The sequence below is a fragment of the Salvelinus sp. IW2-2015 genome, linkage group LG13, assembly GCF_002910315.2.
Source record: "Salvelinus sp. IW2-2015 linkage group LG13, ASM291031v2, whole genome shotgun sequence".
Classification (NCBI taxonomy): Eukaryota; Metazoa; Chordata; class Actinopteri; order Salmoniformes; family Salmonidae; genus Salvelinus; species Salvelinus sp. IW2-2015.
Window position 1 is genome coordinate 28,286,618 of NC_036853.1, and position 144,179 is coordinate 28,430,796.

General features: G+C 42.1%; 2 protein-coding genes across 2 annotated transcripts in view; both read right to left on the reverse strand.

Annotated features, from left to right (window-relative positions):
• Positions 1 to 27,892: 27,892 nt before the first annotated feature.
• Positions 27,893 to 107,419, reverse strand: LOC111972393 (cadherin-2-like). Its single transcript, XM_023999441.2, has 16 exons — positions 107,062 to 107,419; positions 97,194 to 97,332; positions 64,311 to 64,555; positions 62,325 to 62,498; positions 61,615 to 61,770; positions 60,397 to 60,541; positions 60,142 to 60,314; positions 59,872 to 60,009; positions 59,409 to 59,594; positions 57,720 to 57,973; positions 56,934 to 57,076; positions 55,875 to 56,108; positions 55,290 to 55,523; positions 43,011 to 43,150; positions 38,202 to 38,363; positions 27,893 to 28,139 (listed from the first exon to the last, which is right to left on the reverse strand). Exons 1-16 carry the CDS (start codon positions 107,107 to 107,109, stop codon positions 27,933 to 27,935), a joined length of 2,778 nt encoding a protein of 925 aa, XP_023855209.1. The 5' UTR covers positions 107,110 to 107,419; the 3' UTR covers positions 27,893 to 27,932.
• A 32,414-nt stretch (positions 107,420 to 139,833) lies between these two features.
• Positions 139,834 to 144,179, reverse strand: part of LOC111971671 (uncharacterized) — a 5,146-nt gene continuing 800 nt past the window's right edge. The window contains exons 1-5 of the mRNA XM_070446209.1: positions 142,817 to 144,179; positions 142,584 to 142,709; positions 142,318 to 142,418; positions 142,110 to 142,216; positions 139,834 to 140,542 (exon numbers count right to left, since the gene is read on the reverse strand). The exon at positions 142,817 to 144,179 is cut by the window's right edge and continues 800 nt beyond it. Coding sequence (XP_070302310.1) covers positions 140,390 to 140,542; positions 142,110 to 142,216; positions 142,318 to 142,418; positions 142,584 to 142,594 — 372 coding nt within the window. The 5' untranslated portion in view covers positions 142,595 to 142,709; positions 142,817 to 144,179 and the 3' untranslated portion in view covers positions 139,834 to 140,389. The remainder of the gene's footprint in view (positions 140,543 to 142,109; positions 142,217 to 142,317; positions 142,419 to 142,583; positions 142,710 to 142,816) is intronic.

Sequence of the window (144,179 nt, forward strand, 5' to 3'; positions counted from 1 at the left end):
CAATTTTTCATAAAACAAGTCGATATTGTCACGTTCCTGACCTATTTTATGTTATTTTTGTATATGTTTAGAGGGTCAGGGCGTGAGTTGGGGTGGGCATTATATGTTTTGTGTTTCATTGTTTAGGTCACTTGTAATTAGCCTTATATGGTTCTCAATCAGAGACAGGTGTTTGACGTTTTCCTCTGATTGAGAACCATATATAGGTTGGCTGTTCACACTGTTTGTTTGTGGGTGATTGTCTCCTGTGTCTTCCGTGTCTGTGTCTGCGCACCACACGGGACTGTTTTGGTTGTTCGTTTCGTTTATTGTAGTCTGTTCCTGTTCGTGAGTTCTGCGTGTTTTATGTAAGTTCCATGATCAGGTCTGTCTACGTTGTTTGTTTGTTATTTTGTAAATTCCAAGTATAGTTCGTGTCAGTCTTCGTCTTTTCAATAAATTCATTATGTCAACATACCTCGCTGCGTATTGGTCCACCGATCCTTCTCTCCTCTCCTCGTCCGGAGAAGAGGAAGACGACAGCCGTTACAGAATCACCCACCAACCTAGGACCAAGCGGCGGGGGAGAGCTCAACAGAGCAACCAGGACTCGTGGACTTGGGACGAAGTATTGGAGGGAAAGGACACTGGGCGCACATTGGGGAATATCGCCGCGCTCGTGAGGAGATGGAGGCAGCGAGAGCCCAACAGCGGTGGTATGAGGACAGCAGCAGGAGACGTGGCGGAAGCTGAAAAGCCCGTGAGTACTACCCAAAAATTTCTTGGGGGGGGGGGTTAGAGGTAGTGGGCCAAGGGAGGTAGGAGACCTGCGCACTTCCAGGCTAACCGTGGAGAGCGGGAGTACGGGCGGACACCGTGTTACGCAGTAGAGCGCATGGGTCTCCTGTACGTGTGCATAGCCGGTGCGGGTTATTCACCTCCCCGCACTGGGAGGGCTAGATTGGGCATTGAGCCAGGTGTCATGAGCCGGCTCAACGCGTCTGGTCTCCAGTGCGTCTTCTCGGGCCGGCATTCATGGCACCAGCCTTACGCATGGTGTCCCCGGTCGCTACTAGCCGGTGCGCGGTTATTCCACCTCCCCGCACTGGTCGGGCGACGGGGAGCATTCACCAGGTAAGGTTGGGCAGGCTCAATGCTCAAGAGAGCCAGTACGCCTGCACGGTCCGGTATTTCCGGCGCCACCCTCCCGCCCCAGCCTAGTACAACAGTGGCCTACACCACGCACCAGGCTTCCAGTGCGTTTTCAGAGCCTGTTCCTCCTCCACGCACTCTCCCTGTGGTGCGTGTCTCCAGCCCAGTGCTCCAGTTCCGGCACCACGCCACTAAGCCACCTGTGCGTCTCCAGAGCCCGTAACACACTGTTCTTCTCCCCGTACTAGTCCTGATGTGCGTGCCCTCAGCCCGGTACCCATAGTTCTCGGTACCACGCACCAGGCAAAGAGTACGTTTTGAGAGTCAGTGTGCCCTGTCCCTGCTCCCGCACTAGCATGAAGGTGCGGTCCTTAGCCCGGTGCCTCCAGTTCCGGCACCACGCACCAGGTCTACAGTGCGCCTTATCCGGCCAGAGCCATCCGTTCCCCAGCGCCATTCTGAGCCATCCTGTCTCCCAGCGCATCTGAGCCATCCGTCTCCGCAGCGCGTCTGAGCCATCCGTCTGCCCGACCATTAGACCCCGTCTGTCCTGAGCGCTCAGAGCCGATAGTCAGTCAGGGCCGTAGACCATTCGTCAGAGACTGCCAAGCGCAACAGACAGGATCTGCCAGAGCCGCCAACCAGACAGGATCTGCCAGGGCCGCAACCAGACAGGATTGCCAGAGCCGCCAACCAGACAGGATTGCCAGAGCCGCCAACCAGACAGGATTGCCAGAGCCGCCAACAAGACAGATGCAGAGCCGCCACAGACAGGATCTGCCAGAGCCGCCAACCAGAGGATGCCAAGCGCAGTGAGCATGAGCGTCCAGAACCGCAGTGAGCCATGAGCGTCCGAGCCGTCAGCAGCCATGAGCGTCCAGAGCCGTCAGCCAGCCAGCAGCGCCAGCCTCAGCGCCATGAGCGTCCAGAGGCCGTCAGCCAGCCATGACCAGCCAAGAGCCGTCATCCAGCCATGACCAGCCAGAGCCGTCTCAGCCAGGATCCGCCAGAGCTCCCGCCAGCCAGGATCCCCAGAGCAGCCAGCCCAGGATCCGCCAGGCAGCAGCCAGGACCTGCCAGCCAGACCGGATCTGCCAGAACCTTCCGCCAGCCAGGATCCGCCAGCCATCTGGTGGTGCCCCCATTCTGGTGTTGCCCTCATCCTGGTGATGCCCCTTAATTTAGGTGGGTTATATGGAGGGGTCTTTTTGAGGAGGCTACGAAAGCGGTAGTGCATAGAGGGGATGGGAACCCCGCCCAGGGCCTGAGCCACCGTGGTCAGATGCCCACCAGACCTCCCTAGATTGCATTACTAGCTGTTTGGGTTTTAGGCTGGGTCTGTACAGCACTTCGAGATATTAGCTGATGTACGAAGGGCTATATAAAATAAAATTGATTGATTGTTTGATTGATTTTGGTAGTGCGTCCGGAGTACGCACCTTGAGGGGGGTTATGTCACGTTCCTGACCTATTTTATGTTATTTTTGTATATGTTTAAGGGTCAGGGCGTGAGTTGGGTGGGCATTATATGTTTTGTGTTTCATTGTTTAGGTCACTTGTAATTAGCCTTAATGGTTCTCATATCAGAGACAGGTGTTTGACGTTTTCTCTGATTGAGAACCATATATAGGTTGGCTGTTCACACTGTTTGTTTGTGGTGATTGTCTCCTGTGTCTTCCGTGTCTGTGTCTGCGCACCACAGCGGACTGTTTTGGTTGTTCGTTCGTTTATTGTAGTCTTGTTCTGTTCGTGAGTTCTGCGTGTTTTATGTAAGTCCATGATCAGGTCTGTCTACGTTGTTGTTTGTTATTTGTAAATTCCAAGTATAAGTTCGTGTCAGTCTTCGTCTTTTAATTAATTTCATTATGTCAACATACCTCGCTGCGTATTGGTCCACCGATCCTTCTCTCCTCTCCTCGTCCGAGGAAGAGGAAGACGACAGCCGTTACAGATATTGTTAATTTAGACATTAAAAAGTACAGGACCCAGAATTGACCACTGCGGGACACCATTCGTAATATCCAGGAAACCTGATTTAACCACATCATGTATACTGTAACAAGGGATGCAGTAGAGATAGCACTATGACCTGGTATAAAACCTGACTGATTTCAAAGATAAGAAAGATCTTAGCTGAGAGTTTATCAAGACTTTTAATATTCCAGCTAAGCAAGAAAGTTTATAAATAGGCAAACAATGATTTAGTTCACAAGGGTCACCACCATTGTGAAGGGGGAGTACATGGGCCGCCTTCCAAACCTTGGGGATTCTACCAGATATAGTCAGGTTAAAAATATGGGTTAATGATTCAGCAATCAGGGGGGCAGAGAGCTACAGAAGAAATGGACCACGTATATCAGTTCCAGTGTTTGTTTTACATCAATCTTAAGCAAGGCATCTAGCACATCACAGATAGTAAGTTGTTGAAATGAAAACAAAGATTCACTAGAAGTTGACGGGTTAACTGTCGAGTCAGCTAGAGGTTGGCAGAGGGAAGAGCAATCGATTGACTCAACTATACACCACAGGTTCTCTCAAATTAAAAGCCTGACGAGATAAAATTATGATTTAATGCATCACTTATCTCATTCTTATCAGTTATGATACCAGAGTCAGACGGAACTTGCTTAGGCAGGAAAGAAGAGGAATTTGTATACTTCACTGCATTTACTTTTTTACAAAATGTAGAAGGATCACCAGCAGTCAGAGCTTAATTAAAAAGTAGCTTGATTTAGCTTTCTTAATCAAAATAGTACATCTGTTTCTCAATTGTCTGAAAGATTGCCAGTCCACTACAAAGTCAGTTTTCCTTGCTTTGGCCCAGACCTGATTTTTCCTCTGAATGAGCTCAGATAATTCTGAAGAAAACCAAGGATTCTATCTCTATTTGACTCTGATTTTTTTTTTTTTAAAGGGCGTGTTTGGGCTGTATCACAACCGGCCATAACCAGGAGTCTCATAGGACGGCTCACAATTGGCCCAGTGTCATCCGGGTTAGGGGAGGGTATGGCCGGGGGAGGATTTACTTGGCTCATCGTGCTCTAGTGATTCCTTGTGGTGGCCCGGGTGCCTGCAGGCTGACCTCGGTCGTTAGATGAACAGTGTTTACTCTGACACATTGGTGCGGCTGGCTTCCTGGTTAAGCGGGCGGGTGTTAAGAAGCGCGGTTAGGCGGTTCATGTTTCAGAGGATGCATAACTTCACCTTCGCCTCTCCCGAGCACGTTGGGGAGTTGCAGCGAAGAGACAAGATCGGAATTGGGGAGAAAAAGGGGGTAAAAAAATCAAATAAGGGGAGTGTTTATCTGCCAGAGGAATACATATGGAGGATACATTTTCTAGAGCCAACTCAGGGTCAGGAATGCAGGAGATACTGGCTAAGTCAGAGTATAACATCTCATATAAAAACCCTTGAGCAGAAAATATTTTGAGAAACAAAACATTTCTCTATTTAAACAAGAATTTGTAGTTTCGTATCTCCAATATATACTATGGGACAATGATCACTAACATCATAGGCAAATACTCCACTAGAGAAATATTTATGGGGGTTATTAGTCAGAAATAAATCAATCAATGAAGAGTTAATAGGGTTTTTCACATTTAGCCGTGTGGGTTTTGAGGTAAATTGAGACAGATTAAAATCAATGCATATACTCTTAAATTGATCTGAGGCCGAGGATGGCCAATCCAGATTCAAATCCCCTAAAATGACCGACTCTGAGGACAGAAAAGGTGTTAAACACTCAGATATAGCACCAATATCATCCGCCATGGAAGCATGGGGGCGGTAAATCAAATTGTACACAGGCTTTCCTGCCTCTGTGAGAGTATTTTTAGCTGTGTTGGACTGGATAGACTCGATTCACTTTGAAATCAGCGCTTCCTGAGAAGCAAGTGAAGAGAGAAGTGAAGGCGTTCGAGCAGAAATCGTTTGTTTTTGCTCAAGGAACATTACATAACCTAATGTACTCTGTGCATGTAGGCTGTAAACAATCCGTTTATTAGGTACACGACCCCGTTCACGAAAATGGTTCACTCCTAAAGACAGTGGGTCATGTGGCAAGGTGAAAGGTGAGACTCTCATGAACACATACATGGTTGTTTTGCTCTAGGATGGCCAAAAGCCTCACAAGACTCGTCTGAGTATACACTGAGTGTACAAAACATTAGGAACACCTACCTAATATTGAGTTGCAACCCCTTTTGCCCTCAGAACAGCCTCAATTCATTGGAGCATTGACTACAAGGTGGCAAATGAGTTCCACAGGGATGTTGGCCCATGTTGACTCCAATGCAGTCATGTCAAGTTGGCTAGATGTCATTTAGGTGGCAGACCAGTCTTGACACACACAGGAAAGCATGAAAAACCGAGCAGCGTTGTAGTTCTTGACACACTCAAACCAGTGCGCCTGGCACTTACAATACCCAGTTCAAAGGCACTTACAATTGTCTTGCCCATTCACCCTCTGGATGGCACAAACACAATCCGTCTCAATTGTCTCAAGGCTTAAAAATCTTTCTTTAACCTGTCTCCTCCCCTTCATCTACACTGACTTGAAGTGGATTTAACAGGTGACGTCAATAAATTATCATAGGTTTCACCTGGTCAGTTTGTCATGAAAGAGTTGTTGTTTTGTACAGTTAGTGTATATGGAAGTAGTTTAGTGCCTCAAAAACTGGTTAAATATGTGTAAAAATGTAATACAAAGTATTTCCTGATCTTTCTTATATATCTCAGAAATAGGACAGAAACTAAAACAAACTTCGTTTTGATTTCTTTTTTGAGATTTCTGTTTGAATTTGGTGCTCTGCACTTTCACTGGCTGTTGTCAAGTCGATCCCGTTAACGGGATCTCAGCCGTAAGAAGTTAAACTAATAACACACAAACAATTATACGTTTTCATGTCTTTATTGAACACACCGTGTAAACATTCACAGTGTAGGTATGTAAACCCTTCGATTTAATAACTGGTTGACCCTGCATTGGCAGCAATGAACTCAACCAAATGTTTTCTGTAGAATTTTGAACCATTCAACTTTACAAAACTGTTTCAGTTCAGCAATGTTCTTAGGATGTCTGGTGTGAACCGCTCTCGAGGTCATGCCACAGCATTTTAAATAGGGTTGAGGTCAGGAATCTGACTGGGCCACTCCAGAAGGCGTATTTTCTGTTGAAGCCATTCTGTTGATTTACGTCTGTGTTTTGGGTTGTTGTCCTGTTGCGTCACCCAACTGCTGCTGAGCTTCAATTGGCGGACAGAGCCTTACATTCTCCTGCAAAATGCATTGATTTTTCCATTGATGATAGCAAGCTGTCCAGGCCCTGAGGCAGCAAATCAGCCCCAAACCATGATGCTCCCACCATACTTTACAGTTGGGATGAGGTTTTGATGTTGGTGTGCTGCGCCTTTTTTTCTTCAGTGTTGTGTTCCTTCCAAACAACTCAAATTTTGGTTAATCTGTCCACAATATTTTACCAGAAGCGCTGTGGAACATTCAGGTGCTCTTTCGTGAACTTCAGACATACAGCAATGTTTTCTTTGGACAGCAGTGGCTTCTTCCGTGGTGTCCTCCCATGAACACCATTCTTGTTTAGTGTTTTACTTATCATAGAGTCATCAGAGATGTTAGCATGTTCCAGAGATTTGGGTCTTTAGCTGACAGTCTAGGATTCTTCTTAACCTCATTGAGCATTCTGCAGTGTGCTCTTGCAGTCATCTTTGCAGGATGGCCACTCCTATGGAGTTGCAACAGTGCTGAACTTTCTCCAAGACAACTTGTCTTAACGTGGACTGATGAACATCAAGGCTTTTAGAGATACTTCTGTAACCTGTTCCAGCTTTATGCAAGTCAAGTAATTTCTAAAAGATATCTCGCTTTAGTTCTTCACGTAGTGGAACTTCTAGGGAACGATGATCTATGTTTTGAACGTCCTTTAACCCTTCGTTACCCTTGTGCTCTGACACTTTGCGTGGGTTGGGTGCAGGAACGTAGCGAACAGGTCGATTGTAGCAGTAGTCATTTCGATGGTGACGTACTTTACAGTTATTTAGACCGCGGTGGTTCTTGGAATCGTGGTTTTGTGGTAGAAACCGTTGTTGTGCGTCATCCCTCAATGCTCCAATACCTGATAATCAAATCAAATTGATTTATATAGCCCTTCTTACATCAGCTGATATCTCAAAGTGCTGTACAGAAACCCAGCCTAAAACCCCAAACAGCAAGCAATGCAGGTGTAGAAGCATGGTGGCTAGGAAAAACTCCCTAGAATGGCCAAAACCTAGGAAGAAACCTAGAGAGGAACCAGGCTATGAGGGGTGGCCAGTCCTCTTCTGGCTGTGCCAGGTGGAGATTATAACAGAACATGGCCAAGATGTTCAAATGTTCAAAAATGACCAGAATGGTCAAATAATAATAATCACAGTAGTTGTCGAGGGTGCAACAAGTCAGCATCTCAGGAGTAAATGTCAGTTGGCTTTACATAGCCGATCATTAAGAGTATCTCTACCGCTCCTGCTGTCTCTAGATAGTTGAAAACAGCAGGTCTGGGACAGGTAGCACGTCCAGTGAACAGGTCAGGGTTCCATAGCCGCAGGCAGAACAGTTGAAACTGGAGCAGCAGCGTGGCCTGATGGACTGGGGTCAGCAAGGAGTCATCATGCCAGGTAGTCCTGAGGCATGGTCCTAGGGCACCCTCTAAGTGGAGTGAGTGCTCCTGGTCAAACTTCAAAACCGAGTGGTCAGGGCCTTTAGCGGTGCGAGCTTTTGATGCTTCAAAAGCTGTGCTTGCAGGCTCTTTGAGGCAAGCCAACAGGGGCTGTAGGGCCCAAGTAGGTAATGAAGGTGGGATACATGTTCAACAGAAACATTTGTTAGAATAGGTTGAATAGGCAAAAAGGTTGATTTTGGAGAGCGTTTGTCGCGATTTCTACTGTTTTTCCGCTAAAGGCATAGTTAGGGTTGGTATCGCTGCTTATGTCAGAGATCAATCCTTTTATGGGTGAGGGTTCACTAATTAACGTGGGAGGGGGGACCATTCCCTTTGATAGCTTGCACATTATTAGAACATTTGAGAGGATAATTTATTTTCCCCTATTTTTCCAAAGTGGTTTTGGAATGCGTTGGAAGCTGCAATGATGATTTTAATCTATTTATAGAGGTTAACGAACCATCAGTACCGTATCTGTAATGTGGGAGTTGGATGTGAATGAATTTGCAAAAGCAAATTGACTTGATTAATCAATGATAATGATTAATCATACCTGTATAGGCAACTGGGAATTAAACTTTAATTAACCTGAGCAGTTGGTTCATCTAGGTTAATATGGGAAAGTTTAAAATGTCTCTTTTAATTGGAAGAACCTGAAAAGGTATGTTCGACAATTTAACTTATTAAATTGAATGAGACAATGATATCCAATCAATTGAGATTGTCTGGATTATCTTAAGTGTAACCAGTAGAGCAGATGTCATGGTATATTCACCAATAGGTTCACTTATCCCTAAGGCCGAAGCCACATGGCAGGTGGGACTTCCTTCAGTACCGGGTAGTCCTGAATGAGCTTTGCAAAAGCAAATTTTTATGATTATTCAATGTTAATGATAACTCAAACCTGTATTGGCTATTTGGGAAATAAACTTGAATTAACCTGAGAGCGTAGCTGTATCAAGGTTAATGTGGAAAAGTTTAAATTGTCTAATTTCTAGAGACCAATCAATTTGGATATTATTTAACGTTTTCACATTTGAGTTCCAAATATCTCTAACGGTTGACCCAGCGGAAGTTGTTTTATGCACGTGATGTAAGAATGCACTCACTGTTCCAAAATGTGATTYTTAAGCAACAGGACAGTTAACACGCGCTGCCTGCTAATTATCTATAGACTATGTTTCAACTTGTCAATTTCAAATTCTTTTCTAACAAGTTGTATTTTCTAACAACAGTTTGAATTGAGGTGTGTTCCGCCTCCTCATTAATTCACATAGAAGTAGCCCATTTCAGCGTTGTGGACAATTTATTTTTGAGCCAGATAAATTTCTCTCTTAGAGGAGATCCAACCGCACTTCACTCATGTTTGCGCAGATCAAGTATGCATATATTTGCGCAGTCTTGCAAGAATTGGAACATTTTCTTGCTGGCGCTTGCTTTGCCTTCCTTGTTGTTTTTCTTACACATAATCATTTTGGACATATGTGCTTTCCTATGAAAGTAAGTTCCTTATTTTCTGTATATCATGTTGTCATTTCTACTGTAGGCGCATACAGTATGTATGTATATATGTATGGAGCATAATGTATTTACAGTTTTATTCACATGTTTTCAATTACTGGTGACAAATAATGCATTACGATTATTGCATATATTGTAATGGACACCTATGATGTGTCTAAAATACATTTTTGAATGTTGTACTGATTATAATGAGCTAAACGATTTGCCAGCTATGTGTGGCGCAATGTTAGTTGACATTATACAATGCATTCTGGGTTTCACGTAATCTGTCAGACCAAAGATGTTATAATGAGGTGAAGGAATGGTTCACACATCTTTCGGCTAAACTTCTGGAAGTGAATGAAGGGAAGTGGATGATCGTAGACGACACAGCGTCTTCAACATGCATGCTATAAACAGACCAAACTCATCTTGTCTCCTCTTATTATCTTATTATCCACTTGTTAAACGTGATACATGTTTGGGTGTCACCAAAATAAAAACATTTTTTAAATGTACTGGCGATTCCTCACCCCCAAGGGTCACTGATTGCAGAAAGCTGAAATCAAACGGAAGAACAAAGTGTGGGATTTCCATCAAGGGGGAATTTCAATCTGACACAGAAAAAAAATGGCTGCTTTTCCTTTGTTAGCTTAGCATATTGTGCAAGCTAATCCTACTTTGTACACTTTCAAGCATAACATAGGATCCCCTGAAACAAGGGAACGGTTTTACTAATAACATCTTACGTTCAAACCCTTTTCGGCGCTCTTCTTTGCTAGCCCTAAGTTACCGTAACTCACAGTAATTTTAGGAAAAATACGCCTGTGCCCTACCCACGCTACTGAGAACGCGGGCGACTGAGATTTATTGCTTGGTCAGCTAATATCTCCTCAAATTTCAATCGGCTAGCTCTGTGTCCTCGCTTGAGAAATGAATAATGACCGAGCCTACCCGGTTCTGAAACATGAAAGAAGAAATAGAAAAAAGAAATAGCACATTTGGCCCAACGCATCTATTTGTCCAATTTCTATAAGTAGCTGGATCGTGTCCTAGAACTAGAACTGTAATCACTAACTTTACCAATTCATAAGACACCCTGACGTCAACAGATACGCGACACAGGAACAACTTCTATGGGCAAACACACACAACCAATGATTCCTGTCTACAACTCACATGGTGTATCACATAATCTGGGTGTATAATGCAATCTGCTTTTCAATTATATATATATAGTTAATTCAATCATGAAGACCTCATTCTATTTTAGATTCCTCGCATGGGGCGTCAATATGTCGTATCTGGACCATTAAAGGCGATTTATATAAAATCAATTCTTTAGGATGAATTATTACGTGATTAAACTAATCATGTAAACATTAATTAACTAGGAAGTCAAGGCACTATGGAAAATGTTGAGATTTACAGAGTTATAATTTTCCGTATATAACTCTTCAGATATTTTAATATCTGATCGATTGGTCATCTCATTAATGTATTATTATTATTATTATCTCATCAGTTCTCATTAGTGTACGTCGCAAACCCTTGGAAATCTGCACGAACCCTAGCCTAAAACATGAATCAGCGATATATAAATTGGCTTAATTATTTATTTACTAAGTAACTAAATAATCACACAGAATTACATAACAAGCAAACAGTAGATATTTGGGTTACTACATGATACAAAGAAAAAGTCCCTAGCGAATGAAGTCGATATGATGGCTTGCTAGCTTTTGGAAAGGGGTGGGGACTGAGAAAGAGCGGGAAAGACAAAATGGATTCATTACACACAGTGAAAAATTGCAGCCATGGACATGCTAATACTTTGCACATGAATGGCCGCTCATTCTGAAAAAAATTGCAATGTACATATTTGCGCATGTATGTCGTTGTTGTCTCTCCGTTGAAAACACTCGATCGTCCTGTAGAGTTGATCAGAGTCTGATTAACTTTCCCAGAAGTCACAATGTCTTGGGTGGTTGTAGGTGGTTAGGATGGATACTTCAGAGTACCACTCAGAAATGTTCTCAGAGACTAGATGCTTCGGCAGTTGTCGGTATTCTTGTTCTAGACTTATGTAATTTCTAGCTGCAGACTAGTAATTATACGTCTCAGATTTGCTCTTATTCTGTAGTGATCAATAGTCTCAGAGTTTAACAATTTACAGCCGTGTAGCCAAAACTACAGTTGTATGGTCTAATGGGCTATAGAATTGTAGCCATTCCAACGTGGGGACTCTGTCCCGGCGTTCTCTGACTTAATATACATTTTGTATGAAGTGGGCTTTATACTCTGTGAAAAAAGGGGCGGTTCTATGACGCCTAATGTGACGCCTGGACTCATGGGGGTGTGGCCACTGACTAGTTAATCTTTATATGAAAATCCATACTCTCATTTAGAAGGTTAACATCACATTACTTATCTTCACAAATAGTTTCATGTTTAGTCACATACGTTTCACAATATTTAGATGTAAACCTGACAGATGGGAAATGTACACTTTAAGAGATACAGTCATGTGTGTTTCCTGACCATTCACGAGATCACCAAATGAAACACACTCGTCATGACTGTCCCTTAAGTATCCACGGACCATTCCCACATTCTCAAAAGTAGAAATATTGTTTCATTCTCCCATTTTGGGGATTAGGAGTTTAGCCAAGTCTCTCTCTGTGTCACAGTCACACATTCCAATCTTAATAGAACAGACCCAGAAGCAGTATTTACGACTGTCATAAACTGTGGAGAGAGAGAGAGAGAGAGAGGGAGAGAGGGGGGGTGTATGACATCACTTGGCACGTCATGACACAAGGCACAACTCAAAATATGTTAATGAGCTATAGATTCTTTCGTCAGCCAACAATATGTTCTCACAATACACCATAATTCACATGATGCTCATTGTAAAATTGTAAAATGTTACAGCAGTGTAGCACAATGCCATTGAGCCCCCATAATGCATTTCTCTTTACAGTACTATACTGTAATATATCATAGCTACAGTAGCTAACTGTGAATGTTTTGCTGTAAATATACAGCAATTTGTTACAGTGAGTTTGTGTCTACTATGCATGCTTGTGTATTTGTATGTGAGTATAGGCGTGACTGTGTGTGTGGAGGTGTGAGAAAATGTGTATTTATATGTATGCATGTATGCACAATGTGTCTATCCACAACTGTGTATTAGCTGGTGAAGCATGATGAATGACTTAAATGTTAAGTAACGTCAGAACCAAACCAGACCCTGAAACGCTGCATTTTTCAATTATCCCACAACAATACAGAATGTGTCAGTGACCCTGAGAATCATGGAGACTTTTCAACACATCTGAAACCGTCACAGATTGTTAACCTAATGTTTGGGAGTCTCTGGGTTTTATTGTGTGTGTGTATTGGGTTGTGTGTCTTACGTGATCCAATGCCTTTGTGTGTGTATATTCCCACAACTGTGTGTTAGTGTGTGTGAGAATGCATATTGTGCGTGTCCATTGACAGTGTCTAAAGTGGTGAGATCACTGGCATCAAATTTTCGAAGGGTCATGAGCTATCCAGCACCCCCCCCCTCCCCCCCTTCTTCCTAGCACCCCTTCTCCCTACTGAGTACAGTACCTACCCCTGTCCCCCTGCCAAAACTGACCCGGAGAGAGAGATGGAGAGAGAGAGAGATTCTGAGAATGAGAGAAAGAACACCCTTAATCTGACTAAAAACCACGAGAAGAAACGCTGAGCACATAAAGAGAAAACCAAAAAAAGAGAAAAAAAGAGAGGGTGTGAAACAGATGGCAAGTAGGAGAAGAGGGAGACATGTAGCAGCAACCTTTATGACAGTTCTAAGCTGTGGATGGGGAGGGAGTTGGTTAATTACTGGCCTTTAACACAGCTGAGACAGAAGCATGCTATAATGAGCAACCTTTTACAGAACTAAGTGTTATGGGATGGTTGTGTCCCAATTTGGAACCCTATTTCCATGTAGTGTACTACTTTTGACCAGAGCACAAAGGGTAGTGCGCCATGAAGGGTAAAGGGTGACATTTTGGAAACAGACATAGTGTTGTGAAGACTGTGGAGTGAGAGTGAACAGGAAGAGACAGCTCACCAGTTTAGCCTGTTCTGTACCAGAAGACAGACTGACTCATAAGGTCATCTTAGAAGTAAAACTTTTATGGCAGGCAACAGAAAAGTGCAGGTGAGTTATGAGAAAGCTCTAACTTTGCAGATAGCTACTTTATTGAGGAAAAGTACTTACTATGCCTGTGATATGTGGTTGTCCCACCAGCTATCTTAAGATGAATGCACACTCCAACTGTAATAAGGATAAGAGCATCTACTAAATGACTAAAATGTAAAATGAAGGTGAATTAGCTAGTGAATTCTTTAATAACACTAATGCTAAACCCTTTATTAAAGCCCAAGATGCAGTGAGAATCTATTTACCTTAATTAGACATACAGATGATCTTGTTAAATATATTAATGAGATGCCAAAGCTGCTCAGTATAAGATTCAGTCTTTTAGCGATGGCGTGTGGCAGTGTGTGTCAGTGTGTGTGCAGTGTGTGTGCAGTGTGTGTGTGTGTGTGTGTGTGTGTGTGTGTGTGTGTTGTTGTGTGTGTGTGTGTGTGTGTGTGTGTGTGTGTGTGTGTGTGTGTGTGTGTGTGTGTGGTGTGTGTGTGGTGTGTGTTGTGTGTGTATGTATGTGATTAGTTAATGCTAGCAGATCGCACCAGCAGTAGAAAATTAAGCTCTGCATCACAGAACATCTTGGAGGTCAGCAGATTTCTGTGTTTGATCCTGTTTTCACACCACTGGCTCTTCTTCTTCTTCTTTGGGATTAGGTTGGCAGATCGCATCCAACTTTTAAGGTGCATACACCACCACATACTGTACTGGATTGTGAGGCCAGTCACGACCTACCTACATTAAATTCTCTTAATTATTCCTGTTCTTCTAAGAAAGTAAAATAGAGCCCTAGACTCCGCTTCCCGCCCCTTTTCCTCCCCCCACTACACCACCCAAACCCCAACCCTGTCCAGCCTATCTAACCCTTTCACACAATCTCTCCCTATCTAAGTCATACAGTTCACAAAATATCAACACATGTTCCACCGTTTCCTCCACTAAGCACTCATCACACAGACCTATTTCATATCTCCCTATCATCCACAACCTGCCATTCAAACCTGTGTGCCCAAACCATAGTCTGCTCCACACCACTTCCTCTCTCTTACATCCCATACTCCCCCACCTCTTCATTTACTGACCAGTGCACGTGATAAAATTGTCTACACTTAAAATTGCCTCCCATCCTCTCCAATCCCATTAGCAGCTGCCCATCTGCACACTACTGAACACTGCAGCCGAATCAAAGCAGATCACCACTCTGAGTGGTTTTATCTCCTCCATCCATCTCAAACCTATAATCATGGCAATCAACTCAGCCGCATACACTGAAACATAATCAGTTAAGCGCTTACATACTCTAACATTGAAATTTGGGATATAGACCCCTGCAACCACCCTACCACTGAATGGATCATTTGAACCATCTGTATATATCCTTAAAAACAAATAAAACGGATTATCTATATATCTCTCCACACACCGTCTCATGTCCTCACCCCATTCTCTCCTGCCCTCAAACATGTCCACATCTACACTTGGTTTCGGAAACAGCCACGCAAGAACGTTCCCCAATGCAATTGCCGGCCCTATCTCTCTCTCCCCCAGTCCATATTCTACTACATTCTGCCCGATTGTCCACCCGCACGCTCTCTGCTTACCCACTCTTAACTCCCAGCATTCCCCAGTTGCCGTGACCGCAGGATGTCCTTCTGAACTCCCTTTAAACCTCGCTCAGTACTCTAATGCAAGTTTGTCCCACCTTACCCTCTGTGGCAGTTCCCCACTATCCACCTGCAATGCCTTAAAAGGTGTCGTCCTGAAAGAACCCACACACAATCTCAGGGCCCTTGACTGTATCCTGTCCAGGCACTGTTTTACCGTTTTGGCTGCCGATCCATATACAAAGCACCCATAATCCAAATATGACCTGATCAATACCTGATACATATACAGTGTTTGTTTATCTGACCTCCAATCATATCCTGCCACTGCCCTCATGAGGTTCAGCACCTTCCTACACTTAATTTCAATATACTCAACATGTCTCTTCCAGGTATGCCTGTCATCAAACCACATACCTAAATACTTAAACTAGGACTCCCTACCTATATATATTTGCAGGATAACATCTTTAACCTTCCTCCTAGAATACACCATAAATAAAGCAGGACTTGGCCGCAGACATCCTAAACCCCCATGTTAGAGACCAATCTTCCACAACTCCCACAGCTCCTTGCATCTTCCTCATCACATATTTCCCACCTCTCTTCCATACAGCCCCATCATCAGCATACAAGACCACACCCCCTGCCTGTCCCACCTCCTTAAATACTGTATGTAATCTATCATCAGGGTGAACAACACTGGACTAACCACACTTCCCTGAGGAGTACCATTGTCCATTTCAAACCCCATTGACAATTCTGACCCCACCCTCACCTGTATGACTCATATAGTTGGGTTGGCGCCCCCCCCTTGGGTTGTGCCGTGGCGGAGATCTTTCTGGGCTTTACTCTGCCTTGTCTCAGGATGGTAAGTTGGTGGTTGAAGATATCCCTCTAGTGGTGTGGGGGCTGTGCTTTGGTAAAGTGGGTGGGGTTATATCCTGCCTGTTTGGCCCTGTCCGGGGGTATCATCGGATGGGGCCACAGTGTCTCCTGACCCCTCCTGTCTCAGCCTCCAGTATTTATGCTGCAGTAGTTTGTGTCGGGGGGCTAGGGTCAGTCTGTTATATCTGGAGTATTTCTCCTGTCTTATCCGATGTCCTGTGTGAATTTAAGTATGCTCTCTCTAATTCTTTCTTTCTTTTTCTCTCTCGGAGGACCTGAGCCCTAGGACCATGCCTCAGGACTACCTGGCATGATGACTCCTTGCTGTCCCCAATCCATCTGGCCACGCTGCTGCTCCAGTTTCAACTGTTCTGCCTGCGGCTATGGAACCCTATGGAACCCAGGAACCCTGTTCACCGGACGTGCTACCTGTCCCAGACCTGCTGTTTTCAACTCTCTAGAGACAGCAGGAGCGGTAGAGATACTCTCAATGATTGGCTATGAAAAGCCGACTGACATTTACTCCTGAGTTGCTGATTTGTTGCACCCTCGACAGCTACTGTGATTATTATTATTTCACAATGCTGGTCATTTATGAACATTTGAACATCTTGGCCATGTTCTGTTATAATCTCCACCCAGCACAGCCAGAAGAGGACTGGCCACCCCTCATAGCCTGGTTCCTCTCTAGGTTTCTTTCTAGGTTTTGGCCATTCTAGGGAGTTTTTCCTAGCCACTGTGCTTCTACACCTGCATTGCTTGCTGTTTGTGGTTTTAGGCTGGGTTTCTGTACAGCACTTTGATATATCAGCTGATGTAAGAAGGGCTATATAAATAAATTTGATTTTGTCCATGATCCAGTTAAACAGACGTCCCACAATGCTAAATGCACTCAACTTGATCATCAACCCTTCCTTCCACATGGCATTGTAAGCTTTCTCAATGTCAAAATACACAATAATCATCACCTCTTTTATTGTCAGGGCCTTGGCTATCTCTGTACTAACTGTCACCATGGCATCCATGGCAAACCTCCCTCTCCTGAACCCACTCTGTGCTACACTCATCAAACCCCAAACTTCCAAGAGATACATCATCTTTCTCACTATCATCTTTTCTATGAATTTACACATGTCGGATGCCAGCGCGATAGGCCTATAACTGCCCGCCCTAGTGGGATCTTTACCTGGTTTACCAAACGGCAGCACCACCGCACGTTTCCACCCAGCAGGTATCACCCCAGTCATCCATAACTTATTATACAACCCAAAAACTGCTTCCAACACACTCTCCGGTGCATGCTTAAACATCACATAACACACCCTATCTTCTCCAGGAGCAGTCCACCCGCAGCCTCCAACACCCTTGTCATCTCAAACATAGAGAACTCTGCATCCATAGCATCTCCTGACTCCCCTTTTCTCTTTAAAATATCTCTATGCTCCTTTAACTTTTCCCTATGTCTCCTCTTCGCTCTCATCACACAGGTACTCACATCTATGAACCGCTGCTCCATGAGATTCCTTTCTGTTCCTGCACCACCTTTGACCACGGACCACTCCATTGATAACTGTTGTCTCGCCTGCTCACACAGGTACATGAACATCTTCCAGTTAGCTTTTAGGTGCCCTTACACATATGGATGCTACACACACACACGCACGCGCACACACACGCACATACACACAGTTAAAACACACGCACACACACTTATATGGCTCACACTAAAATAGACTGGTCTTTGATAACCCTTAAGACATGAACTTCTCCATTCAGCTTCACACTGCTCCTGCAGTATCTCATCTCAGTGAGTGTTGTTCCTCACAGTGCTGCTGTCTAGGGACCATCAACGGGCTAGCACAGAAGTAGGGAATAGAGTTATTATACGCTTATTATACCACTTTACATGAATCTCCCAAATGGCACCCTATTCCCTACTTTTGACCAGGGTCCATAGGGTGCCATTTGGGAAACATAATTGAGCCTAGATTCAATCAGATCGAGCATTAACCAGTGTTAGCTGACACCAGCATAGCTGATGTTATGGCGGTGTATGATGTGTAACTACGTTGGACCTGTCAAATCATTGTCACAAAGCCAGACCCGTCCCACTTGCGTTGGAAGATCTAACTAATTTTTTTCTTTTTTGAGCAATTGCCTCTTCCATTCTTGTGGCAGAGCTGCGATGAGTTCGTTATACATTTTTATTGAGCATATATCTCCATACACCTTTGATAATTGCTTGTTTGACATCATTTTACTGTCATTATTTACAATGTCATTCACAAACATAATACCTTCCTTATAAAAAAATTCCACAAAATGGTGTATTTCCTCTATCAGTACATTGGAGTTTAGCCATATTATTTGCTGTAATATTTGTTCTGCCTCTCTTGGAGGATGAAATTGGAATTGTAACCAACTCTGTGTGGCTTCATTTAAAAAGGACCATACTTTAAACAGGGATCCATAGTCAATCTACCGGAAATTGTTGACTTTCATCTGTATAACAGCAAAAATACCCCTTTTGAACATTGGATATTCCTGCTGGAAAACCAGCTTGAATTTAGACATAATTTCAGTTTAATGGAGGCTTTAAGAGAGAGGTTGAATGCCTTAATATTGAATCGTTTTAGCCCTCCAAACGTATGGTTATTAAATAAATATGCCCATTTGACTTTATCTGGTTTGCCATTTAAAAACATTTTTAATAATTGATTCTTCCATGATTTGAAAAAGGATTATCCTGGAGTCGGTAGAGCAAATGCAATATCACTGGAGAATTAATCAGGGTAATTTTCCCATAGATGGACAAGTGTTTCTTTCTCCACGGTTTCAAGACCCCATCTATTTTGCTAAGTTTTCAATCAAAGTTAATAGTTGTAAGATCGCTCAACTTTTCCAGAATATGAACACCAAACACATCCACTCATTTAATCGGGAGACCACATGGCAATTTCAAGTTTATCTTTTAGAGTACAGTACACATATTATAGTTGGATTTTGTCCAGAGAAACTGGAGTAATTATCCAGGTCCTCAATAAGGCTCTTGAAGGTTGAATATTAAGGACTCAAGAGAAAACATGAATCATCAGCGTTCCTTGATACTTTTGTCTCTAATCCATTCATTTTTAGGCCATTAATCTAGAAATGTTCACATTTTATCATTAGATATTATTTTTATAGCTAACTGTTCAATGGCCATAATACATAATACATCACATAAGTATGGTGACAGAGGGCAACCATGTTTTACGCCTCTTAACAATTCAAAGTTCTCAGAGACGTAACGGTTATTTCTTATTTTACATAAATTATTGTTGTACATTACTTTTACCCATCTTGTGACAGCTTCCACAATGTAAAAATAAACAGGCACTTGCTCAGTAAAATATATTTTGATTAGCAAGTTTTTTTTTTATTCTCAAAAATAAAGTGGTCAATGACACTGAGCCTTTTTCAAAAAGGTTTTATGAGATTCGGAGAACACATTGTGACTGATCTTAGATCATTCCTCCATTAAAAAATCTTTACAGATCCTTGATATCCTCCGCTGCACTTATCGACTGCCTCTTCAAGTCCAGAGACTGAAATCGCCATTGACATTTTTTGATTTTGTTGTCAATTAACCATTTCTTTATGGATTTTGATGTGTGCTTGGGGATATTGTATTACTGGAAGATCCACTTGCGGCCAAGTTTCAGAGGCAACCAGGTTTTGGGATAAAATGTTCTGGTACTAGGTAAAGTGACCATGTGCCGAAACTTTGGTGACTAGTAAGTATTTTTTAAGCCTTCTGTTTTGGGCTGGGTGTGTCAATGTGTAGTTCATACGTGCATAATCTATGAGCATAATTACTGTCTTACCACAATCAGCCACAGAAGCACAGTTTTCCCTACATTTTCCCCCAGCAATTTGAGTTTCAGTCAATGAGATTCAGCCCCTCACCATTTGAGTGACAGCTATGCACAAAGAGCAGAGCAAGAGAGAGAGCAATGACGTGTTGCACATATCTGCACATATGTGATATGGTCCCAAGAAATTGCAGACTACTTTTGGCTCGTGAGTGTTACTTTCAGAACTACTGACTAAAAAGTAAACAAAAGCACAGAAGAATCCCTTTAACAAGGGCCCCAGGAGCAGTGGAAGCAAAATAGCCCTATAACATCAACGATCCACCACCATAACTTTCTGCATTTTTATTTCTACACAAAACCCAGCACTGTAGCACTGATTCCAATCCAAGTTCCAATGCCGGAAATGTTGGATGACATGAAAATATAATTCTTTGGCCATGCATGCCAGTGGTGGGTTTTGTGTCGAAAGAAAGACTTATATGCAGAAAAGTAAAATATTCTGGTGGAGCTTTGATGTTATGGGGATATTTTGCTTCCACTTGTCCTGGGGCAATTGTTAAGGTCAACAGCATCATGAACTTTACCCAGTACCAGTTCTCCGATCTCACAGAAAGTTTTTGAAAAAAGCTCAGTGCCATTATCCTCACAAATTGAGGTATTGAAAACAGGGATGCCAATCATTTTGACCCCTATCTTTTTGAGAGAAAAAATATTACAGGTGAAACAAAATCTCTTCTCTGAGCAAGTGCCTGTTTATTTTTACATTGTAGAATCTGTCACAAGATGGGTAAAAGTAATGTACAACAATCATTTATGTAAAATAAGAAATAACCGTTACGTCTCTGAGAACTTTGAATTGTTAAGAGGCGTAAAACATGGTTGCCCTCTGTCACCATACTTATGTATTATGGCCATTGAACAGTTAGGTACAATTATTTTCGAGCATACAATAAGGCTCAGTATTTATGTTATTTATTTTATACAGTCTTTTTGCCCATTTTATCAAGCGTGCCAATAATTTTGGACCTGACTGTACATGCTTGTGTGTGCGTGGGAAAGGGGGATACCTAGTCAGATGTACAAATTAGTTAAGAACATATTCTGATTTACAATGACGGCCTACCAAAAGGCAGGACAAAACACACATCACGACAAGAGAGACAACACAACACTACATAAAGAGAGACCTAAGACAACATCATAGCATGGCAGCAACACATGACAACACAAGCATGGTAGCAACACAACATAACATGACATCCACATTGTAGCAACACAACATGGCAGCAGCACAACATGGTAGCAGCACAAAACAGGGTACAAACATTATTGGGCACAGACAACAATACATCACGCAAAGCAGCCACAACTGTCAATGATTGAGTCTTTGAATGAAGAGATTGAGATAAAACTGTCTAGTTTGAGTGTTTGTTGCAGCTCGTTCCAGTCGCTAACTGGAGCGAACTGAAAAGACGAGCGACCCAAGGATGTGTGTGCTTTGGGGACCTTTAACAGAATGTGACTGGCAGAACGGGTGTTGTATGTGAAAAATGATGGCTGCAGTAGATATCTCAGATAGGGGGAGTGAGGCCTAAGAGGGGGGAGTGAGGCCTAAGAGGGTTGAATCAGAGAGGTGCGGAGGGCTGCTTTAATGCGCATCTACGCTTTCGGCGCCCGGGGAACAGTGGTTTAACTGCCTTGCTCAGGGGCAGAACGCCATTTTTTACCTTGTCAGCTCAAGGATTCGATCCAGCAACCTTTCCATTACTGGCTCAACGCTCCTACCCGCCAGCATACCTGCCGCGTGTGTTTGTGTGTTTGTGCGTGTGCCTTCCAGTAATGTACACATACGCTGTGAGGGAGCAAGGGATGTGGCATGGGTCAAATATTCATCCTAGGGACATGCACGCTTACACACAAACAAGTAGGCACACACAACCACACTCACACATACAGTAGGCCTTCCATCCCTGAGGGCTGCTTGAGTACACTTTATGCATATACATGTACTAAGTGTCATATTCACACCCTTTGGCTTTTTCCACATTTAGATATTTTACAGTCTGAATTTAAAATGTATTAAATTGTGATTTTTGGTCACTGACCTACACACACAATTCCCCATAATATAAAAGTGGAATTGTGTTTTTCAAAATTTGTACAAATTAATAAAAATTGAAAAGCTGAAAGGTCTTGAGTCAATACGTTTTCAACCCTCTTTATTATGGCAAGCCTTATTATGTTCAGGAGTAAACATTTGCGTAACAAGTCACAGAATAAGTTGCATGGACTTAGTGTGCAGAAATAGTGTTTAACATGATTTTGAATTACTACCTCATCTCTGTAGCCAGCACTTACAATTATCCTCAGTCGTCTGTAGCCCGCACTTACAATTATCCTCAGTCGAGCAGTGAATTTCATACACAGATTCAACCACAAAGACCATGGAGGTTTTCCAAAGCCTCGCAAAGAAGGGCACCTATTGGTAGATGAGTAAAAATAGAAATGCAGACAGTGGCTGCGTTTCAAACACATAAAAAGACACACCCTCGTCAATTCCCTCACCTTATGCCCTTGGCATAATGGCTGTGATAGGCGAAAACTGAGGATGGATCAACAACATTGTAGTTACTCCACAGTACTAACCTAATTGACAGAGGGAAAAGAAGGAAGCCGGTACATAAACATATTCCAAAACATTCATCTTGTTCGCAACAAGGCACTAAAGTAATGCTGTAAAAAAAAAATGTGGCAAAGCAATTAACTTTTTCTACCAAATCCAAAATGTTATGTTTGGGGATGACTCGGATCCCTCCGGAACTTTCATTATGCACACCTGTCCCCTATTCCCACTGATTAGTACTTGTATAAGTGTGCCGTTTGGTATCCATTGGGCTGTTGATTATTGTTACAATGTCCATTGGTGCGTGTGAGTACCTATACTGTGTGTTTTGGCTTTCGTGCCATTGTGGATTGCGCAGATTATAACATGTCTCCTCCCGTGTGTTAATCATTGTGCCTTGTGTGTTATTTATTCATGGTACTCCTCGCTCTTTTGTTTTGGGTTTCTACCCTGTGTTTTGTTACGTGTTTGTTTGGTCTTCGTCTCCGTGCCTTTACACGGCACGCCGTAATTTGGGTTTAATAAAAAAACATATTACGCATTCATACCAGCGTGACAGAATAATCAACCATTAAGGGAGACAGCAGGAATGGCCCGTCCGACAATGCTGCGACTGGTCCGTCCGGCGCAGCCACAACTTCGGAAGCTGCAACTGGGTTGTCCACCGTCGCCACAACGGGTCCATCCGACGACGCATCCAGGTCGCAATTGTAAATGAGAACTTGTTCTCAACTTGCCTACCTGGTTAAATAAAGGTTAAATAAATAAAAATCTTCAGCAGCTACAACTGGCCCGTCCGACGCCGCCACAACCGGTCCATTCGACACCACCCCAACTTTGGCAGTACGCACACCTGTCCCCTATTCCCACTGATTAGTACTTGTATAAGTGTGCCCTTTGGTTTCCATTGGGCTGTCCATTATTGTTACAATGTCCATTGGTGCGTGTACCTGTGCTCTGTGTTTTGGCTTTCGTGTCATTGTGGATTGCGCAAATGATCACGGGTCTTGTCCCGTGTGTTAATCATTGTGCGGTGTGTTATTTATTCAAGGTACTCCTCGCTCTTTTGTTTTGGGTTTTTACTCTGTATTTTGTTACGTGTTTGTTTGGTCTTCGTCCCCATTCCTTTACATGGCACACCGTAATTTGGGTTTAATAAACACCATATTACGCATTCCTACGCCTGTCTCCCGAATCATTCATACCAGCGTGACAGGGGAAAATCCAATGCAACACATTACTGAGTACCTCTCCATATTTTCAAGCGTAGTGGTGGCTGCATCATGTTATGGGTATGCTTGTAATTGTCAAGGGCTGGGGAGTTTTTCAGGATAAAAAATAAATGGAATGGTGCTAAGCAGGATAGAGGAAAACCTGGTTCAGTCTGCTTTCCGCCAGACACTGGAAGATGAATTCCCCTTTCAGCAGGACAATAACCTTAAACACAAGGCCAAATCTACACTGGAGTTGTTTACCAAGAAGACAGTGAAATATCACAGCACAGTTGAAAAATATGTGGCAAATAGAAATTAATGCTGTTCAGAGATAGATGGGAGGGGTTGAGTGGAGTTGAAGGATGGGACTAAAAACAAACAAAATATGACTATTGTAAAATATACTGTGTCTGTAAAATATATATAGTTTGTAAGCTGGAGGTAAAGGCCTAAGAGTTGTTTTCCATTAGTTTACTCCAATTAGGGGAGGGATGGTAGGGTTAGGGGAAAAGAATACATATACAGTATATATTTGATGTATATATATTTATAAAATAAATATATGGGGGATGGGAAATGATTCAGACAATTACATTGATGGAAGCCACAATATATCTGCAATATTAAAGCTGATGTACCCCTACTAAAAATAAATAAAGAAGACAGTGAATGTTCCTGAGTGGCCGAGTTACAGTTTTGACTTAAATCTACTTGAAAATCTATGGTTGAAGAATTAAAAAAAGAATAATTGGCAAATATTGCACAATCCAGGACTGGAAAGCTCTTAGAGACTTACCCAGAAAGACTCACCGCTGTAATCACTGCCAAAGGTGCTTCTACAAAGTATTGACTCAGGGTTGTGAATACTTATGTAAATTACATATTTTTACAAATGTGCAAACATATATAAAAACATGTTTTCACTTTGTCTTTATGGGGTATCGTGTGTAGATGGGTGAGAGAAAAAAATATATTTAATGTAATTTGAATTCAGGCTGTAACACAACAAACTGTGGAATAAGTCAAGGGATATGCATACTTTCTGAATGCACTCTATATGGACTTACTGTTAAGAAACTGTCACCTAAGAACATACTAATGAAGGGGAAAGAAAGCAAGGTGCACCTTGTCTGTGACACTTGGCCATAGTAGAACCCATGATCACATTTGAGGGACAGAGGGAGGTCATACTGTCATTCTTTGTAACTGCCAATAGTCTGCTACGAACCAAAGGGGAAGGATGATTAGCTCCTCCTACTAATTAAGCCATAAAACACTCTGTCACTGTCGTTTCTTTCTGTATTCAGGTAGTGAGTGCATCTAGGTAATAAAGTGGTGTTGGTTGAACATATTGCCCTCCTCGTTCTTTCAGTTGCAAATAATTCTTTCAACTCACTGTTTTATTCAAACGGCATCCATCATTTTTTTCTCTCTGTCTCCCCCTCTTTCTTCTCCCTTCTTTCTTCTCTGTCTCTCCGGCAGGCTGTAGAGTAAAGATATACAGTAGCTGACATGCCCTTGAGGGAGTTAATGGATGCCACACTGGAGAGTGAAACCAGTGTGAAACCACAATGTGTTTCATGTTGGATTTAAGATAAAGGAAGAAGAGAAAGAAAGGAGAAGATTTAAACCTTCCACAGTACGCTACAGCTCAGGCATCCCCACTGGGAGAATTAGAGGACAAACACACACAGAATAACAAACTGGGAATTACAGTGTGTGTGTGTGTACAGTAAGTCAGCATGTGGTGTTTATATAAGACTATTATATACACACCCCCACTATTCAGTTAATTGGGAAATCAATGTTTAGATAATAAACTAGGAGCAATTAAAAAATAAAACATATGCCTCCCGAGTGGCGCAGCAGCCTAAGACACTGCATCGCAGTGCTAGAGGCTTCACTACAGACACAGTTTTGATCCCAGGCTGTGTCACAACTGGCCGTGACCGGGAGTCCCATAGGGCGGCGCACAATTGGCCCAGCGTCATTTGGGTAGGGTTTGGCCAGGTGGGCTTTACTTGGCTCATCGCGCTCTAGCGACTCCTTGTGGCTGGCCCGGGTGCCTGCAGGCTGACCCCAGCTGTCAGTTGAACAGTGTTTTCTCTGACACATTGGTGCGGCTGGCTTCCGGGTAAAGCGAGCGGGTGTTAAGAAACGCAGTTTGTCGGGCCATGTTTCGGAGGACGCATGACTGAACTTTTGCCTCGCCCGTTGGGGAGTTGCAATCAACACCAGTTACTGGTGTTGATTGATTAAGGCCTTGTGTGTATTTGTAGATAAAGGCACTTGGAAAAGTTAAATAATGTAAAGATAGATGTCTGTCTGTGTGGTGGTGCGGGGGTGTTAATATAGGAATGAGAAAAAGAGAACAGGAATGAGAATAGGAAAAGAGAATAGGGATGGGAAAGAGGGATGAGAGAGATAGATCGTGTAGTTTAAAAATAGAACTTGCCAGTAGCTGGTTGAATATGACATTGATTGATCAACAGATACCGGACTGAAGAACTGCCCACAGAGGACTCCGTACATACGCACGCACGCAGTGAGGTTGAGGAGTAGGATGGAGGTAGCGTGGTGGTTTGTATGCTGCCTAAGGCATTAGCAACCTAAACTCCAAACCACAGATACATATTAACAGCCAACGCCCCTTCCACTTATCCTCACCACACTAATGTCTATAATAGGGGACAGTGGGCCTTTGAGATGGAAGAACGGAGAGGAGAGAGGGAGAACATATAGCCCTGAAAAAGAGCTGGAACCCCTGAGTTGGGAATAAAGGGAGTGTCTCTGTGTGTGTGTAAAAATTTGGAAAATACCTTTTTGTATAATGAAAAGATAAAAACATGCAAAACATTTTTAATCTGCAATCCAAATTATACATATACAACGTTCTGGATAGTAGCATTACTTTCAGAGACCACGCTCAAAAAAGAACAACAACCGGAAATAAAATACAATCTGTACATATTTGTGTTTACAGTGAGTAGCCAATCAGAGAAGAGTACCAGATGAACACTAAGGCAGATGAACGGACAGAATGAACATCTTCATCATCATTGTCATCTTGGTTTAGTCAGAGTTGGAGTAAATTCCTTTTTAATTTAATAAATTCAGGAAGTAAACTGAAATTACAATTACAGTTAAAAAATGTGGAATTGGAATTGCAGTTTACTTCCTGAATTGACTGAATTGAAGTGGAATTGACCCCAACTCTGGTTTTGGTCGAATCCACCGACTAAACCTCAGAGTAACTAAACAATATGTCTACTACAAAATGTAGGACTGGTGACTTTACTTAGCAATAAGTTACAAAAAGCTTAAAACAAAGAAAAACAGGGAAACTATCTAGTCTTTTAGCATTTACTGTACATGTCATCTCTCAATGCTCTCGATCCAGCAATGGGGAGTGTTCGTCCTGTGCGTCTCCATGGCAATGACGATGACTTACACACTCTGGCAGTGTAACCCGAACACTTTATTTCACACATCAAACACACGTGGTGAAGCATGCGTTCCTCATTTTAAACGTCCGCTCTCTTACAGACGAAAATCCCTGCTAGAGTCAGGACCTTGAAAGTCATGAAGAACAAAAAACGAAAACAGAATCAAAATAATGTACAACAAGGCACGTTTTTACCCCAGTGCTTCTGTACTGTGAGATTCAAGTGTAACTAAGCGTCTTGAGCATCGTTAACTGCTGAGCGATCGCCCAGACTCTCTCATTCGCCGTTAACTACCCGTCAAAGTACCAACGGTCGGTTTACTTCCAATGTTCTCCTCTGAGCGTGTGGGCTAACACTCTGCTAGCCTCAGTTAACCTGTATGCTAACTGGCTAGGCTAGCAGTTGCCACAGAAATGTACTCGAGCTGTTAGCGACCCTTAGCACGTAGGTTAAAACTCCATTCTAACCTCATTTAGCCTGCATGCTAGCAGGCTAGGCAAGCAGTCACCATATTCTCCTCTGAGTTTTAGCAATCCTAAGCATATGGGGAACAATCCACTAGGCTCAGTTATCCTGTTTGCTAGCAGGTTAGGCTAGCAGTTGCCACACCAACATACTCCACTTTGTTTCTGTTCCTCTGTTCAAGACAAAATAGAAGTCTTTTTACAACCAGCACTCCTTCCCTGTCCCATGATAGAAAAGTGCCATTCATGTTCGCTCCCCCATCCCACCCACCCCTTGCCAATTCCCCCCAGCACGGGGCTAGTCCTAGTTGTCCTCTCCACCATAGAGGTCTGCCAGCTTGCGGAAGCGTGGGCCCCAGTCGCTGAGGTAGTCGTAGTCCTGGTCTCCGCCGGAAGAGGAGGAGTGAAGGGAGCTGAGGGAGCCAGCGGTGGAGCCACTGCCTTCATAGTCAAACACCAGAAGACTGTCGTAGGGAGGCGCTGTCGGGTCATTATCAGCTGCCTTCAGACCCTGTGGAGGGAGAGGAGAGATAAGGGTAGAGGAAGAGAGAGATAAATATTGAGAGAGAGAGAGGAGAGAGATAAAAGGTAAGAAGAGGGAGTAAAGGAGAGGAAGAGGAGGAGACAAATTGGGAAAAAGCGAAAGAGGTAAGGGGAAAGAGGGAGAAAAATGATTTTTTTAAATGTCAGGAGAGAGAAAAAGAGGGGGAATGAGATATATAGAATGAGAGAGATAGAGGGAGCAAGAGAGTAAGGGTAGAGGAGAAAAAGGAGGGATTATGGAGGGTGGAGGAGAGAAGAGGACGATTTAGGTCAGGCTAGACAGATGCTGGGTCTGTCTCTCTGAGGAGATTCAGCAGATTACTGAACATAGCACTATATTTAAAACCAACCCACACACACACACACACACACACACACCACACACACCACACACACACACACACACACACACACACACACACACACACACACACACACACACACACACACAACACACACACACACACAACACACCACGGCTGACAGACTTTGTTAAATATAATAATAACTTGTCATTGACTGACGTCTTGTCTCAGTGCAAAAATCAATAAAACAAATCTGATAAGATGAGGCTCTAGACATGTTTTTGGAACATGTCAGTCTTAGTCACAGCAAATTTGTGATCAGAATTTTAACAACCACAGTGTTAAATGTAACACTTCCTTAGAAATTATATTGGACCATCTCAAATAGATGTTAACCTTAGTTGATCAACACTTCGAAAAGTAACACCCCAAGAGTGTCGAGTCATTAACACCATGGGTGTTGCAAAAAAACCCATAAATTAACACTTGCTGATGCTGTTACACTTTCTCAGTGTTAGGGAATTAATACCTGTCGTGTTACAGTAACTCATGTTGGGGTGTTGTTTTAAAACTTTAGGGCAGGTGTGCCCAACCTTTGACTTGAGATCTACTTTTTAATTTCCAGCCTGATGAGATCTACAGTCTCTAAATCGAAACCAACCCACAAAATGTATGAAACGCAACACACCACTGAGTATGGACCTGCCGCTATGATACCCAACTATAATGTGGACAAATAACATGCTTTCCACAATTAAGTGTGACTTATTTAATTTTCTACCTTTGTGTGACTTTGGCATTGGCTCCTCTCCTTGTTCGGGCGCGTCCGGCGGTCGACGTCACCGGCTTTCTAGCCATCACCGCTCCATTTTTCATGTATCCATTTGTTTTGTCTTGTTCCCTGCACACCTGGTTTTCATTCCCCAAACAATTCATATGTATTTATTCCTCTGTTCTCCATCATGTCTTTGTGTAGGATTGTTTCGTGTTACGTGTATTTGGATATTGTGGATTTTGTTACGCGCATTTATATTTGTCTATGTTCCGTGTTTTAGGCACATTTGTTGTTTATTTTGTGCTGTTTTCTAAACCGGAATAAATTGCGCCTGTTCACTACCCTCTGCTCTCCTGCACCTGACTTCGCCTCCGATACACACTCATAACAGTGAAGGCAAGTAGTTTTTTATATTCAGGGCTGTAGCAGCTCGTTGCAAGTCTCATGCAGGCCACAAGGTGGTCATCAGTTATAGTAGATCTGTACTTGGACTTTTCTTCATGTGAGAAAAAGCAGACTCACAGATGTAGTTTGATCCAAAAAGGGCTGATAAGTTGAGAGCACATTTTTCTTATGCTGGGATACTTCTCCTCTACAGTAGCTCCCAGAATTCTTCCTTCATCTCAGTGGTTGCCCTGCATTTTAGCAGAATGTCATTTTGAAGGGTGAGCATTTCAGTTTCTGCTATAGTTGTGTCCAACTGAAAACGTGATCCCATTTTGGAGGCAATGACTTCCACATTTACAGTAGGTCTGTGCCAAACGGAAAGCACATATAAGTGGCAATAAGCTCAAGTGATGCAAAGTCAGTGAAACGACTGTCAAACTCAAATAAGATGCTCTGGACTTGCTCTACATAATGTGCACTGTCAAGCTGTGCTGTATCCTTGCCCTGACGTTCAAGTTTTCAATGTATGTGTTGAAAGAAGTGCAGGTCCTTACGTTGCAGTTTTCTTGTGAGCAGTTGTAGTTTGCATTTAAGTGTTCACAGAGCTGATCATGTCGATTACATGTTTGCCTTTTCCTTGCAGCTATATATTCAATTCATTAAGCATGTAAGTTAGGTCAGTGAGAAAAGCTAAATCCAGGAGCCACTGTGTGTCCTCTAGCTGTGCATATTCTGCATGTTTGGAGACCTTGAGAAACTCCTTGATTTCAGGCAACACTGAATCTCCCTAAAAATGTACCTCGGGTCAGCCACCACACATCTGTGTGCAGCAGCAGGTCTGGGTGCTCTGTTTCAGTCTCCTAAGTGAGCGCGAAATAGCCTCCGCTGTAGGCTTCTTGCTCGAATAGAACACACAATCTTCAAAGCAACATCCATCATCTCTTTCATGTTTAACATCTTCCCGCGCAAAGCTTGCTGATGAATTACGCAGTGATAACTAAGAAAGCCGGGGAAAGAATCATATCGTTCGCACAATGCAACGAACCCTCTAATGCGGCCTACCATAGCGGGTGCCCCATCGGTAGTAATGGAGACACGCTTACAAAAGGGCAGTTGTGGATTCCACTGTTATTCAAATAACACTGTCAATTTCAAAACACTTTTTACCTCAACACCAACATTTTAATGTGTAATTAGTGTAATTATTTCTACATGTCATACCCCAAACTATTTATTTCATTTGATTGATTTAAGGAGGAGTGAGGCAGTGGGAGAAGCATCTTTTTGTCATGTCTGCTAGATTAAGCTGTCTAGATCAGCTCGCCATGTCTGACAGCTCGCCTCATTATTCAGAGCTGTGTTTGGCAGACGTCTCTATCCTTCCTACCTAAACTCAAACAAGAAGTACCAGTTACATACTCAATACGGAATAAGTCAGATGAGGTGAATGCTAAGCTACAGGACTGTTTTGCTAGCACAGACTCAAATATGTTCCGGAGTCATCCGATAAAATTGAGGAGTTTACCACATCAGCCTCCAGCTTCATTAATAAGCGCATCGACGACATCGTGTCCACCCAGTGATGTACGTACAAACCCCAACTGGAAGCCATGGATTACAGGCAACATCTGCACTGAGCTAAAGACTGGAGCTGCCCCTTCAAGGAGCGGGACACTAATCGGGACACTTAGAAAAAATTCCGCTACGACTTCCTACAAGCCTTCAAACAGGGAAATCTTCAATACAGGACTATGATCGAATCCATCTACGCCGTCTCTGACTCTCGTCGGCTTGCAAACTATCACAGACAAAAAATGGGAAACCCAACCACGAGCTGCCCAGTGATGGGCACCTACCAGACAAGTTAAATGCCTTCTATACTCGTTTTGAGGCAAGCAACACTGAACCATGCATGAGAGCACCAGCTGTTCTGGACGACTGTGTGATCTCGCTCTCTGTAGCCTATGTAAGACCATTAAAACAAGTTAACATTCACAAGGATGCGTGGCCAGACGAATTACCAGGACGCGTACTCAGAGCATCAATTGACTAGCTGGCAAGTATCTTCACTGCCATTTTCAACCTCTGTAATACCTACATTTCAAGCAGACCACCATAGTCCCTGTGCCCAAGAATGCCAAGGTAACCTGTCTAAATAAATATTGCCCCATAGCACTCACATCTGTAGCCATGAAATGCTTTGAAGGTCATTGCTCACATCAATACCATCATCCCAGACACCCTGGACCCACTCCAATTCGCATACCGCCCCAACAAATCCACAAATGACACAATCTCTATCACACTGCCCTCTACCACCTGGACAAGAGGAAAACTTAGGTGAAAATGATGTTCATTGACTACAGCTCAGCATTCAACACCATAGTGCCCTCCAAGCTCATCACTAAGCTCAGGTCCCTGGGACTGAATACCTCCCTGTGCAACTGGCTCCTGGACTTCCTGACGGGTAGACAACAACACATCCACCATGCTGACCCTCAACACAGGGGCCCCTCAGGGGTGTATGCTTAGTCCTCTCTTGTACTCTTTGTTTACTGACGACTGCGTGGTCGTGAATGACTCAAACACCACCATTAAGTTTGCTGACTAAACAACGGTGGTTGGCCTTATCACTGATGACGATAAGACATCCAAAAGGGAGGAAATCAGTCACCTGGCAGTGTGGTGCCAGGACAACAACCTCTCCCTCAAAGTCAGCAAGACAAAGGAGCTGACCATAGACTACAGGAAATGGAGGACTGAGCATGGTTCGTTCCACATCAACGGGGTTGTAGTGGAGCGGGTTGAGAGCTTCAAGTTCCTCTGTGTCCACATTCAGTAAGAAATTAACATGGTCCACACACCAACACAGTCGTGAACAATGTACGACAACGCCTCTTTCCCCCCAGGAGGCTTAAAAGATTTGGCATGGGCCCTAAGATCCTCAAAAAGTTGTACAGCTGCAACACTGAGAGCATCACCGCTTGGATGGCAGGTTACTGTATATTTACAGGACCTTCACTAACACACATTTACATCATATACCTGGAACACCTGACTACAGTAACATGCTGTATTTCTAGAATTTACAGTGCATTACTGTAAACACAGTGGTTAGTAAAACTATGGCAAATTTACAGTGCAAGTAGTTAGTGCCAACGCTGGGCAGTATTTATGTTGTATTTGATATCGGTATTTCAATACTTATTTTGTCATTTGTATTTCACTGGCCTGAACTACAATTCATGTAGCCTATTTTGCAACAGTTTAATTACCACAAATGTATTCCATATTTTCTATAACAAATACATACTTGCATGTAGCCTGCTTAACTACAACATTCTTGGTAACGGTAACAATCTTTTTACTTGCTATAACTGTGGTATATTTTTGTTTACCTTAGTTTAATACACCGACTAAGTCGCTCTGGATAAGAGCGTTTGCTACTGTATATGACCAAAATGTAAATGTAAAAATTAACACTTGCAAAGCACACTGCTGGGTATTATTCTAATGACCACCGCCCCCAAACAAGAGCAAATTTGATCAAAATACAAATAGTTTGAGGGCAGAGCTTATTAGAATAACACCCAGCAATGTGCTTTGCAAATGCAATTTTTTACATTTACATGTTGGTAATTTAGCGGACGCGCTTGTCCAGAGTGATTTACAGTCAGTGCATTCATGTAAGGTTGATAAAAAAAACATCATAGTCTTAGCAAGTAAGATTTCTGGAACCATTACTGGGAATGCTGTTGTAGTTAAGGATACATTGGTCTTCAAAATATCTTCAATTTGTAAGAAGATACCTTTAGGATGAATCTTTGCCTGTCTCTGGCTAGTTCACAGTAATTTGCCACCAGTGTACAGTAAATTACTGCAACATACAGAGCAATGACATGGTACAATACTGTAAGAATGTAAATGCTACTGTAATCATGTTGGTATTTTAGTATTTTACTCTAATTACTTTGGATTAGTGCAAACTGGTTGGCTGCTAGGTACTTGCATATTACAGTATATTCATGATTATTTGGTGTTTCACGTCTATGCTAGTGATGGGTCGTTCGCAAACGAGTCGGCTCTAAGAGCCGGCTCTTGAAGGTGAACTTTTTGATCCGCCTCGCATATCAGAATAGCCAAATCTATTTATAAAAATAAATAAAAATTAAGATATGAATAAGATATGAGATATGAATAATCAAAAGATCTAAATAAATAGAATGAACTAATTCAAAGAACAATTTATTTTATTTTTATAATATAGACCTAAATGCTCAAGCGCACACACATTCGTTCTGACTGTCTGCTCAGACTAACAGCCTCACCTTTAGTTCCTGTCAATCAGACACACAGTGTCAACCAATGAACCAAAGATGCGTGAGGGCCGAGACAACTCACTCACAGTCACACACTTAGCAGCCGAGGAGAGAGAGGAAGGACAGCTGTGAAAACAACAGCTGGAAAATGAGTCGGAAGCACAGTAGCATTTGTCTACATTATTAAAATGCATCCAATGTTAGAGCKCAGTGTAGAATTTGCCAAAACAAAATCTCATATAAAGCCGGTTCTACGCACAACCTACACCGGCGTATGCGAACTGTGCACCCAACTGTGAAGCTAGCTGTAGCCTGCTGCCTGCTAGTGATAGTGGTGGAGCCAGCACCTCCACACGTGGAGATGTATCCACTCAGTCAAGTAGGCCTACTCTGCGATCCACAGCATCGCAGTCTTCTATGGGCCAGTTTATGCCAATGTCTGTAGCAAAACAAGGCCAAATTGTTATTGCATTGGCTAAAATGATTGCCACCGATTTCCAGTAATTTTCGACCGTGGAGGACAGAGGTTTTAGAAATTATAGCAATAGTCTAAATCCAATGTACACAATTCCAAGCAGGAAAACCTTTTCAAAATCACTTATTTCACAACTGTACGAGGGCACATGGGCTTCAGTGAGGGTAAGAGTCCAAAAAGCTACTGCAGTTTGCCTTACCACTGACTGCTGGACATCAAGGGTAACCACTTCTTACATGTCACTTCATTGAAGATTTTTGATGTCTAGCTGTCTTCTGGACTGCTTTGAGTTCAGCGACAGACACACCTCAAAGAACTTGGCAGAGAAACTGTTGAGAGTGGCCAGATAATGGAAAGTAGATGGAAAAGTGCTGTTGTGTTAGCAACAATGCAGCGAACATAACCCATCATCCATGTCTTGCCCACACAATCAACCTGATTGTAAGAGATACTCTGAAGGTGATGAAGCCCACTGTGGACAAAGGGAAAGCAGCTGTGGAATACTTCCACAGGAGCACAGTAGGTGCTGAAAAACTAAAGTCTACACAACGCCAGATCGGGATGCCTGAGCTGAGGCCTAAACAAGACTGCACTACAAGGTGGAATTCAACATGTTATATGTTGAAGCGGTTTCTTGAGTCAAGGATGCCATCATCTCTGCCATTGTCAATGCACCTGTTGATGCTCTGACCCAAGAGGAATGGGAGGTGGTGGAGGAGGTGTGCAGAGACCTGGAACCCTTTGAGCAGGTCACTGTGGAGATCAGTGGAGAGAGGTACAGTAAGCAGTTATTACTACATCATTATTTAATCCAATATTATATATGTATATGAGCAGTAGACGAGGATGTAGTATCAGGAGACAAAACGTGAACTAATAAAGTTACTGTTCTCTCTTTTCAGCTATGTGACAGTCTCAAAAATGATACTTCTGTGTAAGGGTCTGCAGTGAATCACAGCCAGCCGCCAGAGAGAAGCAAATTTAACCACAGGACATGTGCCAGAGTTGATGGACACCCTATGTTCATCAATGGACAGAAAGTTCCACAGAGTGGAATATAATCATGTGCTATCAGAAACCGCTGCACTTGACCCCAGGTTTATGAAGTTAGCCTTCAGTGAGGCCAGAGCGATTGATGAGGCTCTTCAAAGAATAACCTCAGCAGCAGGGAGAGACAGCCCCAGCAGTCAGCTGGCTCAGGCACCAGAGCAACAGGGAGAAGAAGGATCAGATGGAGCAGAAGCACCAGCAGTAGTGCCACAAACTTCTGTTGTTTGGATGCTGTTTGACGAGAGAGCAACTGGGGATGCATCACGAAGGAATCCCTCAGCAGATGCCATAATGGAGGTCTGATACTATTTGGAGGAGCCCCTCCTCCAAATATCTGCAGATCCTCTGAGCTGGTGGAAGAACAAGGCCTCTGTCTACCCACGGCTTACTAAAGTCATGACAGGGAGACTCTGCATAGTGGCCACATCCGTTCCCTTTGAGAGGGTCTTCTCGAAAACAGGATAATAATTACTTAGAGAAGAAACCGCATCAGCCCCTCGAAAGTGAGGCAGCTTGCATTTCTGAATGCTCAAAGTTCAACAGTCACATCTCAACATCAACTGTTCAGAGGAGACTGTGTGAATCAAGCCTTCATGGTTAAATTGCTGCAAAGAAACCACTACTAAAGGACAACAATAAGAAGAAGAGACTTGCTTGGGACAAGAAACGCGAGAAATGGACATTAGACCGTTGGAAATCTGTCCTCTGGTCTGATGAGTCCAAATTTGAGATTTCCGGTTTCAAACGGCGTGTCTTTGTGAGACACAGAGTAGGTGAACAGATGATCCCTACATGTGTGGTTCCCACCGTGAAGCATGGAGGAGGAGGTGTGATGGTGTGGGGTGCTTTGCTAGTGACACTGTCAGTGATATATTTAGAATTCAAGGCACACGTAACCAGCATGGCTACCACAGCATTCTGCAGCGATACGCCATCCCTGCTGGTTTGCGCTTAGTGGGACTATGATTTGTTTTTCAACAGTACAACGACCCAACACACACCACCATGGTGTGTAAGGGCTATTTGACCAAGAAGGAGAGTGATGGAGTGCTGCATCAAATGACCTGGCCTCCACAATCACCCAACTTTAACCAAATTGAGATGGTTTGGGATGAGTTGGACCGCAGAGTGAAGGAAAAGCAGTCAACAAGTGCTCAGCATTTATCCTTTTATCCTTCAAAACTGTTGGAAATGTATTCCAGGTGAAGCTGGTTGAGAGAATGCCAAGAGTGTGCAAAGCTGTCATCAAGGCAAAGGGTGGCTACTTTGAAGAATCAAAAAATATATTTTGATTTGTTTAACACTTATTTGTTTATTATATGATTTCATATGTGTTTTTTCATAGTTCTGATGTTTTCACTATTATTATGTAGAAAATAGTAAAAATAAAGAAAAACCCTTGAATGAGTAGGTGTGTCCAAACTTTTGACTGGTACTGTACTCTATGGGGTACAGCATTCTCACTAATGGCGCAACAAATACTGTATAACCTCTTCCAAGGCACACCTCAAAATATGTTAATGATCCAGAGAGCATTTCGCCCACCCACAACATTTTCCCACAATGCAACATAATTCAGTATGCTGCTGTAAATATACAGTTAATACAGTACTTTACTGTAAAATTGTACTGTAAAATTATTTTAAAGCAGTGTAGCGGAACGCCAATGAGCCCCGATAACAGTACTGTAATATTGAATTACAGTAGCTAACTGAAAGTTTTGCAATAAACTTTCAGCAATTTGTTACAGTGCACCTGTTGTTTACGAAGCATGGGACAAATAACATTTGATTTGATTTGACACACAAGACCTAGGAAACACAGCGAAAGGGATGGGGATACCTGGTCAGTTGCACTCCTGAATGCATTCAACCGAAATGTGTCTTCTGCATTTAACCCAAACCTTCTGAATCAGAGAGGTGCGGGGGGCTGCCTTATTCGACAACCACATCATCGGTGCCTGGGGAATAGTTATTGTGGGGGTTTTCTGCCTTGCTCAAGGGCAGAACAGCAGTTTTTCCACTTTTGCGGCTCAGGGATTTGAACAAGCAACCTTTCGGTTACTGTCCCACTGCTCAATAGAAAAACATACTGTATTAACCCTTGGCCAAGAGTTTGCCTCATTGCCTACATTTACATTTACATTTAAGTCATTTAGCAGACGCTCTTATCCAGAGCGACTTACAAATTGGTGCATTCACCTTATGACATCCAGTGGAACGGCCACTTTACAATAGTGCATCTAAATCTTTTAAGGGGGGGGGGGGTGAGAAGGATTACTTTATCCTATCCTAGGTATTCCTTAAAGAGGTGGGGTAGATACAGAGGTAGATACAGTATAGACATAAACTCAACTAGATTCAACACACATATTAAATCTACCTAACTGAGATTGAGCTATGACTATTCTGTTGTAGAGCCAACTGGAGCTGTCTAGAGGTGGAGCCCAAAGCCAGTCTCTCTCTGGGGATTAATGAAACTCAATGGATTTATCTTAAAATAGCCAGCAGGGCCAGCCCATGTTGTTACCACGCTAATCCTCACTGTTAGCAAAGCTAATTAAGAATTACTCATAGAGGCTCTCTCTCTCTGTGTCACACACAGTGAGTCACATACACACACAGTCATGCACACACAAGCTCATACGCATAGTTTCACACAATGACACACATGTAAGCGAGCATGCTCCCAATCAGACTCACACACACTTTGTAGCTACCTCGTGGATGAAGTCTCCTATATCTCCGGGGTGGGGTGCAGCAGAACGGAGGGGGTACAGGTGGTCCTGGTGTAGGGGCCTCTCATCCATACGTCGGATCCCCACCTTCACCATTTCTGTCTCCAACGCGTCGGGCTGCTGCAGCTGGCTCAGGTCATAGTCCTGGAGGGGGAAGGGAAGGAGGGAGGGAATGAAGGCGGGAGGGAGGGAGAGAGAGATGCATACACTGAATCAAACAATGTAACACAGGCTGCACTACCACGTAGATCCTTAGGTATTATTCCCATGTTGGTGACACTGTGGTGCGGTAACCATGACTGAAACGGTCCTAAGCAGTTTATTCTATAGAAACGACGCATGATCAGAGATCGCATAAGGTTATGAGATGAGCTTGTGACACTGGCTGTAAATGCAGTGATGTAGTGGTGAAAAAAACATGTGGGTAAATGCTGATTGCCATTTGCTGTGAATAAAGTCATGCTCACTATACTTTCAAAGCATTTTCTGCAAAAGGTGGGTAAACACTCACGCAAAATAAAAAAAGGTGCGTAAACGGCGTTACGTGCGTTTACCTTTCACGACACCACTGTGTATACACTGTAAAAAGCTAAATGATGCTGTTCAAGTGCTTTTCTCAAGTGCTTTTACTCATTGGAATGATTGAAAATTACACTTTGGTTCGTTCAACCCATTCTTTTCAATTAGTCTGAAATCAAATAACAAATTTGACAGTTCAATGTTTTTTATTGAAAGAAAGCTTCTAAATTGCTTTCAACACCTCATGCGCATTGGATAGAGGTAGTGATGGGCAAATGAGCTTCCTGAAGCATTGAGGCTTTCCAGACAATTCACATTGTTATTTTTGCTCACCCTTGAGAGGGAATGTCATTTTAGTTAATGAGGTCTATTCTATTCATTACTCAAACGTGTACACTGCCAGCGTCTGTGATGATACAGTATGTGCATAGGTGCATGTGATTCAAAAGAAACTGATAATGTGTCTATGCTATGGTAGCCAATGCATGGTTAGGATCTTGTGGCTACTACATGTGAAAGTCGAATATGTTTGGAAACCTAATTCCAAGTTATTGAGCAAACTTCAATTCTTGAATTACAGAGAAAATATTTAATTGCTTATAATCCAACTGAAGAAATGTAGGTGGGTAATTCCCCTCCGAAAATGGGTTGTATTTACATGAAATATTAGTTTGGATTTGTTATTTATTAAGTTTAATCAAAGGGGAAACGTAAGTTGAGTGTTGAATGAAATAAGTTAAACTTAAAATATAGGTTTGGTAATAATCCAATAAAACAGTTGGCATTGAAACATACATTTGAATTCAACACATGCAGTATTTTTCCATTTAAAAAACCTAACTCATTTACTTGTAAGCAGTTGAAGATTTTTTTTTAGGTTGATCCAAAGAGTCATTTTTAACAGTGTATGTAACTGCTGTCATGATCCCTCTCTCTCATACCAACATGACCTTACACCGCCTCATTGAATGAGAGTGTTCATTTTTTATTGTTTATTTCACTTTTGTTTATCTATTTTACTTACTTCGGCAATGTAAACATATGTTTCCCATGCCAATAAAGCCATTACATTGAATTGAGAGAGAGAGAGAGAGAGAGAGAGAGAGAGAGTGAGAGAGGGCTAAGAGAGATAGGCTCTGATTTCCTTTCGAATTGCCAGTGTCTGATTCATTGAGAAATCATCCAGAAAAACATGATGAAACATCCATCTCCAAGGGGGATCGACTTAAAGAGCATTTTCAGGGACAATAAAGCCTGGCCAAGTAATGACCTTGTGCTTTGTTCACCGTAATAGCTAACCAATGAAACACTTTCTGGGGAGAGCTGTGAATGCCACCATAACATGATGGACAGAGAGAGAAGTAGAGGAAATGGATGGATAAATAAAGATGGCTTTGTCACTAGGCTAGGCTTTATTGTTATTTCCTAGACAGAGGAGAACACCTGCAGGCTTATTTCCCAATGGCACCTTATTCTCTTTAAAGTGCACTACTTTTGACCAGGACCCAAAAGTAGTGCGCTATATATGGAATAGGGTGCCATCTGGAATGCGGCCACAGACATCTCTACAGACAGCCAGCCAGCCAGCCAGGTCTGAAAGGGACTCAGCCATTGTTACCGGAGGAAAATAGCTGAGTTTTGTCATCGCTCACCATGCTCAGTCTTTGACACCAGGATGATAGGCTAAGTACACAAAAAGCTGATGAAATGATTTTATCCTGTGCAATGTGTGTGTTTGTCATTTGAGAGGCTGTATTATAACTGTATGTCTGGAAGTCTTTGTGTTTGGGTCTTCTGAAAGAGGTTTGTGCTTCTCTTAGCAGTGGCTGGTTGAAGAGGACATGGCCATTAGTACCAGAGAAGAGAGCCACAATGTGCGATTCATGTATAGAGAGACTGTACACCTTACTTTTTGGATTGTCTGGATTTGTTACAGGTCAGGCCTGTGCTGTTGTTAGCATTGGCTATGACCATCAACACACAATGGTGTTAGCCTCAGTCTAGTAACCGTTTAGGACCAGAGGGCCAGACTTTGTCTACATCCCAAATGTCGCCCTATCCCCTTTATAGTGTACTTTTGACCAGGGCCCTATGGGTTGCACCCTCTGCGGCTCTGCCATTGGTATCAAATCAAATCAAATCAAATTTTATTAGTCACATACACATGGTTAGCAGATGTTAATGCGAGTGTAGCGAAATGCTTGTGCTTCTAGTTCCGACAATGCAGTAATAACCAACAAGTAATCTAACCTAACAATTCCACAACTACTACCTTATACACACACAAGTGTAAAGGGATAAAGAATATGTACATAAAGATATATGAATGAGTGGTGGTACAGAACGCATAGGCAAGATGCAGTAGATGGTATAGAGTACGGTATATACATATGAGATGAGTACTGTAGGGTATGTAAACATAAAGTGGCATAGTTTAAAGTGGCTAGTGGTACATGTATTACATAAAGATGGCAAGATGCAGTAGATGATATAGAGTACAGTATACAGTGATCCCTCGCCACTTCGCGGTTCACTTATCGCGGATTCGCTATTTCGCGGATTTTCATAATGCATTTTTTTTTTTTTTTGGTGCATTGTGCTCTGCATTCTGATTCGCTAAAAACTCACTCCCGCTTCTTGTATCAAAACATGCTACGAATTGTGCTATCATTTTGTCGTCTCGTGCAGTTATGTGTACGTACATAAAACAGCTTGGCAAATTTACATTAAGTTGGCCAGGAAGGAAGGAAGGACTAACGCTTGGTCGCTTAGCAACCATGGTGCGAATGGCCACTGAACTTAAGCGGTAGCTGAGGAATGGGACCCTTTGATGAGCCGTTCATTACAGTTCTCCAACGTAATCGATGGTGGCATGTCGGTGTACAAGGATCTTTTTGCAAAGAAGAAAAAAGAGCGACCACAGCTGGGTCCTATCACTATGTTCTTCTCCCGAACAAACACACCTGCACCGCGGGCTTCAGAAGAAGAGAACACTGCAGAGCGCAGTCAGGATGCAGCGGCCCAGTCTGAAGAGCAGTGAAACGGCCTACACGTGAGTCACTGTATTTGTATACATGTAATAGTTGCTAATTGTAAAAAAAAAAAAAGTTTTCTATTTCGCGGATTTCACTTATCGCGGGTCATTTTCGGAACGTAACCCCCGCGATAAACGAGGGATTACTGTATACATATGAGATGGGTAATGTAGGGTATGTAAACATTATATTAAGTGGCATTGTTTAAAGTGGCTAGTGGTACATTTTTACATAATTTCCATCAATTCTCATTTTTAAAGTGGCTGGAGTTGAGTCAGTATGTTGGCAGCGGCCGCTAAATGTTAGTGGTGGCTGTTTAACAGTCTGATGGCCTTGAGATAGAAGCTGTTTTTAGTATCAGTGTAGCATAGTATGCGTTTAGCACCAGAGAGCCAGACTGTGTGACTGTTCCTGTAGCTGTCCCTGGCCTGACCACTCCCCATAGCCCCTCACCACTGGGAGTCCCAGATAGACATTATTAATCCATCTCACAGCTGGGGGGCTGATCAGGGGGAACTAGCCGCTCCGCTCTCCAACAGTTAATTTTCCCGTCACTGCCAATTCCTCGACATGACAATTTCCTCGAACAATGGGTGGGAAGTAGCATCCATCGCAGTGAAAGATGGTCTCTCGCCTTTCCCCCCGCCTCCCATGCCATTGCCATGGCAATAAATGTTTATCACCCCCTCTCAGAGTGCCATTATTAATATACAATGATTGGTCAGCTAGGTCCTACAACCCCCATGAGCAAGTCCACTGTAACAGAATGACGCTGAGACTCATTCATTGATTTCAAATATTAACAAACCATATAACTCTATGAACAAGTACTACTTGTAAAAATGCACAAATAATATTTTACAAAAACAAGTGGAAAGTTAGGTTACAGAATTATGATTTTTGCTGTTCATTGTTTTACCAAACTTTGCATCTGCACTGTTCTTCAAGTAAATGTGTTTTTGTATATTTTTTCTGTGTAAATATTCAAATTTGGCATACATTTTAAAGTGAAAAATCTCAGAATAGTTCAATTTTCGTGGAATTGCCCCCATGTGACAGTCCCTCAGTATGTGTGTGTCTGTGTGTCAACCATTGTAAATCCTCCTTGCCTCCCCCTTTACCCCAAGCACTGACCTTGTCTCCCACTAGCCGTTAGTGGACGGCTAACCCTCCATCTGATTCAGCAGCTGATTGGCTATGCTATCATTATGCTAATGTTAGTGTGTGTTTTCTCTACCTGGTCCTCCTCTCCTCCTCCTTCTTCGTCGTACTTCAGTATGTTGTCTCTGACATCGTCCTCTGGGTCGATGAGCAGCTGCTTGGCCTGACGTTCCTTATCCCTCCTCTTCATCCACATCACAAAGAACAACACCATCACTACAGAGAGGGGGGAGAGAAAAATAGGGAGGAGGAGGGGAGGGAGAGAGGGATGACGAGGGGAGAGAGGAAGGGACAGAGGAAGGTGGGGGAGAGAAAGAGAGGAATAATTAGAACTTCACAACCATTTCATTTGAGCAGTGCACATTGCATCCAAGGGCACATTTACACCACATTCCCTTATCACTCAAGAACACACAGAGAGAGAGAGAGAGAGAGAGAGGGAGAGCCAGAGAGAGAGAGCGAGAGAGAGAGAGAGAGAGAACAATAAAGAGGATGGTGGTGGGGAGAAGATAGAAAGTAGGTAAGGATGAAGGGAACAACACGTAGCTTCAGTTTTTATTCATCCATTTTTCTCTGCCATGTTAAAGAGAGGAGGTTTTAAGCTTGAAAGGAGCTTGATCAGCAATTCCCTGCTTTGATCCACATATTCAGTGCAGATTTCAGAAGATGGCTGGGTGTGAGGCTGGGGTTGTGACGGGTGCATTAAGGGTGAGGCAGGGGGCTAGACTGGGGAGGTTGGGGTAGACTGGGCGAGGGGGGTAGAGGGGTGTCAAAGGGCTGTAAAAGGTGGAAAGGGGGAGGGGGTTAGGAAGTACCAGTGATGTGCTCAATACGGAAGAGGTCCGATGAAGCGGATGCTAAGCTAAGGAGACTGTTTCGCTATGTTCCGGCATTCATCCGATAACGTTGAGGAGTTTACCACATCAGTCAATGGCTTCTTTAATAAGTGCATCGACGATGTTGTGACCATACGTACAAACCACAACCAGAAGCCATGGATTACTGGCAACATCCGCACTGAGCTAAAGGCTAGAGCTGCTGCATTCAAGGAGCGGGACAGTAATCTGCACGCTTCAAAGAAATCCCGCCACGACCTCCAATGAGCCATCAAACAGGCAAAGCATCAATATAGGACTAAGATCAAATCCTACTACGCCAGGTCTGATGCACAAAGGATGTGGCAGGGTTTGCAAATTATAAAAGATTACAGGGCAAGTCTGGAGGCAAGCAACACTGAACCATGCATGAGCTGGATGCAGGGATTTCTCCTATAAAGCAACATTTTTATGGAATGGTCTGCCTATCCATGTGAGAGAGACAGACTTGGTCTCGACTAGTGATGCACCGATATTATATTTTTGGCTGATACCGATATCACATATTTTCCTTGCCCCCAAAAAACGATACCGATACCAATAACCGATATTTACAATTTTAGCAGCTTTTTAAGCATTCTAGTACAGTTAAATAGTTAACACACACACATGGACGCAGCGGTCTAAGGCACTGCATCTTAGTGCAAGAGGTGTGCCTACAGTCCCTGGTTCAAATCCAGGCTGTATCACATTCGGCCGTGATTGGGAGTCCCATAGTGCGGACCACAATTTGCCCAGCGTCGTCCGGGCCGTCATTGTAAATAAGAATTTGTTCTTAACTGACTTGCCTAGTTAAATGAAGGTTACACACACACACACCAAAAAGTTACAGCATTTACGGATGTCCCCATTACCAGTAAAACATAATGAAAACCTATTTCTTTCACTTATTTACTGTGCTGTTTCGTTGTTCACTTGTTCAGTCGTTTCTTTCTCAAACAGGATTTCTATGGAACGCCGTTTGGGTCTTTGCGTGTCAAAAAAGATAACTATAGCTACTGAAACAGATGTTGTGTTATTTGACGTGTATAACACAACATCTGTTTCAGTAGCTATAGTTAGCTAGCTAACTATATAGCTAGGTGTCATCTAAAATAACTCTAATTTATATGACAGTTCTTATTTGATAAATGGTGGTCGGACCCATCTATGTGAAGCTAGCCACAATAAGGTTTAGTCACAATAGTGAACTTTGCAGTTAGCATTCAAAATAAAAGTATGGCATAATTCTACTATTTGTATTCATTAGCATTACTGTCAATGACATACATTTATTTTGAAAGCAAACCGCAAATTCCACTATTGTGCCTAATCCTTATTGTGGCTAGCTTCACAACAGATAATCCGATGCAGTCGAGCCTCACTAGCCAGATGAAGCTAGCTGGCTGCTTATAACGTTAGCTTTGTGCAACAGGGTTAAGTTGCTGACTAGCTATTTATTTTCATGAACTGAAGTTAAATTTCAATAGGCGAACAACAAGTGGCAACCTAGCTAATACTTACTCACAAGGATTCCTAAATCATTGATAAGAATAATGAAAATGACTGCAGGTTCTACTGGTCAGTTTTCAGGCTGGTTGTATTGGTGCTAGCTAGGTACCAAGCTAAAGCTAGCTACCCCAGAAGTTTCGGTCGAACAAATGATGCTTTATTACCAACGCGGTATTGTAAACACATCGTTCGTGGCCGGTGTTTGCTTGTTTGCAGACTTTTTTGTATAGCTTTGACAGTGCTACTGTATCTTTTTTGACACGCAAAGACCCAAACGGCGTTCCATAGTATGTATGTCGTGAAGTTAATAGCAGTGACGCAATTACGGTATATCTCAGGTAGGGGGAAAAAAATTGCGCACTTGGTAGTGTGTACCGGCGCTCGACCAGTCGGCGAAAGCCAACATCTCCCACGACAGAGAACGGTTGATTGTCAAGGGCAATGAATTCCATTATCTTGGCCTCAATGTATTTCGACTTTGAGTTGTGTAGCTGAAATTTTGTTACTCTTTCAAATGACTACAAGATCCACACAGCAGTCATTGTGGGCTAGTTTAGGAATGCTGTGTGGCACGTATAGCGCCACATTTATGTGGCGTCATTACATCATGTACCTACGTTATATGGGTATGCACGTCAGCTGTGACATCGGTTTTCAACATCAGGCGTTAAACTAGACATCGGCCAATACCGATGTTGGCATTTTTAGCTAATATCGTCCGATTTCGATATGTTCACCGATACATCATCATCCCTAGTCTCGACCTTTAAGTCTTTACTGAAGACTCATCTCTTCAGTAGGTCCTATATTAGAATGTAGTCTCGCCCAGGGGTGGAAAGGTGAACGGCAAGGCACTGGAGCGATGAACCACCCTTGCCGTCTCTGCGTGGCTGGCTCCCCTCTCTCCACTGGGATTCTCTGCCTCTGACCCAATTACAGGGGTTGAGTCACTGGCTTACCATGCCGTCCCTAGGAGGGGTGCGTCACTTGAGTGGGTTGAGTCACAGACCTCTAGTGGTGTGGGGGCTGTGCTTTGGCAAAGTGGTTGGCCCTGTCCGGGGGTATCGTCGGACGGGGCCACAGCGTCCCCGACCCACCTCTGTCTCAGCCTCCAGTATCTATGCTGCAATAGTCTATGTGCCGGGGGGCTAGGGTCAGTCTGTTATATGTGGTGTAATTATTCTGTCTTATCTGGTGTTCTGTGTGAATTTAAGTATACTCCCTCTAATTCTCTCTCTCTCCCCCTCCCCTCCCATAGGACCTGAGCCCTAGGACATGCCTCAGGACTACCTGGCCTGATGACACCTGGCTTTCCCCAGTCCACCTGGTCATGCTGCTGCTGCAGTTTCAACTGTTCTGCCTGCGGCTATGGAACCCTGACCTGTTCCCCAGACGTGCTACCTTGCCCTGGACCTGCTGTTTTCGACTCTCTCTCTCTCTCTCTCTCTCTACCGCACCTGCTATCTCAACCTTCTGAATGCTTGGCTATGAAAAGCCAACTGACATTTATTCCTGAGGTACTGACCTGTTGCACCATCTACAACCACTGTGATTATTATTTGACCCTGATGGTCATCTATGAATGTTTGAACATCTTGAAGAACTATTTGACCTTAAGGGCCATGCACACTTATAATCTCCACCCGGCACAGCCAGAAGAGGACTGGCCACCCCTCAGAGCCTGGTTCCTCTCTAGGTTTCTTCCTAGTTTCCTGCCTTTCCACTGTGCTTTTACATCTGCATTGTTTGCTGTTTGGAGTTTTGGGCTGGGTTTCTGTATAGCACTTTGTGACATCTGCTTATGTAAAAAGGGTTTTAAAATACATTTGATTTATTGATGAGCACACCAGCTGTTCCGGATGACTGTGATTTCGCTCTCCGTAGCCGATGTGAGTAAGACATTTAACCCCCTAAGGTCGATGTCCAAGCCCCCGCAGAAATCGAATTAACATAATAAAAATCCCCCCAAAAATGTATATTTAAGATAGAGAGACACTATATGTAGAAAATTACGTGGACAGCCCTTCAGATTAGTGGAATCAGCCACACCCGTTGCGGACAGGTGTATAAAATCGAGCACACAGCCTGGCAATCTCCATAGACAAACATTGGCAGGAGAATGGCCTAACTGAAGAGCTCAGTGACTTTCAATGTGGCACCATCATAGGATGCCACCTTTCCTAGTGTCGGCTTGAGTGGTGTTAAACTTGTCGCCATTGGACACTGAAGCAGTGGAAACGACGGACGAATCTGGGTTTGGCTGATGCAAGGACAACGCTACCTAGCCGAATGCATAGTGCCAACTGTAAATCTTGGTGGAGGAGGAAAAATGGTCTGGGGCTGTTTTTCATGGTTTGGACCCCTTAGTTCCAGTGAAGGGGAATCTTAATGCTACAGCATTCAATGACATTCATTCTATGCTTCCAACTTTATGGCAACAGTTTGGGGAAGGCCTTTTCCTGTTCCAGCATGACAATGCCCCTGTGCTCAAAGCGAGGTCCATACAGAAATGGTTTGTCGAGATTGGTGTGGAAGAACTTGACTGGAAAGAGCCCTGACCTCAACCCCATTGGGATGAATTGGAACACCGACTGCGAGCCAGGCTTAATGGCCCAACATCAGTGCCCAACCTCACTAATGCTCGTGGCTGAATGGAAGCAAGTCCCCACAGCAATGTTCCAACATCTAGTGGAAAGCCTTCCCAGAAGAGTTGAGCTGTTATAGCAACAAATGGGGGACCAACTCCATATTAATGCCCATGATTTTGGAATGAGATGTTCGACGAGCAGGTGTCCACATACTTTTGGTCATGTAGCTTATCTGATTTTTGGCATTGGATGCGTCTCAATCCACCGCATCCGCTTATATAACATTTCTGCACCTGCGGTGAAAGGTGACAGAGCTAGAGAGTGTTTGTCAAACCATGAGACATCCCGAAACTTGGTGTTCTCACACAATCGTCTGTAGCATCCGAATGGTTTGGCCTACAAACTATTATGACCTCTCTATGGAAAGATGACAATTGGTACAGTTTGTACAGTTGGTACAGCCGATTTGCTAATTTATGTTTGTAACATCCGAACAGTTTGGGCTACACACTAATATGACCCCTCTGTGTTAAGGCGAGACTCTCACAAACACGTACATGTCACACATCACAAGACTCGTCTGAAGGTTCCCCAGTACCAGTCAAAAAAGTTAATGGGAGTACTGTATATATGGAGACTGTTTAGTGACCAAAATATGGGGTTAAATACATGTAAAAAATGTATCTTATATCTCTCAGATATAGGATAGACACTTCAGAAGAAACTCCCTTTAGATTTGTTTGGGGAGGGACTATCTGTTGTTCCATGTAGTGAATCTGTTATTCAATGCGTTTGTATGGGCTAATAGCAGTAAGGCCAAATACAATTTTTCATCAAATAAGTTATTTATATATTTTTTTGATACTTCAAGCGGTCTTAAAATTCACAATCAAATAGCAAAAAGGATCCTTGGTATGAACTTCTTTTTTAAAAATCTGTAATTTAGTAGTAACCCCCCTCCACCAGCTTAGACAGGATTAAACAGGTTAACATTCGCAAGGCCGCAGGGCCAGATGGAATACCAGGATGCGTACTCAGCATGTGCTGACCAGCTGGCAAGTGTCTTCACTAACACATTTTCAACCTATCCCTGATCCGGTCTGTAATACCAACTTGTTTCAAGCAGACCACTATAGCCCCCATGCCAAAGAACACCAAGGTAACCTGCCTAAATTAATATTGTCCTGTAGCACTCACATCTATAACCATGAAATGCTTTGAAAGGGTGGTCAAGGCTCACAGCACCATCATTCAAGACACTCTGGACCCACTCCAATTCACATACCACCCCAACACATCCACAGATGATGGAATCTCTATTGCACACCATATTGCCCTTAAACACCTACACAAAGGGAATACCTATGTAAGAATGCTGTTAATTTACTACAGCTCTGATTCAACACCATAGTCCACTCCAAGCTCATCACCAACCTCAGGACCCTGGGTCTGAATACCTCCATCTGCAACTGAATCCTGCTCTTCCTGATGGGCCACCCTCAGGTGGTGAGGATAGGTAACAACACATCCATCACGCTAACCATCAACACGGAGGCCCCTCAGGGGTGTGTGCTTAGTCCCTTACTGTACTAACTGTTCAGCTAGAACTGCGTGGCCGTGCACAACTCCAACACCATCATCAAGTTTGCTGACAACATGACGGTGGTAGGACTGATCACCGATGATGATGAGGCAGCCTACAGAGAGGAGGTCAGAGACCTGGCAGGCAGTGTGGTGCCAGGACAACATCCTCTCCCTCAACATCAGCAAGACAAAGGAGCTGATAGTGGACTACAAGAAATGAAGGGGTGAGCATGCCCCATTGGGGCTGTAGAGGTGTGGGGTCAAAGATTTGGCATGGGCCCTCAGATCCTCAAAAAGTTCTACAGCTGCACCATTGAGAGCATCTTGACTGGCTGCATCATCGCTAGGTACGGCAACTGCAAGGCACTTGACCGTAAGGCGCTACAGAGGGTGGTGAGTACGGCGCAGTACATCACTGGGGCTTAGCTCCTTGCCATGGGCTCCCGAGTGGCGCAGCGGTCTAAGGCACTGCATCTTAGTGCAAGAGGCATCACTACAGTCCCTGTTTCGAACCCAGGCAGTATCACATCCGGCCGTGATTGGGAGTCCCATAGGGCGGCGCACAATTGGCCCAGGTTTGGCTGGGGTAGGCTGTCAGTGTAAATAAGAATTTGTTCTTAATGACTTGTCTATTTAAATAAAGGTTCAATTAAAACAAATCCAGGACCTATATACCAGGCGGAGGGCCCCAAAAAATGTCAAAGACTCCAGCCACCCAAGCCATAGATTGCTCTCTCTGCTAAATGTGTATCTGTTTTTGTATGTATATTGATTGATTGAATTTTATGCTACACAAAGATAAATTAAAAAAATTCTAAACTAATCCAATCACATTTTTTGCACCCGTTACATAAATGGTTGTTTCCATTTAAATGGCTTACTTAGTCTCCTCATAGTGTTCCAACCCCTGACATTAATTATGAATGCAGGTTGCGGGTGAATAACTATTCCAACTGTTCAGCTCGTGCTAAATGGGGTGGGTCGAAGGCCTATCCCACCGCAGGGCTTCACCAAGCTCTGGCTCACCCCCCCTTCCCTTACGGATGCACTGTTGGTAGGAAAACAAGTAGAGACCACCCACCAGGCAGTGGCTTTGGTAGACACTGTAGCCTTGGGGTGGTACGAATGAAATGGGGCATCGACCCCAGACAAAGGGTCCCCCACAACACCTAAGGTCCCGGGGGTAATGGCCTGTCAGCGCTGAGGCACCTAGGGCGATGCGCCTAGGGGAGGGGTCTTCTCTGGGCCCCGATGGATGGGTACGGAGTTGATTCAGAAGAGGAAGCATTTTGATACAGGACATCCTGTTCCTGTACAAAATTACCGTAGACAGCTTTTTTAACAAATTACATGTTTTCCATGTCTTACATTTTTTTTTACTTTTGTTTTAAATCATGTGTGCACATTTAATGGCTTTACAGATTGGATATATAAGTACTTTTGTCTTAGGTTGTTTTTTTATTGTTTCAATCAAGAACACATACTTTTAAACTAATAGATGTAATATTCAATGCTGTTTTGAATGCATATTATGCCGTTTAAAAGTGTACATACGATGATGTAAATATATGAGCTGTGCAAGTGAAATTGTGCTAATCAAGAGAAACAAAACCATTCCAACTGTATCCTAACTATGGCTGGATTCCAATAGGATTTACAAATCACTTTGCAAGCCAGTAGAATGTGACTTGCAGGTAGGGTTGCAAAATTCCGGTTACATTCCTGTTTAATCAGCTTCCACACTTATTTTTATTCAGGTTAGTTCATAGGAAGAGAGTGTAGATGAGGCCTTTTCCCCCCCCCCATAGTCGAAAGTTATGTGTAAAGTCCAATGCTAACACAGACAAGGCCTGCATTCAAGCTGGTATTCTATCTGGAGGAATGCTATTGATAGTACCAAATTATTTGCTAGGCATGCATCAAGCAAAGAGCATTTAATACACTGCACTGTGGAAAGAAAAACTAGTTTGATGTGCTATGGGAACATCGCTGTCAACACTAATTAATGATGGGTAGCTGGCAAGAAATCGCATGTATTTGTCTATGATTATGGACATTATTGAGTTCCTTGTTTCAAACCAGCACCACTGAGGGGGATGCAATAGAGCCAAGAGGGGAGGGGGGCAGTGAACTTTTTGGGAATATAGTCTCCGAAAAGACAAGGAACTTGTCAAGGTGTTCAGCACCATATGCCACAACACTGCAACTCTTCTGAAAAGGTAAGAAACAATGTAGCTGGTTGGTTTTTATCAAAATCTTGGTGGAATATCCAGCGGTGTCATTTCAGCAAAAACCTAGGTCATGCAATGGCAAAATTACTTCCTTAGCTAGCCTAGGTTTACAACAGCCTTGTTTAGTGTGTAGAGCACTGTCCATGACGCTGTTAAAGCACAGCGGAGATTTAGCTGTTTATTGTGGTATAGCGTGATATAAGCATAATTCAACATAATTCCAATCCAAGAAACCAAAATGACACCCCTGGGTATAGCTACATATCGATATGTTTCATCATAGAAATAGATACATTATACTATGGTTTTCTTGGTAGCCTATGCTCTTAGAATTTTTTCCCCCAGAACCAAAGGGTTCTTTGGCTGTCCCCATATGATAACCTTTTTTGGTTGTAGAACCCTCTTTGGAAAGGGTCCTATATCAAACCCAAAAGGGTTCTACCTGGAACCAAAAAGGGTTCTTCAAAGGGTTCTCCTATGGGGACAGCCGAAGAACCCTTTTAGGTCCCAGATAGCAAAAAAATATATCAGAGTGTATTGGTTTTCGTGGTTGTAAATGGAACTGTATGTATTGGAAATGTGTTTATGGTAGGCTGGCATTGCTTAATTGATTGCGTGGGTCGAATTTTATCCACAAAAGCGTATTGCGCCATTTCACAAGGTGTTGCTGAACTCATGAGCGGCATGATTTTCCATGTTTGAAGACAGCTGTGTGTCCTCGTCTAAAAGACAAGGCACATTGGCAAATTATATTGGCGTTATGGCTTAGGCGGGGTGTGGCTTTCCGATAATTATTTTTGGCCAACCGCGAGTGGAAGTGTTGTACCAGTTTAACTGTGCTATGGTAGAGGAACATTTTGACGTCTACAAGGACCAAATGGCTTTGTAACTGTGGTGGTACTATATGTGACTTGTTTTAGGAAACTAGGCAGATGTTGCGCGTCACTACTTCAACGGAGAGCCATTTTAACGTAAACTTTTTTTTAATCAAATGTGTTTTTTGTCAGAAATGCCTTCTGGAACATGTGAACTTTCATGTGCCTTAACAAACGTGTATGCCATTTGTAAATACGAATAGAATTGTTAAATTATGAGCCTAGTTGGTTTATCCACGAAAGAAGTTAGCAACCTTCCCGCTAACAATGATTGGCTTCTGTCTATAATATGAGCTGGTCAGTATGTGTAGGTAATCCTTTCTAATGCTGCTTTTTTGAAAGATATCACGTAGTAGAGCTGCATAAGTCTACCTACATGTACATATTACCTCGCCTAATCTGTGCCCCCGCACATTGACTCTGTAGCGGTAGCCCTGTATATAGCCTCGTTACTGTTATTTTATTGTTGCTCTTTAATTTTAAAAAAAAATGTTAAACTTCCATTTATGTTAGTAAATACTTTCTTAATACTTATTTTTCTTAAAACTGCATTGTTGGTTAAGGGCTTGTAAGTAAGCATTTCACTGTAAGGTGAAATGAATACCTGTTGTATTCTGCGCTTTTAACAAATAAAATTAGATTTTGATTTGTTGCTCTCCACTTTCTGGAAGACCGAGTTTTGAAATTAATGGAATTTGAGTATGATAGCTAAGAAGATGGAGAAAATTCTGCCGTTTGATTACAAATATGCAGACGGAGTTGAAAAGAAAACACTCAGAAGGCTGTTGAAAACACCCGTCTCTGGATTACATCTTCAAACTAAGGACAACCATGGCATCCGTGACAGAAGGAGAAGCGTCCATCCTTGTATACGGACGGGTACGAGAGTCTAGCTAGCTACATTTTCAGATATTACAAGATATTTAGTCAGAAAGTTGTTCATTTCAAGTTAAAGTGTACTATTAGCTAGCTAACGTTACTTGTATGATCTGTGCAGTAATATTATTTGTATCTCAGAGCCATTTGCATTGCTAGTTATAGCCTAATGTTAGCTAGCTAACATTGAACCTGGTTGGTTAGCTACCTACAGATGCATGCAGGGTAGTAACGTTATGAGTTGGGATTATGGTTCATTGTTTAGCTAGCTAGCTACATGTCTAAACAAAAGTAACTAGTAACTATTTCAATACCATGTTTATGATGTCACTGCGATAACTGTCGTTAGACGTAGCTGGTAAATTCACTCTGGCTATCAACTCCGATTTCAGAGCACTCCAGTTTGAGTGTGCCAGAGCGCAGAATAACTGACAAATTTACGAACGCTCAACACCCGATGAATATGTCCGGTGTCAGTAAACGTTGGCAAAAAAACATTATTAAATTGTTGCCAGCAGCACAGTTGCAGTCACCAATGCTCTGGATAACATAATAACAGCCTAACCAGCTCTGCTAGGGCGAGTAAAATGGTCAGAGTGAGCTCTTCTCTCATTTGTGTATGGAAATAGCTAGCCAACGCTAGCCAGTTAGCTTGGGTGCTTGACTGCTGTTAGGCCAGAGCGTCCAGTGTGCGCTCTGAACTCTCAGAGAGCGAAACTCTCTGAATTTACAAAAGGACAATCTGACAACATTCTGAGATAACGAACGGCCAGAGCACACTCCGGCACTCCAGATTAAATTTACGAACATACCCATAGTATAAGTCAGCCTTTAGTCTTGACATTTTTGGTTGTTTAGTACATAGCCTCACATGTGAATCCTTAAAGAGATAGGTGGGGCTAAAGCTTAAAAGGATATGAGCGATGCTGAATGGGTGTAGATAAAGAAGAGCTCTCTAGTAGGTACCAAAACATTCAAAAGCGATTTTCTCAAAAGTGAGGTTACACGCTTATCAACTTTCCCATTGTTCCTCAACTGTAGTGTATGATATACCATTTTCTAGCTCTGAGTCTCTACTTTTATCCAATGTAAAAAACCACTATTTAAAACGTTGTTACATAAGTCCGAATCGAGCCAGTCGGTCACATATGAAAGCAAAAAGCATGCTTTTTTACCTGTGGAGAAAAGTAGTGATGTTACGTTTGATGCTGGATTTCCCGAGGCATGCGTCAACATTGCTAAGCAGTGTACTTTGAAGCAGTGTGCCGATGCCTGTATCCTTTTATCAGAAGCACATGATCAATGGCGTCCGAAGCTTCGTTTGGTCGAACAACCACCTAATTGGTTTGGCGTTGGTTTGGTATAAGAAAAAAAGACTACGCTGCGCACATGCTACGGGGTTTGGGACGTCATCTATAATAATTTGGCTGCTCTAAATTATTTTGACCAGGAGGTGCCACTATTGTACACTATGTTGATCAAAGCCTCGTAATGAACCTGTTTGACACAATTGGTTGGAAAATCTCGATGCTTCATTTCTCCATCACTAGAGAAAGGTATTATCTGAGGTATTTACTGGGGTACAATTATGTACCTACAGTATAACTAAAAGTACAAAGGAGGTCAGGGTACCACCCCAGTGACAAGCGGAGGTACCCCTTTAGGAACAAATACAAACATTTATTTCTGAGATTGTACTGGAGCTATAAAAAGACCCAGATAGGAGAATGAGGGAGATAAGGCAGGGGATATGGCTGTGTGCTGTTAGTGTTGGTGTGTGCAAGTCTGCTTGAGTGTGTGGGTAAGCCTGTCCTAGCATGTATAACCAGACTCACCTAGCAGTATGATGATACAGATGAGGATAGCGATGATGGCTCCAGTGCCCAGCCCTGCTGCGATGATGCGTTCCATGTCCACACAATCTCCATGGTGATCACACTGACACACCTTGACCTGCAGGTAGGATGTATTGGACATGGGCAGGTTGCCTGAGTCTGTGATGATGATAGGAACCTCGTAGATACCACTCTCCAGAAAACCTATCCGCAGCCTGATCTGAGCATATTCACCTGGGATAGGGACATACAGAGAGAGAGGGGGTGGAAAAGAAAGAAAGAAAGAGGGGGGAGGGAAGAATAAGAGAGAGGGGGGAAGAGAGAGAGAGGTGGGGAGGAAAAGAGAGTTTGTGGGGAGTTACAGATGGAGGTAGAGAGTTTGAGACAAAGACAGGAAATAAGAGTGAGAGAGAGTTATGGAGAGAGAGCAAGGGAGAGTAAGAGGGAAGGATAAAGAAAGAAAGAGAGCGAGATGGGGGAGAATGTTCAACAAGTTATTTTGTCAAGCCAATAAAACATTTTTGAATTCAATTCAGTTGAGAAAGAGAAATGGAGAGAAAGAGGGGAAAAAGCAGACAGACTAACCATTGAGGCGTGTGAGGGTCCAGTTCCTGCGTGCATCTGCCGGACGCTTGGCCAGTTCGAAGGCAAAGGGGCCGGCGTTAGGGGTCAGATCGGGGTCACTGGCGGTGATGTTGATGGTGTTGGGCTCAGGCTTCTCACACATCTCCACCTCCGGAGGGAAGACACGAGGAGCATTGTCATTTATGTCCAACAGGTACATCTGTAATGTACCTGTACCACTGGCTGGGGGGATGCCTGAGAGAGGTAGGATAAAGGGATGGAGGAGAGAGAGATGGAGAGACTAGTGAGATAAGCAAAGTGAAGAAAAAGGAACCTTACATAGGCAGGAATAATAAAACAATTACAAAAAGACAGCCTGTTTGGTGCAACTTAGATACTGTACTGAACTATATGTTAAAAGGAGCACATTAGAGCACTCAACACAAACAGGATTTATGCTGTCATACATAATATTATGTCACACCCCAAACCATATTGCAACACTCAAATTTCTTAAAACAGCACTCCGCCAACAGCTACATATGCCTTCAGTGAAACTAACCTCCTAAATTTGAGATGAGAGAAATGTATGATAAAACACACCAGGAGGGTGAGTAAGGGAATGAGGGAGAGGGAAATCAGTACGTTAGGGAGGCTGCCTGAGGCACACAGCTGATCTGTGTGTGTGTGTGTGTGTGTGTGTGTGTATTTGCCAAAAGCACAATTAAGAGATCAGTCAGAATTGAGCTGAGACACAGCATGGGCTTTCTGTGTGTGAGTGGTGTTTTTAGAGAATGTGTATGTGAACACTAGCTTGTGTGCTCATGTGTATACATATAATTTTCTGTAGTAGTACTACCATTGTCATCTGATATTTTCCTTTATTTTTTGGGGGGGTGCAACAAAATAGTTATCTTATCGCGCCAAGAAAGTGAGTAAAACTAAATGGATTGTAATTTAATTGAATTCATGTGAATAGTGAGATTTAGCTCTAAGTGCTTCTCTGCATGATTACCCCATCCCCCCCACACAGCTATACACTAAGTTCCAAAAACAGTACAGGTCCGCCCGCACTCTCACCATTGTCAGTGGCCATGAAGGTGATGTTGTAGAGGTTATTCTTCACATATGGAGACTCTCTGTCCAGCACAGCGATGGTGGAGATCCGCCCGTTTACAGGGTCTATCTTCAGCCAATTAGCAGGGTCGAACACCTTGGCGTACCTTAAAATCAACCAATGAGATGACAGTACACAATTTACCCTTTGCTAAGCCCCGCCCCCCTTGGTTACTGTTGCAACCTCAGACTACATTTTCCCAGGAAGCCCAATTCACCACTCAAACCACTGGTGAAATCCCCTCACAATGATCTCAAACTGTGTTTTTAATATACAAGGAAATTAATTAGGAGTTTGAAAAGCCCGCCTGAAATTTCAGCCTGTTTTGGCGGGATGGAGATTTGGCCTTCCATGGCGAAATCACCATGCGGTAAATTAGTTAATAGACGAATAAGAGAATTCCAAACCACTCTGCCAAAACTAGCTAATTTTCCATTTTCCCCTTTCCACTCCCAGACAGTCCAAACAACATTTTGCTTGAGAAATATATATATATTTTTTGACCGTTTTAATTGAAAACAATCCAAGGTTGCTAGATCAAATCAAAGGTTGCTAGATCAAATCCCAGAGCTGAAAAGGTAAAAATCTGTTGTTCTACCCCTGAACAAGGCTGTTAACCCACTGCTCCTAGGCTGTCGTTGTAAATAAGAATTTGTTCTTAACGGACTTGCCTAGTTAAATAAAGGTTAAATTAAAAAAATATATATTAGCTAACATGCACAATGCTGATCTCTCTCTCATCTACTTACCGTATGTTCTGTTGCATGTATCTGTCAGGGTCCTGTGCTGTAAAGGTGGTGAGTAGCGAGCCGCCCGGTAGCCCCTCCTCTAGTTTGATGACTTTGGGGTTGGGGGAGAACTCTGGGCTCTCGTTGACGTCTGTGATGCGTACAGACACGGTGGCGGTGGACTGACGGGGCAGGTGGATACCACGGGCCAGGGAAACCTCGTTCTCAGCCAGTACCGTCAGCACGAAGGAACGACTCACCTCATAGTCTATAGGCTGAAGAGATACACACATACCAGTTAGCCACGCAGTTTACACTTCAATTTGTTTGTAAATCTTACATACCAGATCTCTCACTTTGAAAACAGCCGTAATGTACAGTGCCTTCAGAAAGTATTCAAACCCCTTGACTTTTTCCACATCTTGTTGTGTTATATCCTGAATTAGAAAATTATTAAATTGAGATTTCTTGACACAATACTCCATAAGGTCAAAGTGGAATTTTGTTTTTAGAAATGTTTACAAATGAAATAAAAATGTAAATCTGAAATGTCTTGAGTCAACTATTCAACCCCTTTGTAATGGAAAGCCGAAATAAGTTCAGGAGTAAAAATGCTCTTAACAAGTCACATAAGTTGCATGGACTCATTTGAGCACGGTGAAGTTATTCACTACACTTTGGATGGTGTATCAATCCACCCAGTGACTACAAAGACACAGGCATCCTTCCTAACGCAGTTGCCGGAGAGGAAGGAAACTGCTAACGTATTTCACCATGGAGGAAATTGCTAAGGGATTTCACCCTGATTTCACCAAAAAAATGTGGCAAAGAAAGGAACTTTATGTCCTGAATACAAAGCCTTATGTTTGGTGCAAATCTAACACAACACATTACTGAGTACCACTCTTCATATTTTTAAGCATGGTGGGGGCTGCATGATGTTATGGGTATGCTTGTCATCGGCAAGGACTAGGGAGTTTTTTATGATTAAAAGACATGGAATAGAGCTAAGCACAGGCAAGATCCTTGAGGAAAACCTGCTTCAGTCTGCTTGCCAACAGACACTGGGAGACAAATTCACCTTTCAGCAGATCAATGACCTAAAATACAATGCAAAATATACAGTACACTGGAGTTGCTTACCAAGATGACATTAAATGTTCCTGAGTGGCCTAGTTACAGTTTTGACTTAAATCAGCTTTAAAATCTATGGCAAGACTTGGAAATGGCTGTCTAGCAATGATCAACAACCAACTTGACAGAACTTGAAGAATTTTTCAAAGATTAATGTGCAAACATTGTATAATCCAGGTTTGCAAAGCTCTTAGAGACTTACCCAGAAAGACTCACAGCTGTAATCACTGCCAAATGTGATTCTAACACATATTTACTCAGGGATGTGAATACTTATGTAAATGAGATATTTCTGTATTTAATTTTCAATACATTTGCAAAAATGTCTAAAAACATGTTTTCACTTCGTGTGTAGATGGGTAAGAAAAAAATCTATTGAATCAATTTTGTATTCAGGCTGTAACACAACAAAATTTAGAATAAATCAATGGGTATGAATAATTTCTGAAGATACTCCGTCTGTGCTGTATCTCTGTCTATTTGTCTGCATGTATATACAGTTATGTGCTGTAAAAGTTTTCCATTCATGAAAAATACATTGGAAATATTTCTCAACAGAGCTGTGTAAATCCATACCTTAACCACAGTGACCAGTCCCTCATTGGTGGTGAGGTCAGTGGGGATGGAGAAGCGTCCAGTGGGGTCTCCAGCTGTGATCCTGTACACAGTACTCCAGGCTGCACTGTGGGGCTGGTCCTTATCTGTTACTGTCAGATTAGCTACGATCACATTCACACGGTTCTCCTGCACCTCTCCATAGAACTACAGAGCGAGAGGAAGTGAGAGAGAGAGAGACGGGAGTGAAAGATGAAAATATTGCTCAATAATATGAGAAAGATGGTCTCTTGTGATAAAACATTTGGTTAATTTGAAGAAAATATAATTCTGTGTTTTTTTTTCTGTGTTTGAGAGAGAAAGTGTTTGTGTCTGTTTGTACGTGTTTGTGTATTGTATGTCTGTATGCATCTGTGTGTGTACATTCGTGTGTGTGTATGTCTGTCTATCTGTCAGTATGTCTGTTTGTCTGTCTGTGACTTACTTTGTCAGCGGTGAACTCTGGGGGGTTATCATTGACGTCAGTGATCCTGATGATAGCCGTAGCTGTGTTAGACAGGCCATAGGTTGGGTTCCCCTCCATGTCAGTAGCCTGGATGATTAACGTGTACTGAGGAACTTTCTGGAAGAAGGAAGACAACAGGGTACAGGTCCATGTTACAGCGTATAATATAGACAGTCTATATTGTGAACACACAATCATAAAAACATTGATACACATTGATAGACAGCACACACACGTACACACACACACCTCTCTGTCTAGCCCTGCAGCCACAGTGATGATTCCTCCTGTCTTGTTGTTGATGGTGAACATGTTGGAGGAGGGGTTTTCAGGGTTCTGAGATATAATCTTGTATCGGAGCATCCCATTGGCTGTTTTCGGGTCATCCTTGTCCAGTGAAGTAACTGTCATCACAAAGGACCCTGGGAACGTAAACCAAACAAGTCAATTAAAACCTCTCACACAATGGAATACGTGCATGCGTGTGTGTGTGTGCGCTGTTACCTGGTTTGGATCCCTCTGGTACTGATCCGTTGTAGATGGTGTGTGTAAACTCTGGTCTGTTGTCATTCATGTCTATGACGTTGATGACGATGTCTATGGGGTTCTCTATCTGGTTCCCATTCAGGTCCACAGCATGGGCTCGCAGCTACACGGATGCATACAGTAGTACAGGTTAATCGCATGGTAAGGACATGGGCTGTCAACTATAGACACACAAATACAGGTTCATGGTTAGGCACACTTATGGGAATGGTATGGGCTCGCAGTTCCAGAGACTAATACAGGGTTAGGACATGGTTGTCTTAACCTGGTTAAACCAGACTGTTAGCATAGCGTTCAGTCTGAATTCACCAGGCCATGGCTGTTCTCTTTCTATCAAATTTGTTTCCAACTCGATAACTCATGACTTTCCCTCTTCTCTTGTTTTCTCTCTCACATGGATCAGAAAGGATTCCATATGTGTAAGCAATATGGTAATATCTCCTCATAGACCTGGGATAGGATTCGTATAGTTTTCAGCGTTTTGCTTACACTTCATAGGGCAATCCACCAAGGGCAGAGAGAGGGGAAGGGTGTAAGTTATTGGGATTGGAACAGGACTATTGACTCTGAGGTTTGTGTACACTTGGCCTCTCAAGGTTGGATCTAAAGATCCTTAAGTGTTTCTCTCCTAGGGCCTCTCCCCGACTGCTCTCTAACAGAGATCCCTACAGGTATGAAAGCTGAGTACGCTCCCCTGTACGCTGTACCCTGTCTCCAAAACAGCCACGGCAGAGAGGTAGAGAGGCCTACCACTAGGCAGGGAGTAGTAGCTGCCATAACATACAGCTGTTACAGTACCTACTCCTAGACCCTGTCTCATAGCTACAATACTGTCTGTGCAGCTCCCTATACCATGTCTCCAGTACTGCCACGGCAACACCTAATTAATATTCATGACAGAGCTTCAGTGACTCTGACAGCTACATCACTATGAATATTCATGAGATGGCCCCATCCTTCATGCAAATGCTCTGCTGCAGATCATAGTTGCTTGTGTGTCTGCATTGAGTGTGTTCTCAAGATCAAAGTTTCCTGTCCAACCTACTCCGTATGGCGTTTTACTACATTTCACATAGACCGATAAAGAATGTTGGCCACCAAGCCACCCATTATGGAGTAATTGACAGGAATGTGGATGCTAATTCTACTCATTCTAATTCTGAGCTGAACACTTACATGGAAGTTGGAGATCTGTTCCCGGTCGAGGGGTTTGGTCACAGAGAGCTGGCCAGAGATGGGGTTGATGATGAAGATCCCGGTCGGAGACTGGTCAGCACCGGGTCCAGTCACACTGTAACGCAGGAGACTGTTCTTATCACGGTCCGACCGGATCTAGGAGGAGGGAGAGAGAGAGAGATACAGATGGAGAGAGACAGAGGGAGGTGGAGTGAGAGATATTCCCAGTTTAGACACAGTACATTTACAACCACACTTATTTAAAACATCTTTAGCTCCCCTCAACACCATACATAGGCTGTATAGTACAGACAGGAAACAGCAGATGCACTATAAACCTTAATAAAACATGTATAAATCACCATCACACTCCCATTAACCCCCTGTCTCACCCTTATGCCGCTGATTACAATATAAATATATCAGCAGATGGTGTCAGGAGGAAATAGTGAGCTTTACATACACTGGAACCGCACACATAGAGTTCGTACTGTACATATAAACAAAAACTGTACACACAAACATACACTATAAAACCGTGTGAGCTAGTGGGGAAATGTGTCCTTTGAACTGTGTGTGTTGTGTGTCTCTGTGTTCCAAATCAAACTGTATTTGTCACATGCGCCGAATACAACAAGTGTAGACTTTACCGTGAAATGCTTACTTACAACCCGTTTGTGTGTCTCCGTGTATGTATGTGTCTCCCCTACCCTGACTAGCTCCTCGGGGAACTGTCCTCGTGAGTTCTCAGGGACGTTGATGGGGGGAATGACCCAGTCCCTCTTCACCCGCCTCAGAGATCCATCGTCCCCAATGACCAAGCTGTGCCATGGAAACAAGATCTCTCGCGCCTGCTGAGTCACAGCTGCAGAGCTGGAGTTCACCTGCAGAGATGAGACAACAACAAAGGTTACACACAGGTTGTGCAACCCCCCCCACACCCCCACACAGAGGCAGAGACACGCAGATTACTCAGACCCACACACACAAAAACACTATGATTTAGGGTATTCATGTCCTCGTTCCACAGAGCTGGATTTATGACATCATTTCTGAGGACCTGACCGATGATCAGACTGGCTGGCTGGCTGTGTATGTAGCCATCAGCCATCTCATCCTCTCTCTGCATCCCTCCACCTCATCTCTATCCCTATATTTTCCATCCTTTCTCTCTTTCACTTCATTCTCTCCATCTTTCCCCTATGTACCCTCGTCCAACAGCCTTCTGCTGCGTCATAACTCTTTCTCCCACTTGCCTCTCCAACCCCTCCCTCTCCCTCCCTCCTCCCTTTTCTCAGAGTATTCTGATCCATCCGTCTGTTAAGCGAGCTCTGACTGATAGCTGCCTAACACTCCACTTGTTCAATTTCATAGCTTTTATTCACAAGTTTGGTATTGGTGGTATTTTCAACAGCTTTTTCTTTCCTCACACTGTTTTCCCTGCTCCCACAGAATGCTGAGAGACATTAAATGGACACACTAAGCATATGGCACTGCACATTCTGGCAAAATGTTTACTGGGGAATGTCTCCTCATATATAGAGGACCTCCTTAATGCTCTAATTAACACACAGCAGGCAGTAGCACCACAAAGCAAATTGTCTATGGTTAAAGAACAAACAAAGTAACACGGAAAGTTTTAAAACATCACTGAAAGTGTTGAATCTGTGGACCCATATAGTCGCCAAAACAGTGTTAAATTAACACACTGCTTAGTGTAAAGCCTTATTCAAATATTTCCCAGAGTGCCTTGGCTTTCAAGTAAATTGTAGAATTACTACCCATGACTCTATTTGTTAGTGACAGAGACATGGTAGCTGCCTTCATCCATTTTCAGTCCTGTGACCTTCACCAAGTGCGATCCTAAGTGAAAATGTTACCATTAAAAATAATACATATTTAACACAATATGTATTTCATAAGGCCTTATTTTGAGGGCTTAGTTTTACACCAATACGGGGTCCTGAAACTTGAATTATTGCACCCGTTACTGAAACGTTTGTTCCAGCTTAGATGCTTTAGGTAGTCTTATAGCTTATGTTGGACATCCCAACACTGGCTGGTTTCCAATAAGAATAACACATCACCTTGAAAGCAGAAAATGGAACAACCATGTCCCTGTCACTAACAACTTGAGTCATGGGTGTAAACTCAATTAGAATAAGGCATTACACTAAGCAGTGTGTTTATTTAACACTTTTTGGGTGTCTATATGGGTCCACAGACTCACAACACTTTCAGTGTTGATTAAACACTCAGTGTTAAATGTGTTTGTTTTTTAAAACTGGAGAATTTGCTGTGCTGATGCTGTCTGCATTCCAAATGCTACCCTGTTCCCTACATAGTGCACTACTATTGACCAGGGACCTGGTGAAAAATAGCACACAATATAGGAAATAGGGTGACATTTGGGATGCACACTGTACTGTAGTGAGCCTCGTCTTCTTTCTGTGGTTATCAGCACTTTACTGGCCATCAAAGACTAACAGAGGAGGTATATACCCTTGATAACATTATACTTCATCATCATGTTTCCATTGTGTCGTTTCTACACACCTAGGGCCAGGAGTTTTTACAGAATGCATAGGTTGTGTTTTCATTTCCCGCATGGGCCACAACTGCGTAGTGTACAAGTGTGTTGCTTTGGATAAAATCGTCTGTTAAATGAAAATGAAAATTGGTATTATATCCCAGACCTGTTTGATGAGTTTGTGTTCTGTCGTCTCTCGCTTTCCGTCGTTCCGGAGGAGGAGGTAAACATGCGTCTTCCAATCCTCCTTGGTCTCCAGATCCCTCGCTCGCACCACCAAGGCGCTCTTCCTGTCGGCAAGACGGAAGGCATGCCGGGCGTACACCGTGCCATCCTCATCCAGCCTGAAGTCCTCCACGTCAACCACCTCCAACAGCACCCTGTCACCCAGGCCACAGTCTGCGAACCTCACTGCAGGGAGAGAGAGCGAGAGAGATGTCAGCAAGATATGAAAACAGAGGAAGACAACATACCAGTCAAAAGTTTGGACACACCTACTCATTCAAGGGTTTTTGTTCATTTTTACTATTTTCTACAGTGTAGAATAATAGTGGAGTCATCAAAACCATGAAATAACACATATGGAATCATGTGGTAAGCAAAAAAGTGTTAAACAAATCAAATACATTTGAGATTTGAGATTCTTCAAAGTAGCCACTCTTTGCCTTAATGACAACTTTGCACACTCTTGGCCTTCTCTCAACCAGCTTCACCTGGAATGCTTTTCCAACAGTTCCCACATATGCTGAGCACTTGTTGGCTGCTTTTCCTTCATTCTACAGTCTAACTCATCCCAAACCATCTCAATTGGGTTGAGGTCAGGTGATTGTGGAGGCCAGGTCATCTGAAGCAGCACTCAATCGCTCTCCTTCCTGGTCAAATTGCCCTTACACAGCCTGGAGGTGCATTTTGGGTCATTGTCCTGTTGAAAAACAAATGATAGTCCCAATAAGCGCAAACCAGGTGGGATGGCGTATTGCTGCAGAATGCTGTGGTAGCCATGCTGGTTAASTGTGCCTTGAATTCTAAATAAATCACAGACAGTGTCACCAGCAAAGCACCCCCACAGCATCACACCTTCTCCTCCATGCTTCACGGTGGGAACCACATATGCGGAGGTCATCCATTCACCTCGTCTGCGTCTCACAACGACATGATGGTTGGAGCCAAAAATCCCAAATGTGGACCAATTTGACCAAATGACAGATTTCCACCGGTCTAATGTCCATTGCTCGTGTTTTTTTGGCCCAAGCAAGTCTCTTCTTCTTATTGGTGTCCTTTAGTAGTGGTTTCTTTGCAGCAATTCAACCATGAAGGCCTGATTCACGCAATCTCCTCTGAACAGTTGATGTTGAGATGTGACTGTTGAACTCTGTGAAACATTTATTTGGGCTGCAATCTGAGGTGCAGTTAATTCTAATGAACTTATCCTCTGCAGCAGAGGTAACTCTGGATCTTCCTTTCCTGTGGTGGTCCTCATGAGAGACAGCTTCATTATAACGTTTGAAGGTTTTTGCGACTGCATTTGTGTAAACTTTCAAAGTTCTTGAACTTTCCCGGATTTGACTGACCTTCATGTCTTAAAGTAATGATGGACTGTAATTTCTCTTTGCTTATTTGAGCTGTTCTTGCCATAATATGGACTTGGTCTTTTACCAAATAGGGCTATCTTCTGTATACCACCCCTACCTTGTAACAACATAACTGATTGGCTCAAATGCATTAAGAAGGAAAGCCATTCCACAAATTAACTTTTAACAAGGCACACATGTTAATTGAAATGCATTCCAGGTGACTACCTCATGAAGCTGGTTGAGAAAATGCCAAGCGTGTGCAAAGATGTCATCAAGGTGGCTACTTTGAAAAATCTAAAATATATAATATATTTTGAAATATATAACACTTTTTTGGTTACTACATGATTTCATATTTGTTATTTCATAGTTTTGATGCCCTCACTAGTATTCTACAATGTAGAAAATACTAGAAATAAAGAAAAACCCTTGAATGAGTAGGTGTATCCAAACTTTTGACTTGTACTGTATATATATATACAGTACAAGTCAAGTAGAAGTATATATATACAGTGGGGAGAACAAGTATTTGATACACTGACAATTTTGCAGGTTTTCCTACTTACAAAGCATGTAGAGGTCTGTAATTTTTATCATAGGTACACTTCAACTGTGAGAGAAGGAATCTAAAACAAAAATCCAGAAAATCACATTGTATGATTTTTAATTAATTAATTTGCATTTTATTGCATGACATAAGTATTTGATACATCAGAAAAGCAGAACTGAATATTTGGTACAGAAACCTTAGTTTGCAATTACAGAGATCATACATTTCCTGTAGTTCTTGACCAGGTTTGCACACACTGCAGCAGGGATTTTGGCCCACTCCTCCATACAGACCTTCTCCAGATCCTTCAGGTTTCGGGGCTGTCGCTGGGCAATACGGACTTTCGGCTCCCTCCAAAGATTTTCTATTGGGTTCAGGTCTGGAGACTGGCTAGGCCACTCCAGGACCTTGAGATGCTTCTTACGGAGCCACTCCTTAGTTGCCCTGGCCTGTGTGGTTTCGGGTCGTTGTCATGCTGGAAGACCCAGCCACGACCATCTTCAATGCTCTTACTGAGGGAAGGAGGTTGTTGGTCAAGATCTCGCGATACATGGCCCATCCATCCTCCCTTCAATACGGTGCAGTCGTCCTGTCCCCTTTGCAGAAAAGCATCCCCAAAAAATGATGTTTCCACCTCCATGCTTCACGGTTGGGATGGTGTTCTTGGGGTTGTACTCATCCTCTATTCCTCCAAACACGGCGAGTGGAGTTTAGAGCAAAAAGCTCTATTTTTGTCTCATCAGACCACATGACCTCCCATTCCTCCTCTGGATCATCCAGATGGTCATGGCAAACTTCAGACGGGCCTGGACATGCGCTGGCTTGAGCAGGGGGACCTTGCGTGCGCTGCAGGATTTTAATCCATGACGGCGTAGTGTGTTACTAATGGTTTTTCTTGAGACTGTGGTCCCGCTCTCTCTCAGTTGACGCAGGTGCCGTGTATTCTGGCATCCCTCACATTCCTCATGATCATTGATGCCCCACGAGGTAGATCTTGCATGGAGCCCAGACCGAGGGTGATTGACCGTCATCTTGAACTTCTTCCATTTTCTAATAATTGTGCCAACAGTTGTGTGCCTTCTCACCAAGCTGCTTGGCTATTGTCCTGTAGCCCATCCAGCCTTGTACAGGTCTACAATTTATCCCTGATGTCTCTTACACAGCTCTCTGGTCTTGCCATTGTGGAGAGGTTGGAGTCTGTTTGATTGAGTGTGTGGGACAGGTGTCTTTTATACAGGTAACGAGTTCAAACAGGTGCAGTTAATACAGGTAATGAGTGAGAAACAGGAGGGCTTCTTAAAGAAAAACTAACAGGTCTGTGAGAGCCGGAATTCTTACTGGTTGGTAGGTGATCAAATACTTATGTCATGCAATAAAATGCAAATTAATTACTTAAAAATCATACAATGTGATTTTCTGGATTTTTGTTTTAGATTCCGTCTCTCACAGTTGAAGTGTACCCTATGATAAAAATGACAGACCTCTACATGCTTTGTAAGTAGGAAAACCTGCAAAATCGGCAGTGTATCAAATACTTGTTCTCCCCACTGTATATTACTGTGCGACTAAAATAATCTTGGTCGACCAACAACCTAAAGACCAAACAATCGACCAGTCAACTAATTGGGGTCAGCCCTAAAATATAGTAATGACCAAATTGGCTACATTTCATTAAATGGACAATTCTGTGAACTGTCTTTTGCCAGTTTTCAATTGACACTATACCTGTTAGCCAAGGTGTCAGCTAGAGATGACATGCAGGAGCTTGCAGGGAGTTGTAGTTTTATATGATATCTACTTTGATGCTAATCAGCATTTTTGAATCGGAGAGTAAATAGAGACTAATATATTGATAAAGGTCACCTTGTCCGAGAGAGATGTACATGGTTATCAAAACGGCACGCCAAGTTAAGCCTACACGAAACACGGCCTTTATTTTAAGTGTTTCTAAAATCCCCTACTGGACAAATGAATGGTGGAAATACGATTGGAACCATTTGCCTGTTTGTCCGCTAGGTTTTATGGGTATTATGACACCTCCACTGTGGGGCTCTATTGATAACTAAAATAGCAGTGCAGACGGAACTCTTTTGCTAAGTGCAGAGATGTATTCTAGGTAATCCGTGTTTATGGAACTGCTATAGACTTTGTGGTGCAGCAGAACGATTAGTGCACTTCAAAACTCAGGTGGGGTAATACTTTAGCTGCACAACGTACCACTAACTTTAAAACCTCCATACCATTACATTACTTTATTTATAATTGTTTGGGATGGTTTGAGACCATCTGGGACCATCACGTGAAATCCTGACGACTGGTAAAACAAATGTCTTGAGAAACTCTTACAAACATCCTAACATGGTCCTCATCTTTACGGAAAAAAAGATGAATTTCACGTGATCACGTTTTCACAATTAAATCGTACAAGGGATTAGTGTCTCCAAAGCCGAAGGTCTTGTTAAACGTGAATAGTCATCGTAGGGGCAAGATTTTGGGGAATATTCCCAGGAAAACAGCATATGCTTTTGATCGACCTCAACTGTGAACAATGCTCCACATAGGGAAAGTGTTCCAAATCACACGTTTAACAATGTGAAAGAGCTGTCACAGGGGATAGGTTTATCCAAAACACATTTTAACACGTGAAATGTCACAAGCGGAAGTGTTCCCAAAAACACATTTAAACATGTGTAAATGTCCAACAAGGGAAGTGTTTCAAAAACACATTTTAACACGTGAACTGTCCAGCAAGGGAAGTGATTTCCAGACAAACACATCTTTGGACACGTGAGAAGTGTCCACAAGGGAAGTGTTACAGGCCAGAAACGCTGAATTTCTTGTTAGACAATGTGCAAGTCATCTCGTATAACGCGAAGTGTTCTCCAAAACACATTATGTTTTCTCAACATGATGAAAATCGGGGTCACATCCAGGGAAGTGGTTTCCCATCATCAAAACACATTTTAACACGTGAAATGCTTAATGTCACATGAAGTGTTCCATGTGATTTTCCACATCAAATCGACGATAGATGTATTGGCAAGAATACATTTTTTGCATTGCTTATTTGTTACCATGATTATACAGTATATCCCCACACTTTAAAAAAGAATAGAAAGGTCACGGCACAATGTTTTTTTGGTTTACAAAAGAAACGGTACGTTTTAGGGTACATGTCCGGATAATCTAGTATAATGGTACATTTTTTCTACACAATATATTCAATATAAGGTACAATCATTACTGCACTTTGAAATGTAGGTCGTGGCAATGTGCTCGTTTGGGCTCATTAGCATATTTGGGGGCATAGTTTAAAATATGTTGCATTTGTGCCAACCGTCTGAAACTGTTGTATGAGTTTAAGTGGTTCATCGTTATGTTGTCGAAAGTTGAGCATATCTTTTGATCTCTTTCTGCAATGGTTGTATGAACTTGTGACAATCAAGCAATGCATTGTTAAGAGCTTACTGGGCATTTTACAGTAGCTTAATGGAAGCTGGTTCACAGAAAGATAATGTCACATTTTCAACAACTTATTGTCAACTAGCTACAAGTTATTGTATATGTCACAGTAAATTACTTTAGCTCATGTCACACTCACTGAACTGATGGTGTGGCAGTGAAGTGAGTATTACATTATCATGACAAGCTATATATTAAATATTCTATGGCTCTTTGGTATCCCATGCAATTATGTCAGCCTTTAACAGGGCTGGAGAACTGACAGTGTACAATCTTAATAAACAGAATAGAACAGAGCACATTAACTGGGATGACAGAGCTAGCTGAAAGCCACACCTCCAATATACTTATACAATTAAAAGTAATGTCAGCCAGTAACTTACTGAATAATGTTCCCAGTTAAGAAAATACAAATTGCAAAAACTTACTGGAAAATACACAATTACATTTTTACAGTGGAGCTCATTAGTGACACATATGCTTTAAAAAAGTTTGCAGAACAGACAGTGTCAAAGGAAGTGCTCAACTTGCATCAGAATAACCACCAAACACGTAAACCCTTAACTGCTACAACACTTTGACTGACGGTTGGTGCAAATAAGCATTTGGCCATGTCCCCAAATATGCTAATGAGCCCCACCAGTACATTACCCCCACCTATCAATGATGACCGTTCCTTTTTACCTACAAGGTACCGAATTGTACCATGTGAGTATCCCAGGGAACAACACTGTACCCTAATCATACCCTTATTTTTCTTTTGTATTTTAATACATGTTCCAAGCAAAAAGTATGAACCTAATGGCACTACAGTAACACTGATGCACTCAACCAAGCAGTTACAAGTTCAAATCCCTGAAGCGTTCATATATACTCTGTCAAAGTGTCATTGGGCACTGGTAGAGTCACATTGATGTAAAGTTGGTGGTGATTTTACATAATTCTGGGCAGCATTTAGGGAAGTGCAGGAATGTAATTTTGCCAATATGTCTGTAGCCTTATCTCCTTTATGCTCACAGAACTTGTGGTGTTGCAGAACATGTCGCAGGACATTTCAGGTTGGTAGCGACCAAGAGGTTAAAGTTCAAATCCCAGTTAAGGCTGACCCAAGTGTGGTCATAGTACTAAATAATAGTAAAAAATATGTTTTACACTAAATGAAAGCAGCATACTGTCTTTTTACAGAAATTACACCTTGTTGTATATACTGTATTTTAGGCAAAGTGCAAAAATATATTCTTGGCAATATACAGGTATGTATAGCCAATCTCCATTATGTCCACAGTCCTGGTGGTACAGCAGGAACGTCAGGTACTTAGCACCCGAAAGGTTGTGAGTTCAAATCCAAAGTGAGTTTGAGTCCCAAATAATCCAGAGGACAGTGACAAAATGTTCTAAAAACATTCTTGGGGACATCCCTGAAACAATATGGGAACCAGACAAAACCTGCAAGGGACAATGAATTTATAAATCAATAATGTGCCACAAAGTAAAATATTCTCAATGACAACTGGGTTTTAAAATGTTTTCACAAGTATAGTTTCATGGTATCACATTTTGAATTTCTGCAACCCCATGTTGTCACATTTACTTCAAAACAGCAGCATACTGTAACACCCTGTGTCCCACTGCTGGTTTGCTGCTAAGACTAAGCAGGGTTGGTCCTGACTCTCTGTGGTAACCAAAAGATCCCATGGCACTTATCGTAAGAGTAGGTGTGTTAACCCCGTTGTCCTGGCTACATTCCCAATCGGGCCCTCATACAATCATGGCCAACTAATCATCCCCAGCTTCCAATTGACTCATTCCTCTCCCCTGTAACTATTGCCCAGGTCATTGCTGTAAATGATAATGTATTCTCAGTCAATTTAACTGGTAAAATAAAAAAGATTACATAAAATCATGTGATCATGTGGTTTTTCCATAAGCTGTGCCAGGCTTGACCAGACAAAAACAATTATGTATAAAATAAGCGCGCACACACACACACACACACATACGCTTACCAGAGCCCTGCTTTGGGGGTAGCAGAAGGTGGGGTCTTAGCTAGGATTAAACTGGAGCTCAGGACTGATTGTTTTTCTTTGTTTCATCCAGTCAACAGACAGAGAAGTTAGAGCCGGTCAGGGCCGGAGCTGCACATCTTCTCTGTTCGTTCTGCAGCAACTGACTCACCATTATGGATCACCTCCTATGTTCTTGCCTTATCTCTGGCTTCACCAATGAGCCCCAGCAGAGCCAGTCTGACAGATTCAGAATGTGTGAATGTGAGTGAATATCTGCATAGAGATGGAAACTTTGTAACTGCCATTCCACATGGTTCCCCATAGAGCCGTTTTGGTACAATGGTTACGTACAATATGGCTGGCTGGACCACAGTCAATAAGCTGCATTAATTCTACCCAGTAAGTTTCTACAGGTAGTTGTTATGTTGGTGCATGCGTCCATGTGCGTTTGTGAGTGTGTATGTGTGCACATATTTTCCTACATTACTAGGACCCCAATGTCCTAATATTTCACCTTAATGTCCTGAAAAGGTAGGAGAACAATAATTAACAGAGCTACAAAGGACACAGCGACCAGAGTTAAACAACTAGAGACTCTCTGATGAACTATTCTCCACAGACTGATCCAGTGTTTTCAACGGAGAGACAGCCACGACAAACGTAAATATGTACATTGTACATTGTACATCATTGTAAATATGTACATCTCATTTTTGTAATAACACAGTACATGGGATTGATTTTAAGAAATTTGGCTTAATAAATTTGATTGATATTATGGTGTTTCTTTTCTGAGAAAAATTTTAATCGAAACCCTCGGGGTTTCCGTTAGGATGGAACAATGTGACGGTCGGGAGTAGGCTATAGCATAAGAGGATTGGAGGATTCTAAAATTGTGTGCCTTCATTGGACAACTTTGTTCCAATATTTCTGTAAATCAGTGATATTTAGTGCATCTCCTCCTCATGGACTGCACCCAATTTGCCAGTTCTTGCTGTGAGATGTTACCTCACTCTTCCACCAAGGCACCTGCAAGTTCCCAGACGTTTCTGGGGAGAATGGCCCTAGCCCTCACCCTCCGATCCAGCAGCTCCCAGACGTGCTCAATGGGATTGAGATCCGGGCTCTTCGCTGGCCATGGCAGAACACTGACATTCCTGTCTTGCAGGAAATCACGCACAGAACGAGCAGTATGGCTGGTGGTATTGTCATACTGGAGGGTCATGTCAGGATGAGCCTGCAGTAAGGGTACCACATGAGGGAGGAGGATGTCTTCCCTGTCACGCAAAGCGTTGAGATTTCCAGCAATGACAACAAGCTCAGTCCGATGATGCTGTGACACACCGCCCCAGATCATGATGGACCCTCCACCTCCAAATCGATCCTGCTCCAGAGTACAGGCCTCAGTGTAACACTCATTTCTTCGACGATAAACGCAAATCCGACCATCACCCCTGGTGAGACAAAACCTCTGTATGCCATCTGTAAATACGAATACAATTCTTAAATTACGAGCCTAGTTGGTTTAGCCACAGAAAAAGACAGGAATCTTCCCTCTAGCCATGATTTGCTGAGATAATGGATGGGCTGGACATGCAGAGATCTCAGTTCGGATTGGTCTGCCATGTAGCATGCTGATGTCTATAACATGAGATGCTCAGTATGTGTAGGTAATCCTTTCTACTGCGTCTTTTTTTAAAGATATCATGAAGAACTGCAAAAGTGTTGCTACTGTACTGCTCTCCACTTTCTGGAGGACGGTCGTGCAATGCTGACTCTCTCTCAATCTGAAAATGAATCAGATGAGGAAATCCCTGATTTTAGGTAAAAACATTTTAATTGAACCAGACATTGTACAGTCTTCTCAAACGGCGATCAACGGTGTTGTTGTCACAGAAGAAGTTGACCGAGTTTTGAAATCAGTGGAAAAGCAGTGTATGATAGTTAAGGATTCTGGCGTTTGACTGCAAATATGTGGAGTGAGTCAAAAAGAGAACACACAGAAGACTTATATAAAACCCCTGTCTCCAGATTACATCTTCAAACTATGAGAAACCATGGCATCTGTGACAGAGGGAGAAGCGTTCATCCATGTATATGGGTAAGAGAGTCTAGCTACCTACATTTTCATATATATACACACACACGTTTCTAATTTTGTCAGAAATGTGTTTTCATTGCAAGTTAAAGCGTACTGTTAGCTAACATTAGCTAGAAATCTCCGACTTCTGTGAATTCAAGACAACTGTGAACTCAGAAAAAAAAAAAAACTCTATTTTGAATGGTCATCCAACTCGGAATCCCAGCTCGGGAACTCTGGCCTCTTTCCAGAGCCCAACATTTCCAACCAGAAGATCACTGACGTCATGATTTGACCTCATATTTCTCTCAATTGTCATGAAAGCGTCATTAGGTTCATTGTTTCACTAGCAAGCCAGCTAGCTAGCTACGTGTCTAAACGAAAGACTCACTTTGTCAGATGATTACAAGACCCATTAAGTTGTGTACATGTCTAGACTATAGTGATGCATCCGCTTAGCTAGATGTGGCTGGGGGGTGGTTATAGCATTTATTTCACATGACCCATCAATTTAGACAAGTCTGGATAAGAATAATCGAATAATTATAAAATATTTATCTGGACACTTTATTTTTTATATTGCTATTATGAAAATATGCAAGTAACCATTTCACTGTACCATTTAAACCTTCTGTATCCTGTGAATGTGACAAATAAACCTTGATTTTATTTGATATTTTGTGTGTTTACTAGAGTCAAGAACAACATGACCTGCACCAAAGTCAGATTAGGAAATAAAGTGTATTTTTTGCTACTACGGTCAACACTTTTAATCTTGAAATCTTTTGTTGTTTACTACACCTTACTTGGTTGATCACAGTAGGACGGGTGAGGTTAACATATTGAACAAGGAACTAGAGTGCAGGTGATGCCTAGTAACCCAAGTATGCCATGGGTTACTATTATTAGAGGCTATTGTGAGTGTTTTGTTTTGGGACCACTAATTAGGCAATATTTTGATAATGGTATGGGTTTCCCTGTTCATATAGACAGGGATTGAAAAAAAAAAAACAGAGCTAACCGGTTTTCCTCGTCTGTGTGTCTTTTGTTTATGTTTTCTGTGAATGTGATACGATAGTGTGTGAGTATAGAATTTGCATTATACAATGATTGAAATTTGGATAATACATTTTGATATAAAGCTATCTTGGGGTTCCGTCCATCACTGCCCATCATAGAATATCTCGTGGTGGTATTGAGAGCGGGATGTTATTTTAGAAAGTAGAGGCTAGACTTTGCCGTGGTTTCTGGGAGGATAGAGYTCCATCTAGGATCCTATGACTCGCAGGGCAGTGTCCGGGAGAATGTTTGCTGAGCCAATGGATTGGTTGATGTGAGTACCTAAGAATTTCTAACGTTCTATATGGATTCTGTGAAGATATGAAAATATGATTAATTGTATGTGTGTATAATCAATTAGTAGAGATTCGATAAAGTAATACTGGGAATATAATGAGATGCAACCTAAACAACCCATACGTAGACGTACGTAGGTTCAGAGTTGGTCCCTTTGAAGGATCATTTGATAAAGATGAGGTTTACACAATGTCTATAAAGTCTGGGCAATTGTCTCAGAAACTGACTGGAATGTGTCCACTTTTGGTTAACTTACCCTAACGATGTAACTATAAAACACTTAATAGATTTTCTCCATCCAGGTACTACATTTTAAATAAAACTGCACTTAAGCCCTGAATTTTTTTCTTCTTATACCCAGTTTGAGAGGAGTTGCTATATTTATTGAATAAATCCTATTTCCTTAAAGTTAGAGCGAATTAACATGGAATCTCGCCGTAATATGTAACATCATGCAATGCCAAATTAGGGTCTCCATCAAACTACTTATCATTGTAAAGTAATTCAAATTGGCCCAGTGATGTACTGATGTACAGTGATGTAGCGCCTTACGGACAGATGCCGAGCAGTTGCCATACCAGGCGGTGATGCAACCAGCCAGGGTGCTCTCTATGGTGCAGCTGTAAAACCTTTTGAGGATCTGGGGACCATTGCCAAATCTTTTCAGTCTCCTGAGGGGGAAAAGGTTTTGTTGTGCCCTCTTCACAACTGTCTTGGTATGTTTGGACCATGATACTGTAATGGCATTGAATAGAAAACTACAAAACCCCCCAAAAAACTACTTCCTGAATGGATTTTTCTCAAGTTTTCGCCTGCCAAATCAGTTCTGTTATACTCACAGACACTAAAGTTTCCAAAACTGTTAAAATAGAGTGTGTTCTATCCAAATCTACCAGTTATATGCATATCATATCTTCTTGGCCTGAGTAGCAGGCAGTTTAATTTGGGCATGCTTTTCATTCAAAATTCCGAATGCTGCCCCCTACCCTAGAGAAGTTAATGGGAGCCTGTTTGGCCCGCCTTTTCCTGTAGTCCACGATCATCTCCTTTGTCTTTCTCACATTGAGGGAGAGGTTGCTGTCCTGGCACCACACTACCAGTTCTCTGACCTCCTCCCTATAGGCTCATCGTTGACGGTGATCAGGCCTACCACTGTTGTGTCGTCAGCAAACTTAATGATGGTGTTGGAGTCGTGTTTGGCCACGCAGTCGTGGGTGAACAGGGAATACTGGAGGGGACTAAGTACACACCCTTGAGGGGCCCCAGTGTTAAGGATCAGCGTGGCAGACGTGTTGTTGCCTACTCTTACCACCTGGGGGTGGCCCCAAAGGAAGTTCAGGAGCCAGTTGCAGAGGAAGGTGTTTAGACCCAGAGTTCTTGGATTAGTGATGAGCTTCGTGGGCACTACGGTGTTGAACGCTGAGCTGTAGTCAATGAACAGCATTCTCACATAAGTGGTCCTTTTGTCCAGGTGAGGAAGGACAGTGTGGAGTGTGATTGAGATTGCGTCATCTGTGCATCTGTTGGGGTGGTATGCGAATTGGAGTGGGTCTAGGGTGTCCGGGAGGATGCTGTTGATGTGAACCATGACCAGCCTTTCAAAGCACTTCATGGCTACCAACGTGCCACGGGACAGTTTAGGCAGGTTACCTTCACTTCCTTGGGCACAGGGAATATGGTGGTCTGCTTGAAACATGTAGGTATTACAGACTCGGTCAGGGAGAGGTTGAAAACGTCAGTGAAGACACTTGACTGTTGGACAGTTGTGAATGTTGACCTGTTAAAAGGTTTTGTTCACATTGGCTACCGAGAGCATTATCACACAGTCATCCAGAACAGCTGGTGCTCTCGTGCATGCTTTAGCGTTGCTTGCCTTCAAGCGAGCATAAAAGGCATTTAGCTCGTCTGGTAGGCTCCCGTCACTGGGCAGCTCACGTCTGGGTTTCCAGAAACTGGTAATAGTTTTCAAGCCCTGCCACATCCGACGAGCATCAGAGCTGGTGTAGTAGGATTCAATCTTAATCCTGTATTGACGCTTTGCCTGTTTGATGGTTTGTCGGAGGGCATAGAGGGATTTCTTATAAGCGTCCGGATTAGTCTCCCGCTCCTTGAAAGCGGCAGCTCTAGCCTTTAGCTCGATGCGGATGTTGCCTGTAATCCATGGCTTCCAATGTCCAGTTGGTAGGATAATCTTCATCGTAGGTCATCCATTTTATTTTCCAATGATTGCACGTTAGCAAGAAGAATGGATGGCAGTGGGAGTTTACTCATTCGCCTACGGATTCTCACAAGGCTGCCTGATCTGCGGCCACTTTTCCTGCGTCTTTTCTTCGCACAAAAGGCAGGGATCTGTGCCTGTTCAAGTGAAAGTAGGATATCCTTCTCGTTGGACTCGTTAAAGGAAAACGTTTATTCCAGTCCGTGGTGAGTAATCGCTGTTCTGATGTCCAGAAGTTATTTTCGGTCATAAGATACGGTAGCAGCAACATTATGTACACAATAAGTTAAAAAATAAGTTACACAAAATACAAAAAAACAAACAAAATAGCACAATTGGTTGGGAGAATGTAAAACGTCAGCCACGTTCTTCAGCGCCATCTTTAATCATAATTMAAATATGTTGCATGAGAAAACATAATACGCTTTAATTAAAAGGAGCAAGATCTGTTTCCTAATCAATGAATGTCGATTTAACTCGTTGACTGCCAATCTATTCCTTTTGCGCATGTGAGAATCTCTGCAGAGAAACGCTTGGACCTGATAGGCTATTTTCTGGGAATTGTGTCATTATTATGTGCCTGATGTTATGACTACAGACCATTGTAATTGGGTTATTTGCAGGATTTCTTCACAATTTCAAAAGCATTGGGTCCATGGTATTGACTAAAATCTGGGTTTCTGATTATAACATACCACACTACTGGTATGTTTTGCCTAGACAGATACTGCTGCCAGTGTTTGTTTTAAGATGTTAAACTGAACGTTTTAACAGTGTACATAGTTTAAATTGGAAGGCTAATTTATTCAACATGAATAGCGAGGCAATTTCGAGGTAATACATTTGTGGCCTTTATGGTTTGTTTAATCTGTTTCAATTACGTGGAACTGACTCCAGTCATTAAAGTGGATTGCAGTTAGTTTTGACTATTACGCTGATGAGACAGCACCAACTTTTTGAAGGTTCTAGATTTGATAAAAAACAGGTATATATTTTTACTAAATTAATGCGACAGGTTGAAATGATTAGATTACGGGAAAGGGGTTATGGGTTTGTTTATTGTTTTTCTTAGGTGTCGATTCCACTTAAGGGAAGATCTGATGTGTCTTGAGTAGGATTCTTTCTTCGAGGACTGATGGAAGTCCACGACAGTATGTATGTTAAGGGAGACGTAGTTGTCTCAAACAACTTTTTTGGGTGCCTGGTTTCAAATATCACTGATTCCTTACGCTGAGAATTTGACTACATTTGCGACAGAAAAAAAGTATTAGTTAGTAACGACACCAAGATAATTTTACATGGTTATGGAAAAGAGAGACCAGTCATATAATATGGGAGTGAATTGTTAGACTCTGTGGCGAGATACATGTTGCATTGTCTGAGAGTAGCGCATGCTAAATTAAGCGCACAAACATTGGAGTAGATTTAAAATCAAATCAAATGATTTGACGGAGTACAGTGGACTTATTATCATGTTTTGTTTGTAGTTAAAACCTTTGGGTTGCTGATTATGATATTAGTATAGTGAATGCTAAAGAAATTMATTTTCTTTTTCTCCAGGAGAATGGGGGTAGTCATTTTTTCCTCTTTCTTTGGAATTTTTCCAGAGGCTATGGCCTTGGGAGAGCAGTGAGTGAGATTAGGCCATAAACTACCAAATTAAATAAGGCCTGGCCATTGTTTATGTTTTTACCAGCAGAAAACAGCAGTTGGGAGAAGGCACCCTTCAAATCTGGGAGAACTGGAGCAGTTTGCACAAGAGCAGTGGGCCAAACTGCCAGTAGAGCGGTGCAGGAAGCTCATTGATGGCTATAGGAAGCAGTTGATTGCAATTATTTTGACCAAAGGCTGTGCTACCATAAACCTATTTAATCTCATCAGTCACAATGGTGACCGTAAAAAAAGTTTTCAGTTATAAGGCTCTAAAAATGTTACTAAATGATGTATCAATTTCCAGCAAATTTTGAAATAATAAAGGGTCTCAATGAAAMATGTGCAGTGTCACATGTTTAGTGTAAATTGTCACATGACCAGAGCTGTTTACTTCCTGGTTGCACCATGAGAAGAGGATGGCTGCATCAAAGCTCCCAAACAAAAGGTTAGTAAAGTATGTTAACAAAGATAGGACTATAATTTTTGGTACTGATCATCTTTAAGATGTCTAGTATTGATATATGCATTTGCAATTACTCAACTTTGTTCAGTGTGGCCATAGAATCAGTAAACATGTTGACGGTAACAATAGTGACCGGCGAGGTAACAGTGCATCTAGGTATACACATACATAGAACAATAACTATCTAACTTATATCTGCTCTTTCTTTTAGTTTGATCCATTTCCCACCCAGGCTGTTGAATGCATATGCTGAACCTATGCAAACAGATCATGACAGGAACAACSMRATCAGMGATGATGAKCRAKCCCRRCCCACCACCCCTCCCCCACCCCCTCCACTGTTGAAAATGAAMAGCCAAGGGKCTCTACCCTCCAGAGGGTCCAGTCAGAAGAGCCAAGGTCATGCCATTTCAGGAATGGCTGTCAGTGGATGAGAGCATGATCCGATATGGATGTAAGCAATTCATAAGAGGTAAACCAATCCGTTTTGGTTACAAGCTAAGGAGCCTTGCCTCATCCAGTGGTTACATGTATCACACGGAGCCATATGGTGGATCCCACACTCTCCTCCCTGAGACTGGGTTGGGTCAGGAACCCAGTGTCTTTCTCGGTCTTGCAGAGCAATCTCAGGTGCCTCAAGGTTGCAAGTTCCTTCATGACAACCTCTTCACTTCGCTTGCACTCCTCGATGAAATGGCAAAAAGAGGATATGGGAGCTCTGGAACGATGAGGCAAAATAGTCTGCTTGATGTCCCATTCAAGCCACATAAGGACTTCATGAAGTTACTCCGAGGAATCTCTGAGGTTCTGACCCAAGGAGACAAGTTACTGGTCCGTTGGAAAGACAATAACATTGTCACAGTGGCAACAAACATGAAGGAGAAATACAGTGAGATCTCTGTCAAGACATGGAACAAGGAGCAATGAGCCTTTGACAAAGTCCCACAACCAAAATGCATCAACCGATATAATGAGCACATGGGTGGCGTTGACCTTCACGACCTACAGGTTTCAAGATACCATATCTCSATCAGGTCTAAGAAGTGGTGGTGGCCCATCTTTGCATGGTCTCAACAGCGCACTCGTAAACAGCCATTTCTTTTACAGAGACGTTATGGGAGGGACCATCGACCTGCTCACCTTCTCACGGATAGTGACACAGTCTCTTATGCAAAAGTTTGGCACGAAACCACTGAGCCACGGAAGGAGATCTCTACTGGCTGCTACTGTTGAAGATCAGAAAAGATATGACAAAGCTTCTCACTGGCCAATCAACACGATGCACCGGTTCGAGAGATGTCGTCATTGTGACAAACGCACTACCTATGCATGTGAGAAATGCAAAGCGCCACTGCACATTGAGTGTTCAAGATATACCATGGACAGTTGAAAAGGAGATAAGAGTGAATGAAAAAGGGCTGAAAAAGACAATAAAAGAAAAATAGAAAAGTCGTTAAAGGGTGAGGAGAAGCAGTACAACGGACTCTAGGAAGAAAAGAAAAGTCGACGAAAAAGACCAAATGACTGAAATGTTGTTGGAAAAGGTCAATTGATTCAAGACATTACAGTAGGTCTGACTGATCGTAGTTCAAAATAGTGATGCACAAACTAATCGTGCACTTGGTTCTGAAGCCTACCTCAATGAGATATATATATATATATATATGTGTGTGTGTATATATATATATAATTGTATTTTGTTCAGTGTAGGCCTCTACTTGAATGCATATTCTACAGGCTGCCTCTATCCTAAATGTTACCTTTATGTTCAATGTGAATGAATGACACGACTGCTATACAGTTGTTAGTGAATGTTGCACTAAAATGTCACAATGACAATGCTACAATGAATATTGCACTAAAGTACAAGTTCAAATGTTACAAAATGTATGTTTCAATACATGTTACAATAAAGTAACAATGTTGAAATACGTTCATGGTTGTTGTTTTTTTGTCTTTGCTCTCAGTATTCATATCGGTGTTGTATAAGGGTTTTTGAAATGTGAAATAGTCACACTAGAATGTGATGGGTCATTTTAGTGGCAATGCTGGGGACTGCCAGTGACAGAGTTTTAAATGTGTTTATAACTGGGCTGGGATGTATAAGAATTTTGATGACTGCATAGGAGAAATACATTAATTCAGTATACATCACATTATGTTCAATGTGTGTGTGTGTGTGTGTGTGTGTGTGGTTAGTGACAGTTGGGGGTCAGTGGATGACAGAGCTTCCCCTCCCTCCCTCCATCCAAGCCTCCCTCTCCTCTCCTGTCACAATCACTAACCCTGGACCAGATACTTTTCCCTGCCTCATAAACGCCACATTAACAAAACATGTCCATTTCAACTCCCACATACATGCTCCAATAACTACCCCTCAGAAACGACAGCAACCAGTTACAGTTGCAAAGCCATTTTCAACCCCCCTCATTATATTGTTATTAAACATGACCCTCAGCTCTGTCCCCAGTCTCTGCTAAGAACACAGCCTGCATCCCAAATGGCACTTTATTCCCTAGGTAGTGCACTATTTTGGGCTCTGGTCAAAAGTAGTGCACTAAATAGGGAGTAGGGTGTKATTTGGGATACAGATATAGAGAACTGGGTGTCATTTGGGACACAAGCACCCACTCCTGCAGAGAGGAGCTGGTTGCTTAGCGCTGCTCTGGTCACCACGACAACCGCCAGAAGGTGGTGCCTTTCTCTCGCCCGGGGGGCGGGGCTGGGTATTAAGGGGGAGGGGCCGTGGCTCCATTGTTCACTACCAGCTCCTCTGACACCACCATGGAAATCATATCAAATCAATCGGCCACGCCCTGAAAAGCCAATATGGTTCCCATAAACAGGCCCTAAGGGAACAGTGACCCATCACATGCACAAACACTGTAACGACACACACAAGCGCACCCACGTACACATGTACACACACACACACACAGAGACTCCACAACAATGTTATGAGCTACTGTAGATAGCTGTGTTGAGTTGTGTTGCATTGTGAATACAGTAAGTAAGCACTGTGATGTGCTAGTCTACACTGTAGATCCCATCCACCTGCAGTTATCCACCCTGCAACATTAAGACTGAAGAGAAGTCCTGATGAATATATCCACCCAGTCACACACAGCAGATTCATTACAGTCAGAATAGAATAGCAGAGGAGAAGAGATCCACTCAAAAGCCAGCCTCCTTCAGTCCCTCTATCCACCAGTAATGGTAGGGTCATTTTCACTGTTTCAAGCCATTTATACAAATACTGTAACATAATAACATCCATCCATCCATGTGTATGTGTGTGTGTGGGGGGGGGTGTATAAGAGAGAGGGACGGGCCCTGGACAAATGTAGTGCACTTTGGGATACAGGCATACAGTAACACATCAGTATAGATTAGTGAGTTTATGGAAGATTAGCCAGACAATAAAGAGGTGGATCACCGCATACAATTACTGTATATATAGAAACACTATGAATTATAGGATCTCTGTAGCTCATCGGGCATGATTTTGTAACTGATCCAGCTGTAACTGAACAAATGAAGGATGTTTTTCAACATAGATCACTACTGTACTTAACTATATTTTGACACTCAAGGGAGGAGGCGGAGTGTACATATACAACTACGTACAGTACATATACCATATCACATACAAAACATATACAACCTTGAATAGTGTTGCACAATGTTGCAAAACAGTAACACGTGACATGAGAACCTGAGAGACAGGCTAGACTACACACAGGGGATGGCATGCTGTCATTGATAAATATGAATTCGTCTTGGTAAATAAAGGTTAAATAAATCTGGGACGTTGTCTGTGGAGAGGGATGGAAAGGAAAAGACATTGACGATTCTCAGTGGTGTAAAAAGTAACCAATTGGCATACTTGAGTAAAAGTAAAGATACCTTAATAGAAAATTACTCAAGTAAAAGTGAAAGTCACCCAGTAAAATACTACTGAGTATTTGATTTTAAATATACTTAAGTATCAAAAGTAAAAGTATAAAACATTTCAAATTCCTTATATTAAGTAAACCAGACGGCACCATTTTCTTGTTTTTTTTATATTTACGCATAGCCAGGGGCACACTCTAACATTCCAACATAATTTCCAAACGAAACATTTGTGTTTAGTGAGTCCGCCAGATCAGAGGCAATACGGATGACCAGGGATGTTCTCTAYATAAGTGCATGAATTTGACCATTTTCCTGTCCTGCTAAGCATTCAAAATGTAACGAGTACTTTTGTGTTTCAGAGAAAATGTATGGAGTAAAAAGTACATTATTTTCTTTAGGAATGTAGTAAAGTAAAAGTCAAAWATATAAATAGTAAAGTACAGATACCCKAAAAAAACTACTTAAGTAGTACTTTCAATTATTTTTACTTAAGTACTTTACACCACTGACAATTCCACGCCTCATAGTCGTTTTCATGTATCCTGTGTTAAACCTGTAATTTCTTCCAATTATCACCTTCTGCACTCTGAAAACACCCTACAAAGCACCACACACTCCTATGCTTCACACACACACACACGGAGCTGTGGTGTTAAAAAAGCATTTTTTTCAGATGCAGAGCTAGGTCTTTATCCTATTAACAGCCCGGGCCAAGGCATTCAGCTATGTAACTCCGTTAGACACCACATGCTAACTAAGGCATGGTAGGTTTCACGCAGAGTTACCGCACAAAGGCAATCTCAATGCATGTGTGTGTGTGTGTGTGTGTGTGTGTGTGTGTTGGACAATCTCCAGCAGCAGGCAGTATATGGTAGCCTGTCTCTCTGTGTCTCATTATAATAAATGGTTGAGTAACAATGCTGCTGCAGTATATATTACTACATCTAAGGTGGCCTTGTGTATGGATGGTGTAAGGTTGTTTTATGCTTCATAGTTAGGCCTATGTTTCATACAATGTTTGAGGTTGTTTTATGGTGAGGTAAAGGTACTATATGTCCGTGACAAGCGGCTAATTCTAAACAGAGCAGGTCGGGGAAGGGGGTAGGCGGTTGCGGAGGGGTTAGGGGTTTGATAGGGGTAAGTGGTTTTGACAGACAGGAGACTGTAAAGACAAACAGAGCTAATCATTATAGGTCAGCTGTCATGTTACAGACCTGGCTCTGATTCCAGGCCGGACACACACAAACACACYCACTCCTGACCCTGATAACAACTGGTTATGCCAGACGGGCGGTATAATATAGCCGACACACACAGAGACGCAAAGGCAGACACACATGGAGAAAGGTTGTTGGTCAGGCTGATACCACATGGGTTGGATTAACAATGACATGGATACAGGTTGTCTGAAACGTGCCCCCTAAAAATCCTCTCAGAAGAAACCAGTCCACCCCTCTGAACCGCAAGAGCAAAACGTATGTGGTAGTTAGTAATGTTGCTGACACACACACACACACACACACACCAACGCCCAAAACAGCATGACGGAAATCGACCGCTAACGGTCACTGACTGGGGACAGAGAATGGGAAGCTGTGAGGGTGAGAAAGTGAGGCGTAAAATGTCATTACAGATTCATGTGCTGTACTCGCTTTTCCCCCCACCCCTGAACACAACCCAGAGTGTGTCACTGACTCTGTGTGTGTGTGTGTGTGAGAGCCTATAGAGACACTGTCAACACAGGTTAAAACATTAAAACAGAAACTCTGTGCCTCTACCACTATAATGAACTCTCCTTATCTCCTACCGCTTCCCTCTCAACACTCCCTCCCTCTCTCACCCCAATCAAATTCCCTCTTCTCCGACCACCTTCCCCAAATCTGATTTGCATGTTCCTGCATTCATTTGCTGGGAGAGTCTAGTGCACGTGTGTCTGTGTGTGTTGGACCACACAGAATGGCCACAGTGGGAGCAGTAGTGAGGTCGAGAAATCGTTGTGTCTGTTGTTCGTGTGTGTGTATGTCTTCATGATGTGGATGGAGATCTAACAGTCTGTGACAGGCCTAAATGACCCTGACAAGCCCAACTGATTACATTTCCTCTCCATTAACTATTCGGTTCACTACTGTAGACCAAGACCTGTAGAGCTCTGGTCAAAAGTAGCCCTATATAGGGTGCCATTTGGGATGCAAACAAACTGATCTGTATGGAAACCAAAGATTTCCAGACTAAAAGTGGTAAAAGTAGTAGCCTACAATAAGGAAAAACTCCAGGTAAAAATACACTTATCTAGACTTTGGCCTATATCCTAATCTGATTTTGGTGCAGGTCATGTTGTTCTTCACATTACCATCTCTGGTAAATACACACTATATCAAACAAAATATACGTTTATTTGTCACATGCACAGGATACAGGAGGTGTTAACGGTACTGTAAAATGGTTATTTGCTTAGTAGCAAAATCAAAAACAGAGAGTCCAGATACAAATATTTGATCATTATTAGATGACACTTACCCAACACACTAAATTGATGGGTCATGTGAAGGAAATGCTATAATCACCCCCCAGCCACATCTAACTAAGTGGACGGGTCACTATTGTCTAGACATGTACACATGTTCATGAAATACAATAGATGGCTGTAATCACCCCCAGACACAACTGGCTAACTTGATGGGTCATGTAATCATCTGGTGAAATTGAGTATTTTGTAGCCCGCTAGCTAAACAATGAATCGGCATAATGCCAACTCATACCACTATTAACAATCTGCAGGTAGCTAAAGAGCTAACCAACTAGGTTCAATGTTAGCTAGCTAACATTAGGCTATAACTAGCAATGCAACTGGTTTCTGATTCAAATAATATTTCTATACAGATCATACGGAGCGGCAGCGTAGCCTAGTGGTTAAAGCGTTGGACTAGTAACCGAAAGGTTGCAAGATCGAATCCCCGACCTGACGAGGTATTTGTATCTGTCGTTCTGCCCCTGAACAAGGCAGTTAACCCACTGTTCCTAGGCCGTCATTGAAAATAAGAATTTGTTCTTAACTGACTTGCTTAYTTAAATAAAAATGTAAAGAATAAATGTAATGTTAGCTAGCGAGCCAGCAAGCTAAAGTTTGCTAGCTAACTAACAGTACGCTTAACTTGCAATGAAAATGACTTTCTGACATGAGAAACGTATAATATCTGAAAACGTAGATAGACTAAATACAGGGCATCAATGTTGTTGAGAAAAGTAGCAAAACTTTTGTAGTTCTCGATCGCTCAAAAACGGCGCTGTAGAAAATAATATCAACACATACTGAACAACTCACGCTGTTGACAGAAGCATGCTACATGGCAGACCAATCCAAACTCATCTCCCGGCATTTCCAGCCCATTTCTCAGCCAATCATGGCTAGCAGGAAGGTTCCTGACTTTTTCTGTGGCTAAACCAACTAGGCTCGTAATGTAACAATTTTTATGTATTTATGGATGGAATACAAGTTTGTTATTAAAGCACATGAAGTTCACATGTTCCAGAAGACATTTCTGGCAACATTTTTATAAAAAAATAAATGTTTACGTTCAAATGTCTTTCCTGTGAAGTAATGACGTGCGACATACATCTAGTTTCCTGAAACGAGTCACATATCTTCATATTAGTATATATGGTAGGAGCTGAGAAGCAGTGGAGAGGAAAGGAGATGGTTTTTACAAACATCTAAAATATTTACAGGAGCTGGACAAAAATGTAATCAAATACATAGAGGAAAGAGCAATGTCCGCTGACTGTTTTCCAAAAGTGCAGGAAAACAGTGAGAGGAAATTCCCTTATATTCTTTCTCTCTCTCGCTCTTAAACACACCACCTTCAGACAGACAGAGACAGAGACAGAGACAGACAATAGCTGCACTGTGTATCTGATAGTACCACACAGAGGAGAGGCTTTCAAAACACTGATATCAATTAACACACACCAGTGCTCGCAAAGGCACACACACTCAACACACACACAGACGCACATACACACGTACGCATGACCCACACAAACATTCATGATCCTCTAAGACACAGGTGAGAATTTCCTCTATCTATCCAAAAAAGGAGGTAACGAGAAAAACAGGAATAAATATAGACAGAGGACTATGGACATGAAAATGAAGACAAAGCAACACACATACAGACAAATAGACACACACACACACACACACAAACATGCAGGGTCATCATAGTGCACCAACGAGCCAAACTCCTGATCCTCAATCCCCCTGACTGGCATTCCTTAGATACTTGTAGAGGTCTGCGTGGCACGGCTGGTGTTTCTCAGTAAGTCGGACACACACACAGACATATAATCAGAACCAGGCCCAGTTCAAAGACAAAACCCCTCTTACATGCACACACACACACACGCACACACAGCCTCTCTGCCTGGTTGTTGTGCATGGTACTTTGAGTAGAGTTCATGGTGAACGCTGAACTGTATCTGGCTCTGCTCTGTGATAGCTCTGCGGTCACTAACCGTCTCCTGCACTCCCATCAACTCTCACTGACCGTGAAAAGACCACTGGGACCTCCCTATCACTCCAGTGCGGTCCAACCACTGACAAAACCAACCGCTGTGATTATACCTCAAAACAGAAACCGCCCAGGGCAGGGAGAGAGCACGGAGCAGTCTCAGAGGAAAACATAGAAAGAGGAGAAAGTATATGATGGGATGGAGAAGGAAATAGAAGAGGGTTTTAGGTTGATGGCTGTTGATCTACTAGGAAACGGTCTCAAAGGAGAGAGGGGAAAATTTGGAGGGAGAGAGGGGAGAAAAGAGGGATGTGTTTTCATTGATCGCAGATGGTCGAGTCCTCTAATCAGACATGTGGAGTGATTGTGTTTGACAAGAGCCACTCCCTCCTCTGTTAGCTAGTTCCCCTGAAGACCTGGGCTAGCACTTCCTACTACCCACGCTAACACGCTAACACGCTAACACGTGTCACACACTATACCTCAGATACATACAACTCCATTCCCTCACAGTGAGAAGGGGGGTGATGAGGGACATGGGGGAGGTAAGAGAGTTAAGCATATATAAGGAGGGGMTAGAGACAGAGAGAGAGACAGAGGGAGAGAGAGAAAAGGAATGGACAGAAACAGAAAGATTAGAGAGGAAGAGAGAGAGAGAGAATATAAAGAGACAGATAGAGCTCTTTGTCTCCAGTATCAAAATATGTGTAGCATTCCCCCCAGCCGCCCAGGCAAGGCGGGTGGACCCCCCAAGCTTTGGGTTSCCCCTGGAGGTCGGGCCCCCCAAATACCATATGAACATGTCATAAGCCATAAAAAAAAAAAGATTAATTTGCTTTAAACTACAAAATGTATGGACCTTGCGGGGGTGATACGAAACTGCGCTACGCCACTGAGACAGTGACATATGGGGTTGAGGGTAACTGGGACAATCTCCCACACAGAGAAAAGAGGGAGAGCAGAGAGAGAGAGAGAGAGGAAATAGAGAAAAGAGAGAAGGGATATAGTGAGGTCAAGCATGAATCAAATCAGTGTCTTCTGCTTCCCAAGAGGCAGTGCAGTTGTGTGTGGAATTTACACATGTGTGTGTGTGTGAATGAATTGAGAGGATGCCACTGCACAACACACTGACTAGCTGACCGCAATACAATCCCTCTCGCTCAGTCTGTCACTCTTTCGCTCTCTCTCTCTCTCTCTCACACACGCACACTCCTCCATTACCGGGAAGGATGAGAATGGTTTGAGTCAGCCTACCACCACTCCACACCCCTAGTCTCTGTCACCAGGGTGATCAGGTGAATCATTAACCAGAAATACACAAAACACAATGACAGTCATGGTCACGTCAAGCATTCATCTCCACAATGACTCCAAAAACAGCCCCGAAACTCCCACATGCCTATTTCTAAAGAGTGTTGTGGTCAAATGATTCTGCTTCCCCATACAGAYACGGGTTCAGAGAAAGTCAGCATTGACCAGAGAGTCACCACTGGCTGATCACCAATGCCAAAACAAACACGCTGAACCTACAGGAGAGCCAATCCTCCAATTCAGGCRCCATAACCAATACAGACAGCTCAATTAGCTGATGCTGAGGCCAGGCTGAGAATGATAGTCCAGCCTATGAGGCAGCAGTGATCATCATGGGTCAGCAAAWCAGAMATWTAACCTWTTCACCAGCCAGGAACGCCAGATCKCCACTAGAAGCAGCAACSAGAGAGAATCACAGGAAGACGTGGATACAAAGACCGTAGGATGTGGCCCATACATGGAGCATCTATGAACTTTCCTCATCCCTCTCTGTCCTTTCACACGTATCTCTCCATATCTTAACCCTCTCTTTCTCCCTTACAGCCTAGCTCCTCTCTCCACCCCTAACACCTTTTTAACCATCTATCGCGCCCTCCATCCCCCTCCTTCTGATTTGAATTATTGCTTCTCTCCATCCCGTCATTAATAATTGACTCTCTTCCTCCTGCTCCAATTAAATAATTAACTAAGCCTCCTGCTGTCTGTACCCCAGGGCAGTCTGTCTGTGACCCTCTATGTGTCTGTCTGTGTGTGTCTGTGTCTTTGTGCGCGTGTCCATGTGCGTGTCTGTCACTGTCTGTTCCTCTGTCTATGTTAGTATCTCTCTGTCCCTGTCACTCTCTGTCTGTCCGTATGAAGGCCTGCCTGTATGTGACTTTGTCTGTCCTGCTGTCTGTTTGTCTCTGTCTCACACTGTAAACACCAAGACATTAACTCAAATACTTCTAGTAAGTTGAACTCAAAGTTAATGAAGTTTAAAAAAAATATACATGTTTATGTGGTACTGAATCAACATGAAATGAGAAGTCACATCAACTACATTTTTTAAAGTTATGATAACAAATTAATGTTTCTTCCCAACATGCTCTACTGCAGGTTGATCTTTTGGGGAATTGTTTTTCATATCTGTGTTTTTTTCATGTACATTGATTGAGTGATTATTGTGATTGAGTGACTATTGCTACACAAAGATTAATAACATACATTTTCATAAACTAACCCAATCATTTAGTTTGAGTTTTTTCACCCATTACTGAAATGGTTGTTTCAGTTTATACAGTTTACAGTTTATACCCACAATGATAACATTCACCTAGGAACTCACTTGGTGAAGGCCACAGGATTGAAAATAAACTAGTTTAACAACCATGTCTCTGTCACAAATAAATACAGTCATGGCTGGTAACCCTAGAATTCACTCGATAAGGCAAGGCACACTCGGAAATTATATTGGAGGCGTGGCATATTGGGGGTGTCACAGTGACTCATTGACTATCAGTTTGAGTAATGACTACAACATCACTTTAAGTAACTGTATTAAGTGCAATGGGTTTCCTCAAACGTTTTGAGTAATGACAGCACAGTGGGGTTTACAGCGCACTGTGTGTTGTTCCTTCCGTCACCTTCTCCTGTTTTTAAACATGCTACAATATAGTGTATGTAACACACACATGCACTAACACCCACTACACACACTCAGTCAGACGCATGGTCAAACAGTCTACTGCCATGTTATCCTGTCTCTCAGTCTGTTGCACTGAGTGTTGTCCTGTTCTGGTACACTGGGTGCATACAGAACCACACACACACACACACACACACACACACACACACACACACACACACACACACCACCCTGTGACTTAACTGTTGAAAGCCTTTTCCCAACTGAAACAGATACAGGATGCCTCCACCCCCTCTTCTCTATGTAAACTCCCTGTGATTGGTTGACACAGTTTCTCCAACACAAAACCAAGTGTTGGGCTGCGTCACTTATGATACCCTTTTGACCAGACCCCTCTTTTTGAGTTAATATTCACACATAATATCAAAGGGATTCCATGACTTCCTGGATGAGAACATAACGAGGCAGGAAACAGGAAGAATTTATCTCCAGGCTGTGCCATCTGTCTCATGGTTATGTCCCAAATGGCACCCGATTCCTTGCATAGTGCACTACWTTTGACCAGAGCCCTATGGGCCCCATGTACAGAGTAGGGTGCCATTTGGGATACAGACAAGCCCTCTGAGACAAAGAGAACCATGGTCGTACTGGATTGATTCTGTTAACAATGTTGGTTTCAACCAAAACACAAATTTGGACGTTGGCCTTTCAAACTAAAACCAAACCAATACGGTTCCTGGTGTGTGTGTGTGTGTATATATATATATATATATATATATACAGTGGGGAGAACAAGTATTTGATACACTGCCGATTTTGCAGGTTTTCCTACTTACAAAGCATGTAGAGGTCTGTAATTTTTATCATAGGTACACTTCAACTGTGAGAGACTGAATCTAAAACAAAAATCCAGAAAATCACATTGTATGATTTAAGTAATTAATTTGCATATTTTATTGCATGACATAATTAATTGATATTGCAGTGTGAAAAGCAGAACTTAATATTTGGTACAGAAATATTATATTGTTTGCAATTACAATTACAATTATTATATTGTGTATTGTTTGCAATTACAGAGATCATACGTTTCCTGTAGTTCTTGACCAGGTTTGCACACACTGCAGCAGGGATMTTGGCCCACTCCTCCATACAGACCTTCTCCAGATCCTTCAGGTTTCGGGGCTGTCGCTGGGCAATACGGACTTTCAGCTCCCTCCAAAGATGTTCTATTGGGTTCAGGTCTGGAGACTGGCTAGGCCACTCCAGGACCTTGAGATGCTTCTTACGGAGCCACTCCTTAGTTGCCCTGGTTGTGTGTTTCGGGTCGTTGTCATGCTGGAAGACCCAGCCACGACCCATCTTCAATGCTCTTACTGAGGGAAGGAGGTTGTTGGCCAAGATCTCGCGATACATGGCCCCATCCATCCTCCCCTCAATACGGTGCAGTCGTCCTGTCCCCTTTGCAGAAAAGCATCCCCAAAGAATGATGTTTCCACCTCCATGCTTCACAGTTGGGATGGTGTTCTTGGGGTTGTACTCATCCTTCTTCTTCCTCCAAACACGGCGAGTGGAGTTTAGACCAAAAAGCTCTATTTATGTCTCATCAGACCACATGACCTTCTCCCATTCCTCCTCTGGATCATCCAGATGGTCATTGGCAAACTTCAGACGGGCCTGGACATGCGCTGGCTTGAGCAAGGGGACCTTGCGTGCGCTGCAGGATTTTAATCCYTGACGGCGTAGTGTGTTACTAATGGTTTTCTTTGAGACTGTGGTCCCAGCTCTCTTCAGGTCATTGACCAGGTCCTGCCGTGTAGTTCTGGGCTGATCCCTCACCTTCCTCATGATCATTGATGCCCCACGAGGTGAGATCTTGCATGGAGCCCCAGACCGAGGGTGATTGACCGTCATCTTGAACTTCTTCCATTTTCTAATAATTGCGGCAACAGTTGTTGCCTTCTCACCAAGCTGCTTGCCTATTGTCCTGTAGCCCATCCCAGCCTTGTGCAGGTCTACAATTTTATCCCTGATGTCCTTTCACAGCTCTCTGGTCTTGGCCATTGTGGAGAGGTTGGAGTCTGTTTGATTGAGTGTGTGGACAGGTGTCTTTTATACAGGTAACGAGTTCAAACAGGTGCAGTTAATACAGGTAATGAGTGGAGAACAGGAGGGCTTCTTAAAGAAAAACTAACAGGTCTGRGAGAGCCGGAATTCTTACTGGTTGGTAGGTGATCAAATACTTATGTCATGCAATAACATGCAAATTAATTACTTAAAAATCATACAATGTGATTTTCTGGATTTTTGTTTTAGATTCCGTCTCTCACAGTTAAAGTGTACCTATGATAAAAATTACAGACCTCTACATGCTTTGTAAGTAGGAAAACTTGCAAAATCGGCAGTGTATCAAATACTTGTTCTCCCCACTGTATATATACAACCTAATGGCTAATCGCCGGATACAAAGAACCGACGAAATGATTCAGCAGGACAATCAAAAGGTTATTTAGCACAGGTGACGTTGTAAAACACACACGTCTCGCTCGCTTTCCTTCCCCTCTCTCCCTCTCCCTCCCTCCCTCCCTCCCTCTCCGTGTTTTACCATGGCACCCTGACAGAACACTAGCTTAAAAAGTCGGATCACAAGTCAGTTTCACAGGAGCCAATGAAAAGTAAATAAAATAAATAGCCAACAGACTAGAGACTACAACAGGACAGGTAGCACAATAAACTCTGAATTAACCATCCTGAACACACAGAGACTCACAGCTAGGTCTGCCTCTGTATGCCTCTGGCACTAGTATCAACAACACACACAATAGTGAGACCCCGGCTGGGTCATCCTGTCTGTACACACACAAAGGTCATTGATCAGAGGATGGATACAGGCTGACAAGATTAATATAATTTATCACACAGTGTTTCATTTGTATGTGGAGTGTGCGTGTGTGAATGAGTGTGTGGGGAAACACCCACTGTGTGTGTGACGAGGCAGATGGTTTCAGCCCCTTCCACCCCACTGCCCCCAACCCTCACGTCCTCCCCTATTACTCACCTAATCCTCCACCTCCCTCAGTGATCGTAATGAAAAACTCCTCCATATTGTTGCATTGTGCAGAGTGTATACTCCACCCACTGACTGCAACACTTACCAACGGGCCATTAAAAACGGTAATATCTTATGTTACCAACGGGCCATTAAAAACTGTAATATCTTATGTTACCAACGGGCCAATAAAAACTGTAATATCGTATGTTACCAACGGGCCATTAAAAACTGTAATATCGTATGTTACCAACGGGCCATTAAAAACTGTAATATCTTATGTTACCAACGGGCCATTAAAAACTGTAATATCTTATGTTTCACAGAGTCGTGGCTGAACGACGACATGGATAATATACAGTTGGCTGTTCCAGTAAAAAAATGTACGTGCATCGGCAAGACAGAACAGCTGCCTCCGGTAAGACAAGGGGTGGCGGTCTGTGTCTTTTTGTCAATAACAGCTGGTGCATGAAATCTAATATTAGGAAGTCTCAAGGTTTTGCTCGGCAAGAAAGTTTTAATTTAGATTTTTTGTAGCTGTCTATTTACCACCACAAAACGATGCTGGCACTAAGCAAACAAGAAAATGCAAATCCAGAGGCGGCGCTCGTAGTGGCCGGTGACTTTAATGCAGGGAAAATTAAATCTGGTTTACCTCATTTCTACCAGCATGTTACTTGTGCAACCAGAGGGGAAAAAAACTCTAGACCACCTTTACTCCACACACAGAGACGCGTACAAAGCTCTCCCTCGCCCTCCATTTGGCAAGTCTGACCAAAATTCTGTCCTTACAAGCAAAAACAAAAGCGGGAAGTACCAGTGACTCGCTCAATACGGAAGTGGTCAGATGATGCAGATGCTAAGAATCCCAGCCGCGAGCTGCCCAGTGACACGAGCCTACCAGACGAGCTAAATTACTTATATGCGCGCTTCCAGGCAAGCAACACTGAAGCATGGATGAGAGCACCAGATGTTCGGGACGATAGTGTGATCATGCACTCCGTAGCCGATGTGAGCAAGACCTTCAAACAGGTCAACATTCACAAGGGCGCAGGCACAGACAAATTTCCAGGACGTGTACTCTGAGCATACACTGACCAACTGGGAAGTGTCTTCACTGACATTTTKAACCTCTCCCTGAGAGAGTCTGTAATAGCTACATGTTTCAAGCAGACCACCATATTCCCTGTGCCCAACAACACCAAGGTAATCTGCCTAAATACCTACTGACCCATAGCACTCACGTCTGTAGCCATGAAATGCTTTGAAAGGCTGGTCATGACTCACATCAACACCATCATCCCAGAAACCCTAGACTCACTCTAATTTGCATACTGCACCAACAGATCCACAGATGACGCAATCGTTATTGCACTCCACACTGGCCTTTCTGACCTGGACAAAAGGAACACCTAAATGAGAATGCTGTTCATTGACTACAGCTCAGTGTTCAACACATTTAAGTCATTTAGCAGACATTTAAGTCATTTAGCAGACGCTCTTATCCAGAGCGACTTACAAATTGGTGCATTCACCTTATGATATCCAGTGGAACAACCACTTTACAATAGTGCATCTAACTCTTTTAAGGGGGAGGGGGGGGTTAGAAGGATTACTTTATCCTATCCTAGGTATTCTTAAAGAGGTGGGTTTCAGGTGTCTCCGAGCAAGGTGGTGATTGACTCCGCTGACCTGGCGTCGTGCGGAGTTTTTGTTCACCATTGGGGTGCCAGAGCAGCGAACAGTTTTTGGACTGGGAGCAGGGAACTGTACTTCTTCAGAGGTAGGGAGGCGAGCAGGCCAGAGGTGGATGAACGCAGTGCCCTTGTTTGGGTGTAGGGCCTGATCAGAGCCTGAAGGTACACCACAGTGCCCTCAAAGCTCATCACTAAGCTAAAGACCCAGGAACTAAACACCTCCCTGTGCAACTGGATCCTGGACTTCCTGACGAGATGCCCCCAGGTGGTAAGGGTAGGCAACAAAACATCTGCCACTGATCCACAACACGGGGGCCCCTCAGGAGTCCCTACTTGTACTTCCTAAATCACCCATGACTGCTTGGCAAAGCACGACTCCAACACCATCATTAAGTTTGCCGACGACACAACGGTGGTAGGCCTGATCACAGACAACGATGAGACAASCTATAGGGAGGAGGTCAGAGACTGTGGACTCCTGGAAAAGGAGGGCCGAGCACACCCCCATTCTCATCGACAGGACTTTAGTGGAGCATGTTGAGAGCTTCAAGTTCCTTGGTGTCCACATCACCAACAAACTAAAATGGTCCAAACACACCAAGACAGTCGAGAAGAGGGCACGACAACGCCTATTCCCCCTCAGGAGACTGAAAAGATTTGGCATGGGTCCTCAGATCATCAAAAACTTCTACAGATGCACCATCGGGAGCATCCTGACTGGCTGCATCACCGCCTGGTATGGCAAATGCTCGGCCTCCGACCGCAAGGAGCTACAGAGGGTAGTACGTACGGCCCAGTACTTCACTGGGGCCAAGCTTCCTGCCTTCCAGGACCTCTATACCAGGTGGTGTCACTGGAAGGCCCTAAACATTGCCAAAGACTCCAGCCACCCTAGTCTTAGACTATTCTCTCTACTACCGCACGGCAAGCAGTACCAGAGCGCCAAGTTTAGATCCAAAAGGCTTCTTAACAGCTTCTACCCCTAAGCCATAAGACTGCTGAACAGCTAATCAAATGGCTACCCGGGCTATTTACAATGCCCCCCCCTTTTTTCGCTGCTGCTACTCASRMWRTKTTATCTATGCATAGTCACTTTATCCCTACCTACATGCACATATTACCTCAATTACCTCAACTAACCTGTACCCCCGCACATTGACTCGGTACCCTGACTCGGTACCCTGACTCGGAATTGTTATTTTATTGTTGCTCTTTTATTTGTTTTACTTTAGTTTATTTAATAAATATTTTCTTAAGTCTTAAGTTTCTTAAGTAAGCATTTCATGGTAAAGTCTACACCGGTTGTATTCAGCGCATGTGACAAATACTGTTTGATTTGATTACCCAACCCTCAGTCCTGGCCCGCAGCTAAAAACATTACGACTCAAATATCACCCAAACATAATATGAAGCTACTCCCAAAACATATTATGTTAGGTTACTCCCCAAAAATATCCCCCCCCAGAGATTTAGGTTGTTGTTTGAATCGCCAGCCCTTGTGGTGAAGTAAGGCGTGTGTGTGTGTGTGTGTGTGTGTGTGTGTGTGTGTGTGTGTGTGTGTGTGTGTGTGTGTGTGTGTGTGTGTGTGTGTGTGTGTGTACCGGTGAGGAGTGCTTGTCCCTCTCTTAGCTCCTCGTCCACAGCAACACTGTACTCCTCCTGGGAGAAGCCTCGTGTGCACGGCAACGACCCCTGCCTCCATGGTGATGACCCCACGGCCCCTCCACCCTGCACAGCAGTCTGGAGAACAGAGAGAAAGAACAGAAGGGTGTGGAAAAAAAGATCAACATAGTCCTGGATAGGTTACACATACTTAAATATGTATGCACTCACTGCACCATAAAATGCAGTGAAAAAAGTGTGTACAGAGCAGCTTATATTAAAAGAGTTCATAACGATGTTCATAACCACTAATAACTATCATAATAGGCAAGAGAAGTGACATAATAACCACCATCAAATGCAAAATATTATAAAATATAGGCTGCATAAAAGAGACATACTATTCGAATGTATAATGTATAACATAACAACATATAGGTCTATATGCTGTCAAATAACAGCAACAATAATTGCACATTAGGAGGGGCCTAGCCCAGTGGCACAGACAGACAACTAATACCTAGCGTGTAGGCTACCTCTCTATGCCCTCCGCCCTACCCCCCTCACAGAACGGCACAATGACATATGTTGTTGTTAAGAGTCCACTCAGGCTGGTGATTGGAGTAATGAGTGTAAGGGTAAGCAGGTAGCATGATTAGACTGAGAAAGACCTCCTGTCGGCGTCCCAAATGGCACCCTATTAGTGCACTACCAATGGGCTCTGGTCAAAAGTGGTGCACTGCATAGGGAATAGGGTGCCATTTGGGATGCAGCTCCTATACAGCACTTCAGAAACGCACCCTCCCTCTTCTCCACCATCATGGTGATCACAGATCCGATATAGCTATACAACTGAAAGCTATGTCTTGGAACCCCTTGCTTGCTTTCACCTACCAGATTGTTTTCAGATCAGTGATTCATTCAGGGAAGATGTGTAGGAATAGGGTATTTCAGAAGTATTGCAACATCGGTGTGAAGGCAGAGCACTATCCTGGGGAAACGGAGCCGAGAACAAATCAGACCAGCTCACATCATAGACGTGTGTGTCAAAAAGCTGTAACCCTTGACCTTTCCATGACGTGACCTAACTCATTCATCTCATGCCTATTCTATTCAATTCTAATCAAAACCTGCCAACTCTCTGCAAATCACTCTCATCTGTCTCTATTTATTTGTATCTCTGTTGCTTATCTTAGCCTAATTTCTAACATAAAACATTTCCAAACATGTTTCAAACACTCTGATACTCTTCTAAATGAATACATTAATGCAATGAAGATGCAAAACCAAATGGGTTGGGTAGTAGGGCTGACCCCATTTAGTTGACAGGTCGATTGTTTGGTCGATAGGCTGTTGGTCGACAGATTTCTTTAGGATGTTAAAGGTTCTAGATAGAACCCTTTGCCTCACAAAGAACCCTTGTCTTCCAAAAAGGGTTCTTCTGATCAAAAKAGTTCTTGGTAGAACCCTATCCCTCTGCAAAGAACCCCGTTGGAACCCTTTTTTCTAAGAGTGTATAAAGAACAATTTCAAAATCAAAATCATGTTMTTAATAAAATGTGAWGATATTTGGATGAAACCAGATCAAAGTATGATGACCAAAGTACGAAAAATGACTGTTGCTTATACATTTATTTACTTCATATTTATACAGGGTGGGTCACCATTGAGAACAGGGTCTCATTTGCAAGGGAGCCCTGTGAACATGAACYTACAATAAATAATATCAATATAATCAATACAACAGGAGTATTCAAAACAAACARAACTCTCACATATCACCTTCCTTAAACTCGATCTAAACTGTCCAAGGGAGGCCAGCGAGTCTAATTTCAAGGTTGCCTGAAGACTATTCCATGAGCTGGGYGCATAAAAACTAAAAGCATTTGTCCCCGTSGGACCTCCAGAACCCGCCAGTGTAGAGAGTGGGTATTACAAGTGCTGGATCTCCAGTTAATATCTGAGCTGAGGTAYTGGGGGAGTCTCTGAAGAACCGTTTTATATACAAAAAGTAACCATTTTGAGCCATTCTGGTAGTCAAAGACTCCCAGCCAACAGAACTARACAAAATGCAGTGATGTCAACAAAAATGGTCCCCAGTGAAAAAACGCAGTGCTGAATAATAGACGGAATCTAAAGGTTTTAAAGCAGAGGCTGCCGCATGCATGTCGATTATATCCCCATAGTCAAGTACTGGGAGAAGCGTTGCTTGAACAATCCAAAGTGATGCAGGATGTATTTCTATAAAAGAAACTAATCTTAAATCTCAACTTTTTTTCAYTATAGSACATGATCTAAGAAAAWYWWWTTATGGTCTAAACAATATAGCACATGATCTAAGACAAGTGTAGCTGCTGAAACAGTGCTATGTCCAGGTTTAAATACGGATTGGTGCTCATTAAGAATAGAATGAGAAGTTCTCAGCTGAGAGTTGGCCAGMGACGCTAAAACGTTGGCGTGSCAAAATAGCTTGGAAATTGGAAAGTAGTTATCCAATTSAGAAGGATCTCTGCCTTTGTGTACTGGGAGGACTTCCAGATCTTAGGGATAACCCCAGAAACAATTGTCAAGTTAAAAACATAGGTGAATGATTCTGCAATAAGTGGGTCAGAAAGCTATAGCAAAAGGGATCAAGTGAGTCAGCCCCAGCTGATTTTTTTTTTTATTATTATTATTTATTTATTTTTTACATACATTTTCAATAAGGCACTTAGTATATCAAAGACATCCAATGGTTGAAATGAAAATGAGGAATGTGTATCTGGGAATGTATCGTTCTCTGCGACTTGGCTCGAAGTGCATAAAGGCCTCCCTCTGCTAGAATCAGAGTTTTTAGAAGCAATTTTATCAAATAGGTGGCCCTCGAATTAAATCAAATGTTATTGGTCACATACACATGTTTAGCAGATGTTATTGTGGGTGTAGCAAAATGCTTGTGTTTCTAGCTCCAACAGTACAATAATATCTAACAAGTAATATCTAACAATTTTACAACGATACACACAATACACACAAATCTAATGTAGAGGAATGGAATTAAGAATATATAAATATTTGTACAAGCAACGTCAGAGCGGCATAGACTAAAATACAGTAGAATAGAATACAGTATATACATATGAGATGAGTAATGCAAAATATGTAAACATTATTTAAGTGACTAGTGTTCCATTATTAAAGTGGCCAGTGATTTCAAGTCTATTTCTAWAGGGCAGCAGCCTCTAAGGTGCTAGTGATGGCTATTTAACATACTGATGGCCTTGAGATAGAAGCGGTTTTTCAGTCTCTCGGTCCCAGATTTGATGCACCTGTACTGACCTCGCCTTCTGGATGATAGCAGGGAGAACAGGCAGTGGCTCGGGTGGTTGTTGTCCATGATGATCTTTTTGTCCTTCCTGTGACATTGGGTGCTGTAGGTGTTTTCCCCRGGTGAAGCGTTGGGCAGAACGCAACACCCTCTGGAGAGKCCTGTTGTGCGCGGTGCAGTTGCCGTACRAGGRGGTGATACAGCCCGACAGGATGCTRTCAATTGTGCATCTGTAAAAGTTTGTGAGGGTTTTAGGTGTCAAGACAAATTTCTTCAGCCTRCTGAGGTTGAAGAGGCACTGTTGCGCCTTCTTCACCACACTATCTGTGTGGGTGGACCATTTAAGTTCGTCAGTGATGTGTACGCTGAGGAACTTGAAGCTTTCCACCTTCTCTACTGCAGTCCCATCGATGTGGATAGAGGGGTGCTCCCTCTGCTCTTTCTGGTTGMATTTAATAACACCACAAAAAATGTTGGGATAATAATGGAATAAATAACACAGGAAAAAAATACTGCAAAGTTGCTTAGGAGCTAGAAGCACAGCTGCCCTATCTGTCCGCGCCATCTTTACCTACTYAGGCAAAGTGGTTATTAAAAGCACACCAAATGTCCATCTTATCTGTTATGTGAGCAGAGGCTATCATAACCTGCTTTGGTAATGAGGGGATGGTGTTTTGTTTCAGAGATTTGACTACCTTCCAGAATCAAGCTGGATTCCCACCATTCTCAGATATACATTTCAAGAAGTACTGTATGAGGATTTTGCTTTTCTAACCAGGGATAGGCATCTATWTTTTAAGCTTTTACATAGAATCAGTCAGCCTAGTCTTAGCCCAAGCTAAATTCCTCACCTGAAGTTTCTTTGATTGTTCAGGGATTAGCTCTATCCCTTACACTTAGTTTATTGAATGGAGCATGCTTATCTGCAATAAAATAATTTAGGGCCTGATCCGAGTCAGAGATATCTGTCACAACCCCCATTCACACAATCCTAGATCCAACAAGAATGGCTGTCATTGAAATTCATAATGTAACAATGTGTGCGAGATTTAGGTCGTTTTATGCAGGCAATGGGACAATGGTCACTGAACTCATTAGCAAATATTCCATTGGTTGTATACTTGTCAAAATAATATCCAAAAGAGTCGATTTTTCAGGGTGTTTAAAGGGCGGGTTCATTCAGTAATCAACTGAGTTAGATTTAGCTCAATCAGAAGCTGGCATCAACTAATCCTGATTAAGATCAACCAAAATGAATAAAACCGATTTAGCATAGTCAGATAACAAGTCAGACAATTGGCTWAGAGCACTTGTTGGTTGTAAATATGGTTTGAGAGGCCAGAGCTATAATAAAATACATTTTTGAGATCAAACTTCTYGCATTTACATGAATCAGTCCAATGCCGCAGCTGCAGGATTTCAGATCAGATGGAGTCTCTAATACAGACATACTATGCTCAATTGATAACCGCTTACTTGAAAATACCATAGGGCTAGCTTGAAATGGTATAGACAAAATATTGTCTAGAACTGTGCCATTGGGCCTATYCTTTGAGCGAGGAAGTGGACTAAAACAAGAGTCAATGAGGGTTACCTGTTGCGGACCTGCAGTATGAAGATAATGCTGATCATTTATGGTTGGGATTACCTAAGCGGAACTTGGGGTGTTGGTAAATCAATGTCTCAGCGCAGCCTTGAAATGTGAGACAAGAGTCCAGGCACCAAGATGATTTGGATGGACCCCATCCTCTCTGTAGAGTATCTCGTTTCCAAAAGGTGTCAAAGTTATCCACAAAAGTAACTCCAACAAAGTTAGAGTAGACTCGTAGCGAATCATGTAGTGCCAGCAACCTACTGAATCTTTCGCTGACACGACTCAGTGGTGGCACTGGGCCTGAAATACTTGGATGCTTGTTGGATTCTTTCAGAGTTCCAATCAGTTCTTTAAAYTCCTGTTTCAGCCACTCCGAGCTAGCAATCCTAATGTCATTAGATTCCACATGGATTACTATAGCGACAACTCCCGTGTTCTGGTGTGAAATGGTAGGAAGCAGCCTAGTATTGTCTTGTAACCAAGCCCCAGGATAGCACAATGTTCTTGCCCCGGGAACCAAAATATAGAGCTGACGATGATAACAGCTGGTGAGATGGCAGAGGAGGTTCAGCAGTTTTTGTACCTCCTGCCGTCCTCAAAACCCAATGTGACTGACGGAGGAGACGGTGCGTCAGAAAACCTTGAGGCCCGGTGAGAAGAGGAGCYCAGCGGATCTGAGTCTGGGGCAGAGTCCCTCTCGGGAACTTGGAGGATCCGAGTCCGAGGCAGAATCTCCCTGAGAAGGAGGGTGGATAGGGACGAAGGCGCGAGAATCTCTATAGCCAAGACGGCGAAGCTGTTGAACAACTGGATTTGGGTCGAGCTTCTTAACACCAAAGAAGCCCCACTAGCCACAGGCCACTTCCCTACATTTGGCCTACGGCGGGTGATATGCTTCCATGGTTGGGCAGCAGGATTGGAGACAGTATAATCCGCTAAATCCACCAGAAGTAACGGTCCTGCTCCATTTCCCAGGGAGACTTCTTCGGGAAGGGGTCCCTGGAAAGCATTGGCTATTAAGTCAAGGAGTGTTGACATGGTGGTGATACTCTCAACACATRGGAATGGCGTCCAGCCTGTGGTGTAGAGAAGGAGAAGGTAGGCGGGGGTACTTTCCCAAGTAGATTAGGCAAATTTTGAATCTGTTTGCTAATAGTAGCCACTTCTTCCCTACAGTCCTCTGCGAGTAAACAATTGTTGCATCGGGAATTCTGGTCGGTCCACATTGTCCCAGAAGAGAGCATAGTATAAATACAGCTCCTGCATACCCTAAATGGGGAAGCCTCCGTGGGYAGAGACATAGGAAATAAATCCGTGGCGCAGAGATAGCTATTTCAGGCAAAGCGATAATCTATAATAATAAAAAGAGACAATAGCTGATGTATTTTTCTGGACCTATACAGACCGTTGGTAAATACAGCCAATACAACAACAAAAAATATTAGACGGAATAGACTGTAGCCTGTTAAACATAACATTCTGTGAAAAACTATTCACTGTCAAACATGATTGTGCACTCGCTCTCCTTCCAGTCAAAAGGTGTGTGTGATGAGTGTAAAAGTGTGCTTGACCTAAAGTTTGATCATGAAYTTACTGGTCCCCTCCCCGTGTCAAACACTTGGATTCAGGAGGCGGGATTATTAAGGGGATAGGGTGACGTCAGCATAACTCTCGTTTTAAAACACCAATGGTAGCGTGACATTCTTTTACTTGATTTAAATAAGTACCGCCTTCTAACTAACATCGGAAAAGGCATGTACGCATAGGGGCGTGGTTTAAGTAGATGGATAGCTACTCTACTGGTGCCATAATTTGACTGTAAGGTGTCAGCAAGTATAATTCAAAGTTTACAATATTAATCTATGGCAAAGACACGTATATGTTTCTCCTTTCATGTGTGTCTGGTGTTAGCTAGTTACTGGCTAGCTAGGTCTTCAGCCAGCATGGAACAAAAGGGGGGGGGGGGGTTCAAAACGCTGACGCAGTTGTCATGTCAACACATCCGTCAGTGCCACATCACAAAAGACACACCAAATGGGAGATCTAAATAAATGTGTATCACAACATTTTCTTGAGATAATTCTACTGCAACACTGCGTCCGAGTTTCTTGACATAGGCCTTACAAAGAGCAGTCAGTCAAAGTGAATAAATAAGCTTCCCMSCCACTCAGCCTGTCTTTTAAAATGTCTTGGTAGTTAGCCATGAGAAGAAAGTCATTTTCTTACATTTTGAGCATTTCTATCCCCCAAAAATATTATGGGTGATATTTTAGTCACTCAAAAGGCTATTTTACATGGGAATCAGATTGACAGTTCAGGACCTTTAAAATTCCAGGAGTGTTATGATTGTGTTAATTGACAAGCTGAATCAGGTGTGATAGGACTGGGACCACTGGATGTTGCTGAGAAGAGAATTGACCACTGACTTTGTCAATTGACACAAGGCCATAGGTGAGTCTTTCACAAAACAATGCTACCGGCCATAGTCATCTATAACATGTTGTACTGGCATAACACAACAGATCAGATAAACCGGAATGGCACTCACCATTGCACAAAAAGAGCCGTACGCTACGCCCCCAAAAAATGTAAATGAGCCGTCACCTTTTGTGAACTGCAAAGAGTTCTTTGAGTAATTATGGTTCCACATAGAACCATCACCATTCCCAAAGAACTCTTGTTGATCAACCCTCTTTTCTTAGTGTCTAGGTTAGGGCTGAATCAAATTATGCTATAGTGTAGCAGCCAACAGACTATAAAACAAGACACCCATGTGTGCCTGATTCATTAACATATATAAAGACCATTCCTCTAAGCCAATTTGTGGAGCGGGAAACAGGCGATTGTCCAGCGGATACTTCAATGTCTATAAATGGTTACAGTTGTGACACTGTTACCTCCATCCATATCTCTAAATACACATCCGATTTAGTGCACGGGCGCAACTTCAGCCTTGTGACCTGTCTGCAGTACACAATTATAACGGTATCGTCTCAAATCGCCATAACGGCATCGCATAGGCTAGAAACGTCTACATTTCTACACCCGTCCCATAACCCTGCATAGCCTAGGTTACAGATCAAGCCTACAGTTAACGACCACTATGAATCATGGGTGAATACAGAGCAGAGCATAAACTAAACGGTCCCTAAGAGGCTATTTGGAATATTTCCAATAACGACAACAATTCCCTTAARCGAGTAAGCTATTGCCCGTCAAATGTGCAGCTTGATTAGGCAAATCAATAGGCAATTCAGTAAAGAAATAACATAGGAGAGCTGCAGTTTAAACAAAGTGCAGGCTACTGTAGCGGCTATGACTGCAAAATTGTGTGCTAGACCGAAATTCAGATATTCATGTTGAAAAACCAATTCATTTTAACAAAATGGAATGCACAATTAGCCTACATTTGAGCAAGATCCTAACGCATACACCCTTAGAAAAAAGGGTTGGAAAAGGGTTCTTTGTGGAGGGATAGGGTTCTACCTAGAACCTTTAACATCCTAAGAACCCGTTTTGGAAGAAGGGGTTCTTTGATGATTCTTTGGAAGGCAAGAAGGGTTCTACATGGAACCATATATAATATTTCACAGCATGCTCTATTGCAGGGAGATTTTCAGAATTGTTCAGTTTACTGTAATATCTGTGTTTTTTTTATGTACATTGATTGGTTAATACATTTTATGCAACACAAAGATAAATAACATAGTTTTCTAAACAATCTCTTGGATTTATTGCACCCATTACTGAAATGGTTGTTACAGTTCACATGATTGAGGTAGTGTCAATATTGTACCTTCCCTAKCCCGGCAGTCATTCTGAATGCAGGTTGTGGATGATTAACAATTCCACTTGTTGGATATCCTAACTCTGGCTGGGTTCAAGGTAGATCCCATCATAGACGCTTCTAGGAAGAACCTTTAGATGATAAAATGGTTCTTGGTAGAACCCTACATAGAGGGTTCGAGGCAGAACCATATACAGGGGGTTCTTTGAAGATCCCTACAAAGAGGGTTCTACCCAGCACCAAAAAATGGACAAACCGAAAAACCCTGTTCAGTTCTACTTAGCACCTTTGATTCTAAGAGTGTAGTTTAAAATCAATATAAACCAACAACCTAATATGTAGGCAATGTAGAAGGAAATAAATGCAGTCATATCCTGCAGACTTACGCCAAGTTGGTTGTCACAGCGTTAATTACTCCCAATCTAAATGGCACTGTGTAATATTTGTAAGGTTCAAATGAGTGAATTCTTTGAAATAACTCATCCCCCTCGTCAATTCATGTCAACATGACAAAACATTGAGGTGAGGAGAATTTGTGTTTTTCATAGGTGAAAGTAAAAAGGAAATTATTGGTATTTTACTTGTTAATGTTTGAATTAAGGGAGTATCCTTGAATAATTATGTACACACAGAAATTTACAAAAAAATGTAATGTTATTCTCACGGAGTAAATGCTTAATTTTGTTAGGAATATCGTTCCATCAAACAAAGGCTCGGCTATTTCTAAGACTGTAACATGAAATTAAGCAATATTGCATACAAAAGGAATAAGCTACTAGCAAATATTATGACAACCAACCCCATACTGTGTGTCATCCAACCCCGCGATTGGGCTGTTGGTGTGTGACATCCAACCCTGCAATAGGGCTGGTAACTGGTTGTCACAAGTGGACTGAGTGTTTGGTGGCTTATAACTCGTTGTATAAAAAGGGTCCCCATTTCAACCCAAGACCTTGGTCTTTCTCTTAATATTGAAAATGATATTGTAAAGAATACTGGTGCTGAGAAATACAAATGAGAGTAATACTTGTGACAACCAACCCCGGTCTCCCCTAGTGAGTTGACCATCATCATAGAGCAAAAACCAAGCCGTCACTCCGACCCCTGTCCCATAGCCAACCAACCGAACCAATCAACCCCACCACTACACCAAACCGAAGCAACGGTTTCGTAGCCTACCTGCACAGCTGCCAGTAGCATCAGCAGCGCGACAAAGGTTCGAAACATGATTAAAATCCCTCCTTCGAATGTGTTGGGAAAAGCCCCAATCTCTCTTCGCGTTTCAATGCGAGAATGTTCACTAGTAAACGAGCAGCGGCGGCGGCATGTAGCAGCCTCGTCTCTCTCCTCGCCGTCCCAGTTCTATGCTGTGCTGCTGAGCGGAGTGCACTCTGTCTGGTACTGAGGTTGAATGACTTAACTGGCTACCAGTCGGACCGACCAACAACACGGGCCTCAGTGTCTCTACCTACCGGATAACATCAGATATGGCAGGAATCACACAAAGATAATTTTCTCTCCCTCTTCGCCCTCTCCTCTCCTCTTCTCTCCCGGCGGAGAATGACAGACCACGCCCCTCCTGTAKAACCAAATGAGTCCTACCCTAAACTCTCGGAGGGGAAACGTGGTTGGAGGAGGGAGTTGGTTATAGGTATTGTCTTTTGATGTGAAATAATGACCGCCTATGATTGAGCAGTAAAAAATGAGGCCAATGAATGACCATGTGAAGTGGCGCTCTTGGTGGTGGTTTCAACAAGCTCTCACAGTGGTAAAAATCTGGCAGTGGGTTATCTGCCATGTCAGAATTAGACGTTCATCCATGTTTCTCAAACGTCCAATTTTAAAGTTGTTCCAAACATCACATTTAGAAGTGTTTAAGGTTAAGTTTAGGCATTAACTCCGAAATCTTAACGTTAGGCATGAACTCTTAATGGTTAAAGTAAGGATTAAAGTAAAGGGTTAGTCTAGCAATACTGAAACCTACTTGAAGGTAACAGCGCTCACTGTTGCCCCTACTGGCCGGTTTCCACATCATCTCCTGATGTCCTCAGACATGGATGGACATCTAATARTGACTTGTATCACGGGTGACCTGGCTCTTCAGTGAGGAGGCAAGACAAGATGTTTGCAACGGACATGCAAAGTGAGGGATTTTATTAGTTAGAAGGAAAGGCGCCTAACCCAACTAACCAAACAGTAAATCAACTCTGATAATGCCATAGAGAACTCTTCTTTGTATCTGTCCCACTATGGCATTTTATCTGAGCGCACAGGCAGCACCATTGAGGCCATTTGCATTTTTAACTAGGCAAGTCAGTTAAGAACAAATTCTTATTTACAATGACAGTCTACCGAGGAACAGTGGGTTAACTGCCTTGTTCAGGGGTAGAACGACAGATTTTGACCTTGTCAGCTCAGGGATTCGATCCAGCAACCTTTTGGTTACTGGCTCAACACTAACCACTAGGCTACCTGTCGCCCCCCATTTAGGCCTTTTTCGGTCACACTTTATTTGSATAGTCCGGATTTTCCATCTGTAGATGCTCATACTATTAACAAACTATCTGTTGATAAGCAACTGCTTGCTAAGGTTATGGTTAGGTTTAGAATAAGGGTTAGGGTAAGGGTTAATAAGGCTAGACTTAGGATAAGGMTTAAGATTAGGTTTAGAGTTAGGGATAGTAGATAGTTAATTGACATGTTACTGGTAGAGCATCTACAGATGGGCAATCCAAATTTTCTTCTTCTACTACTTCTATGAGTTGGTAAATAATCTGAAAGGGTGCATGCTGCCACCTGGAGTGTGTTGTTTGAACAGGTATAAGCTAAGATTGGCAATTTTCTGCCACCTGCGGTTATGGAATGTTTGTTCACAAGCATAATTCATTGGTTGACCCCTTCTGATGACCCCAATGGAATTAAGTGATCCTTCCTTAACCCATAGGAAGTCCGACCCAGTTGACTACTTAAAAAAGGTGAAAGTCCTTCATGCTAAAACAGGCTTTTAGGCACCAATCTATAGTAGAAACCAATGGCTTTCGGAATCCGGTCTACACATTTGTTAAGCGTCAAAGGCCTACAGGTTTCAGATTGATGGAAAATAATTGCACTAGGCCTAGGCCTACTCAGAATTCAATCTGCCTTCTGTGTAGAAGACCTCTACTAGGCCATACTGTATATACAGTGCAATGAGCTGAGAGCAATAAAGCGAATTACTGGGGCTTTTTAGTGCAGTAGGCTTATCCTGCAGGCTGAGAGATGGGCAAGGATGAAGTGAGCAGATGTCGGAAACAGGAGCTGGACTAAACAATGGTGAGACATTGCATGCCATCCTGGCCAGTTGGCCACTAACAGGATTGGTGATGCAGCCAGTACAATTACACACACTTATTGCTTCATACTTGCGCTTTCTCTCTCTCTCACACACACACTCACACACACACTGATTGTCCTGGGATTGCAAGGACATTGCAGGTGTATGTTTGTTATTTGTAGGCTAATTGTTTGTGTGTGTGTGTGTGTTTTCATGCCGTGTCTCAGTGAAGCGAAAAGCTTTCAGCAGTTCCACTAAGTGGAGTCAAAGCCCAAAGCTGATCACTACACTCCTCCTGCATACCTCTAGACTGTCTCTTTCTCTCTCTTTCTCCAGCATCCCGGAGTCGCCTCTTCACTGTTGACGTTGAGACTGGTGTTTTGCAGGTACTACTTGCACCCTTGATGCGGACTGGTCTTGATAAATCAATTCGATTTTTATTTTCACTGAATCTCCATTTGGGTATTGGTTAGACTACAATTAGGGTGTGGATTATTATGTTAGGATTATTTTGCTCTTCACTCGCAACCACTTAGTAGCCTACTCCTGACCGGTCACGTTGTACAGTTCTATATTTTCCTTGAGGGTTTCATTTTTCTTGGAATAGAAACACCATAATATTAATCAAATTAATTAAGCTAAATTTCCTAAAATCAATCCCATATACTATGTTCTTACAAAAAAAGGMTTTAAATTCTCTAGTACAAGACAATATTAAAAACAGTCAAATGCTTCTCAAAGATCCCATCTGGTGGTCAAACTAGCATTAATGGCAACAATGGCTGACACTTAAATAATAGAATTCTGTGGCACCCCGCAAGCTGTGCTGCAGTACCCCGCAACTTTTAAAGGAAGAACCACTGTAGTAAATTAATGGCATGTATTGCTAATGAAAGCAAGTTGCCTGTAGGTTACTGGTAACATTTTGCCAGTAAGTTACTGTGAATTCTACAATAACTTACTGACAAAGGGTTTTCAGTTAAGAAATGACAAATTGACTYTAAATTCTGGCAACAAGTTGTCATTAAGTTACTGGAAACGCACTCCTACCTCTTTACAGTGCAGCCAATTACTGAGTTCTTACCAATTACTGAGTTCTTACAATGTTCTTACAAAGTTTGCAGAAGAGCCCGTGTCAAAGGAGGTGCTTAACCTGCATTAAACCATGACTGTTTAAATGTAATTCATGTAAATTATGCCTTTTAAAGTAAAATATTCTCAATAACATTTGACACCTGGGTTTTTCCACATACTTACATTTTMGCACATGTAGTTTCATGGTATCACATTAAAATGTTGCATCCCCATGATCCCCATGAGATACATGTAATATGTTATTGTGAAGAGAATTGTATTGGATTCACCGTTTGTGTACCATGTCTCCTAGAGGTCTGAACCAAGAGTTTGATATCAGACCATTTCTTACATGAATATGTCACTTTGATTTGTCTTGCCTTCCATGTCACCTACTTGGTCATTTTATAAATATATATTATTTTCTGTAACTACTACATGTGCCCATCTCATTGTTGTCAAATTATTAGAGAAACACAAATTGTTTTTGCACCCACCATGCGTCATGTCCGCAATGGTCATGTGAGGTGAAATGTGTATATTTTGGGATGTGAGCACTCAGTTTGTTTGTTTGTTTGACCTGAAAAAGCTTTGTTTCGGATTGAAAAGTTGTCAGTAAAGCGGTGAATTGGGAGCTTTAACAGTGTGCTGGCCTTGTTCTTTACTAGCATCCCCATGTTTTCCCATTTATTTCACAAGATCATGTTTTCCCATTTTTTTCACAAGATCATGTTTTCCCATTTATTTCACAAGATCATGTTTTCCAATTTTTTTCACAAGATCATGTTTTCCCATTTATTTCACAAGATCTTGTTTTCACATGTGCTCAAATGTTGTTACGTGTAATTTCATGGTAGCACATGTAAAAATGTTGCATCCCATGTGTCACATTTATTTCACATTTATTTCATAGATCATGTTATCACATGTTCATTTTCTATTGTGTTATTGACTGTACGTTTGTTTATCCCATGTGTAACTCTGTGTTGTTTGTGTCGCACTGCTTTGCTTTATCTTGGCCAGGTCTCAGTTGTAAATGAGAACTTGTTCTCAACTGGCCTACCTGGTTAAATAAAGGTGAAATATATATATATATATATATTTTAATCACATATTGTCACATTTATCACATTAACATAAAATCACGTGATCACATGAGATCACACAAGCTCATATGTTTTCACGTCTTCACGTGTGAAATTCAGGTGTTTTTCCTGTAAGGGTTCCTTGCTTCCCTTTCTATATTGCATCCCCCCTCGCTCTCTTTCTCTTTCTCTCTCTCTGCATTTACCACGTCTCTTTTTCTATTTTCCACTTACTCTCATGCCCACTCTCTTCCTCTATCCCTAATCTGTCTCTCTGATTAGCCATGTGTCTCATCTTGATTACTATCTGTCTCCTCAAATCATTCCAGAGATCTTGCTAGGGTGCTGTGGTGTGTTAGTATAGTGTGTGTGTCTGTGTGTGTCTGTGTTTGTGTGTGTGTAGGCTAGGCATTAGGCAATGTGTGTGTGTGTACCTTTTAGCACTGTGGTGTCTGTCTGTCTGTCTGTCTGTCTGTCTGTCTGTCTGTCTGTCTGTCTGTCTGTCTGTCTGTCTGTCTGTCTGTCTGTCTGTCTGATAAAAATGTTTTGATCTGTTTTACTGCTTGTGTAAGATTTTGACTGGGGTCTCAGTCATTAGAACCAAAAAATAATATGCAAAACCATATTACTTTCACTCTGAGCCCCAGTCTCAGGATGTCTGATGATTGAGGCTCCTGTTTATATATGAGATATAGCCATATTCAGTCTATAGGGCTGGAGAGGTTAGTGCGCTAAATGGCGAACCGCTCCGATGAGAGGGATCTAATAGATATCCCTGGGCCCTGGCACTTATCTGGGCTGGGCAATGAGCAGCATTCAGTCCTGTCTGTGGAGTTCAGCACTGATACCTTCTCCCTTAGCAATTTTCGCATTAGCATCAATGCAAGCTGTGTGTTCATAGTAACTAGCCTAGCATAGTCTAGCATAACATTAGCCCCAGCGATATAGGCTAGGTACAGTAATATGCTCACTGTACTCTAATTATCTTCAGCACTTTAGCTTGGTCTGACACAGAATGTTTTGTAATGGGGTCCTGGCCAGACCTGCACTGTTAAACACTTATCCATAACCTCCCTGCTCTCAGCACTCAGCCTTTAAGTGCTGTGCTGCACATCAACATTTCTCCAAGTTAACATTAGTGAGCAGAGCTCAGAGCTCCCCTCCACTGCTGTATACTGGAATAAAGGGAGTTAGGTCAGCCTGTGACATTGTTACAGTGTAGGTGCATCCCAAATGGCACCCTATTATTCCTTATATAGTMCACTACTTTTGTGTAAGGGGCCGCCTTACCCACACTACATTGGGGCGCTCGTTACATGTTTCCACTAATGGATGCTCCTCATCATCCATTACTGCTGTGATTTCACACTGTGGTAAATCACCCAAAAGATATGGGAGTTTATCAAAATTGAATTTGTTTTCGAATTCTTTGTGGGTCTGTGTAATCTGAGGGAAATATGTGTCTCTAATATGGTCATACATTTGGCAGGAAGTTAGGAAGTGCAGCTCAGTTTCCACCTCATTTTGTAGGCAGTATGCAAATAGACTGTATTCTCTTGAGAGCCATGGCTGCCTTCAGCGGCCTTTCTCTATAGTCTGGACATAGCCAAAGATGTCCTTAATTTTGGGTCAGTCACGGTGGTCAGCTATTCTGCCACTGTGTACTCTCTGRTAGGGCCAAATAGCATTGTAGTTTGCTKTTTTTTGTAAATTCTTTCCAATGTATCAAGTAATTATCTTTTTGTTTTCTCCTGATTTGGTTGGGTCTAATTGTGTTGCTGTCCTGGGGCTCTGTGAGGTCTGTTTGCATTTGTGAACAGAGCTTAGGGGGCTCTTCTCCAGGATAATTTCTCTGTCGGTGGTGGCTTTGTTATGGAAAGTTTGGGAATCGCTTCCTTTTAGGCGGTTGTAGAATTCAACGTCTCTTTTCTGGATTTTGCTAATTAGCGGGTATCGGCATAATTCTGCTCTGCGTGCATTATTTGGTGTTTTACATGGTACACAGACAATATTTTAGCAGAATTCTGCATGCAGAGTCTCAATTTGGTGGTGTCCCATTTTGTGAATTCTTGGTTGGTGAGCGGACACCAGACTTCACAACCACAAAGGGCAATTGTTTCTATAACTGATTCAAGTCTTTTTTAGCCTGATCCTAATTGGTATGTCACATTTTATGTTCCTTGTGATGGCATAGAATGCCCTTCTTGCCTTGTCTCTCTCTCAGATCGTTCACAGCTTTATGAAAGTTACCTGTGGCACTAATGTTTAGGCCAAGGTATGTATTGTTTTTTGTTTGTGTGCTTTAGGGCAGGTATTCCTCACAATGCCGTCAGGGGTACGCCAAATAAAAATGTGATTCACATTGAAAAGAAAACTAGTGTTCAGCGAAATAACAACACAATGTCAAATACAGGTAGCCTACTCAAATAATTAACATCCAATCACATTAACCGTTACTCTTGCTGGAATTCCACTAACGGTCCATATGTAGCGAAACGTAGCTGCCGCTCATGTTGGTATCTGTACTGATGGCGCAAAAGAAATGACAGGGAGATATAGTGGAGTGGTAARGCGCGTGCGTGCTAAAGCAATTGCCCCCGATGCCACTTGGGTAAACTGCAGCATCCAGCGAGAGGCTCTTGCTGCCAAGGGAATGCCTGAGAGCTTGAAAGACGTTTTGGACACAAGAAAATGGTTAACATTGTTAAAGGAAGGCCCCTGAACTCTGATGTATTTTCTGCACTATGCAATGATATGGGAAGCGACCATGTACAGTGACTTGTGAAAGTATTCACCCCCCTTGGAATTTTACCTATTTTGTTGCCTTACAACCTGGAATTAAAATACATTTTGGGGGGGGTTAGTATCATTTGATTTACACAATGTGCCTACCACTTTGAAGATGCAAAATATTTTTTATTGTGAAACAAACTAGAAATAAGACAAAAAAACAGAAAACTTGAGCGTGCATAACTATTCATCCCCGAAAGTTAATACTTTGTAGAGACACATTTTGCAGCAATTCCAGCTGCAAGTCTCTTGGGGTATGTCTCTATAAGCTTGGCACATCTTGCCACTGGGATTTTTGCCCATTCTACAAGGAAAAACTGCTCCAGCTCCTTCAAGTTGGATGGGTTCCGCTGGTGCACAGCAATCTTTAAGTCATACCACAGATCCTCAATTGTATTGAGGTCTGGGCTTTGACTAGGCCATTCCAATACATTCAGATGTTTCCCCTTAAACCACTCAAGTGTTGCTTTAGCAGTATGCTTAGGGTAATTGTCCTGCTGGAAGGTGAACCTCCATCCCAGTCTCAAATCTCTGGAATACTGAAACAGAATTTCCCTGTATTTAGGGCCATCCACCATTCCTTCAATTCTGACCCGTTTCCCAGTCACTGCCGATGAAAAACATCCCCACAGCATGATGCTGCAACCACCATGCTTCACTGTGGGGACTGTATTCTCGGGGTGATGAGAGGTGTTGAGTTTGCGCCAGACAAAGCATTTTCCTTGATGGCCAAAAAGCTCKATTTTAGTCTCATCTGACCAGAGTATCTTCTTCCATATGTTTGGGGAGTCTCCCACATGCCTTTTGGTGAACATCAAACGTGCTTGCTTATTTTTTTCTTTAAGCAATGGCTTTTATTCTGGCCACTCTTTCGTAAAGCCCAGCTCTGTGGAATGTACGGCTTAAAGTGGTCCTATGGACAGATACTCCAATCTCCGCTGTGGAGCTTTGCAGCTCCTTCAGGGTTATCTTTGTTCTCTTTGTTGCCTCTCTGATTAATGCCCTCCTTGCCTGGTTCATGGTGCCACTTCCTTGGTGGTGCCCATTGCTTAGTGGTGTTGCAGACTCTGGGGCCTTTCAGAACAGGTGTATATATACTGAGATCATGTGACAGATCATGTGACACTTAGATTGCACACAGGTGGACTTTGTTTAACTAGTTATGTGACTTCTGAAGGTAATTGGTTGCACCAGATCTTATTTAGGGGATTCATAGCAAAAGGGATGAATCCATATGCACGCACCACTTTTCTGTTTGTAATTATGTTTTATTTTTTTGAAACAAGTATTTTTTTTTCATTTCACTTCACAAATTTGGACTATTTTGTGTATATCCTTTACATGAAATCCAAATAAAAATCAATTTAAATTACAGGTTGTAATGCAGCAAAATAGGAAAAACACCAATGGGGATGAATACTTTTGCAAGGCACTGTAACGTTTTGATGTTTTCTCACCTGAATGATCTAAATGTATGATTAAATCAAATCAAATCAAATTGTAATTAGCCACATGCGCCGACTACAACAGGTGTAGACCTTACAGTGAAATGCTTACTTACGAGCCCCTAACCAACAATGCAGTTAAAAATATATGGATAAGAATATGAAATAAAAGTAACAAGTAGTTAAAGAGCAGCAGTAAAATAACAATGGCGAGAGTATATACAGGGGGGTACCAGTACAGGATCAATGTGCAGGAGCACCGGTTAGTTGAGGTAATATGTACATGTAGGTAGAGTTATTAATGTGACTATGCATAGATGAGAGTAGCAGCAGTGTAAAAGAGTGGGGGGGGGGGGGAAATGCAAATAGTCTGGGTAGCCATTTGATTAGGTGTTCAGGAGTCTTCTGGCTTAAAGGGATTCTCCGCAACCATATTCAATGTGAGGGACAAAATTGAGGCTATGATTAACACAAACAACTGGATTCGTTATCCTTTTCATGCCCTGCCTCCAGTCCACTTACCAATATCTGAGCAAGAGAGCCTCATCGAAATTGCAACAAGCGGTTCTGTGAACATTGAATTTAATCAGAAGCTATTGACAGATTTCTGGATTGGGCTGTGCTCAGAGTATCCTGCCTTGGCAAATCGCGCTGTTAAGAGACTGATGCCCTTTCCAACCACGTACCTATGTGAGAGTGGATTCTCGGCCCTCACGAGCATGAAAACTAAATACAGGCACAGACTGTGTGTGGAAATGATTTAAGACTGAGACTCTCTCCAATACAACCCAACCTTGCAGAATTATGTGCATCCTTTCAAGTACACCCTTCTTATTAACCTGTGGTGAGTTATTCACAATTTTCGATGAACAAATAAGGTTTCATATGTAAGATGGTTAAATGAAGAGCAAATGTTTTGATTATTATTATATTATCATTTGTGCCCTGGTCCTATAAGAGCTCTTTGTTACTTCCCACAAGCCGGGTTGTGGCAAAAACTCACACTCATTCTTATGTTTAATAAATGTATCGTATAGTGTGTGTGTGGCAGGCTTACAATGATGGCAAAAAAACAAGATTTGAGAGTGAGCTGACCCTGGTGCTAGAGGGGGTACGCAGCTGGAGGTTGAATGTTTGAAGGGGTACGGGACTATAAACTAGGGCAACAGTGTCTAGATGGAATTTGTATTCGTGGTCCTGACAACTGGACCTTTTTTGGAACACATTATTTTTGTCTTACTGAGATTTACTGTCAGGGCCCAGGTCTGACAGAAAATCTGACAGAACATCTAGGTGCTGCTGAAGGCCCTCCATGGTTGGAGATAGAAGCAACAGATCATCAGCAAACAGTAGACATTTGACTTCAGATTCTAGTAGGGTGAAGCCAGGTGCTGCAGACTGTTCTAGTGCCCTCACCAATTTGTCTGACAGAAGATCTAGGTGCTGCTGTAGGTCCTCCTTGGTTGGGGACAGAAGCACCAGATCTTCAGCAAACAGTATACATTTGACTTCAGATTCTAGTAGGTAGAAGCCGGGTGCTGCAGACTGTTCTAGTTCCCTCGCTAATTTGTTGCCATATTCAGTATGTTGAAGAGGGTGGGGCTTAAGGTGCATCACTGTCTCACCCCCCGGCCTGGTGGAAAGAAATGTGTGGGTTTTATGCCAATTTTAACCTCACACTTGTTGTTTGTGTAAAATGGTTTTATAATGTTGTATGTTTTTCCCCCAACACCACTTTCCATCAATTTGTATAGCAGGCCCTCATGCCAAATTGAGTCGCAAGCTTTTTTGAAATCAACAATGTATGAGAAGACTTTGCCTTTGTTTTGCTTTGTTTTTTTGTTATTTAGGGTGTGCAGGGGGAATACGTGGTCTGTCGCATGGTAATTTGGTAAAAAGCCAATTTGACATTTGCTCACTACATTGTTTTCATTGAGGACATGTACGAGTCTGCTGCTAATGATAGTGCAGAGGATATTCCCAAGGTTATTGTTGACGCATATCCCACGGTAGTTTTTGGGGTAAAATCTGTCCCCATTTTTGGGGATTGGGGTGATCAGTCCTTTATGCCAGAGCTGAGGATGATGTTAGAGTTTAAGTATAGCCAATTAGAATTTGTGGTCCGTGTATTTTATCATTTAATTTAGGATGCCATCAACCCTACAGGCATTTTTGGGTTGGAGGGTTTATATTTTGTCCTGTAGTTCATTCAATGTAATTGGAGAATCCATAATGTTCTGGTAGTCTTTAATAGTTGATTCTAAGATGTGTATTTGATCATGTACAGTGAGGGAAAAAAGTATTTGATCCCCTGCTGATTTTGTTCGTTTGCCCACTGACAATGAAATGATCAGTCTGTAATTTTAATGGTATGTTTATTTGAACAGTGAGAGACAGAATATCAACAAAAAAATCCAGAAAAACGCATGTCAAAAATGTTATAAATTGATTTGCATTTTAATGAGGGAAATAAGTATTTGACCCCTCTMCAAAACATGACTTAGTACTTGGTGGCAAAACCCTTGTTGGCAATCACAGAGGTCAGATGTTTCTTGTAGTTGGCCACCAGGTTTGCACACATCTCAGGAGGGATTTTTTTTCCCACTCCTCTTTGCAGATCTTTTCAAGTCATTAAGATTTCGGGCTGACGTTTGGCAACTCGAACCTTCAGCTCCCTCCACAGATTGTCTATGGATTAAGGTCTGGAGACTGGCTAGGCCACTCCAGGACCTTAATGTGCTTTTTTCTTGAGCCACTCTTTGTTGCCTTGGCCGTGTGTTTGGGTCTTTGTCATGCTGGAATACCCATCCACGACCCATTTTCAATGCCCTGGCTGAGGGAAGGAGGTTTTCACCCAAGATTTGACGGTACATGGCCGCTCCATCGTCCCTTTGATGCGGTGAAGTTGTCCTGTCCCTTAGCAGAAAAACACCAAAATGTTTCCACCTCCATGTTTGACGGTGGGGATGGTTTCTTGGGGTCATAGGCAGCATTCCTCATAACACGGCAAGTTGAGTTGATGCCAAAGAACTCCACTTTGGTCTGTCTGACCACAACACGTTACCCAGTTGTCCTCTGAATCATTCAGATGTTCATTGGCAAACTTCAGACGGGTATGTATATGAGCTTTCTTGAGCAGGGGACCTTGCGGGGCTGCAGGATTTCAGTCCTTCACGGCGTAGTGTGTTACCAATTGTTTTCTTGGTGACTATGGTCCCAGCTGCCTTGAGATCATTGACAAGATCCTCCTGTTTAGTTCTGGCAGATTCCTCACCATTCTCATGATCATTGCAACTCCACGAGGTGAGATCTTGCATGGAGCCCTAGGCCAAGGGAGTTTGACAGTTGTTTTGTGTTTCTTCCATTTGCGAATAATCGCACCAACTGTTGTCACCTTCTCACCAAGCTGCTTGGCAATGGTCTTGTAGCCCATTCCAGCCTTGTGTAGATCTACAATCTTGTCCCTGACATCCTTGGAGAGCTCTTTGGTCTTGGCCATGGTGGAGAGTTTGGAATCTGATTGATTGATTGCTTCTGTGGACAGGTGTCTTTTATACAGGTAAGAAACTGAGATTAGGAGCACTCCCTTTAAGAGTGTGCTCCTAATCTCAGCTCGTTACCTGTATGAAAGACACCTGGGAGCCAGAAATCTTTCTGATTGAGAGGGGGTCAAATACTTATTTCCCTCATTAAAATGCAAATCAATTTATAACATTTTTGACATGCGTTTTTCTGGATATTTTTGTTGTTATTCTGTCTCTCACTGTTCAAATAAACCTACCATTAAAATTATAGACTGATCATTTCTTTGTCAGTGGGCAAACGTACAAAATCAGCAGGGGATCAAATACTTTTTTCCCTCACTGTATATGTTTTTGCTGTTTGTTCCTTGTTGTAGAGCCAAAAATAAGTGGTTTATCCATGCATCCTCCATTTTGGATAGACAGCTCTTCGTGTTGTTGTTTGTTTGGAGCTTTCCAAATTTCCCAGAAGTGGTTAGATTGTATGGATTCTTCAATTACATTGAGCTGATTTCTGAAGTGTTGTCTTTTCCGTAGTGTACTTATGTATTGTTTTAGTGATTCTCCATTGTGAAGGCAAAGCTTTTTTGGGTCTCTATGTTCTTAGGTTGTTGCATTCTTCATCAAACCATTTATCATGGTTGATAATTTTCTTAGGTTGTCTGCTTGACATTTTTTACATTTGATAGGGAAGCTGAGAGGTCAAATAAACTGTTTAGGTTATCTACTGCCAAGCTTACACCTTCGCTATTACAATGAAACATTTTGTCCAGGAAATTGTCTAGAAGGAATTTGTTGTTGCCTAAATGGTTTTTGGTAAATTTCCACACTAACTTCCCTCCATCTGTAGCATTTCGTAATATTATTCAGTTCCTTTGGCTTTGATGCCTCATGATTGAGCATAGCTCTGTTTAAGTTGAGTGTGATTTTGCTGTGATCTGATAGGGTGTCAGTGGACTGACTGAACACTCTAAGAGACTCTGGGTTGAGGCCAGTGATAAAGTAGTCTACAGTACTACTGCCAAAAGTAGAGCTATAGGTGTACCTACCGTAGGGGTCCCCTCAAAGCCTACCATTGACTATGTACATACCCAGCGTCCGACAGAGCTGCAGGAGTTGTGACCCGTTTTTGTTGGTGATGTTGTCGTAGTTGTGTCTAGGGGGGCATATGGGGGAGGGAATGCTGTCACCTCCAGGTAGGTGTTTGTCCCCCGGTGAGGGTGTCAGGTTCTTGTCCAATTCTGGCATTTAGGTCGCCACAGACTAGTACATGTCCCTGGGCCTGTAAATTGTTCATCTCCCCCCTCTAGAATGGAGAAGCTGTCATCGTTAAATTGCGAGGATTCTATTGGGGGGATATAGCTAGTACACATTTTCTCTATTGAGATCATTTCCTTATTCATTTCTAGCCAGATGTAAAATGTTACTGTTTTGACAAATTTAATAGAGTGGTTTAGGTCTGCAATATACCAAATTAGTATACCCCCCTGAGTCTCTTCCTTGTTTCACACCTGGTAGTTTGGTGGATGGGACTACCAGCTCTCTGTAACCTAGCGGGCAACCAGTCTCCTTTATAACATGTTTCTTGTAGGACAATGTGTGTGTTTCCAATGTATTTGATGAAGTCTGGGTTCTTGCTCTTTAGGACAAAGGAAGATGACCTCAGACATTGTATATTCCAGTATGAGATAGTAAAAGCTTTGTTTTCCATAGTGTCTTTTTCTATCTCTTTATGTACAGTATCTTTGTCTTTCTTCATCTCTCTGTTTATCTCGTCATCCTCTGCCTTTTAGGGATCTAAACACTTAAGATGTCTCCAGTGTAATAGACCTGAACCTTTATACATGCACGCCACTCAAACGCACGCACGCACACACACACACACACACACAACACACACACACACACACCACACACACACACACACACACACACCACAACACACACACACACACACCACACACACACACACACATTCTGAAGACAGACATGCGGCACAAACACACATGCACACTTTGTATCTCTCTCTTTCTCTCCTTCCCTCTTTCTGTCTCTCTGGAACACAGACACTTAAATTATGCTCTGTCATGTTATTTACACATCATCAGACTCGTGGGCAGCTGCCCAAAATCCCTGTGGGAATGTAAGGTATATAATCACTCACTMCTGGGCCTCCTTCTGCTGACCATCAGCTTTCACCACTCCAGACTTTAACTCAATAAAGAGAGATCATATGCAATAAAGCTTACATTTAACTCCCAGAGAGGCCTTCTCTTTGTCAGTAAAAAAGTTTGGAGCTGGTATATTGCAAACCTCTTGTAGAGTGGACTTTCACGCTCTGTGATGAGTCTGCAACTTTGAGAGTCTAACCTTATATGAGCAATGCACCTGTGTCTGTTAACCCTCTCTCTCTCTCTCTCTCTCACACACACACACACACACACACACACACACACACACACATCTGATGAAACTCAAACTCTCCTAGCTTCCTAGTCTATTTTAACAAAGAGTCTCCTCTGGTGGAAAACAGTCAACCTGTTCTCTGTGGACCTTCATTTACTTTTCATTAACTTAGTCTGTGTCCCAAATTGCCCCCTTTTTCCCATATAGTGCACTACCTTTGACCAGGGTCCATATGGTTCTGTTTATGTAATAGGATGCCGTTTGGGACGTAGAGTTACACAAAATTCTTATCTAAAGAAACTTACAGTACATGTATACACAGGATGAAACACAACTTTTATATGAGCACTGTATCCGTATAAAATCCTTTGGTAACAAGGGCTAGGCTGTGTTGCCCAATGACGTAAAAAATCGCAGACTAACAAATACAAAATGATGCAAGGAAGAACAGAGGGAATTCTAATCAGACATATTAATCAAGTCAAACAACATCATCACACTCAGTCAAGTGGATCCAAACCAGCAGCTCCCTCACCTGCTCCTTCATTAGGGCACACACACGCAAACCCACACACATATATATGCACACACACACACACACACACACACTCCCACCTCAGGGCACACACATTAATGGCTCATTAGCCTTGTTACCCAATGACACCAGTTAACCAAATACCCACACAGCCATTCGTTGGCTTAGAAAGCACATACAACGTATTAGCACAAAGTAGTACGTCAAAGTACGTTTTTATTTGTGTGTGTGCGTGCATGCGTGCGTAAGCCTGAGGGTTTTAGTCTCCACTGATTGAGACACTTTTGGAAAACTGATGCACAGGCTGCATTTAGACAATCAGATCAGTTCTGATAAAGAGCTGATGTGAAAAGCTCTGATGTGATTGGTCAAAATACCAATTAGTGGGAAAAATATCTGAATTGGGCTGCCTGTCTGAATGCAGCCATTCAGACATTTTATTGGGTTAGTGAAAAATATATATATCTGAATTGGTTGTTTTTATTGTCTGTCTGACTATGGCATTGCAATAAAGAAAGCCATTTATTGAGACAATGCACAAGCCCACAGTAATCTGAGAAGAAATTCAGGACTGTATAGCAGCAGTTAATGAGAAATACCTCAGCAAAAGCCTTGGACTGCCACTGTATTCAGCTGGAATGAATTGTAAGAGAAAGACAACATTCTGAAGTATTTTTATGGTATGAGAGTTGTGCTATGTCACTTTCCAATAATTCTAGATATAGGCCCACGCGCACATACCCCCACGGACATGCACTCACTCTCTCTCTCACACACCTTTAAGATCCATTGAACTGGTCAATAGAGGAAGTGAGATACTGTCCTTTTTGGTTGATGGGTTAATAATCAGCTCTGAAGACAATCAATGCCTTTCAGCCCACTTAAAAACACTATAGTATACAATGGTATTAATACTATAGTATTCACTGTATTGTTTTTGTGGACTACAGTCAGCAGAAACACTACAGTGAATACTATAGTATTTACTGTAGTAAACTGTACTATACTGTAGTATTTACAGTTAACTATATTTTTTATTGATATGATTTATTCAAGTGTTATATAGCTACCAGTGCCTTAAAAGACACTACTGAACATAGTATAGTTTTCCATGTACTGAACACAAAATAACATTTTACAAATTAAACACATAGAATAATCATGGCAAGCACAGATAACATCTAGCCACACTACACAAACAATACATTTCTCCTTCTCCTCCAGGCATTGTGAACACACTGGGCAATCTCAAATTTAAATCAAATCAAATGTTATTGGTCACATACACATGGTTAGCAGATGTTATTGCGAGTGTAGCGAGATGCTTATGCTTCTAGATCCGACAGTGCAGCAGTATCTAACAGTTAATATCTAACAACTCCACAACAAAACCTAATATCTAACAAATTCCACAACAAAACCTAATACACACAATCTAGTAAAGGAATGGGATAAGAATATATAAGTAGAAAATATATGGATGAGCAGTGACAGAGCGGCTAAGATGCAATTGATAGTAAAGAATAGATAGTGAAGGATAAAGTATACAGACTATACATATCAGATGAGTAATTTAAACATTCTTAAAGCGGCATTATTAAAGTGACTAGTGTTCCATTTATTAAAGTGGTCAATGAAATCAAGTCTGGAGGTAGGCAGCCGCCTCTCTGTGCTAGTGGTGGCTGTTTAACAATCTGATGGCCTTGAGATAGAAGCTGTTTTTCAATCTCTCTGTTCCAGCATTAATGTACCTGTACTGACCTCGCCTTCTGGATGGAACCGGGGTGAACAGGCAGTGGCTCGGGTGGTTATTGTCCTTCATGATATTTTTTGCCTTCCTGTGACAACTGGTGTTGTAGGTATCCAGGAGAGCAGGTAGTTTGCTCCCAGTGATGCGTTGTGCAGACCGCACCACCCTCTGGAGACCCCTGCGGTTGTGGGTGGTGCAGTTGCAATACCAGGCGGTGATACAGCCCGACAGGATGCTCTCAATTGTGCACCTGTAAAAGTTAGTGAGGGTTTTCGGTGACAAGCCACATTTTTTCAGCCTCCTGTGGTTGAAGAGGCGCTGTTGCACCTTCTTCACCACACTGTCTGTGTGCTTGGACCATTTCAGTTTGTCAGTAATATGTACACCGAGGAACTTAAAACTTTCCACCTTCTCCGCTTCTGTCCCGTCAATGTGGATAGGGAGGTGCTGCCTTTGCTGTTTCCTGAAGTCCACAATCATCTCTTTTGTTTTGCTGACATTGAGTGAGAGGTTATTTTCCTGACATCACACTCCAAGGGCCCTCATCTCCTCCATGTATGCTGTCTCGTCGTTGTTGGTGATCGAGCCCACTACTGTAGTGTCGTCTGCAAACTTGATGATTGAGTTGGGTCAAGCAGCCGTGGGTGAACAGGGAGTAAAGGAGGGGGCTGAGAACGCACCCTTGTGGGGCCCCAATTTGAGGATCAGCAGAGTGGAGATGTTGTTTCCTACCTTCACCACCTGGGGGCGGCCCATCAGGAAGTCCAGGACCCAGTTACACAGGGCGGGGTCGAGACCCAAGGTCTCAAGCTTAATGATGAGCTTGGTAGGTACTATGGAGTTGAATGCTGAGATGCAGTCAATGAACAGCATTCTTACATAGGTATTCCTCTTGTCCAGATGGGATAGGGCAGTGCGCAGGCGATTGCATCGTCTGTGGACCTATTGGGGCGGTAAGCAAATTGAAGTGGGACAGGTAAGATGGAGGTGATATAATCCTTGACTAGTCTTTCAAAGCACTTCATGATGACAGAAGGGCAATAGTAATTTAGTTCAGTTACCTTAGCTATCTTGGGAACAGGAACAATGGTGGCCATCTTGAAGCATGTGGAGACGCAGACTGGGATAGGGATTGATTGAATTTTTCCGTAAACACACCCTGTCTGAAACTCAGTCAAGATTTTAAAAAGTATTTGCCCCCTTCCTGATTTCTTATTTTTTTGCACATTTGTCACACTTAAATGTTTCAGATCAAACACATTTTTATATTACAAAAAGATAACCCAAGTAAACAAAAAATTCAGTTAAGTGATAATTTTATTTATTAAGGGAAAAAAGCTATCCGAACCTACATGGCCCTATGTGACAAAGTAATTGCCCCCCCCCTTGTTAAATCATGAATTTACTGTAGTTAATCACATTTTTTGGAAAGCTGAGTTCAATTTCACTAGCCACACCCAGGCCTGATGACTGCCAGACCTGTTGAATCAAGAAATCACTTAAATAYAACCTGTCTGACAAAGTGAAGTAGGCCAAAAGATCTCAAAAAGCAAGACATCATGCCGTGATCCAAAGAAATTCAGGAACAGATAAGAAACAAAGTAATTGACATCTATCAGTCTGGAAAGGGTTACAAAGACATCTCTAAAGCTTTGGGAGCCATTCTAGAGCCATTATCCACAAATGGAGAGGAGTGGCCGGCCAAGAGCTCACAAATTACCCCAAGAGCGCAGCGACGACTCATTCAAGAGGTCAAAAAAGAACCCACAACAACATCTAAAGAACTGCAGGCCTCACTTGCCTCAGTTAAGGTCAGTGTTCATAACTCAACCATAAGAAAGAGACTGGGAAAAAATGGCATCCATGGCAGAGTTCCAGGGCAAAAACCACTGCTGACCAAAAACAACATAAATGCTCGTCTCACTTTTAGCAAAAAACATCTTGATGATCCCCAAGACTTTTGGGAAAATATTCTATGGACTGACGAGACAAAAGTTGAACTTTTTGGAAGGTGTGCGTCCCGTTACATCTGGCGTAAAAGTAACACAGCATTTCAGAAAAAGAACATCATACCAACAGTCAAATATGGTGGTGGTAGTGTGATGGTCTGGGGCTGCTTTGCTGCTTCAGGACCTGGATAACTTGCTGTGAWGAATTCTGCTCTCTACCAAAAAAATCCTGAAGGAGAATGTCCGGCCATCAGTTCATGACCTCAAGGTGAAGCGCACTTGGGTTCTGCAGCAGGATAATGATCCAAAACACACCAGCAAGTCCACCTCTGAAAGGCTTAAAAAAAACTAAATTAAGGTTTTGGAGTGGCCTAGTCAAAGTCCGGAATTGAATCCGATTGAGATGCTGTGGCGTGACCTTAAAAAGGAAGTTCATGCTCGAAAACCCTCCAATGTGGCTGAATTAAAACAATTCTGCAAAGAAGAGTCGGCTAAAATTCCTCCACAGCGATGTGAAAGACTCATTGCCAGTTATCACAAACGCTTGATTGCAGTTGTTGCTGCTGAGGGTGGCACAACCAGTTATTAGGTTTAGGTGGCAATTATTTTTTCACATAGGGCCATGAAGGTTCGGCTAGCTTTTTTCCCTTAATAAATAAAATCATCACTTAACTGCATTTTGTGTTTACTTGGGTTATCTTTGTGTAATATTACATTTGTTTGATGATCTGAAACATTTAAGTGTGACAAATGTGCAAAAAAATCAGGAAGGGGCAAATACTTTTTCACAGCACTGTACATTACTCTTACAGAATTTCCACGTGGGCGAGGATATTGAAACTCGAATCAAAGCCTATTGGATGACAACTTGTTTTTAAACAGGACATAATCATTTATAACTTACTTTTTCCAACATAACATAGATACAGCAGATCCCCTTATTGTATGGGACACTTTTAAATGTGCCTTTAGAGGTCATGCAATTCAATACTCATCTTTAAAACAAAAGCAATTTAGGTCAAAAGGGTTCATATTAACAAAGGAAATGGAAGGAATAACAGTGCAGATAGATATCAATAAGAACTGTACCATAGAGGTGCAGAATAAGTTAGAAGAAAAACAATAGAAATGTATTTATTGAAACTTGTTACAAATGACGGAGTCACCCATGATTCACCAACCTATATTTTGAAAGAGGATGCAAAGTACTTTAAGTACCCCCCATCTCCACTAACCAAAGTTAATTGTAAGGATTTTATTCTATGAATAATGTAAAATTAACAGCTGTACAGACAGACTCAAGTGAAGGCCAAATTATAGATGAGGATCTTCTTGATGCAGTTAAAGCCTTTAAGTCTGGGGCTGGATGGCAAACCAGTTTAGGTATATCAAACKATTTTTGATGTACTCAGGACCGTTATTAGCATGTTTTAACCACTCCTATAAACATGGAAGATTATCAGATACTCAGCAAGAAGGTCTGCATTTATTATTAATGAAACAGTCCCCAGGTGGTAAATAACAGGATCCAGTCTATTAAAGTTGGAGGCTCCTTACACTTCAGTGTGTGACGCAAAATGTGAGCAAAATGCATAGTGCATAGAATTTAAAAGTTATTGACGGATATTATTTATCCTAATCAGACAGGTATTTTACATAGACGATACATTGGAGATAATATAAGACAAGTACTGGAAACAATAGAACACTATAATAAAAAACAGGGAAACCAGGCCTGGTATTCATATCTGTCTTTGAAAAGGCTTTTGATTAAGTACGATTGGAATTTATAAATAATGGCTGAAATATTTCAATTCTGGAGAATCTCTTATACAATGGGTTAAAGTTAGGTATCGTAACCCTAGGTGTAAAATAGTAAATAATGTCTAATACATAGAAAGTATTAAACTGACAAGATAACTAAAACAAGGTTGTTCACTATCGGTGTATCTATTTCTTATGGCCTTCGAAATGTTAGCTATTAAAATCAGATCCAACAATAATATCAAGGGGCTAGAAATCCAGGGCTTAAAAAACATGTCAAAAACATACAACATGTCATTGTACGATGATGATTCATGTTTTATTTTAAATCCACAATTTGGATCCCTCCATAGCCTCATAGAGGATCTAGATAATTTTTCAAACCTCTCTGGATTACAACGAAATTATGAAAAGTGGACAACATTACGTATTGGATCGCTAAAAAATATAACTTTTACATTACCGTGTAATTTATAAATAAAATGGTCTGATGGTGAAGTGTACATACTAGGTATTCATATCCCGAAATAATCTCACTACAATACATTCTAATAGTAAGTTAGCAAAAATAGATAAGATATTGATACCATGGAAAGGAAAATACCTGTCTATTTTGTGGKAAAATCACCCTGATTAGCTCTTCAGTTATATCCCAGTTGACCTATTTGATTATGGCACTGCCTACACAACTTGTTTTTGTAAATTAAATGAGTGAAAAATATTACATTTTATATGGAATGGCAAGCCAGACCAAATTAAACGGGCCGATATATATAATGAATATGAATTCGGAGGGTAGAAATGATTTAATATGAATGCATTAGACCTCTAACTAAAGGCTTGAGTCATACAAAAAATATACTAATATCTAAAAAGGTTCTCTAGCAGATTAGTAAAAGTGGGTCCCCCATGTTCAAGAATTGCCTTTTCACTTAATTCAGATTACAACCTCTCACATTTGCTTATTTGAAAATTAAATAATTGCTATTTCAAACTTTTGACCGGTACTGTATATACAGTTGAAGTCGGAAGTTTACATACACTTAGGTTGGAATCATTAACTCAATTTTCAAACACTCCACAAATTTTTTGTTAACAAACTATAGTATTGGCGAGTTGGTTCGGACATCTACCTTGTGCATGACAAGTCATTTTTCCAACAATTGTTTACAGACAGATTATTTCACTTATAATTCACCGTATCACAATTCCAGTGGGTCAGAAGTTCACATACACTAAGTTGACTGTGCCTTTAATAAACAGCTTGGAAAATGCCAGAAAGTTATGTCATGGCTTTAGAAGCTTCTGATAGGCTAATTGACATAATTTGAGTCAAATGGAGGTGTACCTGTGGATGTATTTCAAGGCCTACCTTCAAACTCAGTGCCTCTTTGCTTGACATCATGGGAAAATTAAAAGAAATCAGCAAAGACCTCAGACATTTTTTTGTAGAACTCCACGAGTCTGGTTCATCCTTGGAAGCAATTTCCAAATGCCTGAAGGTACCACGTTCATCTGTACAAACAATAGTACGCAAGTATAAACACCATGGGACCACGCAGCCGTCATACCGCTCAGGAAGGAGACACGTTCTGTCTCCTAGAGATTAACGTACTTTGGTGCAAAAAGTGCAAATCAATCCCAGAACAACAGCAAAGGACCTTGTGAAGATGCTGGAGGAAACAGGTACAAAAGTATCTATATCACAGTAAAATAACTCCTATATCGACATAACCTGAAAGGCCGCTCAGCAAGTAAGAAGCCACTGCTCCAAAACCGCCATAAAAAGCCAGACTACGGTTTGCAACTGCACATGGGAACAAAGATCATTATTTGCTGTGGGAGGGACTGGTGCACTTCACAAAATAGATGGCATCATGAGGATGGAAATTATGTGGATATATTGAAGCAACATCTCAAGACATCAGTCAGGAAGTTAAAGCTTGGTCGCAAATGGGTCTTCCAAATGGACAATTACCCCAGGCATACTTCCAAAGTTTTGGCAAAATGGCTTAAGGACAACTAAGTCAAGGTATTGGAATGGCCATAACAAATCCCTGACCTCCATCCTATATACAATTTGTGGGCAGAACTGAAAAGCATGTGTGAGTAAGGAGGCCCACAAACCTGACGCAGTTACACCAGCTCTGTTAGGAGGAATCCCATGATTCCTCCTAACAGTGTGTTTATCCGACCGGATAAAAAAATTACAAATTAACGGAAGTGAAAAATTCTCTTGTTCTGGGAACGTTAATGTTTTTGTTGCAGGGAGGTTCTGAGATTGGAAATCATAGTATAAGGGAACAAGGTGAGACCCAGATGCAGACATGGGAGGCAGATGGTTTGAGTCTCTGATAATATATTATCATCCAAAAAGGGTAGGCAAGAGAATGGTCATGGACATGCAAAAGATCAAAACCAGGTCAGAGRCCAGGTGGTACGGTGTGGCAGGCAGGCTCGAGGTCAGGGCAGGCAGAATGGTCAGGCAGGCGAGTACAGAGTCCAGACAGGCAAGGGTCACAACCAGGAGGACTAGCAAAAACAGAGAGCCGGAAAAAGCAGGAGAACAGGAAAAACTACGCTGGTTGACTTGACAAACAAGACGAACTGGCAACATACAAGCAGGTAACACAGGAATAAGTACCCAGGGACTAATGAGGAAAACAGTTGACACCTGGGAGGTGGGTGGAGACAATCACAAAGACAGGTGAAACAGATCAGGGCGTGACAGATAGGTTATTTGGAGTTTTTTTWATAAKTTTCGTAAAACGTTCACTGAATGTTTCAATAAGACTTTAATTAACACTGCTAGCTTACTTGGGGTTAACCTTTTTTTAAACTCAAGCACTGATAGGACACATGGAAATTCCTTTTCTTAGGCATTAATCATGCAAACACATTTTATTTTTTATTGTGACACAGCATCAGTGAGATTCAAACCTATAATCTTCTGTTCTCTATCCAATGAATTAGTCCCCTGTGCCACAAGGATGGATTTAGCATGCCATGTTTTTTCACGCATACAAAGCTGTTCATTTTAGTCTATTTAGCATATCCCATTTCAAAGGAAACATGCATGTCTATGATCAGGTTTGACCAATTAGTGGGTGTGGCCAACACAGCTGAACACACTTAAAAAGGTAGAGGATAGAGAGAGTTTTGTTGACGCTGAGAACAGAATATATATGTTTTTTACATTTTTAGAACATTCTCTGAACATAACTAAAGGCATCTTTTGTTTTTTTTTTGGAACATTCTCTTAACGTTCTCCGAACTATTTGAGAACATTACCAATGTCGAACAATACCAAAACTTAAATGAAATGTAACCAACTTTTAATGTAATGAAATACAAAGATACAAAGTTCCTTAAATGTGCTGAGAATGTTCCAAATCCAAGCAACTATCCTGCAGCATTCCCAGAAAATTGTGGGAAGGTTGTATGCAAAATAACCATAGGACAACCACTGTCTCACTCAGCTCTAAGAAATATATGGTCCTCAGAACGTTATGTGCTAGCTGGGGATATAGTAGGAACCTAGGCCAATGAGATGCATCCTGTACTGAAGAAGATTCTATTTTGTGTTTGTGTCGATAATACAGCATGTGACTAGGAAGGGAGGTGGAGGAAGAACGGAGGAAAGGATAGGAGAAAGAAGTAGATTTGAATGGAATGGACTCGATGGATGTATGAATATTGTACCGTATACTACTGTACTCTGCTGTATTGCAGTCTACTGTGTACTGAGTGAGACATAATAAAAGACACGACAGAGGTAGTTAACAGGGAACGGAACTATACTGAACCCTCAACTCAACCCTATTCTCCCAGTTTACCTTTACACACTGCCCCTCCCCTGTTCCCACTAGAGCTTTCTTCACCTTGATGAGATAAGACCCATCAATAGGAATCTCATTGTCTCGCTGACGCCACATCACTGACTGGTAGCAGGGAAATTATTTATCATTTAAGTGCATGAAGGCATCTTTACACACAGTGATTCAGTGTGATGTGTTTGCCCTTTGTGGCGCAGCTAACATCTTTAATTTTCTCAAGCTGTCGCATCCATTATAGCATTTAAATGGAATTGTTAGAGAATCTCCAGTCATCTGGTGATTTTCAGTACCTATACGGTTCTCTTTGAAGTAGAAAGAAAAATCGATATCATTTTAAAAATTAGACATGTAAAAAACAGAACGTAAGCAGAATCCGTGTGGATGAGGCAAGGTAGACCAACAAGATGTGACTGGTCTGGGCCATATCTGATCTTGTGAAGGCTACTGGACATGTACATGGTTTAATCATACATAGACAACATCAGCCTGAACTTGTGAAGACCTTTGGACAGGAACATTGGCTAATCAGTTATAGGCACCATTAGACCTGCAATAGGAGTGTGCATGTCATGCCACCAATATAATATATGCCCCAATGTCTGAGCCAATAAGAGAGTGGAAACTAAGCAAGACAACAAGATTCATAAAGTGGAGTGACGATTTTATGTAAGGTAAGACTGTATAAAAGCCAAATACTAAGAATGGAGAGTCAGTTCTTCCGGATATTGCTCGGCTGTGTTACTGTTTGCAATAAATTCTATTTGAATTCACAAGCTCCGGTATCTGAGCAATATTTGATTCAATATTTCCACGACAGAATCAGGAAGCAGCAGACACAATGTGTGAGTCTAAAATGGTATCCTTTTTACTGTAGTGCACTACTTTTAACCAGGGCCCATAGGGCTCTTGTCAAAACAAGTTCACTGTACAGGGAATAGTGTGCCATTTGTAACGTAACAGTGCAATTGTTGGACTTGCCACCACATGCACTGTGCACGCATGAGAAGGGAGAGAAGAGAGAGACATGTTTAACACAGAAATGATCTCAGAATAGAAGCACTGGGATATATTGTTTTCTGGGTCTAACGGAGCAGAATGTCAGAAGTGTGAGTGCATGTGACGCTCTCTCACATCCTCCAACACAAACCTGGGTTCTGTTCATTAGTTGATGCAACGGAAAATGTTTTAAAGTGCTTTGCAATAGAAACAAAGAATGAGTGTGTGACGATGTGCCTATGAGCCATCACCATGTCGGGACACTTTCCTCCATTTCTCCTCACACAACTGGACTGACTGTTTGGTACAACCACCCCCTCCTCGCTCTATATCTATCTCTGTGACAGTGTGAACGTGTTAACGACACTGCTCTTTCTCTCTACTTCTTTTGGATACTCAACTCCTTCTATATAATTCTCTCCTCTGTTGTCCCTTCTACATCCCACCCATTCCCATCCACCCTCTCTCTCGCTGTCTCTCCCTCCCCACACTTTATCGGTCTCTGTCCCTGTTTCCCTCCACTTTCTTTTCCTCTCTCTCTCCCCCTCTCCCTCTTTCTTTCTCTCTCTCTACCTCCAGTTCCCTCAAATGTCTTTCCCTCTTTTTCCCTCTTATTCCCTATATCTCTCTCCCCTATATCTCTATCGTCTTCTCTGTCATAGAGCCTTAGTGTCTGTCTCTGTTATCTCTAGTTTCTGCAGGCTGTCTGGGCTGCTATGGTTCAGCAGGCTGTACACAGTACAGGGAGGTCTAGCTGAGCCTAGTCACACATGAGAGAGTTAGTGATTTGTCCTCCATAGCCCTTGTTCATTAAAACAGATTAAGAGATAGCATTAGCATACAGCACTAACATTGGCTGTCGTTACCGTAAGTGTGCTAATCACAGCAACGGCCATTGTTTGTTTTGACTTGGTTAAGTAGGCTTTGTGTGTGTGTTTGGCCTATCACCGCACTGACGATGAATGTAAATAAAGTGGGTCTCAGGCTCACATTGGGTTGTTTCCCAAATGACACCCTATTCCCTATGTAGTGCACTACTTTTAACCAGGGCTTATATGGCTCTGGTCATAAGTAGTGCACTATGTAGCGAATAGGGTGCCATCTAGGATGCATTTATTATGATGAATGTAAATAAAGTGGGTCTCAGGCTCACATTGGGTTGTTTCCCAAATGGCACCATATTACCTATGTAGTGCACTACTGTTAACCAGGGCTTATATGGCTCTGGTCAAAAGTAGTGCACTATGTAGCGAATAGGGTGCAATTTAGGATGCAATATTGTATTCCCATGTGATCTCAATGTCACCTGGCCTCTGTCACCTGGCCTATTGTCACACAGACAGAATGAGAGTAAATTTAAGTAATCAGGAGAGTACCCTGTTACTACAGAGACTGTGACCGCTTTTAGACCAGGATATATTTGTCCCAAATGGCACCCTACTCCCTATTTAGTGCGCTATACTTTTAACCAGGGCCCATAGGGCTATGGTCAAAAGTAGTGCACTATATAGGGAATAGGTTGCTATAGTATTTGGGACGTTACCCAGACCTCTGCTTTGCTAGCTGTAATATAATGATGTCTAAAGGAAACTAGTTTGATGCAGATGCTTTCCTTCCACACAATGGCTCCTACTGCAAAACTCTGAACAAAACACAATGTACCTACTCTAAACTGCGTGATGATTCTTCCAACCACGCACCCAGACAAGTTTAGCTTTCTTTTGAAGTTTAGCTTTCTTTCATTGCACCTAAACAAGTTGAGCTCTCTTAAAAAGTCAACCATATCTCTACTCCACCTCAGGGCCAATTGCACCAACTGTTCCTACATATTTATGAGGTGTAAAACAAGAGAAGCAGGCCCGGATCTCACCCCGAGCCATGGAGAGAAGTTATAAAACAAACCACAAACTAGCACTGTTTCCTCAACAGCTTTTGATGCAGATACCCTGCCAAACGGTTGGATATGGGGAAATGTGTGTGTGCGAGAGTGTGTGAGTTTTTTGGGGGGCGCTTGTGTATTTCTGTGAACAGGGAATCGATTTATATACTGTATGTAGAGATAAGTGTGCATGTGTGTGTTTCTGTTTGTGTGTCTGCGTTTGTGTGTGTGTATGTGTGTAGGCTGGCTGGAGGGCAGCGGAAACCATGCAACAGAAAACTTTTAAAGTGCTTTGCAATGGAAAACAAGTCAGTTGTGTTTCTTATTGCACAAGTTCAGGTAATTCCTCCCTGTTTCTCTCTGTTTCAGGACATTTTCATCCATTTATTGCCTGCTCAAAAGCACCCAGGTTGAGAGGTTGAAGACATAGTGATAGGTGAGAGGATAAGAGGATGAAAGGAACAGAGCAGAAAAAGAGAAAAGAAAACACTCAGGTAAATTATGCATCAGCTGCCTCACTTTAACAAGGAAGACTGTAGGAGATGTCGTCTGTAACAAGTTTCCAAGCAACGGGGGAAAAAGAGGAATAATATTTGTCTAGATAAAAGTTGGGCTGGCGACGTTATAATTTATGACACTAGAGGCCGTGACATCGCTCTGCCTAATGATCAAAGACAAGCTAACAAGCAACCCAATCAGTCAGGGACTTGTGGGATGCAGTAGTCACACAATGTAGCTTTGCTAGTTTACAGTATTACAGGGTTAACATGGGGCTTGCTAACACAGTGCAAGATCCATTGAAAGTGTGGGGCTAATGTAGAGGATGATCAAGTCTTGCCCGAGACCCAGAAATGCCTTGCCATTGAATATCAATGAAATCCACTCAACCAAGGCCCGCCAACAGAGCTATTTTTACTGTATATTCTCTCCTTTACTGTATATTCTCTGAGTCCTACTCAACCGACACTAAAATAAAGTTGTGGAAGATTGTCAAAGAGAATGTGTGGATTGAGTTGGAAATTGAGAGAGATCGATATCATAAAGAGAGCGAGAATTTGGAAAATATGACTTYTGCATTGAAAATGTGTTTTTATTAGGTCTGTGCAAATGTCATTGATTCACTGTGTCTTCTCATGACTTATGATTAACTAGTAGAAAAGCTCACACAACAGAAGAACCCATTGACTATGTCCCAAATGGCACCTGACTCTTCTCTATATGTGTGGCGGCCCAGAAGAACCTGTCGGATGTCCAGCCACCCATTGTTGGCAAAATGGGAAAAAAATACCAGGAGTGAAAATGACTGGCATGTGTAATTGAAATGTGTAATGAATAATATATTTGGACCCTTTACTTTCTTGTGGTGTATAAATAGTATGTGTTTACAAGTCTTAAATTGGTCAATTTAATTGTTTTGACATGTTAGCAAAAGTGAAACTGTTCACGTTCGGTGCCTGGCTAGCCAACTGACAGCTCCCATCTTGGCTTAGGCCTCCTAGGCTACTTTGTGAAATAAAGCTGATTGTGATATTAATAGGATAATTGGCCCTTTCTAGCAATATAACTTATGGTACAAGAGGGAATATTATAGGCTACTATGAACTATGTAGGCTATCGACAGATCAGAGAGAATTATTTTTCCATCTCAATACGATAGCTCATTTGTACAGTCGCAGAGCATACAGCCAGCTCAGCTGCCGGTCCCTGCAGCCCGATGTCACGGCCGTCGTAGGGAGGAGACCAAGGCACAGCGTGATAAGCGTACYTTCTTCTTTATTTAAAGAATGAACACTGAACAAAACYAACAAAATAACAAAACGAACCGTGAAGCTAATATGGCTAGTGCAGACAGGCAACTAAACATAGAATAAGACGCCGCAAAACCAAACGGGAAAATGGCAACCTAAATATGATCCCCAATCAGCGACAACGATAAACAGCTGCCTCTGATTGGGAACCAATTCAGGCCACCATAGACATACATATGCCTAGACATACCAACACKCCTAGACATACAAAAAACCCTAGACAATACAAAACTAGCATACCCACCCTCGTCACACKCTGACCTAACCAAAATAATAAAGAAAACATAGATAACTAAGGTCAGGGCYTGACACCCAAGCTGCAAAATATCTTATTCACACACATGAAAGGATGATGTAAAGATATTACAGAAACAATTGCCAGTTCCTTGCAACTAGGCTATGTATCAACAGATCAGAGCGCAGAATGATTCAAATTTTACATCTCYTTATGAAGTTGATAGGGATAAGGGGAGTTTATCTGCGATTGCTTTCCTAGCCTAACTGAAAGCTAAATCCATGAGGCTGGCCCAAATTAAATCATAGCCTATGGAGATGATAGACAGGGATCAAAAGGCAAACAGTGATGTATATTTTGTACCCTACTTCATGTTAAACGATAGCCTACCCTACTCATTAGAAATGAGAGACATTTCAGTCACCCTGTCCTAATTCACATTAAATTATCCTGCATTTGTCAGCCTCCTCCCAATGATCAAAGSATAGGCGGTGGATTATATGCTATCTGCTTTATCCCAGTTAAAGTGTAATCTATAAATATTTTAAATGAAAAGTAATTACGGAGAAACTGCCGGCATCCGCTTCTTGAGAATATGGTTAAAGTATTCAGCTGCATGTCCCGCTGCGCGTCTCCCCCTCCCTCGAGCTTCCCGCCATGTCTGAAATGAAGACATCAACTTCCAAATTGACAGCTGTCAATCATTAGAATGGCAGCCTTTTCAGATAGTGAAGTTGCTCAGTGTTTTAACAAATTACATCTAATTCATGTGAAAACGTTGCCAGCGGTTCTGTCTTGGCAGAATTGATAAATTATTATTTCACAAGTGGTCCTGCTTCTGCTGCTAAAGAAGACGGTGAGAGAGGAAGTCAGTGACAGCATTGAAAGTGACACTGATGGCCCTTCTTTCCAAAAAATGGCATTTGACCAATTCAGATGAAGAAAACAATCTGACTGATGATGACGGTGAACAAGGTAAACAAATGAATCAGTCATGAACAGTTATGAACAGATCTGGGAGATGATGTGTGGTAAGTGATTGTGCTGACATATGASTAGACAGCAGTCCTCAGCAGTTTCTTCAGGAACGTGATGGGGATAGAAAAAGAACCACCATTTTCATTTCACACAGGGCTCAGGGTCTGTGAAGATCCAGGAGTTTGCAGTGACGTCATACAGCAAAGTCTTCTTAAAGATGAAGAGCCACCTGTGAGACAAATGCTTTCAGTAATCGTTCCAAAAGGATAGGATGCAAAACGACAATGGTATCTCCATGACGAGATAAGGTCTTCACTGRTGAAGAGTGTAGGGACATCACCACCCCTTTCCCATCAGTCCCTAAGCCTGGGAGGAGGGCTTACTTTGAGGACTCTGACTGACTCRGAAAAAAAATCAGCAACTTCACACACCCCAACACGCACGTATGCACACATACACGCACACACACACACAACTTAAACAACAACTCAAGTAGAACTAGGCCTACAGTAATGTTTAGCAGTTACATAATTMAAATACAAATCTGAACTGTCATTTTAAATTGTAAATATAGTATTATAAACTGGGTGTGTCAAGCCCTGAATGCTGATTGGGTGAATATATATATATATATCAGACCATATACCACGTCTATGACAAAACATGTATTTTTACTGTTCTAATTATGTTGGTAACCAGTATATAATAGCAATAAGGCACCCCGGGCTTGCGTCGTGCATAAGAACAGCCCTTAGRCGTGGAATACTGACAATATACCACAACCCCTCGTTCCTTATTGCTAAATTACACATTCAGAATATTGTAATTATTGTGTAATTATATATAGCCTTTAATATAATTATTATAGTTAATTYTTTGTGATCTTTCACCCTGTATCCACCCTGTTAATGAACTTTAAACTGATGTGAAAAATAAATTATACAAAGAAATAATAATATTGGCTCTGAAATGTGTTAATTCTACTGGTACCAATAATTCAACACTATAGTTGTGAAATAATTTGTTCCATGTGATATTTTATTGCATATAATATGAATAAGTGTTGTTTCAAAATATATATAAAAAACAACACAATAGAGTGTTGGTGTTTTTCATTCAGGCTTTCTTAGAATTTGAATGAAATTCAATGGAATCCTTGAATGCAGTTTTTCTCTTTTTACTTTGGGGATGTGGATGACTTTAAAATATAATTACTTAGGTTCTGTGAAAGATATATGTGTTATTAAAACATATTTGTATTCAGGAGAGTTTGTAGMTTTCAGAAATATATACAGTCCCAAAAGTCTACATTTCAACATGTGAAAGGTTTTCCTGGGCCGCCACACATATAGTGCACTACTTTTGACCAGAGTCCTACGGGCCCTGGTCAAAAGTAGTGTACTAAATAAGGAATAGGGTGCCATTTGGGACGTAACCACTGTATGGAAAACAGGCCTGACTTTACTATCAACTATTCTTTTCCTCACCTCTTCTTCTCACACCACTGTTCACCTTTTAGAAAGAGGGGAAATTCTCCATGCACAAGCACATCCAATCCCACAAAAAATCCAATGTATTATTCAGAGCCTTCTTTTTTTCSCCATTTTCTTTTTCTGGAAAACCCTGAATCTAATAATTATTCMGAGAAATTAAAACACACCTTTATGAAAGTCTGAGCTGCAGCTGAWTTTTTGTCACTGGCCTACATACAATACTCCACCCATAATGTGAAAGTGGAACGATMAAAAAATCTATATATATTTACAAATTAATAACATTTTTAAAGCTGAAAGGTCTTGAGTCAATAAGTATTCAACACCTTTGTTATGGCCAGCCTAAATAAGTTCAGGAGTAAAAATGTGCATAAGTCACATAATAAGTTGCATGTAGATGTACTAACCGACTTGCCAAAATAATACTTTGTTGACAAGAATTTTGTGGAGTGGTTGAAAAACGAGTTTTAAAACTTCCGACTTCAACTGTAAGTACAGTATAAACAAACAATGTAGTCATTTCTGTCAACGCGTGTGAAATGTTGAAAGCACTGTACACTATGTCAAAGGAACTGAGTGTATCATAATGACTAATTGTTGTTTTCACATGTGTGGTGTTCCAAAACCACATGTGAAGTGTTCCAAAACTAACTTTTCACATGTGAAATTGTGTTTTTTCCATAAGGTGCCTGTCATGCCAAATAATGTCCCCTGGCCAAATCGTGTGCCCCTCTACATCCCAATGGGAATTGGTAAACTTTTAGCGTCCATTTCCATATCAACAGTGGGARGACGTAATGATTCAAATTTTGGAGATCATTACAGCCTAAATGACGTTKTTTTCATCATCGCTATGCAAACAAGGATGATTTTCARGACAATTTCACTGTTTAAACAAGTTTTGTTTAGCTAATAACATGAAAACAAATTTGAACTACTTTTTGGTACTTTGTTAACATTACAACATGAAATCCATGTCTTAAACATTGCTACATTTAGGAAATGGCAAAGAAAACYTGTAATCTGRTTACAGATCACGAASTCAGCTAATTTCCACTCCATTCATATGAAAATCCATTTGATTCATACGCTGGCTTGTCTGGCTGTCATGTTTTTATTTTAACCTGCCCTTCCCTTATCTACATTGAAATAATATAATGTCAGTAGTRCTCTATTATGATTTTTTTTTCTATCTCGCATAGCTCATTAGTACACCGTTGTGGTTGAATATATGTGTATCTATGTAGGTCCTAGGCTACAACAATGAATAATGTGGAACAAATAAATATCATCAAAGGATACCATACAACTTACAATAATGAACACCTTGTGAAACAGCTGTGAAAACCAACCTGGGAAAATGTAAGATTTTAATATATAAACTTTGATAGTTTTTGGTGCAGTTGTGTCAGTTAATATTTTTTCACAAATTGCTTGTGCACTCACATGGCAATTATAGACTAAAATACAGAATTCTGCTGTGTGGAATATAGGGGAGGTGGTTGCTGTGTGGGTGGGAGATTCTCAACAGGCAGCCAGTCTCAGAAGGGGGACTTGAAGAGGGAGACTGCAATATCCAGACAATGCTGCTCTCTTTGTTCTGATTATTTGTAGTGCTAGTTTTTTTAGTTAACCTGTGTATCTCACATATTATGTGCCCAGTATGATAAAGAAAGATAACTTTCTTAGCAGATAATGACAACAACAGTAGCTGTAGATTATGTAATGAAAAGTTGGAGGGTGGTTGGTAATGGAGGACATCAGGTGGATCCACGTCTGGGTGTTGGGCAGAACCCCTAGGTCCTGGAGAACAGGAGCAGAGTTAAAAACTTCTACTCAATACCCATCCCGGATCCGGGATCATTCTCATCAGAAACGCTGACTAGAATAGCCTAGCCTAGCGCAACAGGGATATCATATAGTATAATTTCATGAAATCACAAGTCCAATACAGCAAATGAAAGATAAACATCTTGTGAATCCAGCCAACATGTCTGATTTTTAAAATGTTTTACAGCGAAAACACAACATATATTTATGTTAGCTCACCACCATATCCCAAAAAACACAGCAAAGATAGCTTTCACAAAACCCACAAATAGAGATAAAATTAATCACTAACCTTTGAACAACTTCATCAGATGACAGTCTTATGACATCATGTTATACAATACATTTATGTTTTGTTCGAAAATGTGCATATTTATAGCTACAAATCGTGGTTTTACATTGGCGCCATGTTCAGAAATGGCTCCAAAATATACGGAGAAATTTTAGAGAGCCACGTAATCTAACAGAAAAACTCATCATAAACTTTGATGAAAAATACATGTTGTACATATAATTAAAGATACACTGGTTCTTAATGCAACCGCTGTGTTAGATTTAAAAAAAAATACTTTAGTAAAAAGCACAGCATGCAATAATCTGAGACAGGCTCAGCCATTCTCCGCCATGTTGAGAGTCAACAGAGTCAACAAAAATACAAAATAACATCATAAATATTCCTCACTTTGATGAACTTTCATCAGAAGCAGTGCCAGGAATCCTAGTTCCACAATAAATCATTGTTTTGTTTTAGAATGTCCATTTTCTGTCGAATTAGCAACGTTGGCTAGCATGTGTAGCTCACGTGTCCATGAAGATTTGACGCAATGAACGAAAACTTCTAAATGTGATAATAAAAGTCGAATAAACTGGTCAAACTCAGTTGAGAATCAATCTTCAGGATTTTTTCTCATATATATCCAATAACGTCCCAGACGGAGCATTTCTTCGTGTCTATCTAACGATTTGCAGAACCAAGATACAATTGACATACCCAAGTGCGTGGCCAAATACTGGCAATATGACTGACCTGTCACTCCAAAGGCTCTCATTCGGTCCCACATAAGGCTAGACACTTCATTCCACGTTCTACTGCCTGTTGACATCTAGTGGAAGGCGTATGAAGTGCATACATATCCATAAATATTAGGCAATTGAATAGGCGATGCCTTTCACAGTGACCCATTTCAGAATTTTCACTTCCTGTTTGGAAGTTTGCCTGCCAAATGAGTTCTGTTTTACTCACAGATATAATTCAAACAGTTTTAGAAACTCCAGAGTGTTTTCTATCCAATAGTAATAATAATATGTATATCATATAATCTAGGACAGAGTACGAGGCCATTTAATTTGGGCCCCATTTTATCCAAAAGTGAAAATGGCGCCCCCTATTTCCAAGAAGAAATTAAAGGGAACAGGGTAGGAGACAGAGATGTAAACAAGCAAACACACAGGTTACACTTTGCTGTGAGATAATGTAATGGATTAGTGCACTGTTATAAATGGGAGATATGTACTTTTCAACAGTTTTGGTATAGCTTACCTCAAGCTGGTTCCTCTCTGACTCAGAGCACAGAGAATCAGACTGATCCGAACTCACTGGTTCTGGTGGACGGGATACCTCCTGGGGGTCTCGGACAGTCGATGATCCTAAAGTAATTTGGAGAGGTAAATTGCAGAGGTACATTTTTATAAGCTTAGCATAACTACCATTTCTTGCTTTCTCAAATGTCAACCAAAGCTTAACATGCTTTGTCTATTGGGCTTCACTGAAGTGTATGGCGTCAGTGTTTCCAGTGGTCGACCGTCCCACTGCTCCAACTGGAGAAGATTGTTGGCCACCGAGGTAACCCTAGGAAGACAAAGAGAAAAATATCTGTGTTAGGGAAACTAAAACTAGCTTCAGGTTATTTTGTTTGCAAATGCAAGTAGTTATTATCGAGATTTTTTATATTCACTTTAACAGATGGTGACCCCAGCTAGTAGCGAAAGAGCAGCGAGATTTGCCAGGTCTTACCTTCCTTTCATCCTTCCTTCAAACCAAGTAATTCGCCCGGATGTCGTAGCACTTGCTCCCCTTCTTGATTCTGCTCCGGTAGCTCTCCTTCTGTTTCTCCTGCGCCTTGTCCATGTTCAGTCTCAACTTGATTCATGACAGGAATACACAGTTATATTTCATATTACAAACACATTTCTTACATATCTCTCGGAGCTCAAGAAAATAAATTAACAGCGGACAATCATTTTTACCTGGTCAAAAACCTCCACATCCTTCTCAGTCCGTGCCTGAAGTTGGTCCTCGAAAGCACTGTGATCTGGTTCGACAACTTCCATCACATCAGGTGGGGTTTCAGGAATCTGAATGTACATTATACAAAAACAGCAATAGACTAACAACAACAATAAGTKAATCACAAATTTATAAGACTACAGTATATGCAATAATTGTATAAACAATTGTATTGTTTGCCTCAGTCAACAGCTGCGGTTCCCGTCCGTACTCGGCCTAGATGCTGCTGTTGTGTGCAAAGAGAATACCTTCAGGTTGTTCTCCCACACTTCCTGGTATCAAGGGATTTTCCCACAGCAGTTTTGAGGGTATGGTTGGTCCATTCACCAAACCTGGAGGAGGGGGTAGGAAAATGTCATCTATTGACAATCTAAGATATTGAAATATGTCTGATTACGTACCATGGAAAAACAAAAACGAATTGTAAAAAATAAATAAAACAAACCATTGGTGAATATAACATATAACATCTGTACCTTGTTCCAGCCCGTATCTGTGTCATACAGTATGTAGATTTTCATATTTGTAAGGATACTGACACACACACACACATTCTATAATATTGAACGTTAATGTCGTCAAATAAATAAACCATTACAACATTTTAATTAGGACACTTTCCTATCCTGTGCCATGGTGAAACAACTGATGGGCTTCAACTCCGGCGGCACAGTCTTCACCCTCTCAATCTTCTGGCAGGCTAGACAGGGTACTGACCTTTAATCAAACAGTGACACATTGAAACATTGTGTGCTCTCTGATAAGATATTKATTGAAATAATAATAATAATAATTTCAGATATAATAGAATGTGATTGATAAACAAAAGGTTATTTCACTTGCCCAGCTGTCCACCTCCTTGACAATTCCCCATCAGAAGAAGCGTAGGTTGATTTTGGCAATCATGTGCTTCACACCGAAATGGCCAGCATGCATATCGGTCAGCATGGCCTCCTTCTCCTTAGTAAAAATCAGCGTCCTGTGTGGCTAGCCGTCCTTTCCCCTTGTTAAGGGCATTTGGAATTACCATAATTGCTTACACCTATCCATTTGATTTATCAGATTTAACTTATAGCAAGACACCTCAATATGACGGATTGAGGTAGTCTCAGTATTACAATTTATTTAATCCTGGCAGTCATTCTGAATGCAGGTTGTGGGTGATTAACAATTCCACTTGTTGGATATCTTAACTCTGGCTGGATTCCAATAGGAATTACCCATTACTTTGCAAGCCAGCATAATGTGACTTGCAGGCCTGAAGTGGCCTGTAAACCAGGAGATTCCTAACACCCCTGTGTTAGGAATCTGCACACAGAATGA

Excerpts from the sequence above, each read along its gene's own strand:
- LOC111972393 (XM_023999441.2), bottom strand. The coding sequence starts at position 107,109 with ATGTTTCGAACCTTTGTCGCGCTGCTGATGCTACTGGCAGCTGTGCAG. Across the intron at positions 59,595-59,871 it reads CAGAGTTCACCGCTGACAAA|TTCTATGGAGAGGTGCAGGA; the intron begins GTAAGTCACAGA and ends CTCGCTCTGTAG. Across the intron at positions 55,524-55,874 it reads GACCCTCACACGCCTCAATG|GTGAATATGCTCAGATCAGG; the intron begins GTTAGTCTGTCT and ends TCCCTATCCCAG.